Here is a 144,179-nt window from a genome sequence, read left to right as displayed (position 1 = left end):
GATCCGGCTCAGAGCAGTAAGGAGGGCAGCGTAGGGAGCAGCGCACAGAATGGTGAGCGGCGCGCTCTGCTTCCCTCATCAGAGAGTATCGGTGTGGCAACGGGCCATAAAGAAGGAGCCTCCGTCTCCTGCAGAGCAGAGCCATGCAGAGCAGAGCCAAGCCAGTTGCTGCAGCAGCCAGAGAGAGGAGTGCTCAGTCCTGGGATCATCAGAGCCACACAGACCTGTGATCGCTGTTGCTCCCGTCAACAGCAGGAACTAAAGAGAGAGAGACGGCAGTGTGTGCCAGGTGACCGTTATAAAGCCAGGTGCCAGACTTTTCAGGATCGTGAGTACGGTGCGCGTGATGCCTGAAGGAGACCGGGAGCATGACCATTATTACATCCCGCCTGTACTAGTGAATGTCGGCCCAGAGACTTGTGATCTGACTTCACCAGCGTATGTTAGCAGAGCCACGCTGGGCTCATACTGGACTGTTGCCCTCACCATTAAGTAGCCACTACAGTATATGGACTAGGGGCAGTGGAAGGTATCGGAGACCAAGCACTGTCACCAGAAGACAGAGTATTGTCATTTGCTGAACTCCATTAGTAAAGACACTGCGCCAGCCGTTGCCGGCACTATTGAGTTCACCGCCAGGATCCAGGACGCCATCTTCCCATGACCACATCGGATCCACATTGCGTCGATGGCTATTGGCGCCATTATCTACTCAGGAACCATTCCTGTTAGGAAGACGCCTGATGAATGTGACTTTATTAAGAACGACTTTCTTTGTTTTACCTGCATTGTATCTCATGTTTTCCCTATTCTGCCTGTATTTTACCTCACGTTTTCCCTATTCTGCCTACATTTTACCTCATGTTTTCCCTATTCTGCCTACATTTTACCTCATGTTTTCCCTATCTCACTGCGTGGAGTAAGACCCTGTTTAAAATCTGTTGAACCTTGATCTGCCTCCTGTCAGTCACTGAATCCTGCAACCTGCTTACAATGACTATGAAGGGAGGAAGTGGGGAGAGCACCTTATTGGCGAGCACCCTGGATGTCACTTGAGTGGAAGTTGCCGGCGCCTGCGCAGAAGATGCCTGAATGCAGCGCCCACAGAAGGGAAGATGAGGTATGTATTTCTGAGGCTGTGCAGGGCGCAGACACGGGATTCCGGGCCCATAACTAACTTGCATTGGAGAAGGGTAGTATTACATTGAAGACAGGAGGCAGGAATTTCTTCCAGGTACCGAACGCCCCGGAGACTGGAAGAAATCATTAACATAAAGAATACATTTCTCATCAAGAAGACCATTAATATAAGGCATACAGGTATCACTAGTGTAACATTTCTATTACCTGTATGCCCATATTAATAGGTCATTTACGTCCCGGGGGTGACAGATTCCCCTTAAATGTGATGCAGCTCGTGGTTAATATATGAGGGCTGCTTATACTAATACTCATAAAAGACCCAGCTAGTAAGTATCAAAAGCCCCCTACCTCCCCGTCTCCGGCCCCCAGACAGCAACTATTACATTAATAGAGTGCATATAATCTCCTAACAAAACATTATAATAATCAGCCCCCAGTGCCCTGTCCCCCTCCCTCACAATACCCCATCCTCTCACATTCACCATCCAGTGCCCTGTCCCCCTTCCCACACTTCAGTCAAATACATTACCCCATCCTCTCACATTCACCCCCCAGTGCCCTGTTCCCCTCCCCTACTTCAGCCCCCACAATACCCCCATCCTCTCACATTCACTGCCCAGTTCCCTTTCCCCTCCCCCCTTCAGCCCCCACAATACCCTATCCTCTCAAATTCACCCCCCAGTGACTTGTCACCCATCCCCAACAATACCCCTATCCTCTCACATTCACCCCCAGTGACCATGAAATGCCTTCATGTAATCAATCAAATAAATTATATCCCCTCTTACCAAGTTTGCAGGCAGTGAGGCAGGACCAGGAAGTGTCTGAGAGAAATGTAAGGTTGGCACTAGGACACAGGATGCCTGAGCCAATCCGAGCATGCACAAAACTGCATCCTGGCAAAAGCTCTTCAGGTCAGTAAAGCCTGCACTTAACACTGCAGGAGGGAGACTCTGCAACTGGCAACTGTGCTAGCCAGCTTGCAGAGTCTCCGTCAGACAGGGCAGCAAGAATTTCCTCCTGTGCTGTGTTATGCCTCATCTCAGAAGTGGCAGTGACTCCCGGTGGGCCCCTTCAAGTGACGAGGCCTGGGGCGACAGTCCTCTCTACCCCCCCCAGTAGCTTCTGGGACTAGGATAAGAATGGTCAATGAGCACATAAAGTAACTGAATCCCATCTTACCACTTCTCTGATAACTTAAATTTTAGGAAGATAGGTACACCCCCAACTGTAGTTTTCTATCAAAAACAAGAGCTGTTACATTTTTTCTCGGTATGAAAACGTATACATCTCAGTATATAGGTACAGAATAGTACAGTTACAGATACTGCACCCAGTAGGATAGCGTTAATATCTTGTGACAAGTACAAAATGTATCCATGACCCCACCACCTAATATAGTATAATAAAATCCATAGATATTGACATTTTCTATATTGTTGTAGTATTTCACAAACTTATGGTAAACTGTGTATTTGTTTTTGATAGAACTTGATCATATATTGACAATTTATTATTAATTGCGGTAAAGCTATTTCAAAAGTGACAATTAATCTAACATTGTAACATTGAAATAGCTGACATCACTTCCTGTCACTTTTTCAAAAATGTCCTCTACAACAAAAAAAATGAATGCCAATATCTTTGTAACCAATGCAGATTTCTGTGTACATTGTGCATAGGCACAAAGTTGCTAGTGGTGGGGCAGGGTTATACAGAGCTCATAAATATAGAGGACTACATTGTTGTAGATTTATTCGTACTCTAGTGATGTCCTGCTGATAAAACAGTGATTTTATCAAGACTACAGCAAGTAGCTCAGTAGATGACACATCACTGGAATAAGGCTTTCTGCCCCTACATCACACTGCTCTCAGACTATTTAGCAAAAACATGGTAACAGATTCCCTTTAGTCCACATGTATATTAGCATAAAAACCTGATAGGGTGGAGCCCTATTATACATTTTGCACAGGGTCCAAGGAGTCAAAGTCACACCTCTACCCAAATTGCAAAATTACTACGGTAATTGTGTTTTGTAATCTAGATTGGGATTCGTAAATTATTGCCAACAATTATTTTATAAATACATGTAACACTAAAAACCTTTTTAAACAATAGACCAGTTTCTGATGACACATTCCCTATTAGCAACTTGAGAAAATAGAATGTTTTCTTATGATAATTCTTACTTCTTACAAGGTTGTCTTGACAATGATTGGATCACAGAGTGTCCTTCTGCTGGAACATCCAGCAATCAGATATAACCTATGAGGAAACCTGGAAGTAGTTGTTCTATTTCTCATTAGCACCCCTATAGGGCTAAGTCAGCATTACACAGAGTCCACTTAAATCAATGTTTTGTCTGTGTAATACAGGACCGTACAGCTCCTCCCTGGTTATAGATGTGGTTTCTGAGGAATCCAATAAATAAAAGATCCATCTCTATAAAATCAGGACTCCTGAATAGGGTATCTGAAAATGAGATATCTAAACTAAACATCCAAAAAGGTCCAGGATAGTTCTATATTTATGGCAATCATTTTCAAATGTAATAAAAGTAATGTTACTTTGTGGATAGCTCACAAGCTTTTCATTATAATCATGTTCAGACTTCTCATTTGTCATTCATTATCGCTTATTAATTACATAAGACATCATACATGAAATCAAACTGGCCAAAACAAGTGACTCACAATAATCTGAGGACATTGTGTGATGTGTGTTGGGCCTTTCCTCCATAAATCATTATTTAAGCACCATTCTGTCAAATACAAACATCCACAAGGGAATTAAGACATGAATGAAATTGGAAAATGCCTGATCCAAGAAAACTTTACGTCCAATTCACAGATTCAGATTTTGGAAACATGCTAACACTCCTTTTCCCATGATGAAGTCCTAATTCCATAAACTCATGTTGCGTAGTTTAACGTAAAGATAGACTGTCTGCATAAGATATATAACAGACTCCGAATGCAGGTGGCGGTTTATCTCAGACATTTTCATTTTAACAAAATGTCATTTTGAGAAAAAAAAGGATCCAACAGAATGTTAATCCATAATAATAGAAGTGTTTATAGTAGAAAATAAGGTTGTAACTTCACTAATACAACAGATTGCAAGAATGACTCTCTATGGGATAATGCACATCCATACATTACAAGCTTATAGTCTTATCACTAGAGGCATCATTTAAAATTCCAAAGATGAAGCATACAGAATCATAGAATCATAGAATGTTAGGGTACCGTCACACAGTGCCATTTTCATCGCTACGACGGTACGATTTGTGACGTTCTAGCGATATCGTTACGATATCGTTGTGTCTGACACGCAGCAGCGATCAGGGACCCTGCTGAGAATCGTACATCGTAGCAGATCGTTTGGAACTTTCTTTCGTCGCTTGATCACCCGCTGACATCGCTGGATCGTTGTGTGTGACACCGATCCAGCGATGTGTTCGCTTGTAACCAGGGCAGGGCCGCGCTTAGTAACCCGATGTTTACCCTGGTTACCAGCGTAAACGTAAAAAAAACAAACAGTACATACTCACATTCCGGTGTCTGTCCTCCGGCGTCTCAGCTTCTCTGCACTGTGAGCGCCTGCCGGCCGAAAAGCGAGCACAGCGGTGACGTCACCGCTCTGCTTTCCGGCTATGGTGCTTACACAGTGCAGAGAAGCAGAACGCCGGGGGACAGACACCGGAATGTAAGTATGTACTGTTTGTTTTTTTACGTTTACGCTGGTAACCAGGGTAAACATCGGGTTTCTAAGCGCGGCCCTGCGCTTAGTAACCCGATGTTTACCCTGGTTACCCGGGGACTTCGGCATCGCTCCAGCGCCGTGATTGCAAAGTGTGACCGCAGTCTACGACGCTGGAGCGATAATCATACGACGCTGCGACGTCACGGATCGTGCCGTCGTAGCGATCAAAATGGCACTGTGTGACGGTACCCTTAGAGTTGGAAGGGACCTCCAGGGTCATCGTGTCCAACCCCCTGCTCAATGCTGGATTCACTAAAGCATCTCAGACAGATATAGAAGAAGAAAACCCCCAAATAAGTGCACATAGGATGAGTATGTGAAGGTACAGGATGGAGGGGTGAATTTGAGTGTGTAGGTACTCACCGTATATTTGGTTTGCTATGTTGGGCACAACTCCACTGAAGGTCAGATCAAAAGTCCATGGTTCTGCCACGGAGTCCGTCCCACAGCTAAGCAATGCTAAACAGAGCTGCAAGGAAATCTACAGTCTTGGGCTCAAAAGATGGATGAGGACCAGAAAAATGGTTGAAAAAAAATCATCTCTAAATGCGTTTCAGGACTCCAGTGGCAGCACGGTGGCTCAGTGGATAGCACTGCAGCCCTGCAGTGCTGGAGTCCTGGGTTTTAAATCCCACCAATGACAACATCTGCTAGGACTTTGTATGTTCTCCCCGTGATTGCGTGGGTTTCCTCCGGGTACTCTGGATTCCTCCCACAATCCAAAGACATACTGATAGGGAATTTAGATTGTGAGCTGCGGAATATGTTAGCGCAAACAATAAAAATAAAGATTATTATTTTATTTATTATTAAGTGGCAGAAATAGAGTTTGGATAAGCGTTGGTTTTCCAGGTGTTCTAATCTGTTGGATTTAAAATTCAAGGCCACCAAATTTAAAAATGTATACAAGGGCCCCCGAATTGGTTTGTAACATATGTTACCCATTACCCCAATTTGCATCATAAAGGCTTGTATAGGACTAGTGACTTTAATTCACACTGAAAAGGATATGTGATCTAGATAATTAGAGTGTGGGTCACATGGTACAACTAAACTTACAAAATTGCCGTGTGCACTACTGGAAGGTGGTGGTGCTAAGGTTAGGTTCCCACACCTTTTAAAACCATAATCAAAAAGAACAGCGACCTCCATAGCGATCTCGCTATGTGTGACACGTACCAGCGATCAGGCCCCTGCTGCGAGATCGCTGGTCGTGTCGGAATGGCCTGGACCTTTTTTTGGTCGTTGAGGCCCCGCTGACATCGCTGAATCGGTGTGTGTGACACCGATCCAGCGATGTCTTTACTGGTAACCAGGGTAAACATCGGGTTACTAAGCGCAGGGCCGCGCTTAGTAACCCGATGTTTACCCTGGTTACCAGCGTAAATGTAAAAAAAAACAAACAGTACATACTCGCCTTTCGGTGTCCAGGTCCCTTGCCGTCTGCTTCCTGCTCTCACTGACTGCCGGCCGTACAGTGAGAAGTGAGAGCACAGCAGTGACGTCACCGCTGCGCTCTGCTCTCAGTGTACGGCGGCTCAGTCAGAGCAGGAAGCAGACGGCAAGGGACCTGACGGACACCGAAAGGCGAGTATGTACTGTTTGTTTTTTTTGGTAACCAGGGTAAACATCGGGTTACTAAGCGCTGCCCTGCGCTTAGTAACCCGATGTTTACCCTGGTTACCCGGGTGCTGCAGGGGGACTTCGGCATCGTTGAAGACAGTTTCAACGATGCCGAAGTCGTTCCCCTGATCGTTGGTCGCTGGGGAGAGCTGTCTGTGTGACAGCTCCCCAGCGACCACACAGCGACTTACCAACGATCACGGCCAGGTCATATCGCTGGTCGTGATCGTTGGTAAATCGCTTAGTGAGACGGGGCCTTAAGGAGCAAGATAGATCTGATAATGATAGAAGCAGTGATCAGTGAGATGGCTAGAGCCTCTATACCCTTTAGATAGATGTTGGCTAAATGATTTTTCGGCTGTTCCTTTTCCCAGCAGCTATCTCATCTGGATCTCCCATAAACTGGAGATCTCACTCTGGGAAGTATACTTGTGCTCTGTATGAGAGAGCTGCTGCCACACATCTCTGACAGTGGCTTATCTCTTAGAGAACAAATGGATAATCAATCGCAAGTCAAGCCTTATATCTACCAACATCAGTTGTCAGGGCTTCTATACATTTTAGATTCTCCGTCCAACCCATCGATATTGGTGGGCTCGGCCGGCATTAGTCTAATGTGTATGGGGGTTTTAACACATATACAGAACCTACTGATCAAAAAGAGGAAAAGATAAATCTTTTCACAAAAGTGATCCTTTAAAGGGAACCTGTCACCCCCAAAATCGAAGGTGAGCTAAGCCCACCAGCATCAGGGGCTTATCTACAGCATTCTGTAATGCTTTAGATAAGCCCCCGATCTATCCTGAAAGATGAGAAAAAGAGCTTAGATTATACTCACCCAGGGGCGGTCCCGCTGTGGTCCGGTCCGATGGGCATCGCAGCTCGGTCCGGGGCCTCCCATCTTCTTACGATTGCATCATCTTCTTGTCTTCACGCTCCAGCGCAGGCGTACTTTGTCTGCCCTGTTGAGGGCAGAGCAAAGTACTGCAGTGCGCAGGCGCCAGGAAAGGTCAGAGAGGGCCAGCGCCTGCGCACTGCAGTACTTTGCTCTGCCCTCAACGGGGCAGACAAAGTACGCCTGTGCCGGAGCCGCAGCGTGAAGACGAGAAGAAGATGTCATCCTATGAAGATAGGAGGCTCCGGACCGGACAGCGACGCCCATTGGATCGGACCGCCCCCCCCAGGTGAGTATAATATAACCTCTTTTTCTTACCTTTCAGGATACATTGGGGGCTTATCTACAGCATTACAGAATGCTGTAGATAAGCCCTTGATGCCAGTGTGCTTAGCTCACCTTCAATTTTGGGGGTGACAGGTTCCCTTTAAGGCTTTGTTTACTGTTCACACATTCATTATGTAGGCCCTCATTCCACCAGATACTATACACCAATATTGGTGCCAGTGGCATGTTTTTACAGTTTTTGCCCCATTTTTCTGTCACCTTTAGTCAAGAATATGTTTTCCTACAATTTCTATGAAGGAACACCCAAAACTGAACATATTCAGAAAATATATCCATAAGGGAACAGAGCAATAGCATTCTGCAAAGTTAGTAATTTAATCCCTTAAGCCCCTGGACTGTTATGATCCTTAGTGGTTGAGGATCACAAATTACTCCAGCTAAGTAACAAACATAGGACAAGCTCTAGGGAGGTGGCAAACTGGACTGACCGCAAATCTGAACCTATCCAAACACACTAGAAGTAGCCGGTGAACGTGTCTAAAATCCTAGACGTCTCGAGCCAGCCTGAGGAACTAACTACCCCTAGAGAGAGAGAAAGACCTCACTTGCCTCCAGAGAAATAATCCCCAAAGATATAGAAGCCCCCAACAAATAATAACGGTGAGGTAAGAGGAAGGCACATACACAGGGGTGAAAGCAGATTCAGCAAATGAGGCCCACTAATACTAGATAGCAGAAAATAGAAAAGGGGTCTGTGCGGTCAGTAAAAAACCCTTACAAAATATCCACACTGAGATTTCCAGAACCCCCGCACCAACTAACGGTGTGGGGGGAGAAACTCAGTCCCCTAGAGCAACCAGCAAGAGAGGAAATCACATTTTAGCAAGCTGGACAAGAAACATGATGAATGCTGATAATCAAAAAATGAACAAACAAAAACTTAGCTTGTCTTGGAGAGACTGGGAGCAAGGTAGTCACAAGGAATCTGAAGAGCACTGAATACATTGATAGCAGGCAAGGAACTGAGTATCCAGGTGAGCTAAATAGGAAACCAGCCAAGGATAACGAACCAGCTGATGCTGCCAACCTGTAGAAAGACAACACTACACAGTACCGCTTGTGACCACTAGAAGGAGCCCAAAAATAGAGTTCACAACAGTACCCCCCCCTTGAGGAGGGGTCACCGAACCCTCATCAAGACCCCCAGGGCGATCAGGATGAGCCACGTGGAAGGCACGAACCAAATCGGCCGCATGAACATCAGAGGCGACAACCCAGGAATTATCTTCCTGACCATAACCCTTCCACTTAACCAAATACTGAAGCCTCCGTCTAGAGATACGAGAATCCAAAATCTTCTCCACCATGTACTCCAATTCGCCCTCGACCAGCACCGGAGCAGGAGGCTCAACAGAAGGAACCACAGGTACCACATACCTCCGCAACAAAGACCTATGGAACACATTATGAATGGCAAACGATGCTGGGAGATCCAAACGAAAAGACACCGGGTTAAGGATTTCCAAGATCTTATAAGGACCGATGAAGCGAGGCTTGAATTTAGGAGAGGAGACCTTCATAGGAACATACCGAGAAGACAGCCACACCAAATCCCCAACATGAAGTCGGGGACCCACACCGCGGCGGCGGTTGGCAAAGCGCTGAGCCTTCTCCTGTGACAACCTCAAATTGTCCACCACATGGTTCCAAATCTGCTGCAACCTATCCACCACAGAATCCACCCCAGGACAGTCAGAAGGCTCAACCTGACCCAAGGAAAAACGAGGATGGAAACCAGAATTGCAGAAAAAAGGCGAAACCAAGGTAGCAGAACTAGCCCGATTATTAAGGACAAACTCGGCCAATGGCAAAAAAGTCACCCAATCATCCTGATCAGCAGAAACAAAACATCTCAAATAAGTTTCCAACGTCTGATTAGTTCGCTCGGTTTGGCCATTAGTCTGAGGATGGAAGGCCGACGAAAAAGACAAATCAATGCCCATCTTAGCACAAAAAGTCCGCCAAAACCTGGACACAAACTGGGATCCTCTATCAGACACAATATGTCATGATCTCTGCAGGCAGAGATCATAGCAAGCCTATAGAGGGACAAGCTCTCGGAAGATGGAACTATACTGACCATGAACTAAGCCTGCCGCGCAACTAGAAATAGCCAGGTAGCATTTCCTATTTATCGCTAGATGCCCAGCTCTGGCCTAAGACCTAAATAGCTAGCAGAGGGAAATATAAGACCTAGCTCACCTCTAGAGAAATATTCCAAAGAAGACAGTAGCCCCCCACATATAATGACGGTGAGTTCAGATGAAACTACAAACGCAGCAGGAAAATAGTCTTAGCAAATTTGAGGTCCGCTTACTAGATAGCAGAAGACAGATAGTATACTTTCATGGTCAGCAGAAAAACACTAACAAAACACCATCCAGAGATTACCTTAAACTCTGGCATTAACTCATAACGCCAGAGTAGCAATCCCTGATCAACGAGAGCTTTCCAGACACAGTAACAAAACTTCAGCTGTGAACTGGAACAAATAGGCAAAACAAAACATGGACAAAAGTCCAACTTATCTAGTAGTTGTCTAGAAGCAGGAACAAGCACTGAGAGGCATCAGATAACATTGTTGACCGGCAAGAAACCACCAGAGAAATGAGCTTAAATAGCGACACCCACTACTGATGGAACCAGGTGAAACAGGAAAGAGGATGACAAGTCCAATTCCACAAGCGGCCACCGGGGGAGCCCAGAATCCAAATTCACAACAGTACCCCCCCCTCAAGGAGGGGGCACCGAACCCTCACCAGATCCACCAGGGCGACCAGGATGAGCCCTATGGAAGGCACGAACAAGATCAGAAGCATGAACATCAGATGCATTGACCCAAGAATTATCCTCCTGGCCGTAACCCTTCCAGTTGACCAGATACTGGAGTTTCCGTCTGGAAACACGAGAGTCCAAAATTTTCTCCACAACGTACTCCAACTCACCCTCAACCAACACCGGAGCAGGAGGCTCAACTGAAGGTACAACAGGTACCTCATACCTGCGCAATAACGACCGATGAAAAACGTTATGAATGGAAAAGGACGCAGGGAGGTCCAAACGGAAAGAAACAGGATTAAGAATCTCCAATATTCTATAAGGGCCGATGAACCGAGGTTTAAACTTAGGAGAAGAGACCCTCATAGGGACAAAACGAGAAGACAACCACACTAAATCTCCAACACAAAGCCGAGAACCAACACGACGATGACGGTTGGCAAAACGCTGAGTCTTCTCCTGGGACAACTTCAAATTGTCCATAACCTGCCCCCAGATGTGATGCAATCTCTCCACCACCGCATCCACTCCAGGACAATCCGAGGACTCCACCTGACCGGAGGAAAATCGAGGGTGAAACCCCGAATTACAGAAAAACGGGGACACCAAGGTGGAAGAACTGGCCCGATTATTGAGGGCGAACTCTGCCAATGGCAAAAAAGCAACCCAATCATCCTGGTCAGCAGAGACAAAACACCTCAGATATGTCTCAAGGGTCTGATTAGTCCGCTCGGTCTGGCCATTAGTCTGAGGGTGAAAAGCAGATGAAAAAGACAAATCTATGCCCATCCTAGCACAGAATGCCCGCCAAAATCTAGACACAAATTGGGTACCTCTGTCAGAAACAATATTCTCAGGAATACCGTGCAATCGGACAACATTCTGAAAAAACAGAGGAACCAACTCAGAAGAAGAAGGCAACTTGGGCAGAGGAACCAAATGGACCATTTTAGAGAAACGGTCACAGACCACCCAGATGACAGACATCTTCTGGGAAACAGGCAGATCTGAAATAAAATCCATCGAGATGTGTGTCCAAGGCCTCTTAGGAATAGGCAAGGGCAACAGCAGTCCGCTAGCCCGAGAACTACAAGACTTGGCCCGAGCACAAACGTCACATGACTGCACAAAGACTCGCACATCTCGTGACAGGGAAGGCCACCAGAAGGATCTTGCCACCAAATCCCTGGTACCAAAAATTCCGGGATGACCTGCCAATGCAGAAGAATGTACCTCAGAGATGACTCTGCTGGTCCAATCATCCGGAACAAACAGTCTATCAGGCGGACAACGATCCGGTCTATCCGCCTGAAACTCTTGCAAGGACCGCCGCAGATCAGGAGAAACGGCCGACAAAATTACTCCCTCCCTAAGGATACCTGTGGGTTCAGAATTACCAGGAGAGTCCGGGTCAAAACTCCTAGAAAGGGCATCTGCCTTAACATTCTTAGAACCCGGTAGGTATGACACCACAAAATCAAAGCGAGAAAAAAATAAAGACCAGCGCGCCTGTCTAGGATTCAGGCGTCTGGCAGTCTCAAGATAAATCAAATTTTTGTGGTCAGTCAATACCACCACCTGATGCCTAGCCCCCTCGAGCCAATGGCGCCACTCCTCAAACGCCCACTTCATGGCCAAAAGCTCCCGATTCCCAACATCATAATTCCGCTCTGCGGGCGAAAATTTGCGAGAAAAGAAGGCACAAGGCCTAATGACGGAGCAGTCGGAACCTTTCTGCGACAACACTGCCCCAGCTCCGATCTCCGAAGCGTCAACCTCAACCTGAAAAGGCAGATTCACATCAGGCTGACGCAACACAGGGGCAGAGGCAAAACGGCGCTTAAGCTCCTGAAAGGCCTCTACAGCATGAGGGGACCAATTAGCAACATCAGCGCCTTGTCTGGTCAAATCAGTCAGTGGTTTAACGACATCCGAAAAACCAGCAATAAATCGGCGGTAAAAGTTGGCAAAGCCCAAAAATCTCTGAAGACCCTTAAGAGAGGAGGGCTGAGTCCAGTCACAAATAGCTTGCACCTTGACGGGATCCATCTCAATGGAAGAGGGAGAAAAAATATACCCCAAAAAGGAAATTTTCTGGACCCCAAAAACGCACTTAGACCCCTTCACACATAAAGAATTAGACCGCAGAACCTGAAAAACTCTCCTGACCTGCTGGACATGAGAGTCCCAGTCATCAGAAAAAATCAGAATATCATCCAGATATATTATCATAAACTTATCCAGAAAATCGCGGAAAATATCATGCATAAAAGACTGGAAAACTGAAGGGGCATTAGAAAGACCAAAAGGCATGACCAAATACTCAAAGTGGCCCTCGGGCGTATTAAATGCGGTCTTCCACTCATCCCCCTGCCTGATCCGCACCAAATTATACGCCCCACGAAGATCAATTTTAGAGAACCACTTAGCACCCTCTATACGAGCAAACAAATCAGTAAGCAATGGCAATGGGTATTGATACTTAACAGTGATCTTATTCAGAAGCCGATAATCAATACATGGTCTCAAAGAGCCGTCTTTTTTTGAGACAAAGAAAAACCCAGCTCCCAAGGGAGAAGAAGATGGACGAATATGTCCCTTTTCCAAAGACTCCTTTATATATTCCCGCATAGCAGCATGTTCCGGCACAGACAAATTAAACAAACGACCCTTTGGATATTTACAACCCGGTATCAAATCTATGGCACAATCGCACTCACGGTGCGGAGGTAACGACCCAAGCTTGGGTTCGTCAAAGACGTCTTGATAATCAGAGAGGAACTCAGGGACTTCAGAGGGAATGGACGACGAAATAGAAACCAAAGGTACGTCCCCATGAATACCCTTACATCCCCAGCTCAACACAGACACTGCTCTCCAGTCCAAGACTGGGTTGTGAGACTGCAACCATGGCAATCCCAGTACCAAATCGTCATGTAAATTATACAGCACCAGGAAACGAATAATCTCCTGGTGATCCGGATTGATACGCATGGTTACTTGTGTCCAGTATTGTGGTTTATTATTAGCCAATGGGGTGGAGTCAATCCCCTTCAGAGGAATAAGAGTCTCCAAAGGCTCTAAATTAAAACCACAACGATTGGCAAAGGACCAATCCATAAGACTCAGAGCGGCGCCAGAGTCAACATAGGCGTCCGTGGCAATGGATGACAAAGAGCAAATCAGGGTTACAGACAAAATAAACTTAGACTGAATGGTGCCAATGGAAACAGACTTATCAAGCTTCTTTGTACGCCTAGAGCATGCTGATATAACATGAGCAGAATCCCCACAATAGAAACACAATCCATTCTTCCGTCTAAAATTCTGTCGCTCGCTCCTGGACAGAATTCTATCACACTGCATACTTTCTGGCGTCTTTTCCATAGACACCGCCAGATGGTGCACCGGTTTGCGCTCCCGCAGACGCCTATCAATCTGAATAGCCATTGTCATGGACTCATTCAGACCTGCAGGCAAAGGGAACCCCACCATAACATCCTTAACGGCATCAGAGAGACCTTCTCTGAAAGTTGCCGCCAAGGCGCACTCATTCCACCGAGTAAGCACAGACCATTTACGGAATTTTTGGCAGAAAACTTCAGCTTCGTCTTGCCCCTGAGATAGTGCCATCAAAGTTTTTTCTGCCTGAAGTTCCAAATGAGGTTCCTCATAAAGCAAGCCCAAGGCCAGAAAAAACGCATCCACATCGCGTAACGCAGGATCCCCTGCTGGCAATGAGAAGGCCCAATCTTGAGGGTCACCCCTGAGCAAGGAAATCACAATCCTAACCTGCTGAGCAGGGTCTCCAGCTGAACGAGACTTCAGGGACAAATAAAGCTTACAATTATTTCGGAAATTCTGGAAGCTAGCTCTATTCCCTGTGAAGAACTCCGGCAAAGGAATTCTCGGCTCAAATACCGGAGCATGTACCACAAAATCTTGTAAATTTTGTACTTTCGTGATGAGATTATTCAAACCCGCAGTTACACTCTGGAGATCCATTATTGTCAGGTGCACACAGAGCATACAGAGATTAGGAGGAGAGAGAGAAAAAAGACTGCAGCAAGGCAGACTGGAGGAAAAAAAAAAAAAAAAAAAAAAAATTCCAGCAGACTTCTTATAACTCTCCTTTCTCAACCTGGGTCTTTAACACTTTATTGGCCGGTCAAACTGTCATGATCTCTGCAGGCAGAGATCATAGCAAGCCTATAGAGGGACAAGCTCTCGGAAGATGGAACTATACTGACCATGAACTAAGCCTGCCGCGCAACTAGAAATAGCCAGGTAGCATTTCCTATTTATCGCTAGATGCCCAGCTCTGGCCTAAGACCTAAATAGCTAGCAGAGGGAAATATAAGACCTAGCTCACCTCTAGAGAAATATTCCAAAGAAGACAGTAGCCCCCCACATATAATGACGGTGAGTTCAGATGAAACTACAAACGCAGCAGGAAAATAGTCTTAGCAAATTTGAGGTCCGCTTACTAGATAGCAGAAGACAGATAGTATACTTTCATGGTCAGCAGAAAAACACTAACAAAACACCATCCAGAGATTACCTTAAACTCTGGCATTAACTCATAACGCCAGAGTAGCAATCCCTGATCAACGAGAGCTTTCCAGACACAGTAACAAAACTTCAGCTGTGAACTGGAACAAATAGGCAAAACAAAACATGGACAAAAGTCCAACTTATCTAGTAGTTGTCTAGAAGCAGGAACAAGCACTGAGAGGCATCAGATAACATTGTTGACCGGCAAGAAACCACCAGAGAAATGAGCTTAAATAGCGACACCCACTACTGATGGAACCAGGTGAAACAGGAAAGAGGATGACAAGTCCAATTCCACAAGCGGCCACCGGGGGAGCCCAGAATCCAAATTCACAACAACAATATTTTCAGGAATACTGTGCAAGCGAACCACATTCTGAAAAAATAGAGAAACCAAATCGGAGGAAGAAGGCAACTTAGGCAAGGGCACCAAATGGACCATCTTGGAAAAACGATCACACACCACCCAGATGACAGACATCTTCTGAGATACTGGAAGATCCGAAATAAAATCCATGGAAATGTGCGTCCAAGGCCTCTTCGGAACAGGCAAAGGCAAAAGCAAACCGCTGGCACGAGAACAGCAAGGCTTAGCCCGAGCACAAATCCCACAAGACTGCACAAAGGAACGCACATCCCGCGACAAGGAAGGCCACCAGAAGGACCTAGCCACCAAATCTCTGGTACCAAAAATCCCAGGATGACCCGCCAACACCGAAGAATGGACCTCGGAAATAACTCTGCTGGTCCATCTATCCAGGACAAACAGTCTCTCTGGTGGACAACGGTCAGGTCTATCCGCCTGAAATTTCTGCAGCACTTGTTGCAAATCTGGGGAAATGGCAGACAAAATCACTCCCTCTCTGAGAACACCAGCCGGCTCAGAAACTCCCGGAGAGTCAGGCACAAAACTTCTAGAAAGTGCATCAGCTTTCACGTTCTTCGAACCAGGCAGGTATGAGACCACGAAGTTGAAACAGGAGAAAAACAACGTCCAACGAGCCTGTCTAGGATTCAGGCGCTTGGCAGATTCAAGATAAATCAGATTCTTGTGATCAGTCAAGACCACCACACGATGTTTAGCTCCTTCGAGCCAATGTCGCCACTCCTCAAATGCCCACTTCATAGCCAACAACTCCCGATTACCAACATCATAATTCCGCTCGGCAGGCGAAAACTTTCTTGAAAAGAAAGCACATGGCTTCATCACCGAGCCATCAGAGCTTCTCTGCGACAAAACAGCCCCTGCTCCAATCTCAGAAGCATCAACCTCGACCTGGAAGGGGAGAGAGACATCTGGCTGACATAAGACTGGAGCTGAAGAAAACCGGTGCTTCAGCTCCCGAAAGGCCTCCATGGCCGCAGGAGACCAATTAGTCACATCAGAACCCTTCTTGGTCAAATCCGTCAAAGGTTTAACCACGCTAGAAAAATTAGCGATGAAACGACGGTAAAAATTAGCAAAACCCAAGAACTTCTGAAGACTCTTAACAGACGTGGGCTGAGTCCAGTCATGAATAGCCTGGACCTTGACTGGGTCCATCTCCACAGTAGAAGGAGAAAAAATAAAACCCAAAAAGGAGACCTTCTGTACTCCGAAGAGACATTTTGAGCCCTTCACAAATAAAGCATTAGCACGCAAGACCTGAAACACCATCCTGACCTGCTTCACATGGGACTCCCAATCATCAGAAAAGACCAAAATGTCATCCAGATAAACAATCATAAATTTATCCAGATATTCTCGGAAGATGTCATGCATGAAGGACTGAAACACAGAAGGAGCATTAGAAAGTCCAAAAGGCATCACCAAGTACTCAAAATGGCCTTCGGGCGTATTAAATGCTGTTTTCCATTCATCTCCCTGCTTAATGCGCACAAGGTTATACGCACCACGGAGATCTATCTTGGTGAGCCAACTGGCACCCTTAATCCGAGCAAACAAATCAGACAATAGTGGCAAAGGATACTGAAATTTGACTGTGATTTTATTCAGAAGACGATAATCTATACAAGGTCTCAAAGAACCGTCCTTCTTGGCCACAAAAAAAAATCCTGCACCAAGAGGGGAAGAGGATGGGCGAATATGTCCCTTCTCCAAAGACTCCTTTATATAACTCCGCATCGCGGCATGCTCTGGTATAGACAAATTAAAAAGTCGTCCCTTAGGAAATTTACTACCAGGAATTAAATTTATAGCACAGTCACAATCCCTATGAGGGGGCAGGGCACTGGACCTGGGCTCATCAAATACATCCTGGTAGTCAGACAAAAACTCAGGGACCTCAGAAGGAGTGGAAGAAGCAATAGACACCAACGGAGTATTGCCATGAATTCCCTGACAACCCCAACTTGACACAGACATAGCTTTCCAATCTAAAACTGGATTATGAGCCTGCAGCCATGGCAGACCCAAAACGACAACATCATGCAAATTATACAAAACAAGAAAGCGAATCACCTCCTGATGTACGGGAGTCATGCACATGGTCATTTGCGTCCAATACTGAGGCTTATTCTCAGCCAATGGCGTAGCATCAATTCCCCTCAGAGGAATAGGAAATTCCAAAGGCTCCAGGACAAAACCACAGCGCCTGGCAAACGACAAATCCATCAGATTCAGGGCAGCACCCGAATCCACAAAAGCCATAACCAGGTAGGACGACAAAGAACAAATCAAAGTAACAGACAAAATAAATTTAGGCTGTATAGTACCAATGGTGACAGGTTTAGCGAATTTTTTTAAGCGTTTAGAGCATGCTGAGATAACATGAGTAGAATCACCACAGTAAAAGCACAACCCATTTTGACGTCTATGACTTTGTTGCTCAATTCTGGTCAGAGTTCGGTCACATTGCATAGACTCAGGTCTCTGTTCAGAAAATACCGCCAAAGGATGAGCAGATTTGCGCTCCCGCAAACGCCGATCAACCTGAATGGCTAAAGCCATAGAATCACTCAGACTTGTAGGGGTGGGAAACCCCACCATAACATTCTTAACGGCCTCAGAAAGACCTTCTCTGAAATTTGCAGCCAGGGCACACTCATTCCATTGAGTAAGCACCGACCATTTCCGAAATTTTTTACAATACACCTCTGCTTCATCCTGACCTTGAGAGATAGCCAGCAACGCTTTTTCTGCCTGATTCTCAAGATTAGGCTCCTCATAAAGCAGTCCAAGAGCCAGAAAAAATGCATCTACATTAAGCAATGCAGGATCTCCTGGCGCCAGAGAGAAAGCCCAATCTTGAGGGTCGCCACGCAACAAGGAGATAACAATTTTAACTTGCTGAGCGGAATCACCAGAGGAACGAGGTCTCAGAGATAGAAATAACTTACAATTATTCTTAAAATTTAGAAACCTAGATCTATCTCCAGAAAACAACTCAGGAATGGGTATCTTTGGTTCTGACATAGGGCTATGAACAACAAAATCCTGAATACTTTGCACCCGTGCAGTAAGATGATCCACACTAGAAGTCAGAGTCTGAACATTCATATCTGCAGCTGAGCTCAAAACCACCCAGAGTTCAAGGGGATGAAAGAAGCTAAACAGACTGCAGCAAAGGAAAAGCGGGAGGAGAAAAAAAAAATGTACTCAGGTCTTCTTTTTATCCCACTTCTGCGATGCATTAAACACTTTTTGGCCTGCTATACTGTTATGATCCTTAGTGGTTGAGGACCACAAATTACTCCAGCTAAGTAACAAACATAGGACAAGCTCTAGGGAGGTGGCAAACTGGACTGACCGCAAATCTGAACCTATCCAAACACACTAGAAGTAGCCGGTGAACGTGTCTAAAATCCTAGACGTCTCGAGCCAGCCTGAGGAACTAACTACCCCTAGAGAGAGAGAAAGACCTCACTTGCCTCCAGAGAAATAATCCCCAAAGATATAGAAGCCCCCAACAAATAATAACGGTGAGGTAAGAGGAAGGCACATACACAGGGGTGAAAGCAGATTCAGCAAATGAGGCCCACTAATACTAGATAGCAGAAAATAGAAAAGGGGTCTGTGCGGTCAGTAAAAAACCCTTACAAAATATCCACACTGAGATTTCCAGAACCCCCGCACCAACTAACGGTGTGGGGGGAGAAACTCAGTCCCCTAGAGCAACCAGCAAGCGAGGAAATCACATTTTAGCAAGCTGGACAAGAAACATGATGAATGCTGATAATCAAAAAATGAACAAACAAAAACTTAGCTTGTCTTGGAGAGACTGGGAGCAAGGTAGTCACAAGGAATCTGAAGAGCACTGAATACATTGATAGCAGGCAAGGAACTGAGTATCCAGGTGAGCTAAATAGGAAACCAGCCAAGGATAACGAACCAGCTGATGCTGCCAACCTGCAGAAAGACAACACTACACAGTACCGCTTGTGACCACTAGAGGGAGCCCAAAAATAGAGTTCACAACACTGGACCATTTTCCATTTTTGCTCCCTTCTTCCCAGAGCCATAACTTTTTTAATTTTATGTCAATATGGCTATGTGAGGGCTTGTTTTTTGCGGGACGAGTTGTACTTTTGAACGACACCATTGGTTTTACCATATAGTGTACTGGAAAATGGGAAAAAAATTCCAAGTGCGGTGAAATTGCAAAAAGAGTGCAATTTCATAGTTGTTGCTTTTTTTTACCATCTTCACTAAATGCTAAAGCTGACCTGCCATTATGATTTTCCAGGTCATTACGAGTTTACAGACACCAAACATGTATAGGTTCTTTTTTTATTTAAGTGCTGAAAAATAATCCAAAATTTGTTAATAAAAAAAGGCGCCATTTTCTGAGACCTGTAGCGTCTCCATTTTTCGTGATCTGGCGCTGGGTGAGGGCTAATTTTTTGCATGCCAAGCTGACGTTTAACTCAAAATGGCATGGCGTTTCAGAGAAGCTATAATTTAAAAAATCCATTTGAGGTGTGGGTGACTTGTATTACTAGTTCAAGGCGGGTCTGCAATGACTTTCCCCTGCCCTGCTTCCCATTACTGATAGATCTTTATGTGTGTGTCAGTCATTTGGAGCAGGGCTGTGAGAAGCTAAGGGAGAACCTTTCTTGGACCAGCAATTTGAGATACATAGTCCCTGGCTTGCTTTCAAAATATGTTTTCTCTCAAATACCGCAGTAAAATTTACACTGCTGCATAACACAGCAGATCCCTGATTCATCCTGCCTGTAGTTCAAGATGAATTAGCTGATAGGTTCCCTTTATTCCTTTTACTGACAGAAACTATTCTTATATCCAAAATTTCAATTTATTTTTGCCTTGCCACATTTAAAGCGTTCACAGCCACAATCCTTTTTTACCTTCTTTCTGCCATCGGATGGAATAATACGTCCGATGGCAGAACCCCTTCTTCGATGCGGGCTCCGGTGTGTGCCCACGTTGCGGATTTCTGTGCGGATTTTTCCGCTAAGTTTTTTAAAAAATCAGCGGATTTACCGTGGATTTCCTGCGGTTTTTGTGCGGATTCCAATTGAGGAGCAGGTGTAAAACGCTGCCGAATCCGCACAAAGAATTGACATGCTGTGAAAAATAAACTGCAGCGTTTCCGCGCTGTATTTTCCACAGCATGGCCACTGCGGATTTACAGTACATAGTATATATATATATATATATATATATATATATATATATATATATATACCTATACTATGTGTAGACATTTATTTTATCTATTCTACTTTAGCCTGTCAGTGTGATTTTACAATACAGCGCCCTGAATTGCCGGCTTTTCTAAAGCACCCCGGTGCTTATTTCTCGCAAGTCACACTGATGGTCCATGTGGTGTGTAAGTTTTTTTCGCACCCATAGACTTTCATTGGCGAGTCTCCGATGATTTACGGTGCAGATCGCAGCATGTTGCAATTTCACACGCACGTATAATACGTCCGAGAAAAAAACAGGTGATGGGAGCTGCCCCACAAATTAACATTGGTCCGAGTGCTATGCAATCTTTTTATAGCATAGCACTCGTCCGTATTATACGGTAGTGTGACTCCGGCCGAACTGTGATTGCAGGGCACATTGAACACATAATTGCAGGGCAATGAGTAGCAATGAGTGTCAGCTTTTTCCTGACTTGGGGCCTTCTGTCATTTTTTTCTGCCATTTTGATCTTCCTGAAAGATCTTATAGTTTTAGATTTTTAAGTTTGAAAGTAGACACAAGTCCATCAAGTACAAGCTAAACCCTAACATTTTGAACCATAACAAAGCAAAAATCCCATGAGGCAGATGTTAATTGCCCCATGTTATGGGAAAAATTATTTCTCAATTACACATATGGCAAAAAACTAGTTGCCAACATCAACGACACATGTCCAAAATTCAGTACTCGACATGATCGAGTATACGCCCAGCATGATTCGCGGCTGTTGGACAGCCAATAAACATGTGGGATTTGCCTGCCATACACGGTAATGCCATAGCCATGTTGGTTACTGGCATTACTGTGATTGGCCAGCCGCATCACATCAGTGTGTCTTATAAAATGGGTTAAATCTGCAGATAAATAAAAGCATGTGCAATGTAAGTGCTTTTACACGTGTTTTTAGCCTTGTTTTAATAAATAAATCATTTAAAAAATGTCATGGGGTCACCCCTATTTTTGATAACCAACCAAGGTAAAGAGAGACAACTGCGGGCTTATATTATTAGGCTGGAAAGGTTCATGGTTATTGTGCCCTTCCCAGTCTAAAAATACAAGCCCTCAGCCACCCCAGAATTGGCGCATCACATGATATGCCCCAATTCTGGCGCTTTGCCTGGCTGTTTCCCATTGCCCTAGTGTGTTGGCAATCAGGGTAATGGTAGCTGGGGTTTATAAAAGCTGTGATTTGTCAAAAACCACAACTGCCATCAACTCTTAGGGTTGGTAATGGAGAGGTGTCTATCAGACACCTCCATTACTAACCCAGTAATAAAAAATAAAAACACAGAAAAAAATAACTTTACTTGAATAAAGACTCCCCCACACCATTCTACTGCCGACTTATTACTAGTCATTTATACAAACAGACTGAATGCTGTGCTTATTGTACAGGGCACTAGGGTACTGGGGGAGAATGCATACAGGGGGAGACACTGCACAAGGGAGACACCCAGGAACACAGCAGGGACAGCACGCCCCTTAAACGAACGTCGCTGATGATGCTTCATTTAAGGGAGGGGGCAGAGGCTGTGACAGTGACTGCAGCCTCTGCGCCCCTGATCATGCTCCATTTCACTATCCCAGAATGCAATAGTGATACTCAAACATATCATCATCCGACAGGAAATAGGAAAAAAAATACAAAAGCATTTAGATAGTGTATTTATGGAATTGTAGGGATTTTTTAAAGCAAGTAAATTACAAAATAGCCTAAAATTATGGGACTAAATAGATAGGAAATTAGGAGAAAATGCTTTGCCTTCGGACCACCCCTTTAACCTATCTTCAGGTTAATAGTGTCTTTTACATGACAAGTTCCCTTTACATTCATCTATCTTAAATCTCAATTGCCATTTCTCAGCCTAGGAATCCAGCTTCCTCAAATCCCTCTGTAATATTTAACAATTCTTATATCTGTTGACTACTTTGCAGAGCTTAGTTTCATCTGCAGATATTGACATTCTAATATACGCTTCATGCTCTCTACAAAGTCATAAAAAAATATATTAAAAAGAAGAGAGCCCAATACTTACCCCTGTGGCATCTCACTCTCAGCAGTAAACCATTCCATTAATATCCCCCTTTAGCTTCTTATCACTGAAACATTTGTTGATCCAATTACACATATTTTCTTAGCCTAGTCCCATCATTGTTCTGATTTTATGCACCATCATTTTAAGTGTCACTGTATCAAATGCTTTAGAAAAGCCTAGATAGATATTATTCATAGCCTTACCCCGGTCCAGAAGCCGATCAGATTTATTTGTGATGGAATTTGTGATAGAAGTCTCCAATGCAACTGTGAACTCAACAGTCATGCAAGAAGACAGTTTTTCCTTTTTTTTTTTACCCTAAACAGATTTTACTTTTTCATTTTAGTATAACAACAAAACCAAAGTGTTTAAATTCAGGATGATGGCTGACATCTTACCATGAAATACTGTAGAAATATTGGCAAGTGTAATATCACTCTGTTAGTATCAAATGGCATGAAATGGGAAATTCCACTATAATGATTTGCTAAAAGTTGTACATACAAGTGATCACATTGTGAAGTTTGTGATCTTAGACCACCACTGATATACTGAACAAAAGGGCTCTATAGAGCACGAATACCCCTTTGGCAGATTGGAATTTTAGAGGAAATCAGTGGTGGTCTTCACAGTTATACAAGCTGTACTCATAAGAAAAACTGCCATCTGTGTGTCCTGTCAGAGCTAAAAAAAATCATAGTTGGTGACCCCCCCTACTCAGAACTCCTCCAATGAACTAGAGGAGTCAATATTACAGCATTTCTTGAGCTGCTTGTGTTACATATGCAGCTATTGATTTGAATGTCTAGCAATCAATGTTAAATCTCCTATGCAGAGGTCACTGCTTAGAAATTATTTGGCTACCAGTAACTTTACATGGCAAAATCAGCTGTTAAATGGGTTGCTGGGAGGCAAACTTAAATCATTTTCAATATGGTAAGACAATCCTTGCATATTTCTTTAAAAAGATGCAGTGGTCTCACCGCTAATTGAAAATGCCTTAATAATGTACACAATCTCCCGTACTTTACTATATAAGTGGAAAATCCCTTTCAACGGTTTCAAAAATCAAATTACCGGAATTACTCAATAGTGACCAATCATTACAAGTACATTTTATCGGCTTTAAATGTATTCCTCTCCAAATCTAATTAAGCATACAATACTGTATTTTTTTCTGTTTCATCTGAGAGCTCTAACCTTCTGCAAATGGCTAATGAGGGTGAGAAAAATGGATGAATATTGTGTTTAAAAAAAAACCACACGCATAAGGTCAAAGCAGATTTCTGAATGGAAATCCTAGTGGTTAAGCCTGTTCATGCTGTGCATTCCTTGCCCACCCAGATTCTCCCTCCTGAAAAGATGTTACCATTTAAGCATAGCCATTGTGTGTAGAAAGCCTTAGCCTGTGAGGCCGTAACAAGCAGCTGACCCCCGTTCTCATCAATATAGAAAATACAATCTTACAAGTCTTGCAGCGTAATAAGATAAAGTGCACGTTTCAGGTCTACAAAACACTCTACAAACCCAGATAAGTTTTCAGATGTCGCTACAGGTCCATTTTGTCCTTGGTTGTGTATAAGCGCATTAAACTTGTCTTTATAAGCTAACGTCGGGCTGTAATGCTGGGCTAATGAGAAATTGTTTGCAAAGTATTTCTGCATTTTCACTGAGTTAGGTTTACTTTTTTCCTTAAAGCCTTTTTTTTTTTGCATAAGCATGAAATCAGAAATGTCATTGAAGCTCGGTATTATCAGTCAAAGAGAAGCTTTAGGAGGCCATCAGGGAAGCCAGTGGGAAACAGTATTGCATTTGATACGCATTAGCCAATCAAAGACAAACAGCCTTTAAGTGCTGAAAGACTGAGGCAGCCACTATTATGTCCTGTGTAATATGCCTACTGGGGTCTCACTGGGAACATTCCATGCCTGCCTTACTAGACCCTGGTTAAGTCTTCTCGCCAGGTCCTAATTCTATAAATCACTAAAAAAGGATACTTCTTAACACCTCAAATTGAGATAAAATACCTTAATTATCTGGCCTATCACTACTTGTCCTATCCTGGGGCCATATATTATTTGGAAAGGGACTAGACCTAAGTATAGGCTTGCTTTATTTCTCAATGACAGTGAACCACATGAGAGAAATCGTCCTTTAAAAAGAGGAGTAAAAAAAAGATCTCAAGAAAGGTGACTTTCACTAAGCTGTCAATCAGATTGTTTGTGTAAAGAAAATGTTAACTGCGGGCCTGCTAAGGTCACAAATCAAGAATGAGAAGTCCCCCTCCCCTCCTGCAATTGCCCAGTGCTTAAGACATACTGATTAAGCCAATTATCATTACTTAATGACTTTTCAAATACCCTGCCTTTCAAGCCGAGAACAAAAAGCCTATGATTTACCAGGAGGACACCAGCAGCAACTGGTATTCACTCAATTTCCATTAAACTAAGGGGAACTTTACACTGGGAGTTCCATTGAACTTTGCAAACATTGGCTTTAAAGGAGATACATAGGGGTCCAAATGTTGTTACGTAAAATGGAAATTCAGAGCCCTAGTCTCCCTAACTGGTAAGGACTTGGATGGTCAGGTTAACAGTTTAGTGCGTCATTTTATTGATTAGGTCATTATATTGTGTATTGGGAAGCTGAGTAGGGAGGCAGAAGGTGGGAGGCAGGGCTCTCACACTAATCCACAAATTTAATCCTATGGATAATCCTTTTGGCGGCACCCCTGCTGTCCGGGCTAAGGCACAACACCTGAGCCCTACTCATCCAACAAGACTCATGACCTTTGGCTTTTTAAATGAGAGGTATTCTAACAATTACAAAAAAGGGCCTGAACAAAGCCATAATCTTCTTGGATGATGAACTTGTCACCAACATTACAATTGACCAAGGCAAAATAATATTGAAAGCATAAAATTTCATGGTGTGGCCCAATACAATAAATTCGGCAAAAATTAAATGGAATTGGTTAACTTTAAGAGATGAAAAAACTAATTATTTATCAGAAGAATTGAGAAGTAGAAGGTATCACTCCGTGGTTTGGAAGCTAAGTACATTTTAGATCAAAGTCAAGGAGATAGATCATTAGTCCAATGTGTACAATCCCCACGAATATTAGTAGATACAAGGATTGGCCATGATGAATTTTAGGCAGTGGGTAATATATCTCTCTCCACTAGGATAAAAATGCACATGGCAATGGTCGGTCATGGACTGATAACTATATAAAACCAATGTAGTTGTCATGGCCAGATGATGTTCTTGCATATTTTCAATAGAAAAATATTTTTTCTATGTTCCTTTTTCCTTTTTTACATCTAGAATCATTGTTAGTATCCATATCAGTCAATCAATCAATTACACACTTGCGTTTACATGTTAATATCCAGTATCAGTGAATGACAGATAAAATGTGGCAGTAATCAGCACCTGTTTGTTCTACTTTATTAGCATAATGTCAATTTGTTTGCAATAAAGGTACCGTCACACTAAGCGACGCTGCAGCGATACAGACAACGATGCCGATCGCTGCAGCGTCGCTGTTTGGTCGCTGGAGAGCTGTCACACAGACCGCTCTCCAGCGACCAACGATGCCGAGGTCCCTGGGTCCTGGGACGCCGGGGGACGCGAAGGTGAGTATGTACTGTTTGTTTTTTTACATTTTACACTGGTAACCAGGGTAAACATCGGGTTACTAAGCGCGGCCCTGCGCTTAGTAACCCGATATTTACCCTGGTTACCATTGTAAAACATCGCTGGTATCGTTGCTTTTGCTGTCAAACACAACGATACACGGCGATCTGACGACCAAATAAAGTTCTGAACTTTAATCAACGACCAGCGATATCACAGCAGGATCCTGATCACTGCTGCGTGTCAAACACAACGATATCGCTATCCAGGACGCTGCAACGTCACGGATCGCTAGCGATATCGTTTAGTGTGACGGTACCTTAAGGCATGTTATAGTGTCGTAAAGCACTACTGATGTATATTACCACAGTCTTCATTTACTGGGACATACTATAAGGCTACTTTCACACTTCCGTCTTTCAGCTCCCGTCACAATCCATTGTTTTTTGAGAATGCAGGATCCTGCAAAAAAATTAGCAGGATCCTGCATTTTCCCATAGACTTGTATTAGCGACGGATCCGTCGTGTTTTGGTGGACCGTCGTGTTTTGGCGGACCATTGTCTGGAAAAAACGTTCAATGTAACGTTTTTTGTCTGCGTCGGGAAAACGTGTAGCGTCGGATCCTGCGTCATACGTCGTTCAGTAAAATGGAAGCTTATGGACGCAGGATCTGCAGCGATGGATCCAGTTTTTCCCCTCTGAGCATGCCCGGAAGGATTTTCAAGTCCGGGAAAAAGGTCTCTCTCTCTCTCTCTCCCCCCTCTCTCTCTGCGCATGTGTCCGGGGGAAGAGGTAGGATGGATGCCCCAGTGGGAAAACAGAATGCAATGTGATTGCTCCCTAAGAAAAGTGAGAACTGAGTAGAGGAATACATGAATTAACATCACATATTACAGAATGTATTTTTTACCGTTACTGTGAAACACAACTATGAAGCTGAAAAGGGAATTCAATTATCTTTAATGGGTGTAAAAGGTACTTTTTATGAAGAATATTTTAACAGCTGCTAAAGACCTTTTTAAGGCTATTTTTCCTTAAAATGCCACCTGGGTATTGCTACTAATTATTTTTCAATTATTAACCATGGTCTGACTCCAATCATTATAATTATGTTTGGCCTTGTTATACAAGTCATTGGATAAGTAGACTCTCACAGGCAAGATAGTTGGCTTTGCTTAACATTGCTTAACTGTGCAGAGAAGATGGCTTTAGCTGCTTACTAAACGATATTGTCGCGTTCTATTATTTCATTAGCCAGCAATGCACTAGACATGCTGTATATTAATGCAAGTGGTCAATGAAAAGCAAGAAGCATAATAATAGCAGTACACACAAGCTATACTACATTTTTACAACCGGTTTAGTGGTTTCCGTGGAATAGCGCCACAATGCAGGTGACGACAAGTAATGATTTACAATTTGAGCCACATTCACAATGCACTGAAGAAACAGCATTTTATATTTATATTAAGACATAATATGTAAATAATCTATACATATAGTCTTATTTGAGCAAAAACATGAAAAAACTAAAAACTTAAAATTGTATTAGATGTATTCTTAAAAATGAATAGACAAAAGACATACAAATGTAAGTCTAAGCCTATTAAATTACTGAGTCTTCCCCTAACCTGGTTCCCGCCTGTCAGTGGAGGTTGGCACTTTAAATGTAGATGAGAAATGGCGCCCCCGCTCCTTGGCGCTGTCCCTGAGCGCCCAAAACATAGACATAGATAGTAGCTGGGTTATTATTATTATTTATTATTATTATAGCGCCATTTATTCCATGGCGCTTTACATGTGAGGTTCTAACCAAATGATCCTTTCTGATGATATAGAAAAGGTCTTTATGATGTCCTGACATATGCTGCATTTATCAGATATTCTTAGAAAGATGAAATAACTAACAAAAGAATCTTTGTACAATATGAAATTTAACATATAGCAAATAGTTTGTATATAAAGTATACCAAGGGACTATGTTGTCCTGATAAATAACAGCATCAACATATGCTATCACAGCCTCTGAAACCCAAGCCATATCTTATACAATGTTAACCCTGATATATAACAAATAGTTTGTATATAGAGTATATCAAAGGACTGTATTTTATCCTATGCTCATGCAGGCTGCCTGTAACCGATGTTGCTGCTTTGCCAGGACCACATGTTTCACAGTTCAGTGAGGGAGACCATCATTCAAAAATGAACTCTTTCCTGAATGGCAACTTGGTAATGGTTATATACAAGGCATTGTATATTTACAAACTAATCTCCCCCCATTTCTTCCCTCATGTAATCTCCGGTCCTCGCAAGACCTCCTTCTCTCCTCCACGCTTATTTGCTCCTCGCCCAATCGCCTCCAAGACTTCTCCCGAATATCCCCCATCCTCTGGAATTCTGTGCCCCAACACATTCGGTTATCCACCACATTTGGATCCTTCAAACGGAACCTGATAGCCCACACCTTCAAAAAAGCTTACAACCTGTAATGACCACATGGCCACCTCAACACCATCGGAGCTACTGCAACCCCCGACCTACTGTCTCCTCCCCCATAATCCTGTTCAATGTAAGCCCGCAAGGGCAGGGTCATCTTCCCTCTGTATCAGTCTGTCATTGTTAGTTTTGTTTACTGTAAGTGATATTTGTATTTTAAAGTAACCCCTTCTCATGTACAGCATCATGGAATTAATGGTGCTATATAAATAAATAAATAATAATAATTATAATTCAATCTTTTGTTAATCAGTTTCAATCCAAGTAGTTTTAGCAATCCCATTCCAATGTAGCCTGAGATTTCGGGACTAGTGTTATGTGGGGATTTGGCATAATACTTTATACAATGCTTCTCCAGGTATTAAATGGCTGAGGTTGCACAAGGCAGGAAAGTTATTTAAAGTCGAGTCTTTTAGTGATTATAGTCATGTCATCTAAGAAAACTTAAGTTCAAACAAAAGTAAAATTAACCAAATCTAGGTAATTTACTTTCATTGTCCACTTATCTCAGATGTGTCTCTATTTAAAATGTTGATGCACATAAGAGCAAAGTTAACCAAACCTTCTGCACATCTGTATTATGTGTATGAGAATGTGCCAACTCACCTCTGATAGCAAATGTTGGGGGCAACGAGGATTGTGTATGTCAGATTTCAACATTCCAGATTCTGTGTTCTCATGTGTAGAGATGAGCGAATTTGTTCGGAAAACGATAGCCAAACATAAATTCGGCACGAATATGGCACATTCAGATTTGTGATCGGTAACACAAGCATTTTTGCTGAAATCGGAAATAGTCGCTACAATTTGGTAAAAGGAAAATAATTGTAAGTACAAATAGAATAGGTATATATAGATATCTGTGGCACACACACACACATATATATATATATATATATATATATATATACAGTATATATATATATTACATAAATAGATAGACAGAAGAAAGGCTGGCAATTCAGCAGACGCTGAGTGTAAAATCATTACAGGAGTGGACAGGATAGAAGAGATGGATTACATACACCTTTGTGTCACCTTTGTATTGTCAGGTTACATCAAGCCCCGAGGTTAGTAATGGAGAGACATCAAAAAGACGTTACCATTACTAACCCTTTAGTCATATTGTATAAAAACACTGACACCCGGAATAAAGTCCTTTAATTGAAAGAATGACAGACTACTTTAATAATCTTAATTAAATCATACTTACGACCTCTCCCATTCCCCCGATGCCCTCATCATCTGCAAAAGAGTTAAAAAAAGAACAATATTCCTCACTTTTCCGCAGAGATGCTGCTAACTCATTTGTTCCATGACAGGTCTAGCTCTGCTACATCTAGATGGCAGGCTGCATGGTTGCATGATGCGTACATACAGCCTGTCATCCGGTAAAGATACCGAGCAGCATCTGTTACTGCTGCCCAGTATCTCACGGTGAACTGGTAGGACTTGTCTCACGTCACCGCGAGGGTGAGAAAGTTCTCATCAGAAAGGTCCTGAGAGTTCACAGCCAATGAACTCACTTCACCTTTCTGATGTTAGAGTGAGCGCCGTGGGGAATAGAAAATCTTTAGAGGAAGCTGAAACTCAAAGTTGTCCAGCGACAACCCCGAAACCTGAAAGATCTGGAGAAGATATGTATGGAGGAGTGCACCAAGATCCCTGCTCAGTGTATGCAAACTTAGTCAAGAACTACAAGAAACATCTGACCTCTGTAATTGCAAAGGATTCAACACCAAATATTAAGTTCTCTTTTTCTATTGTATCAAATACTTATTTAATGCAATAAAATGCAAATTAATTATGTAAAAATCATACAATGTGATTTTCTGGAGTTTTTCTTTAAGATTTTGTCTCTCACAGTTGTGTACCTAGAAGTGTACCTACAATAAAAATTATAGACCTTTCCATTCTTTGTAGATGGGGAAAAATTGCTAAATCAGCAGTGTATTAAATATTTAGATTTTCCACTGAAGAAGAAATTACTCTGTGGGCATGTTTCATGGACACAATAAAAAGGATTATCTGAAAAATGGCACCACTACGTGGTGCAAGCCACCATTTATGGTGAGTTCCATTTGCTAGGAAAACAGTATTTTTTTATGGCAATTATGGCAAAGTTAATACCTATGTAATGATGTTGGCGGTGGTGTATATGAATTGGGTTTAGTACAGTCTTAAAAAAAAATCAGTGGTAAATAGGTGACTCCCCCCAAAAAATGGCAAAACTTGCTATATGTAATAATCATGCGATGACCATGCAGAATATGAATTGAAATCAATGCACACATAGGTGTCCTGAGAATTATTGACTCTCACAAGAGCATTTACAATAAAATTGTCTTAAAGGGTTATTCCGAACATGGCAAGTTATCACATATGCACAGAATGAATGACATCTTGCTGATTGGAGGGAGTCCAACTGCTGAGACTTCCATCAATCCCAAGAACTGGGTTCTAAAATGCTGTTCTTGGTTTTCTTCAGCAGTTCCATAGACAAAGAATGAGCGGTGGTGCACATTCACAGCTACTACTCTATGCCCTGCAATTCAAAGCCCAGTTCTCTGCAGATAGGTGATAACTTGCAATGTTTGGAATGCCATAGGATGGGAAATAAGTACTAGAAATCACCTTATGCTATGTCTGTCTGCTTATTTTGCAGGTGGAAGATTGAGGAAGGGGCTCATAGATGTCAACACTAGTTATAAAATCTGTACCTGAAAATAGAAAATGACTTTCGGTTAGTAGATTGAGCAGTCAAGTCTCGAAATGCCATGGAAGGCAAACTAAGTATGTGCACATTTCTGGGAGGGTCACAACGCCGGTCGTGTCTGATGACTCCACTGCGATCAAAGAGAAGGTAAAATATTAACCTGACAATTTATATCTGGAGCATTACTTACAATGTAATAGCCTATGTTCTTATTTTGATAGTTTTTCTACAGTAGACAGGTTTATATGAAATACTCAGCTCCTTTAACTCATGTCACCAAGGAGATACCAGACAAAGAAACAAACATGAAGAAACACAAGCACACAAACAAAGAAAAGTGTCTTCAACTAGGAAACTAGAAACTTTTCTTGGCACATGAAGAATAGTGATTAAACAAACCTCCAGCTTGATTTTTATAACTGTTTGTATCCACTTTTTTGTGAGACCAAATTGATAACGTGTGTGGTTGCGTAACCTTTCCAAAATTCTATATTTTTCTTAACTTCAGTTTACAGACAAATTCTTTTTCGATTGGGTAAGCATTATTTTGTCTTATTAAAGAAAAAAAAACACTCCTGGAAAAATAAGCCCATGAAGTGTACTGCTTTAACCTTTCCCAGAAAGGCATGTTTTCACTGGCTCTGAATGGAGCTTTATGTTCTTCTACGTTTCTATAGACAATTAATTGATCCCAAGTTATTTCAGCAAGCAAATAATGCAACAGTTCAATCCCCATTAAACAGAGAGTATTTTATAGTACAAAATAGAATGCTCTGCTTTCTGCACAGACGTAAATATCATAATAGGTTTAATAGATACAGTGACATGTAAAAGTTTGTGCACCCCTGATCAAAATCACTGTTATTGTGAACAGTTAAGCAAATTGAAATGGTGAAGGATGAAATAATCTCTAAAAGGGCTAAAGTTAAAGATGACACATTTCCTTTGTATTTTAGGCCAAAAAAATGCCACTGTATATGCCCATGTAGATGTAAAATGCAAACACTCAATCATTAGCTAGGAAATGACTTTAAAAAAGCATATGTTTAGGGTGAGTCTGAATATTGAAGTCGGTGGAGCTGTGTAATGGCTTATTTATTGAGGGGAAAGATGATGGTTTTATTGATACCATTTTGAAGTATTGTAATGACAAAAAAACTTAATTTTGACAATGTTGAATTTTTTCTGCTTACTCTGTTTACCGATTGGATTAATTACTTTTACATTTTGATAAATCGGACTTTTCTAAATGTGGCAATACCACAAATGTGTTTTTTTATTTTTAATGGGGGAAAAAGGAGGGTGATTTGAACTTTAATGGTTTTTTTAATTTTTTTCAAAACTTTTTTTAACTTTTCGCTGTACTTCTTAGTTCTCTTAGGGGACTTGATGATGCGATTGTCTGATCACTTGTGCTATATACAGCATTACCACAGCATTGCAGTATATAGTAAAAATCGCTGTCTCCTATGAAGCCTGGCCACAGGCAGGATTTCAAGGAAGCTTTGTAATGACAAACATGGAGGTCTACATGACTGTCATACCACCCATCAGGGACTCATGATCACGTTCCATGCGTACCAATGAGCTCATAGACTGATGGACCTCCGTGTCGACGCGTTGAAAATGCCACTGCCAGAGTCTGACAGCAGCATTTAACAGGATAACAATCGCAGGTTAAGGCAGGCCTTGGCTGTAACACACAGCCATTATCTGCTGGGTATGGGGCAAGTTCACCTCGTGAGCCCGCTGTAATGCACAGTGTGGGAAGACTAAGTGCAACACGATGGGATGAGGGGAAGGGAGCCTAACACTAGGCAAGGGGGGAGAGGGGACTCCTAAAGAGATCTAAAGTCACACTGTCTGCCCTAAACGTCCCTATATAGGTTCTGCACCTATGGCCGAGCAGGAACCTAATCCCTGCCTGACTCTGGTAATAAGCCCTGCTTAAGGAAGGACGAGATAAGCACTAGTCAATCCCCACTACAACTAAATAAGAATTTTTGTGTATTCACCGTAAAATCCTTTTCTCCGAGCCATTCATTGGGGGACACAGACCGTGGGTGTATGCTGCTGCCACTAGGAGGCTGACACTAAGTGATAAAAAGAAAGTTAGCTCCTCCCCTGCAGTATACACCCTTCTGCTGGCTCTCAGCTAACCAGTTCGGTGCAAAAGCAGTAGAAGATCAATAACAACATATGAGCGTATAGCATGTCACATTTTATATGAGAGTATAGCATGTCAAATTATAAAACAAGCACAAACTAATAATAGGGAGGGAGCTGTGTCCCCCAATGAATGGCTCGGAGAAAAGGATTTTACGGTGAGTACACAAAAATCCTTATTTCTCCTTCGCCTCATTGGGGGACACAGACCGTGGGACGTCCCAAAGCAGTCCCTGGGTGGGGACAACATCAGATCAGGCCAGTGTAACTGCTACTTACAAGTGCGTCACCGCGGCCTGCAGAGTCCGCCTGCCCAGACACATCTGTGGAAGTGTGGAAATTATAGTGCTTCAAGAATGTATGCGGCTGGAGGAATTCGCAAGCTTGCGGCCGTGCTTGCCGACGTCTGGTGCCTAGAGCCCTCAGACAGGGAGATAGGATGTTATCTAGCACGGAAGGACTCCTGGATGGTGAAAAGAATTCACCAGGCTAACATGGCTGATGAAATGGCTAAACCCTTCCTGTGACCGTCAGAAAGCCTTCTTACCATCGAGAAGCCCAAGTAAAGTGTCCAGCCTTCGGAAGGATGCTGTCCTCGATACGTACCCACTCGGAGCACTCACTTCTTCCAGATTATGGAGAACCCATTCCGTTTTGTGGACTTAAGCCGAAATAGATGAGAGAAGGACGATGCCCCTGCAACAGTGGGAATACAATACCACCTTGGTAACGAGGGAAGGAGATGGCCTGAGGGCAACCTTGCCTTGATGGTAGTAAGGAAAAAAGTCTGAAACAACAGAGCGGCGAGCTCTGAAGACTCATCAGGATGACAGGAAACGCAGAGAAAAAAGGGGAGCAACCTTCCCTGATAGTAAAGTCTGTCCCGATCAAAAAGGGAGTCTACTGTAAGATCCACAGGACCATTAAGGTCCCACAGATATAACGGTACGCAGTAGGGAAGAACTACAGGTGAAGACTCCCTGCGAGAAAGTCCATATTTGCAGTTTTGTCGCAATAAGACGGAAAAATACTAGTATCGCAAGCGAGAAAACCTGACATGGTCAGTGCGGGTCTCCCGGGATCACTGGGGCCCTTCCTGCTTCCAAAAAGATCTCAGAAGTAGTGGAAGAGGGGTTATGGAAATTGGTACCATGGAAGAACAGAGCATGCACTGCGATGGTCTTGTGTTATGACCCCAATGGCGAGGGTCTCAGAGGAACGTGGAAGTCTGCAGAATACAAAAATCCAGCTCATAGGGCAGTGGTAACTGGGTTGACCATATATCTACTCCTAACGCCAACACTAGAAGTAGCCGGGGATCATTCCTACGTTGATTCTAGATGACACGCGCCAGCCGGAGAATCTAGCTACCCCTAGTAGAGGAAAACAAAGACCTTTCTTGCCTCCAGAGAAGGGGACCCCAAAGCTGGATAGAAGCCCCCCACAAATAATGACGGTGAGGTAAGAGGAAATGACAAACACAGAAATTAACCAGGTTTAGCACAGAGAGGCCCGCTTACTGATAGCAGAATAAAGAAAGGTAACTTATATGGTCAACAAAAACCCTATCAAAATCCACACTGGAAATTCAAGAACCCCCGAACCGTCTAACGGTCCGGGGGGAGAACACCAGCCCCCTAGAGCTTCCAGCAAAGGTCAGGATATAGATTTGGAACAAGCTGGACAAAAATACAAAACCAAAACAAATAGCAAAAAGCAAAAGGCAGACTTAGCTGATATAACTGGAACCAGGATCAGTAGACAAGAGCACAGCAGACTAGCTCTGATAACTACGTTGCCAGGCATTGAACTGAAGGTCCAGGGAGCTTATATAGCAACACCCCTAACTAACGACCCAGGTGCGGATAAAAGGAATGACAGAAAAACCAGAGTCAAAAAACTAGTAACCACTAGAGGGAGCAAAAAGCAAATTCACAACAGTACCCCCCCCTTAGTGAGGGGTCACCGAACCCTCACCACGACCACCAGGGCGATCAGGATGAGCGGCATGAAAGGCACGAACTAAATCGGCCGCATGAACATCAGAGGCGACCACCCAGGAATTATCCTCCTGACCATAGCCCTTCCACTTGACCAGGTACTGAAGCCTCCGCCTGGAGAGGCGAGAATCCAAGATCTTCTCCACCACGTACTCCAACTCGCCCTCAACCAACACCGGAGCAGGAGGCTCAGCAGAAGGAACTACAGGCACAATGTACCGCCGCAACAAGGACCTATGAAATACATTGTGAATAGCAAACGACACAGGAAGATCCAGACGAAAAGATACAGGATTAAGGATTTCCAATATCTTGTAAGGCCCAATAAAACGAGGTTTAAATTTGGGAGAGGAGACCTTCATAGGAACAAAGCGGGAAGAAAGCCACACCAAATCCCCAACGCGTAGTCGGGGACCCACACCGCGGCGGCGGTTGGCAAAGCGCTGAGCCTTCTCCTGTGACAACTTCAAGTTGTCCACCACATGATTCCAGATCTGCTGCAACCTATCCACCACAGAATCCACCCCAGGACAGTCAGAAGGCTCCACATGACCCAAAGAAAAGCGAGGATGGAAACCAGAGTTGCAGAAAAAAGGCGAAACCAAGGTGGCGGAACTAGCCCGATTATTAAGGGCAAACTCAGCCAACGGCAAGAATGTCACCCAATCGTCCTGATCAGCAGAGACAAAACACCTCAAATAAGCCTCCAAAGTCTGATTGGTTCGCTCCGTCTGTCCATTAGTCTGAGGATGGAAAGCAGACGAAAACGACAAATCAATGCCCATCCTACTACAAAAGGATCGCCAGAACCTGGAAACGAACTGGGATCCTCTGTCTGACACAATATTCTCAGGGATGCCGTGCAAACGAACCACGTTCTGGAAAAACACAGGAACCAGATCGGAAGAGGAAGGCAGCTTAGGCAAAGGAACCAAATGGACCATCTTGGAGAAGCGATCACATATCACCCAGATAACGGACATGCCCTGAGATAGCGGAAGATCAGAAATGAAATCCATGGAGATATGTGTCCAAGGTCTCTTCGGGACAGGCAAGGGCAAGAGCAAACCGCTGGCACGAGAACAGCAAGGCTTAGCTCGAGCACAAGTCCCACAGGACTGCACAAATGACCGCACATCCCTTGACAAGGAAGGCCACCAAAAGGACCTGGCCACCAGATCTCTGGTGCCAAAAATTCCCGGGTGACCTGCCAACACCGAGGAATGAACCTCGGAAATGACTCTGCTGGTCCACTTATCCGGGACAAACAGTCTGTCAGGTGGACAAGACTCAGGCCTATCAGCCTGAAATCTCTGCAACACACGTCGCAGATCCGGAGAAATAGCTGACAAGATAACTCCATCTTTAAGAATACCAACAGGATCAGCGACTCCAGGAGCATCAGGCACAAAGCTCCTAGAAAGAGCATCGGCCTTCACATTCTTTGAACCTGGTAAATACGAGACAACAAAATCAAAGCGGGAGAAAAACAATGACCAGCGGGCCTGTCTCGGATTAAGGCGTTTAGCAGACTCGAGATACATCAGATTTTTGTGATCAGTCAAGACCACCACACGATGCTTAGCACCCTCGAGCCAATGACGCCACTCCTCAAATGCCCATTTCATGGCCAACAACTCCCGATTGCCCACATCATAATTTCGCTCGGCAGGCGAAAATTTCCTAGAGAAAAAGGCACAAGGCTTCATAACAGAGCAACCAGGGCCTCTCTGCGACAAAACGGCCCCTGCCCCAATCTCCGAAGCATCCACCTCAACCTGAAAGGGAAGTGAGACGTCAGGCTGGCACAAAACAGGCGCCGAAGTAAACCGGCGTTTCAACTCCTGGAAAGCCTCCACGGCAGCAGGAGCCCAGTTAGCTACATCGGAGCCCTTCTTGGTCATATCCGTCAAAGGTTTCACAATGCTAGAAAAATTAGCGATAAAACGACGGTAGAAGTTAGCGAAGCCCAAGAACTTCTGAAGACTCTTAACTGACGAGGGCTGAGTCCAATCAAGAATAGCTCGGACCTTGACTGGGTCCATCTCCACAGCAGAAGGGGAAAAAATGAACCCCAAAAAGGGAACCTTCTGTACACCAAAGAGACACTTTGAGCCCTTGACAAACAAAGAATTTTCACGCAAAATTTTAAAGACCAACCTGACCTGCTCCACATGCGAATCCCAATTATCAGAAAAAACCAAAATATCATCCAGATAAACAATCAAAAATTTATCCAGATACTTCCGGAAAATGTCATGCATAAAGGACTGAAAAACTGAAGGCGCATTGGAGAGCCCAAAAGGCATCACCAAGTACTCAAAATGACCTTCGGGCGTATTGAATGCGGTTTTCCATTCATCACCTTGCTTAATGCGCACAAGGTTGTACGCACCACGAAGGTCTATCTTGGTGAACCACTTGGCACCCTTAATCCGGGCAAACAAGTCAGACAACAGCGGTAAAGGATACTGAAATTTGACAGTGATCTTATTTAAAAGCCGATAATCAATACAAGGTCTCAAAGATCCGTCCTTTTTTGCCACAAAAAAGAATCCCGCACCAAGAGGGGAAGAAGACGGACGAATATGTCCTTTTTCCAGAGACTCCTTGATATATGAACGCATAGCGGTATGTTCAGGTACCGACAGATTAAACAGTCTTCCCTTAGGAAATGTACTGCCTGGGATCAAATCTATAGCACAGTCACAGTCCCTATGAGGAGGCAGTGCACTGGACTCAGACTCACTGAAGACATCCTGATAATCAGACAAATACTCCGGAACTTCCGAAGGCGTAGAAGAAGCAATAGACACAGGCAGGGAATCCTCATGAATACCACGACAGCCCCAACTTGAGACTGACATAGCCTTCCAGTCCAGGACTGGATTATGGGTCTGTAACCATGGCAGCCCTAAAACGACCAAATCATGCATTTTATGTAAAACCAGGAAACGTATCACCTCGCGGTGTTCAGGAGTCATGCACATGGTAACCTGAGTCCAATACTGCGGTTTATTTGCTGCCAATGGTGTAGCATCAATACCCCTAAGAGGAATAGGATTTTCTAATGGTTCAAGAGTAAATCCACAGCGCTTAGCAAATGAGAGATCCATGAGACTCAGGGCAGCACCTGAATCTACAAACGCCATGACAGGATAAGATGACAGTGAGCAAATCAAAGTTACAGACAGAATAAATTTAGGTTGCAAATTACCAACGGTGACAGGACTAACAACCTTAGCTATACGTTTAGAGCATGCTGAGATAACATGTGTAGAATCACCACAGTAGTAGCACAAGCCATTCCGGCGTCTATGAATTTTCCGCTCATTTCTAGTCAGGATTCTATCACATTGCATTAAATCAGGTGTCTGTTCAGACAACACCATGAGGGAATTTGCGGTTTTTCTATCACATTGCACCGAATTAGGTGTCTGTTCAGACAACACCGTGAGGGAATTTGCGGTTTTGCGCTCCCGCAACCGCCGGTCAATTTGAATAGCCAGTGCCATAGTATCATTCAGACCTGTGGGAATGGGAAAACCCACCATAACATTCTTAATGGCTTCAGAAAGGCCATTTCTAAAATTAGCGGCCAGTGCACACTCGTTCCAATGTGTCAGCACGGACCATTTCCGAAATTTTTGGCAATACACTTCAGCCTCGTCCTGCCCCTGAGACATAGACAGCAAGGCCTTTTCTGCCTGAATCTCAAGATTGGGTTCCTCATAAAGTAAACCGAGCGCCAGAAAAAACGCATCAAGATCAGCCAATGCCGGATCTCCTGGCGCCAGCGAAAAAGCCCAATCCTGAGGGTCGCCCCGTAAGAACGAAATAACAATTTTTACTTGCTGAGCAGAATCTCCTGATGAACAGGGTCTCAGGGACAAAAACAATTTACAATTATTCACGAAATTCCTAAACTTAAACCTGTCTCCGGAAAACAGTTCAGGAATCGGTATTTTAGGTTCTGACCTAGGATTTCTGATAACATAGTCTTGTATGCCCTGCACACGAGTAGCCAGCTGGTCCACACTTGTAATCAAGGTCTGGACATTCATGTCTGCAGCAAGCATAGCCACTCTGAGGTAAAGGGGAAGGAGAAAAAAAAACCTCAGAATCTTCTTTCTTATAATCCCTCTTCTGCAATGCATTAAACATTTAATACTGGCCTGGCAAACTGTTATGACCCCAATGGCGAGGGTCTCAGAGGAACGTGGAAGTCTGCAGAATACAAAAATCCAGCTCATAGGGCAGTGGTAACTGGGTTGACCATATATCTACTCCTAACGCCAACACTAGAAGTAGCCGGGGATCATTCCTACGTTGATTCTAGATGACACGCGCCAGCCGGAGAATCTAGCTACCCCTAGTAGAGGAAAACAAAGACCTTTCTTGCCTCCAGAGAAGGGGACCCCAAAGCTGGATAGAAGCCCCCCACAAATAATGACGGTGAGGTAAGAGGAAATGACAAACACAGAAATGAACCAGGTTTAGTACAGAGAGGCCCGCTTACTGATAGCAGAATAAAGAAAGGTAACTTATATGGTCAACAAAAACCCTATCAAAATCCACACTGGAAATTCAAGAACCCCCGAACCGTCTAACGGTCCGGGGGGAGAACACCAGCCCCCTAGAGCTTCCAGCAAAGGTCAGGATATAGATTTGGAACAAGCTGGACAAAAATACAAAACCAAAACAAATAGCAAAAAGCAAAAGGCAGACTTAGCTGATATAACTGGAACCAGGATCAGTAGACAAGAGCACAGCAGACTAGCTCTGATAACTACGTTGCCAGGCATTGAACTGAAGGTCCAGGGAGCTTATATAGCAACACCCCTAACTAACGACCCAGGTGCGGATAAAAGGAATGACAGAAAAACCAGAGTCAAAAAACTAGTAACCACTAGAGGGAGCAAAAAGCAAATTCACAACAGTCTTGGATCTCGAGGCCAAACCATGAACTGGAGTACATTGGTGTTCAGTTTAGACGCCATCTGACCTACATTTGGAGTACTCCAGTGAAGGCAGATCTGATGGAAGACTTCCGAGTGAAGTTCCCACTCACTTGAGGAGAAACACTGATGGCTGAATATGTCTGCCGCCCAGTGTTCTACTCCAGGAATATGTACTGCTGAGATCACCGAATGATAGATCTCGGCCCATCAGAAAGTGCGAGGTACCTCGGCCATGGCGCTTGACTGTGGGTACCTGCTAGATGGTTGACGTATGGCACAGCCGTGGCATTATCCAATTGAAGACGGATGGTTGACCCACCTGAAGGCAGTGGACCTGCTGTAGGATTAGCGTACCGTTCGGATCCCCAGAGCGAGCAATGATCGGGAGAAGAAGACTGGCATTTGTATTCCCTAATAACCATTGTACCAGGAGAAGGCTCTGAATGAGGAAGGAGCTCAGAGACTACCCTTTGAAAGCCTGATTGACTTGCTGAAAATGAGCGGAGCAAAAGAAACTGCTTCCATTGTCATCTTTTTCCTCAGAACCCTCCTAGCGAATTGAATGAACCGACGGAATGAGTGATCAAGTGCACAAGCTCCCTGTTGAAGGGCCACGACCTTGACTCGAGAGAGAATTACCATCCTTCTTGTGCAGGATCATCCTCAAAAAGGATCTGCTGGGCTGGGAATGAGGAAAAAACTTGTCTAAGTTTAGCTGCTAGCCCAAGTGAGAGGGTATTGCAAGTGATATAGACGACTCAGCGTAGTCCTGGAAGAGCAGCTAGAAAGTCGACCAAATATGGCAGGACGACCATGCTTCTAGGGTGCAAGAGGCACACGACAACCGTCATGACCCTTGCGACCACTCTGGTGCGGTAGCCAGGCCTAAGGGCAAGGTCGTGACTTGAAAATGCTGTTCGCGAATGGAAAGGCGAAGGGATTATTGTAGAGGGGAAAAATAGGAATGTGGGGGTAAGAATCCCAGATGTCAATGGATGCCGGAAACTCCACCTTTTTCTGTTGAAGGAATGGCTGAGTGGAGGAACTCCATCTGAAAAAGGAGGACCTTGTCAAAGGTTGTTAGAAGTTTGAGGTCCAGGATCGGTCTTACTTTTCATTCCCCCTTTTTGGAACCAAGATCCCTTAGATCTAGACTGTCCTGGACAACGCTTCCACTGCTGGTTGGGTCTGTAGAAAAGATACCATCCCTTGTTAGTCTCCCGCTCAAAAGATTTGATTGGCCAGCTGTACTGTCTTTGGGGAAAGGTTACTTGTGTGAATCGAGGTAGTTAAGGTCTCTGACCAGGAGATAATTGGTCCAGCAACCCATGTGGCGGCTAAGGAAGGGTAGAGCGCTGAACCCGAAGCCACAAGACGGAACGAACCAGATTTGCTATCCGACCGTCTGTGGTATTTTAATTGATGATACATTGGGCAGGGATACTGGTAGGTATACCACAAGAAATTCTACCCGGTTAGTCTACCAAGTGGCAGAATGCGGGGCTGCATCCAGCAGGTCAGGAAAAAAAACGTCTCTTGCCATCGTCGTGCAGAGTAGAAAATTAGGAACCCTCGATCCACCATCCTCTTTAACAGGGACATGGAGAGGAATCGTCCGCTTTCTTGCATCAGCCGCTAAATAGTGGTGATACAAAGGGGGGTGCTCGGACGCCAGGGCAGGTTGTCTGGCGTTAGGCCTGAATGCAGAAGAATATAAGCAATACAACCACCCAGAAAGTCTACTCTGAATGTCTCTGACTCAAAATATCAAACAAATACAGCAAAGTCAGCCCTTTAAATCATAGTTAAAACTTAACATTTATTAATACACCTAGAATAAAAATATAAATAGAAATTGTGTACATAAAGTGCTCATGATTAACAGTGCACTAGATAAAAAATGGCACAATCTCACCCAAATTTTTAGCTGGCCCTCGGACTTCTGCTCCATATACCATGAGACCAGATGATGGGGAGAAAGGACATCAAGACCAAACAAACGACATAGGGGGGAGTGGGGAACACGGGGTCCTCTTTACCCTGTCGTGCCCCTTGCAATTAGCTCCCGCCCTTACAAGGGCAGTACCCAAGTGTGAGTCTATTTTTCGGTGCCCCTGGTAAATATAGCCACCCTGAAAAAAAGTGTGTGTCTTCCCTACGCGTTTCCCCACCCAGCTAAAAATTTGGGTGAGATTGTGCCATTTTTTATCTAGTGCACTGTTAATCATGAGCACTTTATGTACACAATTTCTATTTATATTTTTATTCTAGGTGTATTAATAAATGTTAAGTTTTAACTATGATTTAAAGGGCTGACTTTGCTGAATGCAGAAGAGGATACATGGAGGCGACACTGCATGTGCTCATCTGCTGATGGTGTGGGGGGGGATCGGAGCCCTTTAAAGGACCCGTCCCCCTTAAAAATCAGAACAGGTATGGCATCCCATGTAGAGGCTTCTGTCCAGGGAATCACTCGTCAATTTGTTGATGATATAAATAGGCGAGTCCCTCTTTTTCTGAAGCTCTGGCAATCCAAGGCAATATCCGATCCATATTCAGAGCGTTGTTCTCAACAAATCATAGGGGAGAGATCAGACGCCTGTACATTTTTCTAGAATACTTGCGGCCCCTGCTAGCCGACGGCTCCCATTGTAGGAGAGGGACCATGTATATCAGTCCTGCGAGCACTCCGAGCCACAGAGGGTTCACAGAGGGATTCAATCTCTTGGTCAGAGAAACCATGGGTTGCGGTTAGTGACGAAGTCCACTGAGGGAACTAGGTACTCTGGGATAAATTGGGATCAGAGGCGGAGGGCTCCAGAGCTCAGTTAGGGTGACCAGCTTCGGATTGATCATGTGCCCTTAAGACCAGTGAATACTGGTCATGCGCCTTTAAGACTAGGGAATACTGGTCGTGCGCCTTTAAGACCAGGAATACTGGTCTTGTGCCTTTAGAAGAAGTGCATACTGTTTATGTGCCTTTAAAAGCAGGGCATACTGGTCATGTGCCTTTAACCCCTTCCCGACTCATGACGCCACGTAATGACGTAATGGCGTCATGAAAACCCGTGCCAATCTGACCCATGACGCCTATGTGGCGTCATGGAATGATCGCGTCGCTGCAGAGCGGGTGAAAGGGTTAACTCCGATTTCACCCGATCTGCAGGGAGAGGGGGAGTGGTACTTCAGCCCAGGGGGGGTGGCTTCACCCCCCCGTGGCTACGATCGCTCTGATTGGCTGTTGAAAGTGAAACTGCCAATCAGAGCGATTTGTAATATTTCACCTAAAAAACTGGTGAAATATTACAATCCAGCCATGGCCGATGCTGCAATATCATCGGCCATGGCTGGAAATACTGAAGTGACCCCCCCCCCACCCCACCGATCGCCCCCCCAAGCCACCGATCTGTCCCGTAGTCCCCTCCGTCCTGTGCTCCGCTCCCCCGTCCTCCTGTCCGCTCCCCCCGTGCTCCTATGTCACCCCCCTTGCTCCGACGCCCCCCCGTGCCCCGATCTCCCCCCCCTTATACTTACCGAGGCTCCCGGTGCCCGTCCGCCTCCTCCATGGGCGCCGCCATCTTCCAAAATGGCGGGCGCATGCTCAGTGCGCCCGCTGAATCTGCCGGCCGGCAGATTCATTACAAAGTACATTTTGATCGCTGTGGTAGGTTCTATCACAGCGATCAAAATAAAAAAAAAATAATAAATAAACCCCCCCTTTATCACCCCCATAGGTAGGGACAATAATAAAATAAAGAAAATATTTTTTTTTTCTTTTTCCACTAGGGTTAGGGTTAGAACTAGGGTTAGAACTAGGGGTAGGGTTAGGGGTAGGGTTAGGGTTACGGGTAGGGTTAGGGTTATGGCATGTGCACTCAGTGCGGATTTGGCTGCAGATCCGCAGCGGATTGGCCGCGGATCCGCAGCGGATTGGCCACGGATCTGCAGCGGATTGGCCGCGGATCCGCAGCGGATTGGCCGCGGATCCGCAGCGGATTGGCCGCTGCGAATTCGTAGCAGTTTTCCATCAGGTTTACAGTACCATGTACACCTATGGAAAACCAAATCCGCTGTGCCCATGGTGCGGAAATTTCCGTGCAGAAACGCTGCGTTGTATTTTCCGCAGCATGTCAATTCTTTGTGCGGATTCCGCAGCGTTTTACACCTGTTCCTCAATAGGAATCCGCAGGTGAAATCCGCACAAAAAAACACTGGAAATCTGCTGTAAATCCGCAGGTAAAACGCAGTGCCTTTTACCTGCAGATTTTTCAAAAATCATGCGGAAAAATCTCACACGAATCCGCAACGTGGGCACATAGCCTTAGGGTTAGGGTTGGAATTAGAGTTAGGGTTGGAATTAGGGCTAGGGTTGGAAATAGGGTTAAGATTAGGCTTGTGGTTAGGGTTACGGATAGGGTTAGGGGTGCGTTGGGGTTACAGTTGTGGTTAGGGTTGGGATTAGGGTTAGGGTTGGGATTAGGGTTAGGATTAGGGTTGGAATTAGGGTTACGGGTGTGTTGCGATTAGGGTTGTGGTTAGGGGTGTGTTGGGGTTAGGGTTGGGATTAGGGTTATGGCTACAGTTGGGATTAGGATTAGGGGTGTGTTGGGGTTAGTGTTGAAGTTAGAAATGAGGGGTTTCCACTGTTAGGGCACATCAGGGGTCTCCAAACGCAACATGGCGCCACCATTGATTCCAGCCAATCTTGCATTCAAAAAGTCAAATGGTGCTTCCTCCCTTCCAAGCCCCGACGTGTGCCCAAACAGTGGTTTACCCCCACATTTGGGGTACCAGCGTACTCAGGACAAACTGGGCAACAACTGTTGGGGTCCAATTTCTCCTGTTACCCTTGCAAAAATAAAAAATTACTTGCTAAAACATAATTTTTGAGGAAAGAACAATTATTTTTTATTTTCACGGCTCTGCGTTATAAACTTCTGTGAAGCACTTGGGGGTTGAAAGTGCTCACCACACATCTAGATAAGTTCCTTCGGGGGTCTAGTTTCCAAAATGGGGTCACTTGTGGGGTGTTTCTACTGTTTAGGCACATCAGGGGCTCTGCAAATGCAACGTGATGCCCGCAGACCATTCCATCAGTCTGCATTTCAAATGTCACTACTTCCCTTCCGAGCCCTGACGTGTGCCCAAACAGTGGCTTACCCCCACATATGGGGTACCAGCACACTCACAACAAACTGGGCAACAAATATTGGGGCCCAATTTCTCCTGTTACCCTTGTGAAAATAAAAAATTGCTTGCTAAAACATCTTTTTTGAGGAAAGAAAAATGATTTTTTATTTTCACGGCTCTGCGTTGTAAACTTCTGTGAAGCACTTGGGGGTTGAACGTGCTCATCACACATCTAGATAAGTTCCTTTGGGGGTCTAGTTTCCAAAATGGGGTCACTTGTGGGGTGTTTCTACTGTTTAGGCACATCAGGGGCTCTGCAAATGCAATGTGACGCCCGCAGACCATTCCATCAAAGTCTGCATTTCAAATGTCACTACTTCCCTTCCGAGCCCTGACGTGTGCCCAAACAGTGGTTTACCCCCACATATGGGGTATCAGCGTACTCACAACAAACTGAGCAACAAATATTGGGGTCCAATTTCACCTGCTACCCTTGTGAAAATAAAAAATTGCTTGCTAAAACATCTTTTTTGAGGAAAGAAAAATGATTTTTTATTTTCACGGCTCTGCGTTGTAAACTTCTGTGAAGCACTTGGGGGTTGAACATGCTCACCACACATCTAGGTAAGTTCCTTGGGGGGGTCTAGTTTCCAAAATGGGGTCACTTGTGGGGGGTTTCTACTGTTTAGGCATATCAGGGGCTCTGCAAACGTAACATGATGCCCGCACACCATTCCATCAAAGTCTGCATTCCAAAACGTCACTACTTCCCTTCCGAGCCCCGGCATGTGCCCAAACAGTGGTTTACCCCCATATATGGGGTATCAGCGTACTCAGGAGAAACTGGACAACAACTTTTGGGTCCAATTTCTCCTGTTACTCTTGCAAAAATAAAAAATTCTGGGCTAAAAAATATTTTTGAGGAAAGGAAACACATTTATTATTTTCACGGCTCTGCGTTATAAACTTCTGTGAAGCACTTGGGGGTTCAAAGTGCTCATCACACATCTAGATAAGTTCCCTTGGGGGTCTAGTTTCCAAAATGGAGTCACTTGTGGGGAGTTCCTACTGTTTAGGCACATCAGGGGCTCTGCAAAAGCAATCTGACGCCCGCAGAGCATTCCATCAAAGTCTGTATTTCAAAACGTCACTACTTCCCTTCCGAACCCCGACGTGTGCCAAAACAGTGGTTTACCCCCACATATGGGGTATCAGCGTACTCAGGAGAAACTGGAAAACAACTTTTGGGGTCCAATTTCTCCTGTTACCCTTGGGAAAATAAAAAATTGTGGGCTAAAAATCATTTTTGAGAAAAGAAAAATTATTTTTTATTTTCATGGCTCTGCGTTATAAACTTCTGTGAAGCACTTGGGGGTTCAAAGTGCTCAACACACATCTAGATTAGTTCCTTGGGAGGTCTAGTTTCCAAAATGGGGTCACTTGTGCGGGAGCTCCAATGTTTAGGCACACAGGGGCTCTCCAAACGCGACATGGTGTCCGCTAATGATTGGAGCTAATTTTCCATTCAAAAAGCCAAATGGCGTGCCTTTCCTTCCGAGCCCTGCCGTGCGCCCAAACAGTGGTTTACCCCCACATATGGGGTATCATCGTACTCAGGACAAACTGGACAACAACATTTGGGGTCCAATTTCTCCTATTACCCTTGGGAAAATAAAAAATTCTGGGCTAAAAATCATTTTTGAGGAAAGAAAAATTATTTTTTATTTTCACGGCTCTGCATTATAAACTTCTGTGAAGCACCTGGGGGTTATAAGTGCTCACTATGCATCTAGATAAGTTCCTTGGGGGGTCTAGTTTCCAAAATTGGGTCACTTGTAGGGGATCTCCAATGTTTAGGCACACAGGGGCTCTCCAAACGCGACATGGTGTCCGCTAACGATTGGAGCTAATTTTCCATTCAAAAAGTCAAATGGCACGCCTCCCCTTCCGAGCCTTGCCGTGCACCCAAACAGTGGTTTACCCCCACATATGAGGTATCGGCGTACTCAGGAGAAATTGCCCAACAAATTTTAGGATCCATTTTATCCTGTTGCTTATGTGAAAATGAAAGAATTGAGGCTAAAAGAAATTTTGTGTGAAAAAAAAGTACTTTTTCATTTTTGCGGATCAATTTGTGAAGCACCTGGGGGTTTAAAGTGCTCACTATGCCTCTAGATAAGTTCCTTGGGGGGTCTAGTTTCCAAAATGGGGTCACATGTGGAGGAGCTCCAATGTTTAGGCACACAGGGGCATTCCAAACGCGACATGGTGTCCGCTAACGATGGAGATAATTTTTCATTCAAAAAGTCAAATGGCGCTCCTTCCCTTCCGAGCCTTACCATGTGCCCAAACAGTGGTTTACCCCCACATGTAAGGTATTGGTGTACTCAGGAGAAATTGCCCAACAAAATTTAGGATCCATTTTATCCTGTTGCCCATGTGAAAATGAAAAAATTGAGGCTAAAATAATTTTTTTGTGAAAAAAAAGTACTTTTTCATTTTGACGGATCAATTTGTGAAGCACCTGGGGGTTTAAAGTGCTCACTATGCTTCTAGATAAGTTCCTTGGGGGGTCTACTTTCCAAAATGGGGTCACTTGTGGGGGAGCTCCAATGTTTAGGCACATGGGGGCTCTCCAAACGCGACATGGTGTCCGCTAAAGATTGGAGCCAATTTTTCATTGAAAAAGTCAAATGGCGCTCCTTCCCTTCCGAGCCCTGCCGTGCGCCCAAACAGTGGTTTACCCCCACATATGAGGTATCAGTGTACTCAGGACAAATTGGACAACAACGTCCGTGGTCCAGTTTCTCCTTTTACCCTTGGGAAAATAAAAAAATTGTTGCTAAAAGATCATTTTTGTGACTAAAAAGTTAAATGTTCATTTTTTACTTCCATGTTGCTTCTGCTGCTGTGAAACACCTGAAGGGTTAATAAACTTCTTGAATGTGGTTTTGAGCACCTTGAGGGGTGCAGATTTTAGAATGGTGTCACTTTGGGGTATTTTCAGCCATATAGAACCCTCAAAATGACTTCAAATGTGAGGTGGTCCCTAAAAAAAATGGTTTTGTAAATTTTGTTGTAAAAATGAGAAATCACTGGTCAAATTTTCACCCTTATAACTTCCTAGCAAAAAAAAAATTTGTTTCCAAAATTGTGCTGATGTAAAGTAGACATGTGGGAAACGTTATTTATTAACTATCTTGTGTCACATAACTCTCTGGTTTAACAGAATAAAAATTCAAAATGTGAAAATTGCGAAATTTTCAAAATTTTCGCCAAATTTCCGTTTTTTTCACAAATAAACTCAGAAATTATCAACCTAAATTTACCACTATCATGAAGCCCAATATGTCACGAAAAAACAATCTCAGAATCGCTAGGATCCGTTGAAGCGTTCCTGAGTTATTACCTCATAAAGGGACACTGGTCAGAATTGCAAAAAACGGCAAGGTCATTAAGGCCAAAATAGGCTGGGTCATGAAGGGGTTAAGAACCAGGGCCTACTGGTCATTGGTCATGTGCTTTTAAGACCAGGACATAATGGTCATGTGCCTTTAAGACCAGGGCATACTGGTCATGTGCCTTTAAGACCAGGGCATACTGGTCATGTGCCTTTAAGACCAGGGCATAATGGTCATGTGCCTTTAAGACCAGGGCATACTGGTCATGTGCCTTTAAGACCAGGGCATACTGGTCATGTGCCTTTAAGACCAGGGCATACTGGTCATGTGCCTTTAAGACCAGGGCATACTGGTCATGTGCCTTTAAGACCAGGGCATACTGGTCATGTGCCGTTAAGACCAGGGCATACTGGCCATGTGCGTAAGACCTGGGAATACTGGTCATGTGCTTTTAAGACCAGGACATACTGGTCATGTGCCGTTAAGACCAGGGCATACTGGTCATGTGCTTTTAAGACCAGGACATACTGGTCATGTGCCTTTAAGACCAGGACATACTGGTCATGTGCCTTTAAGACTAGGGCATACTGGCCATGTGCGTAAGACCAGGGCATACTGGTCATGTGCTTTTAAGACCAGGGCATACTGGTCACGTGCCTTTAAGACCAGGGCATGCTGGTCATGTGCCTTTAAGACCGGGGCATTTTTCAAGGATTACGCCAGCGGTGAAGCCCCTTGAGGGGAACTAGGTACTCTGGGAAGAGCCGGGATCGGCGGTGGCGGAGGGCTCCTGAGCTCATTTGAACTAAGTACTCTGGGAAAGGTGACCGGCTTCTGGCTGGTCATGACTTAAAGAGCAGAGAATGCCGGTCATGTGCCCCTTCTAAACTAGGGAACCTTTAAGACCAGGGAATGCTGGTCATCTGTTTGTTTGTTTTTTAAAAGGCCAGGGAAAGCTGGACATGTACCTATAAGCCCAGTGACTACTGGGCATGCGTCTTTAAGACCAGGGAATGCTGTCATGTACCCTTAAGACCCATGCCTTTAAGACCGGAGCTTGCTGGACAACCAGAGATTGCAGGTCTTAAGTATTAAAAATAGGGAACGCTAGTCCCTTTATGCTGCCGGGGTGCGTGCGGGGGAGGGTGCGGAGGGAGGATTCTCCTTACCGAGATTCTGAGTCCCCCGTCTGGAATAGCGCTGTCTTCAGCACTGAGTACCGCCACTTCCGGATGAGCTTGTGGCTGGAAATGGCAGGAGGATGAAGATGGCCACCGAGAATAGAGTTCTCGTTCTGAATGAGAGGTGCCTGAATAGGGGGGTGGAGCCTGAAGCACGGCCTAGCATGGGCAGAGTCCCGGGTTGCGGCCTACACAAACCCGAAGCCGGGGGCTAAATTTTTTAAGCCAGCCAGCACTGAATGAGGGAAAAAAATGCCGGATGCGCAGAGCCCTCCAACCGTTCGAGTCCCGGGACTTACCCCAGCATGCAGCTTTGTTCAGCAGCTCAGAAGGTAGAAAAAGATCCTGTGCTGTTGCTGCTGATTGGATGGTGCAGGGATAAGAAAAGTCCTCAATCCATCGTCCCTTTGGAGCAGGAGAGGAACCGTCCGCCTCCTTGTACCATCCGCTCTTAATAGTGGTGGTGCAGTGGGGGCTGCACAGATGCCACGCTGGAAAGTGCCTCTGAACAGCCGAGGGTAAAACCTGGTGGGCAGGGCTGAATGTCCGGCAATAGGCCTGGCTGCAGATGAGGATACTGGGGGTGACACACCAGTGCTCGTCTGATAAGGGAGGGGGAGATCGGTGCCCTTGAAGGGGCCCATCGCCCCTAGAATCAGCTCAGGAGAGGATACGGAGAGGTAACACTCCCGTGCTCGCCTGTTGTTGGTTCGGGGAGATCGGAACATGAAAGAATCCGTCGCCCCATTCGTCCATTGTAAAGGTAAAAAGAGTTTTTGGGGACTGAATAGCAGACCCGTCCGTGTGCCTCCTACGGACACTAAGCAAGAACTGGTTAGCTGAGAGCCAGCAGGAGGGTGTATACTGCAGAGGAGGAGCTAACTTTCTTTGTATCACTTAGTGTCAGCCTCCTAGTGGCAGCAGCATAACACCCACAGTCTGTGTCCCCCAATGGGGCGAAGGAGAAAGACAGCTGGTATAGACAAACAAGGGGAACACTTATCTTGAGTAGACTCAGAGAGGTAACACAGACACACTCCAACAGCACCAAAGAGGAAGATAGCCGTCTACTATATCTGTAAGCCTCAACAGGGAAAAATGGAAATATCACCGGTGACTCCGAGAAGCAGACGTTAAGTCTATAAACACCCAGTCCAGGCGTGTCAATTAGGGCCGAGAGGAGGTTGCCACTGGGTCCAAGAGTCAAAAAAGACTAGCAAGGCATCTGCAAAGCCAACCGCAGAGACCTTCTGCAGCCAGATGCTGTGTGACTGTCTGCAGCCTCTGACACCGGCTTCATACCCCGTGACACCCGCTCCATACACTTTCTTTTGACACTCACTGAAACCCTGCTATGCTATGTAAAGCACAAGAAATCAGAAGATCAAAGCATTAAGTCTTCTAAGGAGACTATTGAAGAAGGTTAGAAGTAGAAAACAAATGTTTTAAAAAATATTTACAAAAATAAAGAAAATATAAAAGTTAAAATCACCCCCCTTTTGCCCCATTCAAAATAAAACAATAAAAAAATCAAAATTACACACATTTGGTATTGCTGCGTTCAGAAAAGCCAGATCTATCAAAGTATAAATATAATTAATCAGATCGGGAAACGGCGTAATGAGAAAAAATCAAAACACCAGAATTAGGGCTTTTACGGTTGCCACAACACTGCAATATAATGCAATAACAGGCAATCAAAACATTATATCTACCCCCAAAATAATATCAATAAGAATGTCAGCTTTGGGTGCAAAAAATAAGTCTTCACCCAGCCCCAAATCCCTAATAATGGAGGTGCTATAGGTCTTGGAAAAGGCACCATTTGTTTTTTACAAACTTTGGATTTTTTACCACTTAAATAAAAAAGAAGCTATACATGTTTGGTATCTGTGAACTCGTAATGACCTGGAAAATCATAAAAGCAGGTCAGTTTTAGCATTTAGAGAACAGGGTAAAAAAAAAAAAAAATTATGGAATTGCACTTTTTTTGCAATTTCACCGCACATGGAATTTTGTATCTGTTTTCCAGCACACTAAATGGTAAAACATCTCATCCCACAAGAAACAAGCCATATTGACGAAAAAATAAAAATGTTATGATTCTGGGAAGAAGGGGAGCAAAAAACAAAAAAACGGAAAATGGTCCAGGGTGAAGATGGGGGTTAAAACACCCTCTTTAACAGAATCGACAACCTATCTTAATCATGGGTACCGATTGTTGCCATCGTACCCTAAAGTTATATGATCATCCCAGGATACAGTGCCTTATAAGAAGACCCTGCTATAAGCAAGCAAGATGTACCAGACTCTGTAATTGAGTGATTGAAAGGTCTCATGCACTGCAGTGCACGAGTATTGCAATGCATGAGACCAGCGATCAAAGAATAAAAATAAAAGACCAGCTCTCAGAATATGACAATGCAAAATCAAGGTCATTTTTGAAAAATATTGTTTTTAGTATGTAAAAATAGCAAAGCATAAAAAAATACATAAATCTGTAATCGTACTGACAGGAAGAACAAATTGCTCTTAGCACTTTTACCACGCGGTAGACCGCACAGAAAAATAAAAAAATTTCTGGTTTTTCTTCATTCTGTGTCTGAAAAATCTGAATAAAAAGCGATCAAAAAACATTATGTACTCCAAAAGAGTACCAAAAAAAGTAGGTGAAAAATGCAGAACTGATGCACATATTTCTATTATACTTTGCCTCTGATTGTTCCACTTCTGATTTTAGCTTACAACTACTGACCATATACTGAACATGTGAATGTAGCCATATACTGAAAGCTATCAAGAAATGTTATGTACCCCAAAATTTTACCATTAGAATCTCTAACTTATCCTGCACAATGCCAGCCCCCACTCAGATTTGTCATCTGTCACTGACAATATAGGGGTTCCCACGTTACTGGTAGAACAAAAACTATGGAAAAGTGACGGCTCCCACCCTCTCAAATAAAATCCAGTGAAATCTGCTCTTCCAAATCCAAGAGACCCCTATTCTGAAGCCCACTATGTCAAAACTGCAGTAAGTGGCCACATGTTTGCCAGTAGTGTGGAGATCCCAATTAACAACTTACGGGATGCGTGTCTCCAGAATCACAAGCTGGGCACAATGTATGGGCAATAAATTGGCATATTTGCAGTTCTCCAGAATAAGGCATGTTGTGGATGTTACAAAATAGTCACTGCTCTGTGCTCCAAAAGCAAAATAGCGCTCCTTCCTTGTTAGCCCTGATGTGTGGCCAAAGAGTAGTTTCTGATGACATATGGGGCATCACCGCATTTGGAAAAAATTGCGCAATAAATTGTGCGGTCCAGCTTCATCTATTAACCCTTGTGTAACTGACTCATTTGTAGCAAAAAAATAATAATTTTTACCACTAAAATGTAATACTTCTATGTTCCAATGTGATAAAATTCTGTTACTCACCTGTGGGTTCAAAATACTCACTACACCCCAGATGAAATCCTTACGCTGTGAAGTTTTCAATATGGGGTCTCTTGGGTCGGGGATTCTGCTAATGGCACCTACAATCTATTCAAACTGAATCTGCATTCTAAAAGGCAAGTAGCTCTCCTTCCCAGATCCCTCGTTTGTGCTCAAGCAGTAGTGCACAACCGCTTACGGGGTACTGCCAGGTTTGGTACAAATTGTATAACAAATTATGGGGTCCATTACAAATTTGGTGCTATAACAGTATTTTAGTTGAAAAAATGTACTTTTTGTTTTCACAGCTGAAGTTTAATAAATCACCTGTAGGTTTAAAATACTCAGTACAAAACTAGATTAATTCCTTCAAAGGTCTTGGTTCCAAAATGGAGTCATCAGTGGGGGAATTTCTGCTGTTTAGGCATCTCAGGTGCTCAGCTAATGGAGCCCACAATCTGTCCCAACAGAATCAGTATTCTAAAAGCCAAATAGCGCTCCTTCCCTTCCGATCCCTGCCATGTGCTCAACAGTAGTGAGCAACCAGACATGGAGCACTGCCATACCCAGTAAAAATTGCATAACAATTGTCTATTTTCTCCTATTACCCCTCATTTAAATTATAAATTTGGTGCTAAAACAGTATATAGTAATAGTTTAATAGAAAAAATACTTTTTTGTTTTCATATCTAAATGTTAAATAGTTTTGAGAATTACCTGTGGGCTAAAACTGCTCAGTACACCACTAGATGAATTCCTTGAGAGATCTAGTTTCCAAAATGGCACCACTTTTAGGGAGTTTCTGCTTTTTTGGCATGCCAGGGGCTCTGCAAATGCAACATGACATTCTCAATCTATTCCGTACAAATTTATGCTCCAAAAATCAATTGGCGCTCTAGCCTTTGCGAGCTTTGCTATGTGCCCAAACAGCAGTTTTTGATAACAGATGGGGTACTATTGCATCTGGGAGAAATTGCATAACAAATTATACAATCTGTTTTCTCTTATTATCTGTTGTGAAAATTACACATTTGGGCCTAAAACAACATTTTAGCAGAAAAAGCGTAATTTTCATTTTCACATCTACATTTTAAAAAGTTCTGTGAATCACCTATGAGTTTATTATGCTCAACATAGCCTAGATGAATTCCTTGATGGGTCTAGTCTCCAAAATAAGATCATTTGTGGGGGTTTCTGCTGTTTTGGTACCTCAGGGACTCTGCAAATGAGATATGATGTCTGCAATCTATTCCAGCCAAATTTACATTCCAAATACTAAATGTCACTTCTTCCCTTCCGAGTCCTGCCATGTGTCCAAACAGAACTTTGTGTCTACTTGTGGGGTATCACCGCGCTCAGAAGAAAGTGGGTAACAAACTGTGGGGTCTACTTTTCAATATTCGCTCTTGCAAAAGTGAAAAATTTGGGGAAAAAAGACTATTCCTTGGAAAAGTGAAAAAATGAGGCTAAAACAACATTTTAGACAAAAATTATCATTTTTTTTTCACTTTGACTTAAAGGGGTATTCCCATCTCCAAGATCCTATCCCAATTTGTAATAGGTGTAAAAATACAAATATTAGCAAATACCTTTGAATTAGAAATGTATTATAGTTTTTCTTATTCTCTATGTCTCTTTCCTCATGTTCAGGCATTTCAGGACCTTACAAATGCAAGGCTACGACCACTGATGTAGTGACAGTTAGCTAGTTGCTAGTGGTCAACGCATAACCATGGAAAACTAAGGTCCTGCAATGCCTGCCCATCAAATCAGAAAAACTATATTACATTTCTAATTGGAAGCATGTGCTAATATTGTTATTACATCTACTACATATTGGGATAGGATCTTGGAGATGGGAATACCACTTTAACTCCTCTGCAGCACCTGAAGGGTTAAACAATTTCCTGACAATAGTTTTGAACTATTGGAGGGATGTGGTTTTTAAGATGGTATCACTTTTGGGGAGTTTCCAATATATATATGCCCCTCAAAGTACATTTACATTTTAATAGGCCCCTAAGGAAACAAGTTTTGTAAATGTCTTGACAAAGTGAGAAATTGCTGCTCAAATTTTAACCCTTTTAAAATCCTAACAAAATAAAATGATGTTTCAAAAATTATGCAGATGTAAAGTATATGGGAAATGTTATTCGTGTTATTCATTAGTTATTTTGTACAGCATGACTAACCGGTTTAAGGATATAAAAAATTTTAAGTTTTAAAATTGCAATATTTTCTACATTTTCCTCAAAATTCTGATATTTTCACAAACACAAAACACATCAACCTAAATTTTCCATCCACTAACTAAACTACAATATGTCACGAAGAAACATTCTCAGAATCACTGGGATACTTTGAAGTATTCCAGAGTTATTACCACATTAAGTAATACTAATTAGATTTGAAAAAATTGACCTGTTCATTAAGGTCAAAATTGGCTCAGTCACTAAGGGGTTACAAAGCAAATTAATTTTGCTGTTTTCAAACTGACCATAAGACTAGTTAATACTCCTGTTTATGTTGCTTCAGGAAAAGTTTCCTTGGTCTGTCTCTAGAAGGATGTCTCTAAAAGGATAACAGCAAATATTATAGCAGAAATATGCCAGAAAAATAACCCCCGCTATAGATGCTTCATTTTTATTTTTATTTTTGCTATGCTTTGTTATTGCTATCAATCTGACAACTTATCTGCTTCATCCTCAGGTATGTCCGCTGGCTTCTACCCCAATCCCATCACCATCACCCAACTTTCCTGATCTTCCTCACCGTGCTATTCCTTCCTGGTATGTCCGCTGGCTGCTACCCCAATCCCATGACCATCACCCAACTTTCCTGATCTTCCTCACCGTGCTATTCCTTCCTGGTATGTCCACTGGCTGCTACCCCAATCCCATCACCTTTGGACTTACTCAGTGGTCCTCCTCAGCCACCCACACAGACTGACACACATTAGACCTGGTCTTCACCCGTTTATGCTCCCTATCTAACTTCACAACCTCCCCTCTCCCTCTATCTGACCACCATCTACTCACTTTCTCATCCCTGTCCTCGTCACCTGTCACCCATGTCCAGCACCATGCGCACCCATGCAGGAACCTTGCACACCGAGACACCAACACTTTCTGACTCTATCCTACCACTGTCCTCTATATCTTCACTCCACGACACAGACACTGCCACTGCTTTCTACAATGCCACTCTTGCATCAGCTATTGACACGGTCGCCCCTGTCATGCATAGCAGAGTGCGACGAACCAATAGGCAACCCTGGCACAATAACATCACTAAAAAGCTTCGGCAAGTATCCAGAATTGCAGAACGGCGTTGGGAGAAAACGCATTCACAAGATGATTTCACTGCACTCAAACAAGCAACACTGGCATTCAAATCAGCTCTCACCTCTGCTAAACAGGCCTACTTCACAACCCTCGTATCTTCCTTATCCCACAAGCCCAAACAGTTGTTCAACACTTTTAACTCCCTCCTCCACCCACCACTGCCCCTCTGAGTTCCCTAATCGTTGCTGAAGACTTTGCCACACACTTCAAAAATAAAAAAGACCAAACAAGGCAAGTCTTTGTTGTCCAACCACCACAACCCCTTTGTATGAGAGACCAATGCCCAAACCCCATAACTTCACTCTCCAAAATCTCTGAAGGGGAGCTTGCTCATCTTCTCTCCAAATCACACCTCACCACTTGTGCACTTGACCCCATCCCATCCCACCTCCTCCCCAACCTCACCACCACACTAATCCCATCCCTAACCCATCTCTTCAACCTTTCACTAACTTTTGGTACCTTCCCCTGTGCCTTCAAACATGCCACAATCACACCTATCCTCAAAAAGCCATCCCTTGACCCAAGCGCTATGTCCAGCTATCGCCCCATATCTTTGCTCCCATTTGCTTCCAAACTCCTTGAGCAGCACGTCCATGCTGAACTTTCCTCTCACTTTGCATCTAACTCTCTCTTTGACAACCTACAATCTGGCTTCCGTCCCCACCATTCCACTGAGACTGCCCTGACCAAAATTACTAAAGACTTACTTACAGCCAAAGCTAACAGACAATTCTCTATACTCCTCCTCTTAGACCTGTCCTCTGCCTTTGACACAGTTGACCACTGCCTCCTACTACAGATCCTCTCTTCCTTTGGGGTCAAAGACCTTGCCCTATCTTGGATCTTTTCATACCTTGCCAACCGCACATTTAGCGTTTCCTACTCCCATACTACCTCTTCATCTTGCCCCCTCTATGTTGGAGTCCCCCAAGGCTCTGTCCTAGGACCCTTACTCTTCTCAATCTATACACTCGGCCTGGGACAACTCATAAGGTCCTATGGCTTCCAGTACCATCTATATGCCGATGACACTCAGATCTACCTCTCTGGCCCAGATGTCACCTCTCTGCTCTCCAGAATCCCAGAGTGTCTATCAGCCATATCCTCCTTCTTCTCCTCTCGCTTCCTCAAGCTCAGTGTAGACAAATCTGAACTCATTATCTTTCCTCCATCACGCATATCTTCCCTACCTGATCTATCTATCAAAGTAAATGAAATCACACTTTCCCCTGTCCCCAAAATCCGCTGCCTCAGAGTAACCCTTGACTCTGCCCTGTCCTTCAAACCGCACATCCAAGTTCTCGCCACCTCCTGTCGCCTCCAGCTCAAAAATATTTCCAGAATCCGTCCTTTCCTCAACCCAAACTCTACCAAAATGCTTGTGCATGCCCTAATCATCTCCCGCCTTGACTACTGCAACATACTCCTCTGTGGCCTACCTTCTAACACTCTCGCACCCCTCCAGTCCATCCTTAACTCTGCTGCCCGACTAACTAATCTCTCTCCTTGCTACACTCCTGCTTCCCCTCTTTGCAAATTCCTTCACTGGCTCCCAATTTCCCAGCGTACCCAGTTTAAATTACTAACACTGACCTACAAAGCCATCCATAACCTTTCTCCTCCGTATATTTCCACACTAATCTCTCAATATCTTCCCTCACGTAATCTTCGGTCCTCCCAAGACCTCCTTCTCTCCTCCACGCTTATTCGCTCCTCACTCAATCGCCTCCAAGACTTCTCCCGAATATCACCCATCCTCTGGAATTCAGTGCCCCAACACATCCGGTTATCCACTACTTTTGGATCCTTCAAAAGAAACCTGAAAACCCACCTCTTCAAGGAAGCTTACAGCCTGTAAAGACCACACGGCCACCTCAACACCATTGGAGCTACTGCAACCCTCGACCTACTGTCTCCTTCCCCATAATCCTGTAGAATGTGAGCCTGTAAGGGCACAGTCCTCTTCCCTCTGTACCAGTCTGTCATTGTTAGTTTTGTTTACTGTAAGTGATATTTGTATTTTGATGTAACCCCTTCTCATGTACAGCACCATGGAATTAATGGTGCTATATAAATAGATAATAATAAAAAAGTTTACTGCAGTTTCCTTATCAGAGACAAGATGACATTAGCAGATAACATCACTACTCCCAGCTGAGAGTTTTATATTTTTAAAAACTTTGTTTCCTAATTAGGACCCTGTAATGGATTTATCGCTTATACGGTACCGTATTGCAGGATACAGTGAAAATCTGGGTCTCCAGCTATGCTCAACCTATGACTGAGCTTCAGAGGAGGACCAAGGTGACAGCAACAGGGGTCGTAAACAAAGGCTTGGCTGTCATAGTAGCCCATCAGTCCCCCGCATTCACACCATGTGTGGCCGCTGGGGGCCAGTGCACGTGGGTCCAAGGAAGTGTTCCACGTAAATGCTGCTGCCAGATATTGACAGCTGCATTTAAATGGTTAATATCCTTGGCCGGAATTTGGTGTCAACCACTGCTGATGCCAGACTAACTTAACTGGTATCTGCCACATATTGAGGGAGTTGAGGCTCCTCCACACCCAGGAACCCTTCCCAAGAATGTGAATATAATGTCCTTTTGAGGGAAGGTGTTAAGGAAAAATAGGATCAAGCGTACTAAAATCATTTTATTATCCTGTCAGTAAAGTAACTGCCAGAGGTGTCGGACAGCAGCTTACTCTCCGATCCTCATTGAAACAACATGTACACTTGGCTGAAAAGAGAATACTTGTACATTGGAGAATGAGAATTAAAGAGGTTGTCCGAGACTTTAACCTTATTGGCCTATCCCCTATCCCACCCCGTTCCCTGTGATGGTGGCAACCGGAACTGGTCAGTTACAGAGCTCCACAGCTCCATCAACGGAATAGTGGCCGCGGCCGAGTACTACATATCCACCAACTATTGGTTGAATAGGTGGGAGGAGGTGCAGTACCCGGCCGCGGCTGTGCAGCTCCATAACTGAGCAATTGCGGGTACAGCTGATTGGCATGGGTTTCGGGTGTCAGACATTGTTAAAGTCCCCAAAAAAAACCTTTAAGTCAACAGCTGTTGAACATGAATGGCCAACTGTACGTCATCTTATTTTCATGATGTAATAGTAAAATACAACAATACACAATGTTCCATATTACAACTTAGGAACTGAATTATTTGCACTCTTTTTGCATAATGGAATAGGATTTGACTATTGTTTTTTTAGGTGGGCTAAATAATATTTTTACTGAAAGCTTTTAATCTTAGGTTTCGCATCTTCCTAACAAAAATGTGAGAGGTTTCAAAAAGAATGTTCCTTAAATCTTCCCATGTTCAATCAATGAAATTGTGGGGGATTTTCTGATCTTTGCTCTCCAGAAGGTGGGAATTTTTTTCTGCTCTGTATAAAATACAATCCCCCTTCTCTCCTCTCTGGCTTTATAAATCTGGAATGTTTCCAGACGAGGCTTTCAGTTTGTGAAGAAGAGAAAAAAAAAACTTTACTGTGTAAATTTGTTCTTTGTGTTGGGAAACCTTTGTTTAAACATCATTGTATGTTCGCTGTGAAAGGAAAAAGGGGGGAGGGAGGAGACATAGAAGGAATTTGAAAAGCCTTGACCTCGGATGAATAAAATCAACCACATTAACACATTCTTCAATAAATTCATGATTTCAGATAAGGTGGAAGACCACGGGGTTGGGTTTTTCATTAACCCCCTGCTGGCTAACCCAAACATATTGGAGTGTTTAGTTATTTCATGAGGATAAGCAGAGGCCTTCCCACATGGAAAACAGGCTTTCACAAAGAGAAAGGAGACAAGGCTGAAAATGAAATTCCCGTTATATTTTTCACCAGATTTTTTTTTTTTTAAAAAAAACAGATATTGCTTTGACATTTTCAACAGTCTCAAACTATATAAAGCTTGCAGCTTTTTCTGCAGAAATCAGAATATATTCCATGCTATTTCCATTTAGATCTTATTCTCATGCAATATGCTGTGATGTAGCAGTGGAATAGAGCCATTTTTGGCGAAGCAACCTCTGTCGCCACCAAAAATGCTGTACAGTCCCAACCTTGCGTGCACATTTACACGCACCATAGTGGATTCAATACGATCATCATAATAGTTTAATCAGTGATGGGAAACTGGGGTGAAACCTAAATGGTGAGGCTGGCAGCGCCCTTCTGAAATTCTGCCCGCTGCAATGGCCAATGGGCACACAGTAGACAGAGTTTTGGCCGTGCTTGTCAACCACATCTTCTAATCGATAGGTTGGAAGCAATTAACAATTTAGTAACATGCACTTTATGATATTTTTCATGATTTTTTTGCATTAAGGGCCCATCTTTATGATCAATGCAGGAATGGTGGGCTCCAATCCCTCTCCCCATCCCTACCTCTAACAGTCACCACTCACCTGAATAAAGGCCGCACTGTCCTTTAGTATCTGTCTATAATAGTGTGCCAATGCAAGGTATTGCGGCCCAGTGCCATTCACCTTTGTGACTAAGGATCTCTCGTGTTGTAACTCCACTGATTGATCACACATTGATTTCCTAGCATTAATAGGAAATCCTGAAAACCCTTTTTTCTGACTGCTCAATTAGCATCTATTGTAATATGTACGGTCAAAGATTCATTTTTCTAAAGAATCCACTTAGCTTGCAACCAGGGTAAAAAAAAAAGGATTTAACGATGATTATAGAAATGGATATAAATCCAATTTGGTTTGCAGAATAGTAATATACTAATGAAATTGTTATTGTCTCTCATTTATATATTGATCCATATGTTAATTAATGAGAATGTGGATGTGCCTTAACTTTGTGTCTATAATTAGGGTAATTAGTTGAATGTGAGTTTGCAGCACCTTTACTACCATCCATTAGCAAGTGAATAATACCTCTAGGTGATGGAAATGCAGTTTTGATGGTATTGTGCTATGCTAATTTTCTAATGTAATTAGCATACATTTACTAATGAAACTTTCAGGTGATAAGAGGAGAAAGTACAAAATGTCTTTATTGTGTGTGTATCTGTGTGTGTGCCTGCGTTTGTATGTGTGTTGAGAATTCATTTTACTACAGCCAAAATGGTTCAGAGACTAAGGGTACTGTCACACAGTCACACTTTGATCGCTACGACCGTACGATCCGTGACGTTCCAGCGATATCCATACGATATCGCTGTGTCTGACACGCAGCAGCGATCAGGGATCCTGCTGAGAATCGTACGTCGTAGCAGATCGTATGGAACTTTCTTTCGTCGCTTGATCATCCGCTGACATCGCTGGATCGTTGTGTGTGACAGCGATCCAGCGATGTGTTCGCTTGTAACCAGGGTAAACATCGGGTAACTAAGCGCAGGGCCGCGCTTAGTAACCCGATGTTTACCGTGGTTACCAGCGTAAAAGTAAAAAAAAACAAACAGTACATACTCACATTCCGGTGTCTGTCCTCCGGCGTCTCAGCTTCTCTGCACTGTGAGCGCCTGCCGGCCGGAAAGCAAGCGCAGCGGTGACGTCTGACGTCACCGCTGTGCTTTCCGGCTCTGCTGCTTACACAGTGGAGAGAAGCAGAACGCCGGGGGACAGACACCGGAATGTAAGTATGTACTGTTTGTTTTTTTTACGTTTACGCTGGTAACCAGGGTAAACATCGGGTTACTAAGCGCGGCCCTGCGCTTAGTAACCCGATGTTTACCCTGGTTACGCGGGGACTTCGGCATCGCTCCAGCGCCGTGATTGCAAAGTGTGACCGCAGTCTACGACGCTGGAGCGATAATCATACGATCGCTGCGACGTCACGGATCGTGCCGTCGTAGCGATCAAAATGGCACTGTGTGACAGTACCCTAAAACAGTTTAACTTAACAAATTTTGTGGTGCTGAAAAGGGATTGTTCCTTAAACCCTCACAGACCTTGGGCGTACTCAGTACGTCTTGGTTGGCAGGTACTTACCGACCTTAGACGCACTGAGTACGTCCAGGCCATTTTGCGAGCACAGAGGCTGTGCACACGCGATTGCCGTCAGGTCTCAGCTGATTCTGACAACTAAAACCCGGCACTCAGTGCAGGAGCAGTGCCCGCACCGCTCCCGGTACTTTAACCCCCTAATTACTGCGATTGCTAGCAGGCGTGCTTTTGTACTCCAGAGATGTCATCGCGAGGGCCCGATCATTGCCATGAGGACCTAACATCATCATGACGGCATCCAGGTTACAAGGCTATGACAAGCCCCTCAGACCATATGTAGAGCACAGTCTCAGCGGCTTGGGTCAGTGCAGTGCATAATGCATTGCGATGCTCGTGCGTTGCAATGTATTATAACTGCGATCAATGTGGTGAAAATGAAAATCCCATTGTGGGACAAAGTAAAAAAGTTTAAAAAAGTAAGAAAAGAAATTGAAAAAATATTTTAAAAAATCAAAAAATAATAAACAGAATATATATAATTATATATATTTATATACAGGGTGGGCCATTTATATGGATACGCCTAAATAAAATGGGAATGGTTGGTGATATCAACTTCCTATTGGTGGCACATTAGTATATGGGAGGGGGGAAATTCTCAAGATGGGTGGTGACCATGGCAGCCATTTTGAAGTTGGCCATTTTGGATCCAACTTTATTTTTTTCAATGGGAAGAGGGTCATGTGACACATCACACTTATTGAGAATTTCACAAGAAAAACAACGGTGAGCTTGGTTTTAATGTAACTATTCTTTCATGAGTTATTTACAAGTTTATTAACACTTATAAAATGTGTTCAAAGTGCTGCCCATTGTGTTGCATTGTCAATGCAACCCTCTTCTCCCACTCTTGACACACTGATAGCAACACCACAGAAGAAATGCTAGTCTAAGGGGGTCAGATTCCTTGTAGGAATGCTCGGACCTGACACCCATAATGTGGTGGTGCACCATCTTGCTGGAAAAACTCAGGGAACATGTTATCTTCAGTGCATAAAGAGGGCAACACTTCATCATGTAGCAATTTCAGATATCCAGTGGCATTGAGGTTTCAATTGATGAAGAATGGCCCCACTATCTTTGTACCCCATATACCACACCATACCATCAATTATGGGTGTCAGGTCCGAGCATTCCTACATGAACAGTTTCCTAGAAAGTGGATTGTCGTCATGGGCCAGTTCAATGGCCACCAAGGTCTCCTGATCAGACCCCCTTATACTTTTATCTTTGGGGTCATCTGAAGGCAATTGTCTATGCCTATTGTCTATGAAGATATGAGATGTGCAGCATCTGAAACAACAGATACTGGAAGCCTGTGCTAGCATTTCTTCAGTGGTGTTGCAATCAGTGTGTCAAGAGTGGGAGAACAGGGTTGCATTGACAATCCAACACAATGGGCAGCAATTTGAACACGTTTCATAAGTTGTCATAAACTTGTAAATAACTCATGAAAGAATTGTAAGGTTAAAAACAAAGAACACCATTGTTTTTCTTGTGAAATTCTCAATAAGTTTGCTGTGTCATATGATCCTCTTCCCATTGAAAAAAATAAAATTGGATTCAAAATGGCCGACTTCGAAATGGCCGCCATGATCACCACCCATCTTGAAAAGTTTCCCCCCTCCCGTATACTAATGTTCCACAAACAGGAAGTTGATATCAACCATTCCCATTTTATTTAGGTGTATCCATATAAATGGCCCACCCTGTATATATACCCTTCAGTGAACACTGTAAAAAATGAAATAAAAAGAGGGGGGGGGGACAATGCTTTTTCATTATATTGCAGAACAAAAAGTGGAATAAAACATGATCAAAAAGACAAATGTAAATACAAATGATATCACTGAAAACATCTTCTCCCCCAAAAAACAAGCCACCATACAGATCCATCAGTGGAAAAATAAAAAAGTTATAGCTCTCAGAATACAGATATGCAAATATAATAATTTTTTCTATAAAATAGTTTTTACAGTATAAAAGCGCAAAAACATAAAAAAAACTATAAATGTGGTATCGCTGTAATCGTACTGACCCAAATAATAAAGCTGCCTTATCAATTTTACCACACGTGGAACGTCATAAAAAAAAAAATTCCTGAATTGCTGGGTTTTGTTCAGTTTCACAAAAATCAGAGTAGAAAGCACTCAAAAATGTTACGTGACCAAAAACAGTAATTGCAATAAAAGCGTATTTTAGTGCGTTATAGCAGCCAAACAGAAAAAAACTATATAAATCTGGTATCACTGTAATCGCAACTGACCCGAAGAATAAAGTCACCTAAGGCCGGTTTCACACGTCAGTGTCTCCAGTATGTGAGGTGACAGTTTCCTCACGTACCGGAGCCACTGACACACGTAGACCCATTAAAATCAATGCATCTGTGCAGATGTCATTGATTTTTTGCGGACCGTGTCTCGTGTCTCGTCTCAGTGTTCGTGGGAGCGCACGTATTACACGGACCCATTAAAGTCAATGGGTCCGTGTAAAACACGGACCTCACACGGACATTCTCCGTGTGCGGTCCCTGTGGCGTGCAGGAGACAGCGCTACAGTAAGCGCTGTCCCCCCACATGGTGCTGAAGCCACGATTCATATCTTCTGTGCAGCAGCGTTTGCTGCATAGAAGATATGAATAATAGTATTTAAATGAAAGATCTACCTGTCCGCCGCCCCCCCACCCCCTGTGCGCCCCCCGCTGTTCAGAAAATACTCACCCGCTCCCACGTTGGCTGTCGCTGCTTCCTGGTCTGGCCGCGGCTTCTACTGTATGCGGTCACGTGGGGCCGCTCATTTACAATCATGAATAGTCGGCTCCGCCCCTATGGGAGGTGGAGCCGCCTATTCATGACTGTAAATGAGCGGCCCCACGTGACCGCATACAGTGGAAGCCGCGGCCAGACCAGGAAGGAGCGACAGCCGACGAGGGATGCGGGTGAGTATTTTCTGATCAGCGGGGGGGCGCACAGGGGGTGGGGGGGCGGCGGACACATAGATCTTTCATTTAAACACTATTATTCGTATCTTCTATGCAGCAAACGCTGCTGCACATAAGATATGAATCGTGGCTTCAGCACGATGCAGGGGACAGCGCTAAACTTTAGCACTGTCTCCTGCACGCTCCGTGTGGTACCCACTCGCCACACGGGCGACGCCGTGTGCCGCACGTATGGCCTACGTGAGCTCACGGGCACACGGACACGGCTAACTCCGGTACCGATTTTTTCCGGTACCGGAATTATCTGGACGTGTGGGACAGCCCTGATACAGTGTATACTCGAGTATAAGCTGACCCAAGTATAAACCAGGACACCTAATTTTGCCACGGAAAACTGGGTAAGCTTATTTACTTGAGTATAAGCCAGGTATGCATTGTCCCCTCATCCCTGTCCTACTATGGGTGGCTTCCCACATCCCATCGTTGTATGCATGGCTCCACCCGTCCCATCGTTGTATGCATGGCTGGGCTCCCCATTCCATCGTTGTATGCATGACTGGGCTCCGTCACATCGTTGTATGTATGGCTGGGCTCCCCCCATTCCAGGCTTATATGCATGGCTCGGCTCCCCTCCATCCTCCCCATAATACTCACCCTCCTCATGCCGTCGCTGCACATCCCTGCATCTCTGTTGTCCCAGTGCAGCTCTCCTGTGCAGTGGTCACGTGGTACCGCTCATTAAGGTAATGAATATGCACTCCACGCCTATGGGAGTGGAGATGTGTGCATATTCATTACCTTAATGAGAGGAACCACGTGACTGTTCAGCACAGGAAGAGCTGTCACAACTGGACAACGGAGATGCAGGGATGTTCAGTGATGGCGTGAGGAGGGTGAGCATGATGTCACAGCAGCCGGCTCCTGCTGCTGCTCCGCCACTCTCCTCCCCCTCCCTCGCTGGCTTTCTGGACAATGACTCGTGTATAAGCCAAGGGGGGCATTTTCAGCCCCCCAAAAAAAATTCGGAAAATCTCGGCTTATACACAAGCAACTTATATTGCACAAGGAACAACATAAAAAATAAATAAAACCAATTCTTCACCTGCTGTTGATTTTTCCATTCTACTTTCCAAAGATTGCAGAAAAGCACCGCTCACATTTATCCTGAGCTGTACGCTGAGCGCTTACACCAAGTTTCTGTGTAATTATCTGAAATACATGTTTCAGATGGAACCCCTGGTGGAAGATTCCCTATAGCAATGCAGCTGGAGGCACTGTAGATACGGTCTGGCTTATGATCCGGTGGTGTACGTCGTTTTAGGTGCACATAAAAACGTGGTCCGGCAAATTTTTGTGCACTTCTGAAAAGAAGGTAACTGCTGAATAGAGTTAAGACAGAGTCCAGACTAACTCTGCTGCTTCATTGAAGTGAGTGGATCGCTCGGGGATTTCATCTGGATCACGTCACTCGGCGATATAGATGGAAGCCCTTCAAAGTAAGTTTCAGCATAGAGTGCAGGATAAATGATCCCAAACGTTGTGAAAAATGTTCCCAATAAAGGCTTCAACTCAATCCATAAAAACAGCAAGTCCCCACTCAGGTCCATCATCCATCAATGGAAATATAGAGAACTTCCACGTTACAGGTAGCACAATGGCTCTGAAAAAGTGCTATTGCTCCTCACACCCCAAAATAAATCCAGCGAATTCTGCGCTCCCTAATCCAAATACTCTACTTCCTTCTGAGCCCCACAGTATGCCTAAACCACAGTTAGTGTCCACATGTTTTGGCATTTCTGAAGTGATGAGAGCCTGCCTAATTTATGAGTGCACAACGTATTGCTCACTGCAACATGCTGGTCCTAGTTTAACAAGAACTGCAATAGTTGACATCTATAATGTCCTTATTAAATGAAACCTAGATGGCACAATATTATCAATTTGATGACATGAGAAATTTTCACTGGTTTTTTTTTAAACTTGACTGTATAGCTTCTGGAATATTTTTTCTCTTTTTCTTCTATGCACATCAGTTCTAAAGGTATGCCCCTGGTAATAAAGATGGAAATTTTGCCTTCAACCAACTGGGTGTATACCACAAAACTTCTTTGTGGGCATTTGTTTTTTCTCCGCTAATGCTGGCCAATCAAACTCGGCCATGCTCACAGAGATGTTCTGTGGGATACAGATAGTTGGTCAAAGGTAAAATTACCTATTTCCTATTACCAAAGGGCATAACTTTGGAATGGAGGCAGGTAGGAAGGAAAAACAATCTAGCAATATGAAGGCCTGTAGTCATAAATATAACACTTAGCATTTATTAGGTCATTTAGAAGGAAGCTCCGTATATACAGTCAATGTGCAGGTTAAATACTAATGACATAACCTACGCGTTTCGACATGCATCTTATCTCCTGCGTGGCATTCAGGCTTTTATGTGTGTGAACAAGCAGGAGGTGTCTCCTCTAGACAATTTAAACAGCCAATCAGAAGATGACATTAGTGTACAAGTGAAACCAACAAAAATATCTGTATTGTTAAAAATCAGACGATAACATACATAAATCCAAAAAACAGACATCAATATCATAAAATGAGATGTTGTCTCAAGTTAAGACAATCGGATTTCCAGCATAAAAATCCAGTTAGACTATCTTTTAAATAACTTTATAATCCCCTCCATGTATTGGTCTGTAGAACTTTTCTAGAACATTTAATGAAATAGATCACATTTGTAGTATTACAATTTGAAAAATCATGAACTGAATACACTTGTTGAATAAAAAGTGACATGAATTTATCTGTTTTTTAGCATAATCGCATCTTTTTTGCAGCGGTTGGCTCCACATTTATAAAAACCTTTCAGGTGTAACCATATTTTTTGTTTGCAGTGTCTGTTGGGGTCACTCACAAAAAGACCAGGAGACAGCATGGAGCCCAACATAGGCGCTTTTTAGCAAAAAAAAACATATGTCATTGGTAAGTATATTTTTTAATTGTTCATTCTTGTTAAGAGTAGGTAGATTTAATTTAATAATATCTATAATTACAGAATTAGAATCTGTTTTGGAATTATTTGTGGTATTACTAAGTAGTTTTTATAAGTCTATGTTAGAAACTGCCATGGAAAGATTGAATGTCATTCAGGAGGATAGACCATGAAAAAGACGCATGTCGAAACCTGTAGGTCCTGCTTAGTATTTAACCTGCACACTGCCCGTATATCCAGAGCTTCCTTTTAAATGGTTTAATAACTGCTAAGTTTTATATTGCTGACTACAAGCCTTCATATCGCTAGATCGTTTTCCCTTCCTACCTGCCTCCATCACAGCTGCTCTGTCTTGATCCGTTCGTGGCTTTGGAAGCTTCCAATGTCCAAAAGATGAGCTGATGACCACATTTCCTTTGGAATGCAGGTGCACAGAATAAAAAAAAAAATACTGTTCCAGAATCAGTGGAAAAGCACTAATTGTAGTGAAAGGTCCTCCTTCATGGCAAAAATAGATCAGAGTGCAGTATAACATTTGCTGATGACAAAATGACAGGAACAATCTGTAAAACCCTACATACACACTAAACTATCGTTGGGCAAATATCGACAGGTTCAGGTGACAGTCTAACGTGTAAGGGGGTCTCAGACAGATGATTTTCGGGAAAGTTATGGACCTGGCAGGTTGGCTTTTGGAATGGCAATCCTTTAGATCTCCTTTTGATCTCGTTGAGAAAAGCCACGACAAAAGATGACTAGCAGTGGCTCTCAGTGGCAAAGCAAGTGCTCCTGTGCATGGGAAATACATTTGACACAGCAACCAGCCAAATGTTCAGCCAAACCATTTTTTGACCGACAGCCATCTAAGGTGACTGTGTAAGTCACCGGTCACCTTTGGTAACGTATCTATCATATCTATCATATGCATGATATGCCTTGACACACATGTAGAAAAAGTTTTATATTACATGTTATATTAAATGTTATATTTGTTTATATTTAATTTACATAAAATGTTAAATTACGTTTTTAATATTACACAAACACAAATTTCACCATTAACATCATATTTATTGTTATTTAGTTTGTTGGTAAAACATATACAGGTATATACAATATGCATGAATACAGAAGACTGCACTTTACAGATTTTTTTTATTTTAAAAAGAGAAAAATAACACTCGGTTTTATGAGCTAGTGTCACAGTCTTCCAAACAAGCATTTAAAAATGAATTTAACAATAGTCAAAAAAAAGATTACAGATTGCTTAACACACAGCAGAGTAACATTTCCATATTTTACATGTGCAATAACATTTTAAGAAGAGTTTGCTATGCAGTACTGATTACCAGTGTTTTCCCCAAATTCCAGAAAGCAAATGTTATGAAACATGAATTGCTCTCACATATATTTTAAAGCTGTACTGTTTGTGAGAAGTAATACTTCACAGCCTCCACTGTCTCATGAAATGAGGAATTTATAAATTCAAAAAAATAAAAAAACAACATTCTCAGCGAAATGTTACAATCTGGACATTTATCTGAATTTATCGTTAAATTGGTTTGTTATTAAAATTTAATTTTCACTTACAGAATACAAGTAGAAATGTCAGCACTAGCAGTGAAAAAAGTCATGTTAAGAAATTACCAGATGAAACGCTCAGAAGAAAACATGTTTTTATATGCTCTGTAAATTAACTTAAAAGAGAATTTTGTTGCTCGGTGTAAATGTTGCAAGTCATCAATGACCAAAGGGGTTATACATCTCTAAGTGAAAAGTATTAAGAATTTATTTTTTTATAAAATCTATTGTCAAACAGTACTATAACTAAAATATAAATGGCAGCAAATAGACCATTAAAAGTAACAAAATTTGGGTCCAAGCTGTTTATTTAACTCAAACGTATTACCTATCTAGTAGGGTTGAGAGGATCAATTTGCAGCATGATGCACATATGACGTTGCACCAACCCAGCTAATTAAAAGACTTGCTGGGGATCTTACAAGGTCCTACTGACCTGGCCGACAGACTGAAGTGCCACAAATCGGTCCATTCAGCCCTATTACTTAATTTTAATTCTGCATACCCTTAGCACATGTGGAAAAAACTCTGATAACAGACTTACATGTAAATTTTTGACATCCTGGTGGACTTATTATGTTGCATGTCATGGGAAAAAAAATTGATAACATTGCACTTCAAAACATGCACTACTCCACCTTTAGTATTTCTATTACTCAAATTACAATTCTTCAAAATAATTAAAATATCTAAAATCTAGTTTTGGACATAAAAATCTATAATGGGTGAAAACAAGAGACTCGATAAGAATGCCTACAAGAAAAAAAATAGTCAAAACATTATATTTCAAGTAGTTTAGACAAACTGATGCTGGGTTTACATCTCCTGCCACGGCTGTTAAACATCAATTGATCAGCTACTTAGAAGATAGCCAGTAGTCGTTTATTGGCGTGTCTAGACCGGCCGGCCACAATTATATGTGCACACAACGGTCTTTCAAATGATCGTTCTGTGAGCCTAGATAATCACGTTATTACAATTAATTTTTAAACCGGCATTTTGTTTGTTCCCTGGGCGATTGCAGCCTGATAGTCAAGAATAAGCATTCATAGAAATGCTCATTCCCCCAATAATCATCTCTCTTAAAATTAGCATTATTCTAACTGGACTCTGATTGGTTGCTACAGGAAAGACCACTTCTCTTTAAAAAAAAAAAAAAAAGCTGGGGAGAGAAGATGGCACAAAATAGGGATTTATCCACATAAATTAGGGGGTATAGGGGTTAGACTGCGCTAACCTGATTAGACTTCTTTTGCGCTTGTAGTATTTTACAGCTGCTGCAGATCCACATGGAACAACGTAACCTAGAAGACTCTTATCCAGAAGAAATGTTTAGTGGAAATCTTCTCCGCTGCTGATGATTGAAGAGACATCAGTACATATGTGGTTTTATAAATTTTGGCTTTATTCTACGCATTTAGAAGTTACAAGAACTTCTTCAGGAAAAAGAAGGACCCACGTGGTCAGCAGCGCAGAGGATTTCCACTAAACATTTCTTCTAGATTAGAGCTTTTTTTTTTCAAGAGAGCTTTAAAGTGAAAAAGGAACAATCAGGCACTTAATGGCCCTCCGTAACATAAGTCACCAGTAGTATAAATGGCATTTGGGATACTATAATTTTGCTTTGGGTGCAAGTGGCTTCCAGTTATCTCTCTGGGGACAATCAAGTGAAATGCAATAAGTTTGTTACACCATCAATCAATGGGAAACTGCATATTAGATGAATAAAAATGTGTTTTATGATGTATAATATAAAAGAAGTAATGTATATTCGCTTATACTATAATCTGATTGTCTCCGTTATAGTAATACTAGCTCTCAACTAGAGATTGTGCAGGTCGATTTTTACAACCCAGTCCTGTGGTCACGTCAGTAATCTCTGGTCGATGGATGGGAGCCTGGAGGACCATCTCTTACCTGACAGCATCTTTGGCTCGTCTTTAAATCAGATGACCTGCCATGACATCAATGTTGTGGCATGACGTACATGTGACGATGTGCCAAGCCAGCTATTTAAAGAAGAGCCACAGATGCTGCCAGGTACAAGGCGGCCCTCAAGGTTCCTGTTTAACTGCCAAAGATTAGTGATGTGACCATTGACCTGGGTTTTGCGAATTGATTCTCACCATCTCTGCTCTTAACAGAACAATATCTGATGTTACCCTTATATTAGAGTTCTCCCTACTACTGGCTTTTAAATGTACTAAGAACCGACAGCTCTTTACAAAACCAACACAAAAAGACTTAAAATGTAAAACTACTGTTGACTTATAGATTTATATCTTATTCTATAAGGTGGAGCTTTGCACATAGTCTCAAGATATTAACATTTTGCTTAGACATTTAAAGAAACTGAAAATGAAAATTTGAGAAAAAAATATCCAGGCTTTGATTTACAGCTGAAAATACCACTTAATCCATATAGTACTGAGACCATGTGTGCTAACATGATTAGCAGAATTATATTTGATATTAAGGGGGACACAAGGTTTAGATGACAGGTACACTGCAGTTCTTAAAGAGTTTAAGGATCGTGATTATTGATCTATCCTAAAGATTGCCATAAAGTTTTATTTGTGGTGGTTGTACCCCAATGATCCCAGTCCAATCAGCAGTGATCAGGGCAAAGCAGCAGTATAGCTAACTGTACCCATGAGCTTCGGTGGGGCATGGCACTTCATTCTGATGAATGGTAGACAGCTCCTAGAATGATTAAACAATATTTATCCAAACAATGATGTCCTATCCTAAGGAATTCTTGTCGATTTAAGGCTATGTTCACTTACAGTGCTTTTGCAGCTTTTTTTATGCAAATTAAAAGCTGCATTTTACAGTACCAGCAAAAGCTATGAGATTTCAGAAATCAACTTTTTTTATCCTAGCAGAATTTGAGAACTGCAGCATTTTTAAAATCTGCAGCATGTCAATTCTTTCAACATTTTTGCAGCGTTTTTCACCCTTAGAAAGCAATGAGAAAGTGAAAAATGCTGCCTGGATTATGGAAAATCATTTTATGCTGTTATCCTGATACTTCAATATGTATGCAGTTATAGATTTCTACTATTCTGGGAATACTACTATCTGCAAATTAAAATACATGGCTAATGGCTAAGTGTCTGCAAAAACTCTAGAAATGAATACACCTTTTATTAAGGTGAACAGAACTGCAGTAAATGTCATTTTTGAATCCACAGAGATTTTACTTTATTTTTCTGCAACGGTTGTTTATAGAAAAAAATACACTTTGTATAGAAATAGAACATGATGACATGTTAAGCACTGAATTTTTTTTCTTTTTTTTTTGGTTTTCTTAGCATTTTTACGGAAAGGTTTCCAAGTATATAATACAGTTATTTGCATTTACATCCATTTTACAAAGACACATAGGCTGTGTAGAAAAAGAAACAGTAGACTTACAAAGTTTTGCCGTTTAGATTTGATGGGCTCAGTTGCGGAGACTAAAGGTCTAAAGAGGCTAAAAATCATGGGGTCCTGCTAGTGCATTGATAATCTGGCCTTGTGTTGGTAAGGATGTTCCATTTTCTGTGACTTTTGTATACTTTATTTCCTTCTGTGAGCTGTTTTTGAGGCACCCTAGCTAATGAAGGCATATGATTAATTCAAAAACTGTTTGCTTTCCTGACAAGGAATGGTTTTAGGCCATGTGCACACGATAAGTATTTTTCGCGTTTTTTTCGCGTTTTTTCGCTATAAAAACGTGATAAAAACGCGAAAAAAACGCTTACATATGCCTCCTATTATTTTAAGTGTATTCCGCATTTTTTGTGCAAATGTTGCGATTTTTTCCGCGAAAAAATCGCATAGCGGAAAAAAAAGCAACATGTTCATTAAAAATGCGGAATTGCAGGGATTCCGCACACCTAGGAGTCCATTGATCTGCTTACTTCCCGCACGGGGCTGTGCACACCATGCGGGAAGTAAGCAGATTATGTGCGGTTGGTACCCAGGGTGGAGGAGAGGAGACTCTCCTCCACGCACTGGGCACCATATAAGTGGTCAAAAAATAAGAATCAAAATAAAAAATAGTCCTATACTCACCCTCGATGTCTTCCCGCCTCCACTGCACGCTGTCGCTTCGGTTCCTGTAGCTGATGTGCGGCGAAGGACCTTGCCGATGACGTCACTGTCCTGTGATTGGTCGTGAGCGGTCATGTGACCGCTCACGTGACCGTGACGTCACGGAAGGTCCTGTGCGCACACACCAGCTACAGGAAGAGGAACGGACGCCGGTGAGGAGATGTCTGGGTGAGTATAAGCATTTTTTTATTTTTTTTATTATTTTTAAACATTCTATCTTTTACTATAGATGCTGCATAAGCTGCATCTATAGTAAAAAGTTGGTCACACTTGTCAAACGCTATGTTTGACAAGTGTGACCAACCTGTCAGTCAGTTTTCCAAGCGATGCTACAGATCGCTTGGAAAACTTTAGCATTCTGCAAGCTTGCAGAATGCTAAAAAAACGCGAAAAAAACGGAAAAAAAACGCAAAAAAAAAAATGCAGATTTCTTGCAGAAAATTTCCGGTTTTCTTCAGGAAATTTCTGCAAGAAATCCGCAACGTGTGCACATACCCTTAATGTCATGAAATACATAGAACAATTGGTCTATGAGTGTATATATATATATATATATATATATATATATATATATATATATATATATATATATACATATATACACACAGTGTATCCGTAAAGTCATGGTGCACTTTTGTAGTTTACATTTTGGTGCCCTTTCTCTGGCCCAATCATGTCAGACCTGCTCATGAGGAGAGATAACAAGGACCAATCAAACAACACAAACTCATTTAAGCTGTTTCTGAGCCCCCAGAAAGATTAACCCCTGATAAACTGAACTCTGATTAATACACTGCCAGGTCTGTGACATCATGCAACCACAAGCTTACGCTATCGTTTGGATGTGTATAGGACAACAAATGGAGCCCACATCGAACTGCACTGAATAGGTATGAAACTGGGAGAGGTTTTCTTTTACTTGGGGCACATTTACATTTCCATTGTTATTTGTTGCTTTCCAGTCACTGGTCAAAAGTGCACCATGACTTTACGGACAATATATATATATATATATATATATATATATATATATATATATACACACACACTCATAGACCAGTTGGGTCCCTCACATTATTAGTACTTATTTATTTATTATGTTTTGCTCATTTAGCGCTATCATGATAGGTATAGAAAATGATCGTTTAATTGGCAATGCTCTTAATTGTATTCACTCACTGATTCATCATTGCATAGCAAATCCACTTTAATAAACATAATATTCTTCATTATTTGTCTAGGGCTTCATGGCATCTTCTAGCCAGAGAAAACTCGCAGGTTACCGCAACTGTTTTGAAATCTCAATATATACTTGCAGACAATAACTCATTCATCCACAAACCCTTGAAAAGTAAAAAAAATAAAATAAAGTTGCAAGGAAACCCTAGCCTTGCTGCATATCATATAGAGTGTATCACAGAATCGCTGATACAGAAAAAAAAGCCCAAATACATCTGACTGCTACTAGTTTACTGTTTGCTTTGATCCTAATAAAGAAATATGGCCGTGTAATTAGAAGTTGTTCTACATGAATGTTGCAATACTATTATATTTGCTTTATGAAGAATATGAGTGGTTTGCTGTTATCTGCTGCCAAAAAAATGTGTTAAGATACATTGCAGTTTTCTGAGCTATTTAGGCATTACTAATCCAGATCAGACAAGAAATATGGGCAAAGCTCTAACAGTCAGTCAATTAGTAAATCAGTTATGTTAACCAGTCGCCACTTTGGGTAGCACTCAAGTAGGTGCTCAGTGGTAAGATAAGTATTCCAAATGTAGAAATAGAAAAACATGGCATATGATAAGGATGAGAGGATTCATTAGTATATCAGCACAAGATCTGTGATTCCACATGTCAATCAAGCCAACGTTTAAGTCCTCCTTGACCTTTTTCACAGCCTTAAAATAAAGTCACATCATACCAGCTTAAAAAAGCACCTCCTATCAAAGATTTAATCCTCTTAATATATTGGAATCATCATATTATATTGCTCTCTGCACTTACAATTGCTCATTTTGCCTTTCTACCCAGTTAATTCTTTGTGTAGTACATAGTTCTTTTAGGTCTAGTACATCCCATGATTAAAAACAGACGAGCTGAATTTTCCTAAGCTCTATGTAGAAACGGGAAGTCTCTTTTCGAGTCATCTCCTGAGACCAGCTGCACCGCTCCTCAACCATGGCCAGTGATTTAGCAGTGATGTAGAATTGAAGTTCTTATGGTGACTTATGTAGGGAAAAGAAACTTCCTGTTTCTACCTTAGAAGGATTCAGCTAGGTCTGTTTTAAATCGTGTGATGTATTAGACCTAATGGAAAAGAGAAGAATTAACTGGGTAAAAAGGAAAAATGAGCAATTGTAAGTACACAGTGCTATATAATATAACTGTTCTATATTAAGAGGTTTAACATTTTGATGGGAGTGCTTCTTTAATGGACACAGAAACTTGTGGTGATGTCCTTGTAAATGAGCTCATCATTATCACATGAACTGAGGTGCCATGGTTTTCCATTTTCAGGTATGTTATCAACGGCCATATGTAGAAGCATGTAACGCATGACATAGTTTCTTTCCATTGTCATACAGTCTACTCAGCCTGTCAAGTGTCTCCTATAGTTTATTTTGCAATAGAGTTCTGTTTGGAGAAGAAAAGTCTTCCCAAAAGTGGACACAACTGATTAATTTCCTTTTCAATGTTATTTATTTACACCTAAATTTCTAAAGAACACACAATGGCCCCTGAATATTTGACTGCCGTATTTTTAACTTAAGGTAATTCATGACTTCATGAGTTGTGCAGTGAACATCCTCTGGATCCAAAAATGTTTCTTCAGAGACTTTGGGTACAGAATATTTTGAGAAAGGATTTGTCCACCAAATTAAAGCAAAGGATCCTTCGAAGACTTGGGCCACACTTTCAATATTTTGACAAATCTCAATTTATTACCAATGTTGCAGCAAAGATCCTAGAAAATGTATGTATTGTCAACCTTTAAAACAAATTATTTCTGCTAATGCAGCAATGATCATGGGCATCTGAAGACCACGCTGCATTTATGTGGAAGAACTCAATAGAAATACCAAATGAAATAAGATTATACAGTTCATTTTTATTAAAGTTAATCTGTTGGCATTAATTACGATTCAGCAAATAACAAGTTGTATAGAAATGAATGAGTCTTGCTGAACATGGGAAGATCACAAAACCCTAACAAGTAACCATGAGATGTAGCCTGCAGTAACCTAGGACGTCTCTAGAAGTGAAACACTGTACAGTTCTGCACAATAATATTGAACATGTGTAAATGATATTAATGTGAATATTGATAGCAGACATCAAGGCGTGTTAGTGCAATAACACAACTTCATGGATTGATCATTTCCATCCTACATATCATCAAAGAAGTACCTTCAAATGTAGACAACCTGACCAGTCAGGAGCCAGAGACTGAAAATCCACTAACACGCCAATGGGGACAAATAAAAAATATAATATGTGTACTTTTGTTAACTTGGATGGATTTTTAAGCATGGGATATGGGAATTCTTGCATTTTACCTCTGCGCATAAAATATCTCCTATGTCATTTATTTTGCAACAAAGCACCCAAAAATATAAGCTGACATATAACCTCATGTGCAAAATAGCTGTGAGCATCCATTTAGAACTTGAATGAGAGTCCTGGCGGAGAAAATAATAAATAAATAAAAAAAAGGCTGCATAACATTTTCTTTGCGGTTAATAAAGGGATCACAAAATAATAAAGAAGGTCCCTATGATATTATTTCTTTTCCCATGGATCAGCTGTGGTCTATTATGATACAAAAGATTAATAGAAATGTCAACTTTTTTGTCTTACAAAAGAAATAATATTTTTATGTAGCACTAAAAAAAGAAAATCAAAAGTAAATACATATATAATTCTGACATACAAAAGCCCTTCTCTAGCCCAGATAAACCATACATCAGGTTTACAGAGAAACAGGGAAAGAACGTAAATAAAAGTAAGAAAAATGAGTAAAGAGTGCTGGATGAAGAATTAACACTGGTATCATACTGTGGCAAAAAGATCCAAAAATATGAGGTTTATTTCAGACTAACCCTTGCAAGTCCAAAAACCACTAAGCAGGTACCAATCTAAAAAAAAATTAGTCCACCTATCATTAGCGGCTTCTTAGGAAAGTGAAAAAAAAAATCTGGATTTCTTTTCAGTTTTCAAGTTAGGGCAGCAACAAAAGTCCCAAATCTGTTAGAGATATCAGAATGAAGGGATCTCCACGTAGGAACAGGAGTCCTACCCTTTGTCTCCCCAATATCATCTGTGCAGTGGACTGAGAGGCACTGCAAATGGCTTCCATTCTGTGCCGCTGCTGAGGTCTTGTTCTGGGGAAGATCATGGGCTGCGAGGAAAAAAATAGATGTCAGATATAAATGTTGAGAAATATATTCAATTTTGCAAGAAATGAAGAAAACAAAAGTACAATATTCACAACTTAGTATTTGCTACAAATAAAAGAATATTGGGTACACATTGTTTTGTAAGATGCTAACTAGTGATGAGCGAACGTGCTGGGATAAGGTGTTACGGGAGCAAGCTCGTGTGCTAACCGAGTGTCTGCAGCATGCAAGAAAAATAAGTCCCTGAGTCTGCATGTCTCATGGCTATTCAACAGCCGCAACACATGCAGGGATTGCCTGTTTGTTAGGCAATCTCTGCTTGTGTTGTGGCTGTTGAATAGCCATGAGACATCCGCGGGGACCTGAACATATTATCTGAGCCTGCTGAAGTCACTCGGTTAGCACTCGAGCATGCTCCAATAACACCTTATCCAAGCACATTCGCTCATCACTAATGCTAACCAAACCCAACTTGATGCATTGACTGACATTGGACAAATCATCCCTCTTGTATGCAAATATTTACCAAAATAAGCAGCAAATCTCAGCTGCAGTTTTTTAATTTTTTCCCTAGGACAGTTTTTGGTGAATATTCTAAATGCCGCTAAATTTTGGTGAACTTTCACATATTTTATTGTCAATAAGACGTAGAGCAGTCAATAAAGGAGTGCACCACATAAGGCTTCCTCCCTTGCAAATAAACAACCATACCTCAAAACTGTTTTATACAAATGTAGCTTAACACCCAATGAAAAGAAGGAAGAGCAGGGTGAATTCACGGAAAACCAGGGCATTTACTTTAACAAGTGGTTAAAAGTAAACACACTCTTTAAAGCTTATGCCTTATGCATGAATTACCTCTTTAAAAAGTTTTTCTTAAATAGGAATCAGTGTGTTATCTTTTTTAGTTTCATGCACTTTAATACCAACCATCAAGAACAGTTTATATTGTCATTAAACACAAGCTTCCAACAGAAATGTGATAAAGCTAAAACAAACTTTTACTAGTTAGTTAATGCACTTATATAGGATCTGTCCTTTCTCCTGTCATATCTGTTTCAGTAAATAAATGTATTAGTTGTAAATAGTGTTGAGCATTCCGATACTGCAAGTATCGGGTATCGGCCGATACTTGCTGCATCGGAATTTCCGATACCGAGATCCGATATTTTTGTGATATCGGGTATCGGGTATCGCAACAACATTAATGTAAAAATGTGTAAAAAAGAGAATTAAAATAAAAAATATCGCTATACTCACCTGTCCGACGCAGCCGGGACCTCAGCGAGGGAACCGGCAGCGTTGTTTGTTTAAATTTCGCGCTTTTACTTGGTTACGTGAAGTCCCGGCTTGTGATTGGTCAGGGCGGCCATGTTGCCGGGACGCGGACCAATCACAGCAAGCCGTGACGAAATTACGTCACGGCTTGCTGTGATTGGTCCGCGTCCCGGCAACATGGCCGCCATTAACCAATCACAAGCCGTGACGTCACGGGAGGCTGGACATGCGCGTATTTTGAAAAGCGCGCGTGTCCAGCCTCCAGTGACGTCCCGGCAACATGGCCGCCATTAACCAATCACAAGCCGGGACGTCACGGGAGGCTGGACATGCGCGTATTTTGAAAAGCGCGCGTGTCCAGCCTCCAGTGACGTCCCGGCAACATGGCCGCCATTAACCAATCACAAGCCGGGACGTCACGGGAGGCTGGACATGCGCGTATTTTGAAAAGCGCGCGTGTCCAGCCTCCCGTGACGTCACGGCTTGTGATTGGTTAATGGCGGCCATGTTGCCGGGACGCGGACCAATCACAGCAAGCCGGGACGTAATTTCGTCACGGCTTGCTGTGATTGGTCCGCGTCCCGGCAACATGGCGCCGTGACCAATCATAAGCCGGGACGTCACTGGAGGCTGGACACGCGCGCTTTTCAAAATACGCGCATGTCCAGCCTCCCGTGACGTCACGGCTTGTGATTGGTTAATGGCGGCCATGTTGCCGGGACTCGGACCAATCACAGCAAGCCGTGACGTAATTTCGTCACGGCTTGCTGTGATTGGTCCGCGTCCCGGCAACATGGCCGCCCTGACCAATCACAAGCCGGGACCTCACGTAACCAAGTAAAAGCGCGAATTTTAAACAAACAACGCTGCCGGTTCCCTCGCTGAGGTCCCGGCTGCGTCGGACAGGTGAGTATAGCGATATTTTTTATTTTAATTCTTTCTTTTACACATTAATATGGTTCCCAGGGCCTGAAGGAGAGTTTCCTCTCCTTCAGACCCTGGGAACCATCAGGAATACCGTCCGATACCTGAGTCCCATTGACTTGTATTGGTATCGGGTATCGGTATCGGATTGGATCCGATACTTTGCCGGTATCGGCCGATACTTTCCGATACCGATACTTTCAAGTATCGGACGGTATCGCTCAACACTAGTTGTAAAGTAAAACAATTCTTGAGCATCTCTTATGATAACTCTGCAGTTTTTGATGTTCCTCAGGGGTGTGTCCATATTTACATCGTCCAATCAATGCTGACAGTATCAGACTGCAGTAGGAATGTTAATACCCATCTGTCAATTTATTACAAAATTTGAGATAGTAATAACAAAAGAATAGCCAAACACAAACAATATATAACAGAAAATATGCCAAAGCATTATTTCTTTGGCAATACAAGCATCTACTAAAATAGACATGTCAGTAGTGTCAACAGATTCTTTTTCCATAGAGATTATTTATCGTAAAGCCAAGTGTCTCATAAAATACTCATCCAGCTCACATAGGTAAAATGGTTCCCTAGTTTTTATATTAAAATTTTCTCTACTAGCAGCGTTCAAACCTTGTAAGTATTTTGTCTCCAAGTTGGTATATGTTTATCTACAGATGTGCACCCAGCACATCATACATAGCACTACTCAAAGCAAAAGCATTCAGCATTAAGGCCGCACACAATCACGCTGCATGCATACAACCATGGTCTTTGCAATCTCAGCTTTGGGATTGTATCACTCGCATTATTCCTTGTGCCCAGTGGGGCTCATAATCTAATCCCCTTATCTCATATTAACTATGGCCAATGTGATAGGAAGCCAATTAACAATTTAGCATGTCTTTCCTAATCCTGATCAGACTTCATTATACACCGGAATAATAAGTATTAATTGTTATAACAGTAACACAATATTATTGGAAGTTTGCAGTGCCAGCTGATGCCTAAAACGAAGGCAACAGATCATTGTGCAATTTATCCAAAATCCATTAACACGGGTAACAAGTTTCTAAAATGTGGAGGAGGTTTGGAGTTAAGGTTCATACAGGTCAAAGGTAGAGACCAACAGGGAACCGAGCAGCGGTTAGTCTAGGGCATTTGTAAGGTTTATGGTTGCCATAAACGTCCCTCTATGATGGGTCTCTAATTGTTATCTCTGATGTCTTGTCCACTTTCAGTACGTTGTAAAATACAAGGAAGCTACATAATTACAACTTAGCCTTTTAATATTGCTCCGTGTTTGCAGCAGACACCAGAGTAAATTAAGCAAGATATTTCCGCAGAATTCTTTTAACGGCATGAACATTAAGGTGACATTTTATCGCCATGATGAAAATAAAGGTATAAGCCTGTGCAAGAGTAAAGAACACATAAAAAATATTACGGTGTCATTTTGTTACATTATATCACGAATGCTTAATATACTTGGCTAACAAAGCTAAAAAATACAGACAATTCTGAAATATAGACTTTGCTTCTATCCATCTACAGAGTTAACCGAGGCTGTTTTTACAAATAACACGACTAATCTGAGATACTACCGCAGCACGCGGAGCTATTAAACAGTTAATATATATGTGGGTTTAAAGCATTTGTTATCTCAGAGGCAGGGGTGATAAATTCATTTTACCGCATCTTTTAAATATGCATGGCATGTAATGTAGCATGGAACTGCAAAGGGGAAGGGAAGCCGAAGATAACAGCTTTACAGTGAGAGATAGCATAAGTACTTCTGCTTTTCTGCTCCAGTGAACTCCGTGAAATAAGGATTCCAGAAAAACCTTGGGATGTGTACTTCAGTCTATATTTTGTTTAACAAGATGAACTTATATGATTATGGTGTCACGTAAAAATAGCGAGGCCATGAGAAAAAAAATAGTCTATCTAACCTGATGAGAGTAAAAAAAATGCTAAACAAATAGATGGATGATAATAAAGTAATCAGGTTACAGCATAAATAGAAGGGTCAATGAATGGACATTTTTACAAACTAAGAATTGCCGCCCATCTAGAGTTTTCTATCTATACGCATCCTAAATAATTGTTAATGATGCATTCAGAGCATTAATGGAAACCACAGATGAATGTTTTGTTTGCTTCCAACTACTGTAAATGAAGAGCAAGCGCAGCTATAAAATATTAAGACAACGTACAGATAAGGAGCCGCTGTCTAAAATGTATACCGGCCTATTATTCCGAATGGTTAATGGGAGAATAACATCAACGTAAAATAAAAGTTGTAATCTCTTCACTTTGGGAGAAGAATAAATTTGCCCCAAGTGTGCATTGTGAATCAGAGCATGGATAATCAAGGTGTCACCCTAGCGAGGTGCATCAATCTCAAAGTTAACCCTTGCTGATCTCTTTTAGTATGCGTCAAAGAACTAAATAAACTATAATATAGGACGAGAATATAAGAAAATACAATAGGAGTTTCATGTAGACGCGGTCATGTAGCAAGACATGCTCATCTACCCAATATAAAGGCAAGGGGGACTTGCAGACAGGTAAACACTGACTATCTGTCAAATCTAACTTCTTGCCATAAAGAAACAAATGTACAACATATAAGGAGGTTTTTTCATCTCATATATTCTCGGAAAAGGTGTAAAAAAAATAAGAGAAGATTTGATCATATCTAGGTGGTGTTTTATTATGACGATCAAAAGTAGAGAAAGATTGGCCAAATTGAAAATTGTGAGTGGCACAAAAGTTAACTGGGCATTTCCACCTCAGTTAACTAATATGGTAGAGAATGCAACATTTTGGGGGGAAATAGTTTAACTTTTGAAAACTGGTCTCAACACTTGGATTCCTCTGCTTCCTGTCCTGAATGTATTTATTTCTATAATCGTATGTGGTTATTGCCACTGCCTGGGTCCATCAGTGGTGCCACACTTGAGCTCGCTCGTCTGCTACTTTCACTGCTAGTATGGCTGGACTATCTGGAGCATGCACACTGGAGAATGTTAGCTCAGTTCCAGCCACCTCTCAGCAGCTCCATACAAGTGTGTAGGACATCTCCATGGCTTTCTAGGACAGAAGTATGTATGTGAAAGTAATGGCAGAGTGAAGTCATCACAGCTCCACTAGACTTACATACGACCCATGGGGAACCGTAATAACCACACATCACAGTTAGCCAGGGACCTTAAAATCAACTAAAGAATATTACAGAGATTGTCTAGTACTGGAAAAGTCTTTATTAATGGCTCCAAGGTGCTGCATATAATTTAAAAAAGTATACTTACCTCCCAGACCGTGCAAGTACCTTGCTCTCACCCGTGTCCCCCACTAATCTCCTTATGTAAACAATGTCACGTGATTGCCACAGCCAATTAGCAGAGCACTTTTTCATCCACTCTGAAGGAATGATTATAACTCTTTACATGCAGAATCCAGTACAGTATAGCAAATTTCTTTTGCTGAGATTTTTATAAAATTCAACAAAAATAATTTTGTCAGAGGAATACAAAGATACATTAAAAGCCTTATGCATCTCTATGGAAGCTCTATGACTCGTACAAAATTGTTTGAGTAGGTAAAGTAGAGCGTCCCTGGTGCAATAACCCAAATGGACATTTTGTTATTTGATCTGTCTACAATAAGGTCAGCCATAGATCAGCAGATGTGTAAGAGACACCAGCCATCCACATGCCTTCTAAGAGAGGCAGGAAAGATCTCAATGATCTAAGTAGCTGAGCATGAACAGTCCAGACTACTATGTACAATGACAAAGAGATTTCCCAACATATTGTCAAACGTCCTTGTGTGATAATAAGCATTTCCAACTGCCTGAAGCGATCGCTATCTCTCCTATTCGTGACCTGATTTTTTTTTTCAACTATGAGACTTGGCTATAGAATTAGACTGTATAAGGGTCAGCAATAACAAACGGTAAGACCTGGAAAGACACAAAAGCACAATCAACTGTACAGTAAGGGGGGATTGCATTCATAAGCCAGAAATCTGCCAGTATATTATCATGTATTACATTGCCGCAGAACTGTCCTTCACACAATATCCCTTAAAGCAACTGATCACTTTTTAACCTTCACTTGGAAAATAACACTATATCTTGCTACTAAGCTATATAGTGTACTTATGCTGCACCAAAGGCATAGAACCTCTACTGCACAAGAAAACATATCATGAACTGGACCACACAAAGCTGTATTAGTATTGAGAGGGCTAGATTTAACAGAAACAAAATAAATTAAATTAAAAAGAATAAAATATATATATATATATATATATATATATATATATATATATATATATATATATATATATATATATAGATAAAAAGAAAAGGAACAGCACACTTTCTACTTATCTTCGGGTGCACAGCCCCCAGGATACCAGTCCATATATCCAGGTAATTCAATAATTAGAAAAAACGAGGCAGCACTCCATCTTTGCAGTGTTTAGACGTGCAGGATTTTAATCAACCCACTGGTCTGGGCCCAGACCAGTGGGTTGATTAAAATCCTGCACGTCTAAACACTGCAAAGATGGAGTGCTGCCTCGTTTTTTCTAATTATATATATATATATATATATATATATATATATATATATATATATATACATACATACATAGACAGACAGATCAATAGATAGATATAGGCATGTCTATAATAACCACCTGGGTTCCGTTCCCAATTCCATACATTATATCATTCTTATGAGGACCAGAGAAGGGGAGTTAAAATTGCTTAAATGTCCTGATCCTTAAAAATCACAATTCGGCTCTGTGTTAAACTAATGTTATATAAAAACATATTATAAAAGCCTTAACCTAGAGGATAAAAATAAACAATAATATCCGAGCATGAAATACCATCTAAATTATGTACATATAGGTATATGTATATTATATATACACACACACACACATATACACTAAGATATTTGTTAGTCCTTGGGTGCTGTTTTTGTCATAAGAGATCTGAATCAAAGGCAAGGACTTTGGAAAGAGTATTGCCATGTAAAGGTCTGCTGAAGAATCAGCCCTCGTCTTTCAGCCTGCTTACAAGATTAAAGTGACAAACAGGAGGTGAGGATCCCTAGAAAGGCTACTTGCCTCAGGGCTTGTCCCTTACACTTCTTCAAAGGCTTTGACAAACCATCAGCTACTGCTCCATGGCTGCCCATACCCTCACACAGCATGAGCCCAGTATGCAACAGCCATCCCCAAGAGGCATCCGACCGTGAATCCCACTGCTAGAGATCTTGTTAAGGCAACATCAGTTCATTCGGATCATATATCTAGAATGGTTTATCAGGATCCAGCCTGGTGTCAGATAGCAATTAATACGGTTTCTCCCTTATCTCCATTTACTTCATTTACAGACATTAGAAAACCACCAAGAATCAAGGAAGGAAGAGAGGTTTATTCCTTTCCATTGCCTTAGGACAAGATGGAGCAATACGTCTGCATGTGGGAGCTTTTTTTTTTTTCCTTATTTTTGACAAATCTTCAACATGACATTCTGACATATTGGTTTTGGCAGATAAGATTCTAATATTGAAAAGTCAGCCTTTTCAAAAGAATTGGCTCCTAAGAACAAGAAGATCCCAAATCTGATGAGTTTGTGAGATTCTGTATCGTTGGTTAGAATAGATTCACTGACCGCGAGATAAACTGAAACAATGCAAGCGCAAATTCATTCAATTCTGGAACAGATGTTTACATTTCTAGAAGTCTGATCTACTTCTCCAAAATAACAAATAGTTTTTTTCCATTTTCCATAGCGTGACAGAAAATCATTGAGGATATGATTTATTTAAAGCATAGTAACAGGTTCCAGCAGACAAGGTTATCAACCGTGGTGGTAATATCAAATAATTCCTGACACTGTGTGAGTGGAGAGTTCTCTGACAGGACAGCATATCGTGCATATTATGGAATAGATTATCGATCGGAACGGTGGGGTACAGCTCTGCAGGAAACGGCTCTTTACATCTAGTATATTACTTTACCCTTTATTAAGAAGTTTAGAATTGTTGGAACCTTATTTGTTACACAGCTATCTTTCTCCTATCTCTATATATAGAAATATATTCTGTATATTTACTGTATATATTTTTTTCTTTAAAGAACCATAAAATACAATAAAAGCCACAATGATGCCAGAAGAATCACGTGAGAAAGCACTAACTACATCAGCAATAAAATCAACATCGTCTTATTGCTGTTTATTTGCGGTTACCTTGAATTATCTCTCAATCGTCTTTAGGGCATCCTTGTAATTTGTATTCCCAGAAGTAGCAAACTCCAGCTAGCAGCTACACAGAACCCTAGCAAATGTTCTTCCCTAAAATTAAAAGGAGTTCAATCAATTTTACCAGTCAGCACAGCAGGAGAAAATATATAACTGTATTTCTACGAGGAGCAGAGATTCCGATCATTTTCCCTGATGGAATATTGAGATGCAGATGTTGTGATATTTTAATCTGACTTCAAGGTGATTGTGGTTATTCTAATAAAGTTTTATTTCTCTTTATACTCCGGCATGCCATCTCTCTAGCCCGCTCTCTAGCCTGTAATTGACAAGAATAAGAAAATTTTTGCAATGATGGCCTATATCAAAAGTGTTATTTACAGCCATTCTAACCTTAATATCGAATCCTCACAATTGTAATCCCCCATATATTTAATTATGGTGCTTGAACCTCCTAGGTTCAAGCAACATATTGTAATCCGATTTCTTATATTTTATTATTATTCTTCTCCGTGTTTTCTGCAATTAATGCGGCCCGAACCGCTCGGCGCAGAGACCCCGTTCAGGCGGCGTTTCGAAGGCCTCGGTGGGGACAGGTGTGCTATGACTTTTATAGTCGATCCGATATGTAGATTTTATTTAAATCACATTTTTTAAAAAAAATTTCCCATAGGAAATAATGGCGAACTTTCCATTACCCCCAACTTGACCTTCCAAAGATGGCAGCTATGCAAATGTACGGTGTCCATTTTAGGACATGATCATTTATCAAAGTCAAACATCAGAATAAAGTGACTATGACACCCTCTCGTCCCGTGTGTGAAAAGTAAGTGCCCCCCCGGCCCCGTGTGCAAAAGTAAGTGCGCCCCCGGCCCCGTGTGCAAAAGTAATGCGCCCCCGGCCCCGTGTGCAAAAGTAAGTGCGCCCCCGGCCCCGTGTGCAAAAGTAAGTGCGCCCCCGGCCCCGTGTGCAAAAGTAAGTGCGCCCCGGTCCCGGGTGTGGAAAAGTAAGTGCGCCCCGGTCCCGGGTGTGGAAAAGTAAGTGCTCCCCTGGTCCCGGGTGTGGAAAAGTAAGTGCCCCCCTGGTCCCGTGTGTGAAAAGTGCTGCTGTAAAGCTGGCGGCGCTGTTCAAGCACCATGTATTTCCTTCAGGAAATGCCCATCTAGTTTATATGTGACATCTATCTACTTCGAATTCTTGATGACAAACATATTCATTAGAGGGGTTATCCAGGAATAGTTTTATTTTTTTTTTACTATGGACCTAAGAGCTATCAGGCAGGTAGTTGCTAACTACCTGCCTGTTCTTCCCGGCGCCAGCCACAGGTAGAACAAGATTGGTCACGTGCCGTTCCTACCAGCTATTCTGCTGCTTCACAGGTCCAAAGCTCTTCCACTTTCAGGCTGCTCTGTCGACAGGGCGTGACGGCCAACGTCATGCAGATCGACAGCCATCTTCTCGCAGTTAGGTAGTGAGGAGCCGGCTGTCAATCAGTCTGACATCAGCAGTCACACTCTATCAATAGAGCAGAGTAGAAGAGAAGCCGCTGCTCTATCGAGGTGAGTCAATGAAAGCCGCAAAGTCGCCAGAAGGAAATCTGTGACCGCTCTGAGCCAGCAGAGATCGTCAGCGGGCAGAACGGGCAGGTACTTTGAAACTACATGCCTGTTTGTTCTTATGCCCATAGTAAGGAAAAAAACATAGCCCAGGACAACCCCTTTGAGATATTCAATGCTAAATTATTTGTATTTTTATTCTGGGTCATGCTGCAATAAATAAAGGTACATTTACATTGGCTGACTCTCTGTACATCTAGGAACACCAGTGTAAATAGTTTATTTAGGCAACATGGCAGGGTTTTTTTATTGCGTTTTATACTGAAGTCTTTTATGAGTTTATCAGGGGGTTTTTTCAGCTGCAGTTTTTCACTGTTTTCATTATGTCAAACTTTAAAGAAAGCAACTTTGTTTTGGAAACTTCCTGTTTGATGAGTTACCTTTGCGAAAACTATGGAAATGTGTTAAAAATGTATGTGCAGTTTTTATCTGTGGATTTTCTGAATTTCATTTAAAAGTCTAAGGTGTAAATTCACAATTAAAAAGCTTTTTGCCACAAGAGAAATAGACAGGCTGTGACATGCACCAACAGCAGAGTGGGCATGAGTCTTGCTGTAGTAGAAGGTGTCCAACCCACCAAGAGGCGAACTTGACGGGCGCTCCTGGCCACGCCCAATCCCAGCTCTGCTCATTTTGGCTGAGTTGATTAAAACCAGTGTGAAAAAGCCAAAAGTCATTTTTGTTCCAAGTCCTCAATGCAGAAACATTTTGTGACCTTCAAAGCTTTTCCGCCACTTTTCTGGCGTAAAAGCTTTGCTGAATCGGCCCCTAATTCTTTTATATAACCCTGGGAAAGGCTCAGGAAAAACTGCTCAGGTTCCAGTATCAGAAGAGGGAGAAGCTGTTTCTAACTAGCTATATACATTAAGAAGATTTTCCCACTATAGCCAAATATTAGAGATGAGCGCATCAGGCAAAATCTGAATTTCTGTTTTCGGGGTTTTTGCTGTGAAATTCGAGAAATCAAGACTCTAATCATAATATACGTAATATATAAGAAAAATAAAAAATTGTTATACTCACCTCACTGCCATCCATCCGGTCCTCACTGCAACTTAAGATTGCTGTCGACTGAACATAAATCGCTGGGCCTTCTCACACTAGAGCTTCCTAGGCCAGGGAGAATACTATGCAAAGGTCATGGCTCATGCATGTGCAGAATATACCCAGGCTTATGAAGCCCAGAGGCCTCTGTCCAATGTAATAGGCCTGAGGATTTCTGCAAGGCCAAGGGTGATCCGAAGATGCAATGATGACCAGACGGGTGGCGGTAAGATGCGGAGGGGCTGGAGAGGTGATTAGTCAGGTGAGTGTACTTTTTTTTTTTTTCTTAACATCATGATGGCTTTTTACAGTTCAGAAAAATGTTGGCCAGTCACAAATTAAGGGAAAAAAATGCATTTTGGCGAATGCAGATTTTTGTTAATTTCACTAGAATTACTTTGCTCATCTCTAACAAATATAAAATATGATCAGGCTAGGATTTAATGGAGAAGACGTTGAATATATGCAGTCTTCTTATAAGCCTAATGGAGGTAACAAAGAACAATGAACATAGAGAAGTTGTGGAAACCTTCAAGAGAACTCAGCATGGCTATGTCCATAATTCCCATAGACCTGAATACAGTTGTTGAGCATGGATCTCTTCAATTACCTTGCATTCAGTGGTCACCTCACATGGTTGTACACGGATCAAAAGGCTCTTGTTATCCTGAGATGGAAACCCCACATATCAGACAAGTAGATATGATAGAAACTCTAAATAAAGTCTGAAAGTTAATAGATTTTTACACAACTGTCGATATCAATGTCAACCTAGTAGCACTGGGGTAGTCGGTCAATTGATTGGCAATCCCTTGAATGGGACCCATCATCGTTCTTGATTTTTATTTTTTATAAATAATGTGAGGCTGTGGCCTGATACAGCTAGGAGGCGCTGTTTGTTCTCCCCAAAATGCGCATGCAGACGGATGAAGTCCATAGGTGTGCATGAGAGTCACGGATTTCCGGTCCGGGTTTTCCAGGTGGCTGAAGGCCACAGGTTTGTGTGTGTTTAAAAACCCTGCAGTAAGGGGTATGGGTGGGTCAGGTGTCATGCCGTGTCAGGTGTGCCAGGTGCACGTCAGTGTCAGTCTAGTGTGTGCTGGTCTGCAGAGTGCATGGAGGCACAGGCCAGCAGAGCCAGCACCCAGGGCAGCTGAATAGCCTGGCACCCGCAGCGTACACAGAGATGTAAGTCGTCCATGGTACTGGTCTCGGATGTGGACAGTCCTGTGCCCAGAGGTGGATGTCCTGTGCCCGAAGGAGTCAGTTGTGGACAGTCTCGTGCCCGGAGGTGGAAGTCCTGTGCCCGAAAGAGGACTAGCATGTGCAACGATTGCAACCAGGTGGATATGGTGCCCGGCTGCTATCCGGAGGATATCCTGAACTGTGTACGACTGTGTGAGCAAAGAGTCTGTAAAGAGACGGTGATACAGCGATGCAGGACACCCACGGGAACTAGTCAGAGGAGGGCTGGCGTGTGTAGTGTCTGCAACATATGAGGCTGTGTGTATGGAGACGTATAGAGACTAAGATGGCGTGCGGTCACCCAGGGAAACTGGACAAGGGAAGTCTGGCCTGTTTAGGGACCGCAAATCTAAAGCCATGTGATATGTATTGCTTTGAACCGGTGTAAACTGGTCACTGATAATATCCACTGAAGTTATATGCATTTATATGCATTTATGTGAATTGAACTTTAATGCTATGAAGAAACACATTAAAAGAGACTTTTGTGTTTGAATTTGTGGGTCACTGCTTCTTCACTGCCTACGATGCTACTGCAGCTTTACAATAACCATATTTGCAATTAAATAATATTTATGACTGATGGTCTTTCTAAGTCTGTGTTGTGTTGTTCCTTTTAGAAATGTAGGACAACAGGGTGTTACCATTCACCTTGTGAAAAGAGCGGGCTACTATCAGCACTGTAGGGACATAACTTCAACTGTTAACATCCAGTGGTTGATTTATTAACAAGCTTCTAGGAAGAATAAGAAAGTGACAATAAGGAGTCCTAAGAAAAGATTCCACAGAATGGTTACATTATAGAGAATACAATTATTTACCAAAGCAGACACTACAGGACTTCTCTTAAAACAGTTGGTGATAATAGAATATTCCACCATTTTTCTCATTAAAATCTTCATGGATGCATGATCAAGGTCTTATCATTTCATCAAAATTAAATATATTCTGGATGGTGACCTTTAATCCCACCATAAACTTTAGATATCTGAACAGCTGAACGATTGTTTGGCTGATCGTATGGCCGGCATCTATCTCACCTTACTCCCCCATACACAGAAGTTCATGTTCCCTCAAGAACTCAAGTGTTAAATTTTATAAGAGAGCCGATGTCAAACATCTCTGACTGTGGATAATCTCTTAGAGAACAGAAAGATCATCAGTCAGAGATCGGACATGCCAGATCCTTATTTCCCTAATATCACATCTCGGGTGAGACTTGGAAGCCCCATTCACATTAGTTTGTCAGCCGAACTCTGAGAACCACCTCTTACTTGGCTCTTCTGTTGATTAACCAACCTGGTACAACATCTCATGTGAATCACCCCGCAATGATGATGTCAAATCAGGCTGGCTAATCAAAAGAGGAGAAGCAGATGCTGTCAGGTAAGCATGTCTAATGTGTATGGGGGTCTTTAGGCAGATATTGGATTGTATAGAATATCTCCTGTCTATCCTAATAAAAGGTTCATTCGGAGTACTGATAGACAGTCAATTATTTTCTAATGTCTGCATGTTGGTTGACCATCCTTCACAATGAGGAAGTCATAAAGAATGGCTCGGAAGCATTAGGGTTAATAGCCTTCCTTCTACTATTTGTCTTCCCTCTGCAGTTTAATACAAGCACTGAGGACATCATCGGATGACTGATGATATACAAGTGAGGCACAATGACGTCTCCTTGTCCTAACAACAATGATGTGCAGAATCTCTATGTATCAGGCGGGTGAGCAGCCGTTCCCACGTCAGACACACAAGCACGAGTTTTACAACATTTCAAAGTAAAATTGTAAAGAAAAATGCCATCTAGAGCAGAAATCGGAATAATACATCTGCCAGCACAGTCCGATAGAGTTTTCCGCAAAGTCCACATAGGTGTATATGTCACATCACTCACTTCCCATATATTATAATCCAAGCGGTGTCAACAGGCGGAGTTAACACACATGTGTTATTGTGCTAGTAATGGGCCTAAACTCTCTGCTTAATGATCTGTGTCAAATGTAAGAAGAGATTTTCCTCTGTCTGAACCAGCTGCAAAAACAGCTTTTCTGTGCCTCAATACAAAGGCACAATAATCTGATGTCTCCTAATGTAATACATAATAGTCAATGGCTAAAATAACAGCATATGTACTGTAGTGATAACAACAACAACAGACACAGCGGGATGGGACAATTAAAATGATGTCTCGTCCCACTAACATGGACTTCTTCCTAGATAAATACCACGTATTAGCATTCATTTGCAGAAGGATTTAGTAAGTGAGCTCGTGTTGTACTGCGCACCGCCGCAGTGCCTGAACATTGACATTGATCTCGGAGACGGGTATACAACAGCAGCACTATACCATAACTAAAGTGCAATAAATTCTCTATACTCCAATAGAAGCCGACTATCTGCTATGTTTTCATGGAGACAGGATGACTTTTTGTTCTGCTTGAGGAGGTTTTACACCTTCAAGTGACTTATATCTATTGAGTTCTATGCGCCGTCACCCAGCATATAGTTCACTGCCTTTCATTTCTCCCTCCCTTAAATTCCAGCCATATCAACGGTATAGGGTAGCATTCTTTATTTCCAAGGCACACTCCAGGATACAATGCGCAGCTGCTTCTCAAACTAAGGATGGTCCTACATGGCCAGACATCTTACTGACATTGAAGTGCGGTAACACATCTGACCATTAAAATCTCCAGAACTCCAGTGTACTATCCATGACATTTCAAGGATCTCATCAGCAGTGAATGCGGTTTCATACCGTGAATTTCCTACATGTTGGAAAGTCCCTGTAGTTGTTAACAAGCATTTCAGATGGTCAAATGTGTTTTTTGCCTACAGCAAGAAAAGTCATACATGGCCCTATTGTGGGCCAAGCGTAGGATTGGGTCTCTAATAGATAATAAAAACTTAACTAACATTAATTAGTAGAATCAATGATTTTCAATTGATTCATTATGAAAAATATTGTTCTTGATTGAAAATTTAGCATTCTTGTAATAGTGTATTACAGTTCATGATGTCAATAATGTTTCTTAGATCGCTGCTTAAAAGGGGTCATTAGTAGAGTTGACAGGACCAGGTCCATCAACCAGTAATCTGTAGCCACTGGATGGAAGCCCTATGAACTGCCTCTTACTTGCCAGCATACAGGACTCTTCTTTTGATTACCCAGCCTGGCAGGTGTGCATCACATAGCAACGATGATGTTGCACCAGTCCAATTAATCAAAAGAGGAGCCACAGATGCTGACAGATAAGTGGTGGTTATCAGAGCTTCAGTCCATGAGCCACAGATTAGTCATACAGTTGATGGACCAGAAGTGCAAATCGATTAGCACCAACTCTATCAGGGATTGTAAAAAAATAAATTTAGAGAAGAAAATACTGATCTGATCAATGGCGAGACTCCAGTGCTCCCTGTCAACCTCTTTTCTTTGCTAAAGTGATCACATGCCATACATTCGTGTGGCTGCTCTGTGCTAGAATGTGGACGCAAGAGCATTGGGGCCATCATTGCAAGGTAATAAAGAAAAATAGAGAGACCATCAAAGCAACAGAGGATTGAACAGTAAATTATTGCTTACATTTGCACTTACATTAAAAAAAAGTAAAATCTATCAATCCCAAGAGAAGAGGAGCTTTGTCTCAAATTTTGGCACAGAGGAGGTCCATATGTATATGGCAACTGTTTAATTAGAAGGAAATAGTCAAGAGCTCATTTGATTTTGTAAATTAAATGCGATTAATCTTGAACAATCACTTGTCCATCAGGAACAAACAGGTACAAGACATTCTTATTCCTGGAATGGATAAAGTCCAGAGATCATAAATGTCTTTGGTGGAAAAAAACACTTTGATAAATCAGTGAATAACCAATTAGTTTTCCATCCCCATTTATTATAATTTTCTTTAATTCCACAAAGAGACCAAAACATAATCCACCTATTAGGTCTTGTTGCCACGTAAGACCACTACTGACCAGGAAGGTAGACTGCCAAGATAGGCGTTAGCTCCGATCACGGGAGTGAGCCAAATAACAAAGTTGGCAAATGGAACTTCTTCCTCATTCCTAGTCAGTGTTTAAAATCAGCAATAGGCTCCATAACATCTCAGCATGACATTTGGAGGATTTTCATTTCAAGGGTAGGCACTGACTACTAAGCTCCTTTACATGGGGTGATCACTACAATAGCCTGACACAATTTTTAGCATACTAGATTACTTTTTATTTATGATCGCGGCAATTGCAGTCAACTGAAAAGTTGTGTGATTTACATGCTTCAAATATCGCTAGATGTGGTTACACCAAAATCCTTTATTCATTTCCTTTAATATTAGTCCTGGAACTTCAGATTATTGCCCAAATCACAGGATAAGACGGCACTGATACCAAGCAGCTATTCACAAAGCTGATTAGGAACTCGTAGATCCACATCACTAACTACAGCCAAAGCTCGGCAGCTTAAAGGCTCATGCACACTGTGCCATTAAATATCACACGCGCCCAAACAAATGCTGATATAAAGACATTCTCACATTCACCTTCACAGGTTATTGATGAGCCACCATGGGATTCTCGTTGCCGGTACAGTATAGGCATTGTTTCCGCAGCTACACCCATAATGCAGCACTCTACCAAAGATGAAGCGTTTGCTAGCCCAACAGGAAGATTTGCATGTGTTAACTCATAGATACCTTCTCGCGCCTCCTTCCATTGTGAATGTCACATTTTAACCTTCAATCCAAAGGTTTTACGCAGGAGGAATAAATGTCAGATTTTTGAAGTCACAGTATCGCGCCTCATTTCTTTGCTCGTAACCTCACCCAGGGTTCAGCCTTCCTTCCCATAATTGTTTGCTGCCGTCATACAAATGTGATCACAAACTGTTGTCTTTACGGACACAAGTGTATAAACAGACATTACTTTTCAATAGATTGCAGATTATTCATCCAATTGAAGCTATTCGCGAGCGTCTTAAAGCTGCGAAGAATGCTCCCAGTATCACTTAGTATCTATTCTTGGGAGATGATCTGTTTAGCTATTCCGAACGTAACTGCAAGGAGGTCACAGACATTTGGTTTTATCGCATTCATTTTATTACTTTTGAATATTAATAACAGCTTGAAAGAACCATAATGTGATATTATATTTGTTGTTAAAAGGAAAATGGCTTCAGCTTGTAAAACCAAAGCGGTAATAATATGCAGAGAGAGAATCTATCAGGACATTTAACTTTGCATATTATCCAGCCTGCGCAGCTGATGTCTGGCGCGGCTGTGCGGCCGCCGCCGGAGAAGAAACAGTTAAGCTGCAGAACACGTTTCAGGTTTCTCACACTGGGGTAGTAGCTGCCTATGACCTGATCCTCCTCCTTCTGCCTGACCCTTGACATTTCCACTCTGCTTGTCTCCAGCAGACATACACACACGGCTCACAGACAAGGCAGCCAGCGAGGAAAGCTGCTGGAACAAAACAATCCCTCTTAAACTACTTCCAGCAGATCATTTTGGAAAATGTTGTGGTCAGGACAGCAGCAGCACCTTTGGGCAGGAGGGGAAGCAGGGGATCGGGAAAGCCGTGAAAGTAGATACACAACGCTGTTGATCTTTATATATTTTTTATAGATTGCGGCCGTATTGTGGTGTCATTTTTGTGGCATTCCAGAAAAACCAAGTACTAGAAAGTAAACCCCTCTTGTCTCAAACGTTTACCACCAGCAGAACACAATACGAACAGTCCTAATAAAAAAAAATCAGGGACCGTATACATATTTTCCTAGAATTTCACTCATATATATGTGATCTGTAGTCTGTTAATGTTTAGGACTGAAGTTTCTGGACTACCTATTGTAGCTAAAGGGGGAGTGGAGTGTACGAGGATACCAAGAGCCCTATGCTTAGGGGGCCCTAATGAGCCTTCTGTTAAATAAGAGAAAGAGTTCTTACACAAATACAAGGACATTGTGCTAATGGTATAGTAATTCTGCTAGATACTGTATATGTATGCCACAGAGAGGTATTACAGAAGAAGACTTTCAAGCTACACATCTGTAAAGTTCTAACAAAATGAGTAACTAGTACTCATGGACCACCATATCACAATTGCCATAAAATCAATAAAGTTTATTGGGAACAATTTAAAAACATTAATACAGAATATAAATTATTTCCAAAGAGGACCAATCCATATCCCAGATACAGTGGAAGTTTAGTACTCAACCATGTTAGCATATTTGTAGGAAAACATAAACTAATACATAATTCTACAAAAACATCCTTTAAGGTAATAACGTATCCAAATCCCGGATGATGAGAATTCAATGTAAAGATGATGAAAATAAATCAGTGCTTACCCATGGTTTGTGTGCCACTGCCTGGGAACGCCCCGACGCGCGTTTCGCCCACGTGCTTTCTCAAGGGGAGCATCTGTAAAGTTCCCTCATTGAGTGTCAAGCATTTAACTATTTTATATATTATATTTAACATTATAAACAAGCAAAAGAATAAAAACCAAATACAAAAAATACACAATGTTTCTGTCGATTTCTGAAAGTAAAATATGAATGATGCTTCCAGGTACACCTTTAGTAACACTAATGTAGTCCAGAAAACAAATCCTATATCTCATGCAAAAATGTGAAATCCTGAGGAAGCACGTTGTGCAAAATGTGCATAGGATTGGCAGGTAATTTTGACATATATATACACATACACACATATATATGTATATATCATACCAAATACATTATCATAGATCATTTTTACCATTGGTTTATTTTTTGGTTTATTCTACCTTGCCACCTCAGCTCTTTTTCTCCTTTACATTGTGTGGATTATATGTCACATTTAAATTTTTTTCTATATATTTTCACTACTGTGTTAATAGAGTTTATGTTTTATGGTGATGTTTGGTCATAGACATGCTTTAGATAAAAATATAGCAAGTGGGCCTATAGTGTTTAACACACTACTAAGTCCATGTACAAACCACATGCAATGATCCTGTATGGAGATATGGAGACGCACAGGTCCTACAGCTGTGTACTATAGACAGGCATTGGACCGTGTTCCAGCGTAACATAGGACTTACTATCATTTCTTTCTAGCAAATAACATGAACCCATTACAAAAAAACAACAACTTTGTGATCAGAAAGAAAATAGAGGCACGCAGATCCATAATCCAGATGTATGAAAGTAGCATGGTATGTTTGTAGATTACCAGACGCTGTAGAACTAGAAGTACCAGCACATCACCCCTAGTAGGCACCTTGTGACTGCTTTATTTGGATCAAGTCACAATGTGCCAGGACCTGTTATACCATGACAGCTTGAAAACTGGAGGTTTCTTCCATGTCCCTTTTAGATGCAAATACTGGTTCCTGCAATATGCAATCTGTGATTTGCCTTAGTATTCTCATCATTTCCAAACCCATAGAGAGAGAAGGCGTCTTGCTTCCACTCATCTTTGTGTTTACACTCAAAGACAAAGCCGTCATACATATGTATGAATGCACATATGCAGAGAGGGCATATCTCATGCTGCAGTAATGTCTGCATCTTCTGCTGTCCATTCCAGGGACAAACCCAGAGAGACACTGCTATTTGCGGATCGTGAAATTAGAACTGCTGTATTCAGGCTTTTTCCTGTGATAGCATTAAAACCAGTAAAGTAATTACAAAGAAAATATTGTATTTGGAAAAAATATGTATATAAAAGACAATTACTCAAAAGAACCAAGCATTTTAGAAGGGAAACTTATTAGCATGTCTGGTGCTGCCTTATTTGCTTTCTTATATTCTTTAACGTTACTATAGACAGAAGTTCGAAGAAAATAGTGTTACCACTAACCAATAAACAATCAATGCGAAGAACTCAGATTAGGTATCAATAGCAGAATTTTATTTCCCATGGAGCATTGCCAATAATACTACTTATCTAGCTTTTCCCCATAAAAAGCTAGTCTCCACTAAAGTGACTAAGAACCCAGTCCCCCCACATAGCATGTGCCCAGCACCGTGCCTATGGTATTTAGTTATGCTTGTCTAGTAGTATCTCTAAAGACTTAACTTGAGAGTATTATGTCAAGTGTGTACTAAATCTTTGGCGATAACAGTGCTCATAATACATTGTATAAACAGGGCGAGAGCTGATGGAACGGAAATTCCGCATGACACTTTAGTATCAATGCAGAACAGGGCAAAGTCCACACTATTAATGAACATCAGACCTGCGTCCTCACTATTAATGAACATCAGACCTGTGTCTATACTATTAATGAACATCAGACCTGTGTCTACATCCCAACTCTTTTTGCATCAGTTTCCAGAGAGAAATTAATTTAAATTGTTACAACAGGACAAAAAGTTTTATAGTGCGAACTCTTAGCACCCACTATCTATTGAATATCTTATAGATGTTTTAAATAAAGGTGAGACACACCCCCAGAGAATCCTGTGAAACATGCCCCCAGAGAATCCTGTGAGACACGCCCCCAGAGAATCCTGTGAGACATGCCCCCAGAGAATCCTGTGAGACATGCCCCAGAGAATCCAGTGAGACATGCCCCCAGAGAATCCTGAGACACACCCCCAGAGAATCCTGTGAGACATGCCCCCAGAGAATCCTGTGAGACATGCCCCCAGAGAATCCTGAGACACACCCCCAGAGAATCCTGTGAGACATGCCCCCAGAGAATCCTGTGAGACATGCCCCCAGAGAATCCAGTGAGACATGCCCCAGAGAATCCTGTGAGACACGCCCCCAGAGAATCCTGTGAGACATGCCCCCAGAGAATCCTGAGACACACCCCCAGAGAATCCTGTGAGACATGCCCCCAGAGAATCCTGTGAGACATGCCCCCAGAGAATCCTGAGACACCCCCCCAGAGAATCCTGGGAGACATGCCCTCAGAGAATTACTGAGACACGCCCCAGAGAATCCAGTGAGACATGCCCCAGAGAATCCTGTGAGACATGCCCCAGAGAATCCAGTGAGACATGCCCCAGAGAATCCAGTGAGACATGCCCCCAGAGAATCCTGAGACACACCCCCAGAGAATCCTGGGAGAGATGCCCTCAGAGAATTACTGAGACACGCCCCAGAGAATCCAGTGAGACATGCCCCAGAGAATCCTGTGAGACATGCCCCAGAGAATCCTGTGAGACATGCCCCAGAGAATCCAGTGAGACATGCCCCAGAGAATCCTGTGAGACACGCCCCCAGAGAATCCTGTGAGACATGCCCCCAGAGAATCCTGAGACACACCCCCAGAGAATCCTGTGAGACATGCCCCCAGAGAATCCTGTGAGACATGCCCCCAGAGAATCCTGAGACACCCCCCCAGAGAATCCTGTGAGACATGCCCTCAGAGAATTACTGAGACACGCCCCAGAGAATCCAGTGAGACATGCCCCAGAGAATCCTGTGAGACATGCCCCAGAGAATCCTGTGAGACATGCCCCAGAGAATCCAGTGAGACATGCCCCAGAGAATCCAGTGAGACATGCCCCAGAGAATCCTGTGAGACATGCCCCAGAGAATCCAGTGAGACATGCCCCAGAGAATCCAGTGAGACATGCCCCAGAGAATCCTGAGACACACCCCCAGAGAATCCTGTGAGACATGCCACAGAGAATCCTGTGAGACATGCCCCCAGAGAATCCTGTGAGACATGCCCCAGAGAATCCAGTGAGACATGCCCCAGAGAATCCTGAGACACACCCCCAGAGAATCCTGTGAGACATGCCCCAGAGAATCCAGTGAGACATGCCCCCAGAGAATCCTGTGAGACATGCCCCAGAGAATCCAGTGAGACATGCCCCAGAGAATCCTGAGACACACCCCCAGAGAATCCTGTGAGACATGCCCCAGAGAATCCAGTGAGACATGCCCCCAGAGAATCCTGTGAGACATGCCCCAGAGAATCCAGTGAGACATGCCCCCAGAGAATTACTGAGACACGCCCCCAAAGAATCCTGGGACATGCCCCAGAGAATCCTGTGAGACATGCCCCCCCAAATATCCTGTGAGACATGCCCTAGAGAATCCTCTGAGACATGCCCCCAGTGAATCATATTAAACATGCCCCAGAGAATCCCGTGAGACATGCCCCAGAGAATTACTGAGACATGCCCCCAGAGAATCCTGTGTGCGAGACATGCCCCAGAGAATCCTGTGAGACACACCCCCAGAGGATCCTGGGACATGCCCCAGAGAATCCTGTGAGACATGCCCCCAGAGAATCCTGTGAGACATGTCCCAGAGAATCCAGTGACACCCCCCCAGAGAATTACTGAGACACGCCCCCAGAGAATCCTGTGTGCGAGACATGCCCCCAGAGAATCCTATGAGACGCTCCCCTAGAGAATCCTGTGTGATGCTCCCCCATGGAATCCGGTGAGACACACCCCCAGAGAATCCTGTGAGACACACCCCCAGAGAATCCTGTGAGACACACCCCCAGAGAATCCTGTGAGACACACCCCCAGAGAATCCTGTGAGACACACCCCCAGAGAATCCTGTGAGACACACCCCCAGAGAATCCTGTGAGACACGCCCTCAAAGAATCCTGAGACATGCCCCAGTGAATCCTGTGAGACACGCCCCCACAAAATCCTGTGTGATGCTCCCTCCGGGAATCCTGAGACACACCCCCAAAGAATTCTGTGAGACAAGCCACCAGAGAATCCTGTGAGACACATCCCAGAGAATCCCGTGAGACGCCCAACAGAGAATCCCATGTGATACTCCCCAGAGAATCCGGCGAGATGTGTCCCAAGGGAATCTTGTGAGACATGCCCCCAGGGAATTCTGAGACATGCCCCCAGGGAATTCTGTGAGACATGCTGCCAGGGAATTTTGTGATACATGCCCCCAGGAACTCCTGTGAGACAGGCTTTCAGAGAATACTGTGAGATATGCCCCCAGGGAATCCTGTGAGACAACCCCCCTTGGTAAAGACCATATAAATTAGAACTAAATACAAGGACCTAAATCTCAGTAACTGTATGGTGTTAAAAAAATGGATAGCTCATGAAAGCAGCGGGAATAAGAAAAAAGCAACAGAAAATTCATGGATGTGTATTAGTTATTTTATATGACTTTTGGCTTTTAGGCAATCCCTCCTTTAATTTGAAGCACCAACTGCAAAATCAACAAAAATTAACAGGCCAACCAAGTATGTACAGAATTGGTCTGGTCATATGGGAAATAAGGACCTTTTGGGTCCCCTTAAGGACCAGCCATGATCTGCACACCCTATAATTACTAGTACCCTAAATTATTGTATCTGTACTTAAAGAAAGCTATTAAAGCCTGTCATTTACAATTTAATGATCTGCTACTTTTCCGTTGATCCACAATTCAGGAAAATGAAGGGCCACAGATGTTATCACCAGTCTCAGATTTACATACATATTTGTGAGCGTTCGATCTACCAGTTAAAAATAAGACAATCAGGGACAGCTTACTAAAAATAATAAAAACTGAGCTTTCATTGAAAGAGGAGCTAGTCAAGCCATTAAATCTACCCATCTGTGTCCCAGAAAGGCACAAATGTTAATAGAATCTTCCCTGCTTCTCCACTTAATTTTAGTCCTTTAGAAGCTCAGCTGATGAGAAAATATGCAATATAAATACCTCCGATGTGAAAGCTGACATTCTCCAGAGAAAACTGGAGGACATGTGGGGCTATTCTTAGCAATTAATGATCACTACCTGATTTTCATTTATATTGGATCACCAAATATCAGTAGTGTTTGTATATAATATAAAGAGCCTCAGCAGGCACTCATGCATGGGAGACTATATATGGTGTTTGTGTGGCTTAGGCATAAAAATGCATTTTGTTCTACTTTTGGTCCAAATAATTTATTTTTTTAAAGGTAACAGGAAACATTGAAGAGAACCTGACAGCTCTCTATGTGCCACAAAGCGGCGCCATGTCTTTATCCTACTCTTTACACTGCTTCCATCAAGCCTCTTGTTTTCTGTTTAGTTAATTTCCATAAAATCATTTACTTAACTTGGCCAGAAATATTCAAATCATTGCGTGACTAGTCCAAGGGGGATTTCCTTCCCCTGGAATAATCATCCCAATAATCATGTAATCATGCCCCTGTGATTGCCTCCAACAGTAAGCCTGAATGCGAATGTACGCTCCCTAGCTTCATCAGTGCACTGAACATTCCTAGGGAGGCAGTGGTGATGCAGGACACAGCCACCCACGAGATTTGCAGAGACGGCGGTAATGGCTAACCTTGTCATCACCGCCTCTCTGGGCATGTGCGGTTCACTGATGAAGCCAGGGAGCGTACACCCAGCTTCAGAGTACCCAATGTCAGGGAGGCAGAGTTTTGTACAAAGGTGCCAGTGACACTACTCTTGCAAATGTTGTTACTCGTGCCGTCAGGGGTGTGAGAACACAAATATTGGTTTGCGGAAAGAAAATCCCCCCTTCGAATAGCCACCCACTGATTTGCATGTCCCTGGCCAAATTAATTTATAGAAATTAATTAGAAAAACAAAAGAAATGGGTTTGTTGTAAGCACTAGGAAGAGTTGGATAAAGACATGGGGCCGATTTATGGGACATGGCGAAACTGTCAGGTTCCCTTTAAGGGAACTACAATAAATACTTTTTCATACTATATATAAAATGAAGTGAACACGTACGTAAGGCACATGTGCTGAATGTGACTTTCACATAAATATTAAATTTCGATTTGTAATATTCAAAATGCAAATTCAGTTTTAAGTCGCTGTCTAGCAGAGGAGAAAGAGCAGATGACGCCTTTGGGTGAATATAAGAATCTCACCTGTAGCGCGCTGATTAGCTGCAATTGCCAACCAGTGGCCCGGTCTCATTAGGTTCTTGGCTAAAATCCATTGGCAAAAAGCTCTGAAAAGGTCACAAATAAAGATTCTGCAGCTATTTTTATAGAATGTGGTCATGGTACTGACTCAATCTCATCTGAGAGGTGAATGTTCCTCTGGCTATGAAGTGTGATAAAATGTTAAATATAAGAAAGAAACATTTGGGTTGTCTTAAAGAAAAATGTACAATCTTGGATCAATTTAATTAAGTCAACTTTTGGCCAAGTTTACAGAAATTAAAGTTGAAAATGTTCATGGGATCAATGCATACGATGCTGCCTTTTTTAGAAATGTTATCAAAGAAATAACTATACATATTGGACCCGATTCATCAAGACCGTCATTGCTGACGCCGATCTAGAAGAGAACGTGTGTCGGAATCGGACATTCCTGATTCATTAAGGGGAGTATATCTCTGAGCACTTGAGGGTCTGACAAGTGGTATGTGCCTCCATGCTCCTCACCACAAACCTTGCTCCAGTCCCATGAGGGTTCTGGCATAAGGAACACCATAGTTTGTAATGTATTAGACAAACTGTGGCATCATGCCATTATCTGTTCTCATCTTTGTCCATTTTGAAAAAGCCAAAAGTCACAAAACTTGCGCAGCTCCATGTTGTGCATAAATGTTGTGAGTTTTCAATGCAATTTACACCAGAATTCTGGAGTAATAAGTTTAATGAATCAGGGTCTTACGGTTTATGTTTAAAAGAAGCCACTAGTTATTGTTTTTGGCAAGTAAGATTGCGCATGGGGCTTTTAAAAAGGGCACTCAATGTCCAATTATCGAATCAAGAACTGTCCCTTGTATGGAAGGATAACTGTACTTGGACACCTGAGAATTGATATTTCCAAATGACACACTTTTTACAAATACTCAATTTTGTTTTTATATACAGTAAATGGTTAGATTCTGTTTATCTGGCAGCCTAAAGAGGGTCTGAGGACAGAAAGATGTCATAACATTGAGTAGTAGAGCATCTTAAGACAACATCTCAATGTGTATGGATGCCTTGACGGAGTTGTCCTAACCTGCAGGAAATCAGCCAATAATATGAGGAGCAGTCCTGCAACCTTGTGGCCTTTGGGGTATTCCCATCTTGAGTGTTTACAGCATGTGGCAACTCTCTCCATGCAAACTATGGGAGTTATGAAAAGAGCTCCGTAAGCCACTACTTAGAATCCATATTGCCCCTTGGTGTATACACAGAAAGTAAACAGAAAGTGTTGCGTATTATCACTTGTATTTTATTGACAGATGATATTGGTGGAAAGAAGGATCGGACATTGAATTTCAACACCCAATCCTTTTATTCCCGGGTAATAAAAGGTATCTTGGAGCAGCATACTCCATTTTCCCTATTAAGAATGCATGCACGCTCAGCCAAACTGATCAAAATAGCTGCTGTTAGCTAAACCAACGCTATTGAAAATGCATCTCCAGCTACCCTGCATTATTAACACATTCCACCCATGACTGGATAAGGTTACCACAAGTTGTTATACCCTACATTTGCACACTATTTTCAGCCTGGTCATTAAACTATTATGTACACTATGTTCCTACTACTTAGAAAATAAAATATTCATTCATACTTGCGAAACTACATAATGGTATCCAATCCACTGACTAGACACAATTTCTAACAAATTTAATAAAATGTAACAAATTCATGTTAATGATTTTGCCTTAAAATATCACTACAAAGACACCAGAAAGTTTGAAAAAATATAGGAAAATGCAGAGTGAAAACTAAAAGCATTGAAGTGGCTATACACTTATAATAGCATTGGATGACAGCTATTCCTACTGAGCATGCAAGTATTCTCGACGGCACAAGAATAAGCCGCTACCAGACATATTTGGTGGCTGTTCAATGCCCCTAATAAAAAGATGTTGAAATCCAATCCCACTTTGTCCAACACCTCCTCAGGGTTGAGGAGGGACACCGCCATACTCTGTAGATGTTAGGCCTGAAATGGCCAGCCTAGCTATTGTTAGTAGCTGCAAATATGTGACGTCACATACTTAGGAGAAACAACTGGATCAGTTGGTTAGAAATCACACGAAATATTGGGATGATGCCACCAACAAGAGTAACCGGTATTAGGTTGGATTTCAATACATCTAGTAACTGGCATGTACTTATCTCCAAAAAGCAGAAAGGTCTTATCCAGTCTATTCCTTTGTTATCCTAAAAGAGAACTCTTGCAACCACTTTTCTCCCCACTAAAATAAAAATGTCTTTCCGGTGAAGCTGGGGTTCATCATTTGACTTACGGTTAGATTTAAGGTGCATTTACATCTGCAGCTACAGTATATACAAGCCGACTGGTGGTTGTTAAAAGGCCTGCTTAGACAGGATAACCAGAACTCTATGTGTTCAAACCAATTGTTAAAGTGACTCTGTCACCTGAATTTGGAGGGAACAATTTTCAGCCATAGGGGCGGGGTTTTCGGGTGTTTGATTCACCCTTTCCTTACCCGCTGGCTGCAATATTGGATTGAAGTTCATTCTCTGTCCTCCATAGTACACGCCTGCGTAAGGCAAGATTGCCTTGTGCAGGCATGTACTACGGAGGACAGAGAATGACCTTCAATCCAATATTGCAGCCAGCATGCAGCCAGCGGGTAAGGAAAGGGTGAATCAAACACCCGAAAACCCCGCCCCTATGGCTGAAAATTGTTCCCTCCAAATTCAGGTGACAGAGTCCCTTTAATATGATCATTCTGCACCCATAGACTATCATCATTATTGGCAGCACATCACCAATTCATAGGTTGCTGGAATAAAGCATCCAATCACCCAAAGACTGCGTGTTTTGCTCATTTGCCGGGTGACTGTTGGCATGTTGACGTTTGCCAATAATCTAGAACAAACATTCTACTGAACGCTCAACTCCCAATTATTGTCTCTCCTAAGAATCCGACCTGGAGCATTATGACCACCGATCAACTTCTTGTTTGCTGACTGGTGATCATTTAATAACATGTTTACACAGGCTGACCCACCTGTAGATGCAGATGAAACAATTTGAAATAGGTCGCTTAGGTTGCATAGGCTGCCATTGGTTTCGGCAACACGAGTCCTGTTTTACATGGGTTAATGCGCTGTCAAGAAAGATATCTTTTGTGCAGAACGAATGATCATTTCACCCAATGAGCAAATGTTTTGTTCTTTCATTGGGTGACCCGTAGTCTTGATGTGTATATGACCCTTTAATGGGCATTTATTCCCAAATTAATCAAGGTTGGCATTTTTCACGTCGCCCTTGCTGAAGGAGGGAGGTGGAGTGCACCTCACCATAAAACTTACTCCACTTATTACTCCAGATTATTTGTGTAAGGAACATCGCTACTCATGATGAACTGCTGGATGAAACTGACGTGAAAATGCCAAAAGTTACAAAACTGTAACTTTTCAAATCTTTTTACGACAGAATTCTGGGTAAATCTTTGATGAATAGGGGCCAGTGTGTTTTTTAAATAACCCTATATACAGTAACTTTGTGGTATGAAGTACCTAACCAAACCCTTACTATAATTTCCATACCAATGGTATCATCATACACATATCTAATGTACAATATAGTGGACACATGAATGGTCAGTCCGGCATAAATTGTCAATTTGTAAGCGATCTGACCTCACTGTAATCCGGTATGTTTATGGAGCTTTGTGAAATAACAGGAAACCCGACTTCTTGTATTGTATTGCCTGAAGGTTAATAGTATTTCTTTTACATAACAGGTGCTCACCAACGTGAACTTCTCAGGAGAAATTGGATATCTGTTTTAACAAGCGAGTCTCATCATTAGAGTTTAATAGGATATAGTGACCTTAAGTATGCTACATGAATAGGATAGGCACAGCGCTGGGCGACTCAGCTAGCACTATTCGTTTTTACAGATAATGGACTATGGAAGATAATCAGCAGTACGTTATGATTAGTATCAATAACTTGTGCATAAGCATTGTATGTCTATGGTATTATAATAATAATAATAATCTTTATTTTTATATATTCCGCAGCTCTTTACAGATTGCACACATTATGTATCTCACCTCAATAAGATTAAGTGCGTATTCACATTAGACAGAACTTGTCCAAACTCACTAATTTCCACTATCTTATGTGTAGAAGAACCGGACACATTGGATTTGACCATGCTCGATTCTTGTTGGTATCAGACAGCACTTTTTATCTATTTCTATTAAAATGAAATGTTCGCTCCATCTAGTTGAGCATGCATATATTTGGAGGAGTCGGGAAGAATAACTGTGGGTAGAAAGTAAGACAAAATGAACATTCCCAAGAAGCCCAAATAACATCCATTATGCTGCTGTCGTTAGTGAAGCTTTTAATCAATCATTTGTTATATCACTATTATTGTAGAAGGGCAGCACGGTGGCTCAGTGGTTAGCACTGTTGCTTTGCAGAACTGGGGCCCTTGTTAAAATCCCACCAAGTTCAACATCTGCAAGGAGTATATATGTTACAAGTCTGCAGTCACTGTATGTGACTGCAGACTTGTGAATCCTCACATCGCGCACACTGTGCACTGTGAGGATTCTCCGGAGCAACAAGCGAGTAACTGCAAGTATGTGATTGGCATACACGCGGTCACGTGCTGACTATATGGGCATAACCTTGCTCAATACAAGTGTATTAAAAGAGGCAGGAGATAGTCTAGTTCAATATGGCCAGCAGTATGCAGATAACATACTTGTGGTCACATGACAACCCACCAGAGAGTTCTCATAGCGTGCAATGTGCGAGATGTGAGGATTCACAAGTCACATAAAATGACTGCAGACTTGCAGCTTAAGACCGGACAACTCCTTACAGATCCATTTAGACAGGCTACTAATATGTAGCAATCAAGTATATAGAAGACAATTGGCACTCGTTTACTCGCCTGTTTGCACAAGACTGTTGAGCACTGAACTTTCATGAATACGATTGCTCTGTCCCCATACAGCATGTAGTCGGCAGCACGTTCCCTGTTTCCAAGGGGCAATTCCCAGCTAATCTAAATGTGCCTTTAGTTCACTAAGCAAAAATGTGATCCATAAAAAATAAAAAAAAACTAGCTTTGCTATATTTGTACACATTAAAACTAGGGCTTATGATTTTCTGGGGCGAGTACCTCCAGGTATAGACAGACTGTAGAATATACTCCAAAATGTTATAGTAAAATCCCGAAAATACAGAAAAAGTGTTCTTACTAAATTAGGTGCAGTGATTCGTGAATAAGGATTTCTCTGATTCTAGTAAAAACATCCTTTCATTGTTATGCTAATCAATTTGCAGGTTTATCTCAATGTTTATTCTCCATGTTACAGAAACGGAGAACAGGAAATACCAGTTCTGCACAGATAGAAGTGAACAGGATCCACTCCAAATTCTACAATAGTCTAGGACTTACAACTGGATAAAAAAAAGTGAATGTTTGCTTACTTACCAGAAAGTCTTATCAAATGTTAGAATGTATTACTAAGGGTACCGTCACACATTGAAATTTTCATCGCTGCGACGGCACGATTCGTGACGTCGCAGCGTCGTATAATCATCGCTCCAGCGTCGTAGACTGCGGTCACACGTTGCAATCACGGCGCTGGAGCGATGCCGAAGTCCCCGGGTAACCAGGGTAAACATCGGGTAACTAACTTTCCGGCCGGCACTCAGAGCAGGAAGCAGACGGCAAGGGACCTGAAGGACACCGACGGGTGAGCATGTACGGTTTGTTTTTTTACGTTTACGCTTGTAACCAGGGTAAACATCGGGTTACTAAGCGCGGCCCTGCGCTTAGTTACCCGATGTTTACCCTGGTTACAAGCGAAGACATCGCTGGATCGCTGTCACACACAACGATCCAGCGATGTCAGCGGGTGATCAAGCGACGAAAGAAAGTTCCAAACATTCTGCTACGACGTACGATTCTCAGCAGGGTGTCTGATCGCAGTAGCGTGTCAGACACAGCGATATCGTAACGATATCGCTAGAACGTCACGAATCGTAACGTCATAGCGATGGAAATTTCAATGTGTGACAGTACCCTAAGAGCCTTACATGGATTTTCCACATTAGAAATTCATGGTATATTCATACTGATAGATGCAGTACCTCTGATTGTCATCAGTATTAATACTTTTCCAATCAGGAATGATCCCATTATTATCCTGCTGGTCAGGGAATTCTGCCACCGACCAAAGGGTGCTTTCACATTGCGTTTTGGCATGTTTGGTTGTCCTGACGGGGCTTACATCTGAATCCCCCACAAAAAGGGATTCGGACACATGCGCCGACGGGGCCATAGATTATAATGGTGCCAGCAGAGCATTATTTTAGGCCATATACACCTACTGGAGGCGGACATTCAGAGGCAGTCTACTACATATGAATTTCCGCCTCCAGTAGGTGTATATGCTCAAAAACTATGCACGGCAGAGCGCATGTTCGCTCTGCTGGCACCATTATAGTCTTTTGCCCTTCGGTACATACGTGCTAATCCCATTGTGAGCTGGATTCAGATGTAAGCCACCGAAAGGGTGCCGACACGCAATGTAAAAGCACTCTTAGGCTTCTTTCACTTTTCCGTCTTCCTCCACACGTCGAAATATGTCGGTTTGTGAAAAAAAATGTTCCCATTGACTTGTATTATCGACGTATCGGCACACGTTATGTCCGTCGTGCACTGGATCCTGTGCATTTTGGCGGACCGTCGTCTGCTAAAAACGTTCAAGGGAACGTCTTTCTGTACGTTGCATCCTGTGTTTCCTACTGCGCATGCCCAGCAGGAAATCTCTCTCTTCTCCCCGGGACAGCGGACCGTTGAAACACTGCATCCGCTGCCACTATTTCCCAAATGTCCGTCGGTATGTCGCGCAGACGCTTTGAGACGGCCGACTACTGACGGAAATGTCAAAGAAGCCTTAGCTGTGCAGATGCCATACGCAGGTGCGATTTATGGCTGTCTGAGTTTGGTTACAGCACTACCGATAGAGGAATTTCTGGGTTTCTGAGAATCTTAGATACTGTATACTTTCACCAATTAGTATATATATATTGTAAAATGTGTATCTTCAGAAATTTGCATGCTAACAACCTACTGATCAAATCATTAAAGGATGCCAGCCGGATGTGCTTAATTGTAGAACTACACAGCGCCATCAGCTGCATAATGGCCACGGCCTTGAACTGCACATATGCACTTTATTAATACAGACAACCCTTTTAATCAATTCAGGGCCCTAATTAAAATAAAAACAGGGTATGCTCACCTAGCATACAGCGCACCAGATATGCTACTCTAGTCAGGAACTGAAGTAGCATTTCTGGCGTACAAAGCGCTATTTTTGATGAATCTGAAGAATGGGTGTAACTGAACCCCAATTCAACCCACTTCAGAGGAGCTGAAACTGGTGAAAAACTGCCCCAAAAATCACATTTTTGCACAACTCCCAGTTTTGCTACTTTTTAAAGCTTTCACGACAGTTTTCTGTCCTTAAACCTTTGATGAATAGGCCCCATAGTTTTTATTTTAATTAGGATCCTGAATTAATTAAGCTGGGGTTGTCCCGTAGAGAAAACCCCTTTTTAATCTTCCCCCCGTCTGTACAGTAATGCAGTTGACAAATATCTATAGGGAGAAATTGGCTGCTAGGCGTCAGCTACGTATTGTTGTTTTTCTGTTAATCATTTTTATTAACAGTTTTTAACAAACTGTGAGGAGGTGCGGGGCAAGATGGAAGTTGTGTCCATTCCATTTCTTCCTTTAGCGCTACCTATACAATGAAGCCGAGAGCTCAAAACGCCTCGTATTGTCACAGTCCGCTTAGTGCATAAATTAATGTTTATTAGTTGTCAAAGTTCATTAATTTATTCTTCCTGGGTCTATATTATAAAACTTCATCGATGCAAAACTGTACACAGACTGAGCAAATGCGAAAAAAAGAAGGCAAATGTTTCATCAACTAAGGTTTCATTATATTTCTAACTTAGCAGCGTGGTCTCAACAGATTTAGATTTACGACTTACAATAATTCCTGAAATTTGTAAAAGTTGCAGATATTTTGAAAACATAGGAACATAGTTTGGTCACATGTTCTTGTTAATATGAAAGACATCTATATGGATTTACACAAGTATTCAAGAAAAATTCTGTAAAGCGCTGTGGAATTAATGGCGCTATGTAAGTGAGTAAAATAAATAAAATCGTCCCAGTCTCAGTGGAAAAAATGGTACTCCGGAGTACAGACAGCTATATTCACAAAACACAACCGAGCTCTCTTACTTTTTAGCAATATTTCACTTGGGTAGATTATATAAATATTCAATTTAAGGCTACCGTGGAAGGACTATAGAAAGGCGAGTTTTGGTTCTTTCAAATTGATTTGCCCCTCAATGGGGTAATCAACAATCAAAAGTTATCCCCTTTCCATATGCTTTCAACAACAGTCGTACAGACAATGAATAGCGCGGCGGTCAGGCATGCGCACCTCCACTCCATTTAAGACAAGGCCTTATAGAGCCTGGAACAAGGGCCCCGGACTCGGGATTGCTGGAGGTTCCAGTGGTCGGATCTCCAAATAACAAACTTTCTGGGAATAACCCTTTAAGTATCCTAAATTTAGTGGCAATGTGGCCTTACTGAGTAATCGCCAGAGATTGGTTGCTACAGATACCATCATAAACACTTGGAAACACTGTGGTTGCTAGGCCGTGTATCCCTAGCAACCAGATTGCCAGACATAGCTAATCTGATCAGACAAGACTAAACGATAGTTGTTGTTCATGCCATGGGTTCCTTCACACGCCATTTTACTTGCATTTCAATTTTGCTATTTTATTAGGTGTTATATTAACTTTTCATTAGTTTTTATTTTATTACACTTGTAACATACTTGTGTTTTTCAGCATCTATATTGACACTCACGGGGAAAAATACAGTAAAAACAAAATACTCAGAAAATACGGTATTTAAAAGAAGATATGCCACCAACTAAAAAACACCTCCGATAAACCACAAAGCCAAACCACTATTAATGGAGTACATTTTACATTTCACTATGCCGGATGCAGCACTTTTTGAACATAAACAAAAATGCTGTGAAAAAAAGTCATGAAAAATATGATATTTCCCCCCAAAATTGTGTGTGATGGTAGTGTTAATTACAAGCGATAGGGCTAATCAGAAATGGTGGCTATCGAGTACACAGAGATCAGCTCCAAAAACAGCTAACATCTACATTTAAGACTACAATTAAACATTTAGCCCTATAAAAATAAGACACATTGTTCACAGTGACCCTGCAAAGTAATGTGCCGTCAGCGTGATATGAACACCGATACGGAACAGGAATCCATTTTTCCGTACATATGACGATTGCGTGTGATTCAGAGAGGGAACGATACATGTCCTGAGACATAGGCTTGCTCTGTGGATTCTTGATCAATGACGTCGTTTCTTACAAATGGATGTCAATCAATAGAGCTAATTCATAAGTGCCGCCATTGAGTTCCCTCAAACAACCTTGCACTGGGTTACAGATTAATGGGCTGATTTACTAACAAGACATTTTCTTGGCACATTCATCTAGGTGTGAGTATAACCATCAGAAATGTCTACCCTCTGTAACCTTTGGTCATTGACTGTGCAAATGTATAAGAATATCTGTTGGGTCACCTGACTTACAAACCCTAAGGCTATGTTCACAAGTTGCGTTTTTTTGCTGCATTTTAAGCTGTGTTTTACAGGACCAGCAAAAGCTATGAGATTTCAGACATCTCTTGCACACACATTGATTTTTTTTTTCCTGACTGAATCGGAAAACTGCAGCATTTCTGCAGACTATAGCGTTTCCGCAAACTGCAGCGTTTCTGCAAACTGCAGCATGTCACTTCTTTCAGCATTTCTGCAGTGTTTCTTACCCATAGAAATCAATAAGTGCAAAAACTAAGTGGAAAACGCAGGTATCAGGTTTTTCTGCGTTTTTGGAGCAAAAACCTAAGGAAGTTGCATCATGGTTTTTTTTTTTTTTTTTGGGGGGGGGGCAGTAAACTTTATCAGCATGCACAAGAGACAATAAAAACACAGCAAAAAAAACAAAAATACAGCAAAACCTACTTTTTGTAAGCAACTTTTTTACTACCAAGAGAGCAGGTTTTGCATGCAGAAAAAAACGCAGCAAAAATGCAACATGTGAACATAGCCTAAGGCTATGTGCACACGTCAGGATTTCTAGCAGAAATTTTCCTGACAAAAACCGGACATTTCTGCCAGAAATCCGCATGCGTTTTTTTTGCGTTTTTTTGTGCGTTTTTTTTTATGCGGTTTTTCCCAATTCATAGAATTGCGGGAAAAACGCGGAAAATCCGCAAAATTAATGAACATGCTGCTTTTTTTACCGTGCTGCGTTTTTTTTCGCGGAAAAAAACGCATCATGTGCACAAAACATGCAGAATGCATTCTAAATGATAGGATGCATAATGTATGCGTTTTTAATGAGTTTTTATAGCGTTTTTATTGCGAAAAACCGCAAAAAAAAAACCTGAACGTGTGCACATAGCCTAAGTCTTAGATTCCGTACTACTGACATACAACATGCAGTATATTTAGCAGATATGAAGACACTATGACTATGCTCTCAATATATGTATTGTGCTGCCTTAAAGTCTAAGAAAGATCCATACCCCGTAGTAATGTCATAGCTCTATGGTTATACTGGACATTTTATTGAACTATTAAGCTGAAACTTTGGACTAAAGTATATTTTTGTTAGAATTAAAAGTTTTAGAAAGCACAAGGCTTCTGCTTCGGGCTAAGTGCAAGTCATGATGTAGAATTTGACACCTTGATGTTAATAGCATAGCGCGCAGTGATTTCTATGGCGCTTACATGGGATGGACGCTCCCAATAAATTTTTTTGTGCAAAAATTGCATCAGAGCCTTCAACACCGATGTGAAGATAGCCGTAGTATGTTCAGAGTTATTGTAAATACCTGAGTCTTAACTTATACTATAACTATGTGGTAAATGCTAGAAATGAGCAGACTTGTTTAAATCCTCCTTGAATTTCACTAAATAATTTGTATTCTCCAGAATATTTTTTTTACAATTTGCTCCGCATGAATTCAGCAAAATGGGGCCAAAAAAAATAAATAAATCACCCACTCACCTGTCCCACCACCCCACAGTTTGCTGACCCACCCTTTGCGCCCATCGTTCTCTCCTGCCCTGTTGTGTGCATTCTCTTCGGCCTGCTTCACTGAGACCTCTGACATCACTGTGCACCATACCACAAGGCGTGATGTCATAACATTTGTCCCCTAACTAGTTCTGGCATGGCGCGCAGATATGCAACTGGCTGTGTCGGAGAGAAGCAGGCTGAAAATGATGCACAATACAGGGCAATGCTGAAAGAAGAGATGAGGAGGGCCGGATGGCAGGCTGTAGGGGCGGCATAACAGGTGAGCCGTGTGGTGAATATTAATACCCTTTTTTTACCTACTACATTTATTAAGCTCTGTGGTCTCTCAAGAGACCCCAGACCATAATAAGGAACATTCAATTTGCATTGAATAACTTTGATGCAAATTGAACTTCCCTATAAAATTCTGGTGATTTGTTAAATTTTAATCTCGTCAGAGCTGCTCAATCTCTAAAAAAAAAAACTAATCAGCATCAAATGGTCAATTATGTGTGAGGATCAGCTGGTCAACAAAACTTGGCTTTCTAGTAAGCCAACGGTGTATATACGTAGTAGGGTGAATGGAGAATGTATTATAGTGATAGACCCCTTGGTTGCCATGGGGCCCACGAAGGGGGAACTCTTTCCCTAGCCCCATCCAAGTTCCCTCTGGGTGGTAGGAGTCGTTGCAAGATTTCCCTCACCCCATGCACCTTAAGTTTAGCAAAGTGGTGGGGGCTTGCATTCTTGTCCTGGGATGGGGTATATTACTGCGTTACTACGAACGAGGGCCACAAAAGGACCCCATTGACAATGATGCCCTCTCTCTACACTATGTAAGGGTAAGAGTGGATGAAGAGCAGATAGATGCAAGTAAATGTATGAGTGTACTTAGAAATGATGACAGTGATTTCATAAGAGGGTACATGTTTTCCAAGTCCGGTAACATAATATTAAAATGGTTGCCATAGATAGTTAGGATCTGTTCATGAAAAAACGTGTCATAGCACACATACATAATCACACACATGTAAAATCTATTTTGCTGCCATCAACTAATAGATATGACTACTACAAGATAATTTGTCCCGCTGAGTAATAATCTGTCTGGTGTGCCAAGCACAGACATTATTGAGCCTGCAGTTATATCTTTCCTGTTGTTGGCCACTACATTGAGTTGCACCATGTAAATGACTAAGGAAGTAATTTAAAGGAGGGTTTTGCAACCTCTACAGATACTTATCATATCACTACTAAAACCAGTTACCAGATGGTATTTTTATTGTATTTTCTGTACATATGTGGATTGACATCTCCTCTGATTTGTAGCATTTAGAGATAAACTTTACAACAGCCACATAATCCTTAGGAATCAGGTTCATTAAAGTGTAATTCCAACATATCCTGTGGATAAGTGAAAACTTGGAAGGAAGACCCCGATTCATCAAGACCAGCGATTTTCACACCAGTCTGCATAAGGTGGGGAGTGTTGGAGTCAGACCCCCCTGACAAGTTGTGTGGGCCCCATCTGAGCGTCCCCCAAATCCTACTCCAGTCAATGACTACAATAAGATTTCTGGCATAAGGAACGCCACAGTTCATCTAATTCACTAACTAGTCACGCCCTCGTTCTGCTCCAGCTCCACCCATTGTGGCAGAGTTGGGTGAAAACTGGCATAGAAATGGCAATATTCACAACTCAGGGTTGCACAATAATCTACAGACTTTTTAAAGTCTTTTTAAATCACTTTTATGAATTCGGACCTAAATGTTTGGAATAACAGATGAACTTTTGTTGGAGAGTTTTCTGGGCATGCTCTGTAACATGCGCAGAGGTCATTGAGCAGAGAGTAGGAGGAGGTGAATTGTGATTATCCCTTATTGTGATCCGGTCTTACCCTTATATGTGATATTTGTCATTGTAATCTTGTCTCTGGTTATAGTGCGGTGACTACTGAAAAATGATCTTTACAGGACTTAGGCTTAGACTTCGTGAACAAAGTGACAATTGCAAGATGTCAGGAGTCTTTTAAAATGTTATGACCTGAAAAAAATTAATCAAAAATGTTTAAAAACAGAAGAATTTTACTCGTTATGTTATCGTGTGACTTAATTTTTCCACAAAGTGAATGAGGAAAGGCGATCTCCTATGGGCAATTTATAAGAGACGATAATTGCCCAAACGATCATTCATACAACTACTCCTTCACAATCTATGAGTCACAACTGGTGACAAGTAACCTGTCTTTGCCCATAGAAGAATGGTAATTTTTATGGAAAACCATAGTCGATTTTAGCTGCAGATGCTAAAACTAAGACACAAACCGTACGTATGACTTAAAGTGCATGGGGCATTATATTTTAGCACTGATTCTTTATGTCTGCCATATCTGTCAAGCACTCAGAACCGCAGCTTGTCACCGCGAATGTCACACCTCATCCATATGTAACACTGAAAATGTGTCATTCCTTTAGCTATTTACCCAAACATCCAATCTATAAGTAATACAGAAAGGTGATAAAATCCCATCATGTGAGGTGTGAGCTGTAAATGTGTCGACAACTTCAACTCGTAGCGAGACATAATTAACTAATAATTCTATACTTTCTGTATATATTAGCAATGTTTATTTGCATAAATTAAAGTCTGACTGATAATTTTCTAATTTTCAGTTCGGCAAATTTACACAAAAAATTTTGCACATGGCATGTATGTCAGAAAACACACAATAATCCTGATTTCTTTTAGTTCTAGCCCTAATTAGCCCTAAATATGAAAGCGATGAGATCACCTATGATAACTTATGGCAAGTCAAAATATATCCCAATTTATGGCCTTATCCACCGTAGACATATGGATTCTATTTTTCCTGTAAATGCGAACAAGTACATTTTAACACAAGTTTGCTATATTTTTTAGACTTGTTTTTTGTGTTGTTTTTTTTTACATGTGGCATGTCGAGATCGAGATGATGTTAAAAAAAATGTGGCATGAGAATAAGTTCTATAAAAGATAAGTATTTATTCCTTTTGTAATATGCACTGTATTTATCGTGAGACCTCTAAACTAGTGTAGCTATTGCAATGAGCATTTTTGGAAATTCCCGCCCTGTAGCCATTGTAGAATTACAGTAAAAGGTTATGTCTTTTTTGCAGCAGTTTTGCAGCAGTGCGCAGACAGTAGAGCTTACAGCTGAACCATTTTGTATGGTGTGAATACACCCTGAAGCAACCGCAAAGAATGAAGCAACTCATTCGCTTCCTGCATGAAGAAAGAAATCTACAATAGTCAGTAATTTCTGCATTACCTAGCCCCGTCCTTTCAGGAATATCATGTCATACAACTTCACTGGTTCATTCATTCTAGATAATAGTTTTGTAAAATACGAGAATGAGAACTTAGGTAACTTTTTCTCGCTCTATTCTATGCACATCTCACGGTTTCCCTTTGTTTTCTACAGAAATAATTCATCACATAACCTCTTGGTGGGAAAATGATTGCACCGGAGGATTCACCCTTCCGTGAAAATGTATTGCTTGGTATAATCTGCAGATCTACTCGAAACCTAGGACGGCAGCAAGAGACAACTGTAACCCCTTGTGGGTGGAGGGATCTCTTCGGACTTATTCCAGAATTATCGGCTGTTTTTGCCACGGTGAAGGAGCACTTTGTACTGGCCTAAGTTGATGGATGAGGGTCTGGAATAAACGTAAGCTTCTTGTACTGTGTCACTTTTGGTTTTGACATCCAGCTTTTATTTATTTCCTCCTTGCATCTTGATGCGGGGACACCGTTTCAGCACTTGCATTGAGGCATGTGACAGTTTTTTATGTTGTATTAATGGTACCACTGCGGCTTTTACACGGAGATGGAGATTCGATAGGCATCAACATGAACGCCAAGATGACACGTAAATAAGAAAGTAAGTCCTGTGATAACTAAGTAAAGCTATTCAGGTCTTTGACGTGACATATTATAGCGTGGGCCTGGATTGTGAGACTACGAAGACGGTGTTGGCACAGGTCGATAACTGCCTTACTCAACTGCAAAGTCCAAACATATGAGATGTCTCAATCTATTTTTAATTTTTGGAAAGTCATCCACTGTTTATACTACTGGGACACGTTGTCATTGATATAATCTTCTGAAAACAGGAAATAAAATAACACTTTCCGGGGGAAGAAACTAATGGCATTCCGAATTATGCTATCAAAAAGAATGGCCCGGTTCCACCTTATTGGAAACCTTGGCTTTGGGTGTGACTCCATCACAGACGAGCACTCAACTGTTGCCTGCTGCATTATGTAGAAGGGGGCCACTAGGCCGGGTGCCAAAAATGGGGGAGTAGGTCTTCCTGGAGAGCGTGAAAAAAAAATGGTGTTTGGATTCATGGTTCTTTTTATTTTCTTCAGCAGAGCTTAAAAAAAACAACTTAGGTATTTAGATTAAAAAAAATTGGACCTGTAGCAAAGAAAAAAAAAAAAGTCTGCCCATTTTTTTCTAAAAAAAAAAAAAAATGACTTGATGCTTGTCATTTACTAAAAGACATTGCACTGAAATCTAAGAAAATCAATAATGGCAGGAAAAGAAAACCTAAGGTGGTGTTAGGGTCATTGAGACACCGTAACCCCCTTTGCCCCTAAGCAGTGCTGTCACATTGATGTCCTCATTTACCAGCTCTTTCCACTAAAAGGAATAACTACCCAATAATTAGTTTCTTTTTTTGAAATGCATCATCGCAAGAGCGTCTAGATTAATTAGAGCAAAATAACATACATTACTAATAAGAAAATAGGGAAACAAGTCTCACTGCCTAAAGTTTAGAGCAAAATGTACAAACTGTACCGGCAGAGCTAGGACGTTGGGATTAGCTTACATATTCTTCGAAAAAAAGATGGTGATATTTTACAATCATTAAAAAAAAATACTTCAGTACTTTCCAGTGGATAAATGGAAAGGGGTTCATTCCTAAGGGAAGGTTAGAACACAAAATCTAAAATATTGCCGGAGCTCAACTATGGAACAATCACATAGAAAGTGAGGGCTGGAGAGATCGTCAGAACGGAATATGACATTGTAGACTAATCAAGTCTTCATACAAACACTCACTGAGGCCATTTACACTATCGACTGGAACAGAGTGGATAATGGTTACCTTATTGTGCATTATAGGCATTCCTATACTAATGGAAACCCATACAGATGATCAGAAAGGCTGGGCAATGGATGATATCAATAATGAAGGTCATATCACCTTTCTGTCATCCCTCACCCCTCTTTAAAATTATTGGAGCTACATATGAGTGGTAAAAGGCACAGGGCTGAGTAATAGAAATCCTGCCTGATTCTTTCTTCTACTTTTATATTTGACTCTGAGACATGTTTATTATGTGTATGTTCACACTGAGTTATTTTACAATACAGAATTATTTTTTCACCCACTCACTGCTCATAGATAGATAAATAGATAAATCGATAGATCTATAGATAGATATAGATAATATAATAGATAGATGATAGAGATAAATAGATAGATCGATAGATAAATTAGATAGATTAAATTGAGACAGATAAGACAGTAAAAAGATAGATAATAGATATATAGATAGATAGATAAAATATGGTATATTAAAAAATAATACAATTGAGTAATAAATTGGACTAGCACATCTCAAAAATGCTTCCATTTCAATAAAAAAAATTAAAAAAATACTCTCAACTGGATAAATGACAACACACGTATTTATATAGTTGGGTAAGCTAACATTAATATTTTATCCTACTTTTTATTTTGCGCATCCTAGCAGTTTAACTCAGTTTTATTTCAGATATTTTTTTTTTCAAAAATTGTGAAAATATTCTAAAAATTACTTTAAAAAAAAAATGGGCAAATAGACGGTGACAGATGGAACATCTTGCTCAGAGGGATCCATGCTATGAAACCGCGTAGACAAAAATACGTCTTCTTGCCTTTACTCAAAACAGTTTCAGATTACATACTAATTTCTTCTCAAACTTTCATTCTTTTTTACCAGATTATTTGTTTTGTTGGACTTTTTACTACGACATTATGACATTACAATTGCATTTTAAGAGGTTGATGTCTTCAAAATGTTTTCATATAATGGAACTTTTTTTTTTCCAACTGCTCTCAGCTAATCCTTGACAGCTCATTATACAGCAAGCAAAGGGATCAGAATATTGAATTCTGACCTCTGCTTTTAATGACGTATAAGTGGGTGGAGAACTGAGTGGAGAGGAGAAAATATATTCCTAGGGCAATTACTGGAACTCATGTGAAAGGATACCTACCTCTTATCGTCTGTCATCGCTATCTATTATTTCATGCGTGCCTTGGTTTTTATTCGTGGTGTGATTTACATACGATTCTTAATATATTTACATTCATCACCAAAATAAAAATCACCAGAATCATGTTCAGGCTAGTAAAAAAAATAAAAATAAATCTATGCCCCTATTCTATGTTATACAATATTTTATTGATTTATTACACTAGTGTTGGATAAAGATTTTATGACGTGTTATTGCCAGGAGTAAGAAAATAAATCTATCTATAGATAAATAGAAAGATAGCAGGATCGATAGATGTTAAATAGGTAATATAGATAGGCAGATAAATAGATGTTAAAAAGATAGGTAGATAACAGTTACTAGATAGATAGATAGATAGATAGATAGATAGATAGATAGATAGATAGATAGATAGATAGAAATCCAGAAAAATTAGAGGCAGCACACCGTTTGTAGTGAAAAGGAGCTATTTAATCAGCCCAGAAGGCGACGTTTCGGTCCCAACAGGAACCTTTCTCAAGCCTCTCTTCCTCTTAGATAGATAATAGATAGATAAATAGATGATAGATTGATAGATAGATGATATAGATAATAGATGATAGATAGACAGATAACAGAGATAGATAGATAGATAATATATATATATAGATAACAGTTAAATAGATATATAACAGATGGATAACAGTTACTGGTAGATAATAGATATATAACAGATAAACAACAGTTAGATAATAAATAGATAACAGATAGATGGATAGATAACAGTTAGATAATAGATAGATAACAGTTAGATAATAGATAGATAAGTTAGATAATAGATAGGTAGATAACGGTTAGATAATAGATAGCAGTTAGATAACAGATAGATAGATAAGTTAGATAATAGATAACAGTTAGATAATAGATAGATAACAGTTAGATAATAGATAGCAGTTAGATAATAGATAGATAACAGATAGATAGATAAGTTAGATAATAGATAACAGTTAGATAATAGATAGATAGATAACAGTTAGATAATAGATAGCAGTTAGATAATAGATAGATAACAGATAGATAGATAAGTTAGATAATAGATAACAGTTAGATAATAGATAGATAGATAACAGTTAGATAATAGATAGCAGTTAGATAATAGATAGATAGATAACGGTTTGATAATAGACAACAGTTAGATAATAGATAGATACAGTTAGATAATAGATAACAGTTAGATAATAGATAGATAGATAACAGATAGATAGATAAGTTAGATAATAGATAGACAGATACAACATATCTACTTCTTTCTTACATCCTAGGTATTACATACCCTTTGATTTGGTTCTAGTGATAAAATCCAGCTGTTCTGTGACAGATCTAAGGGTAGGTGTCACTCCCTGCTGCCTAGTTGATAAGTATTTATCTACAAGTGCCAGTTTTGGAGTTTATTCAATAATTAATAAATACATCAAATCTATCATTTTGCCGATCAAGGCGTTTTGTAAGACATCACTGTTTGGAAGCTTGCAACTCAATGTCATTGCATTATCCAAAACAAACTGCATTTATGGTGCACATCAATAGTTCATGCCTGTCTCGTCCATAAAAAGAATGACAAAAATTAAATAAATTAAAATCCCTTTCTTTAATATGTATTTTTCTCTACAAGTTATTCCATTGTTAAATCATGTTCTTCTATATATTTGGGGAAAAAAATGTCTAAATAGAATGAAGCATTTCCAGGATCATTGCACTACAGAGGTGTATTTTTCTTTCCCTTTATATCTTTTCACAGGAAACAATATGTAAAAATATTCAGCTACTTTAGTCTTGAAAGTCAATAAATAAAAAGCTATTTAAATTACATTTAACAGCATTTTTGCTAATGACTGTAATTTGTCACAGAGTCTGCCCTGCCGCTATTGAAATTTAGACATACTTTAATTGCCCATGGGGTAAGATGGCTAATTATGAAAAAAAGTTTTGCATGCTCCATACAGTATGACATAAAGAGATCAGCGCTGAGCTGTTTGAAATGTTCACTGGGAGAATTATCTGCGTCTGCTCTTTATCACTGCAATCAGCTCATCTAGATCATTTATTAAAAGACATCAAGTCTATCGCCTACAAATCCTTCATAGATGACGATTTTACATTTAATAGAGCTACAAAAGCGCTTATTATCTGGGTAATAAAAGCCGAGCATCTTAATCTGCGGTATAAAATCTATTTATACATATTGTTCTGCAGCCATTTATATAAAGACACCCTATATCCCCCCAGAAGTGACGGAAATCCACCCTGGTAAAAGTTATGGCTGCTTACAGAAAATAGCCTATGTGCAGAGAGCAGAGCAGAGATGGAAAGGGCGCTAAAGAGCGAAGATGGTGGGTCATTATAGGGAAATGGGGAAAAACAAAAAAGGAAAAATTCACGTGATAATAAACATCCAGAGTAACTTGTATCCATTTCCATCCTGCTCGATTAACACCTGTGTGGTTTTAAGTTACATGTTCCTGCAGAGCAAATGTCAAATGAAGGCATTCGCAGAGACCTTAGGAATTTTAGGGAAAAAAACATAATGGATTTAACCCTCACGCTGCTAGAACTACCCCCACCACCTCCAAGACAAAAAAACAACCATTTCTTTGTGAAGCACAAAGATGATTTCCTCCATATAAAACTGCCTGCAGGTAATAAGGATCGTTTGTCAGAAAATAAGAAATCGCCTGAAATTACTTAGGTGACATCAATATTCACCGTCATTATCAACTCTCTCTCTATCTATCTATATATATATTTATAGTATATATATGTGTGCATATATTAGTTATGTGTATGCATATATTCAGATTTAGATATATATTTATCTAGACTTAGATTCAAGTAATCCTTGCTAATTATGGTAATTATTGATGTATATAGTGTGTATATGTATATAGTCGTGTGTACACGCACATCTATGCATAGATACACACACACATATATACACACACACACGCATACTCATATATTAGATTATATATATACATACATATACACACACATACATATATACACGAACACACACATATATATTAGATTATATATTTACATACATATATGCACACTATATACATAAACACTTAACATAATTATCAATGATACCTTGAATATAAATTTAGATATGTATATAAATATGTATCTAATTCAGAATATATGCGTACAAATAACTATACATACACACATATATATATATATATATATATATATATATATATATATAATATTTCATGTTCTCATCATATTTGTAACCCTTGTCTCAAAAGTAGAGTTATTTGTGTGAAATTAAGCCACACCACTGAAGTGCAAAGGTTATGGCGGAAGGTTAAATGCTTGTGGCCACTGATAATAAACAGAAAATGGCTTTGAGAAAGAACAGGGGGCAATTGTTGGACACTAAGTTTTATCATTTGTGTAGACTGAGTAGGGACTAACCTGGTCACTGGCAAAAGGTGGATTTTATCAAATGTAACATCCCAGAAAACACTGCGCTGTTTTGTGCTTCTACTCAGTATCTCGGACCACTTTCGGTGCCTGGAATCGCTCTCTGGCCATGGGGCTTATTAAAGATTTATAAATATTTACTGCAAATTAATAGATGATAAGCAATAGGGGAAATAAGATTTCATGTCACAGCACCGAATTATATTATTAATGATAAATATGTATTCCCATCACGAAATATAATATTATTGGTAATAATACACATTTATTGTTACTTAAATAACCAATGTTATTAACCCCATAATAACAGACCCCAGTATATCTACATGGATGGACAGATAAAAACCAGCCAAACTACGACTGCAGTTTTCAGCGTCTTACCCAAATAATGGAGACTGTCACATGCCATTAAACAATATGTAGATTTTATTAAATAACGCCCGGATGTTCAATTTCTTTGTCCCGTGAAATCATTTCAATCACAGCGAATGGCGCTCATTTAATAAAGTTGATCAATTATCGTTAGGCTCATCTGATGTTATTTATTGATTTGGATTGTAATGAATGCATGTTGTGAAATGAAATTATAGACAAAATAGTAAAAAAAAAAAAAAAAAAAAAAAAAAGGGGGAATATTTAATGTGTATACATATGCACAGCAATCAATGACTGAAGGGTTGCCAAAGGAAGAGCCATTTAAAAATGAAGATGAAGGGCCCCAAGCTTCCCAATTTGGGCTGTGGTGGGAGCGAAGCATGGGGAATGCTGATGTGCTCCGCTCTGCTGTGCTCTGCATGCTAAAGATTCATTCCTCACACAGTGGCCCTCCTGAGCTGAGCATTAAACAGGGACAAAGAGGCAACCAGCGGGGGCTTCTATTCATGCTCCAAGACCCAACGCTGGAAAGCCAACCACAGCCATGGCTAGTAAATGATGCACTTACACCAGCCATACTCGCTTTTTACTTCCCCTTAACCTATTCCCTAATATCTTAAGTCTTTTGATCCTCTAATGGTCTTCTTCAGTAAATGCCAGACTGCAGCCCGTCAGTAACAGAAATCAGCTCTTTAGAAAGCAAACTGGGATTCCCATAGTATTACAATATTGGATGGAGTGTGGCCTATTTAAAGAAGAGATTGGATTAAATGCAATGCTTTTCTTCCACCTCGCGCCTGCAACAGTGACTCAGTCTAAAGGGACCGCTCTCGCCCAGTCCACACGCAGCATTAGCCGAGAAGACGCTGCCCAAGATTTACACCAAGAAACGCAACAAAAAGAAAAAATAAGCAAAGACAATAAACTGGGACATTTGTGAAAATAAAGTTATATTAGATTCCGTTTGCAGAACATACAAAAAATATTGATGCAAGAAATAAATACATTACAGATTTGTTTTTTGTTGTCTGAAACCTTGTAGGAGTTTTTTTTTAGAATAACAATGCTATTCAACATGAATAAAAATATTCAATAACACATCCCATAGAATCCAGAAACACCATATTGCATGTGTGCGCACGTATACGTATGTGTATATATAGATATATGTGCACTTGATATATTTTACACACATACATATATATATATATATATATACACACACATGTATACATACACACATATATATATGCACATATATACACACTATATATACACGTATATATACATACATATATATATATATGTATATATATATATATATATGTGTGTGTGTATATGTATGTGTGTATGTATATATATATACACATATACATACATATATACACATTATATATACACATATACATACATATATGTATATATGTGTGTACGTATGTATATGTGTATATGTTTGTGTATATATGTATGTATATATATACACACACAGATACATACATACGTACACATACATATATACACACATATATGTATATATAATGTGTGTATATATGTATGTGTGTATGTATGTGTATATATGTATATATACACACATATACATACACACACATATATATACACACACACACATCATATAGACACATACATACATATATGTATATATGTGTGTACTGTATATGTATGTATGTATATGTGTGTATATATATATATACACATACATACACACACATATATCCACATTATATAAATATATATATATATATATATATATATATATATATACACATATATGTATAAACTACATTACAACACACACACAATTAAAACCGTACAATTTACATACACTTCTGCATGAGTTGTTAACAGAGAGATAAAACATAGCATCTTAGGTGACTAGCAAAATAAGGAACATTGGCCCCAAAATAACCCCCAACAGTGAAGAGTTGTAGGAGTGCAAACAGACCAACATGTAAAGCAGTGCACAGGATCTCCTAATGCCAGGAGGGTGAAGGGCTATATATCTCTTGTAGGTTTTCTAAATTGAACTGTAAACATTGATTACCCTCTGTCCTCGCCCCGCAGGCAGCTCCTATTAATTAACTGATAGCATTTTATCAGGAGTATAATGGAAAGAAGAGTTCCTCTTTTGTCTGCTATGAAATGTGGGACGTGGGATGAATCCGTGTTCACACTCTGTCACTTAACATCCGAATGGGCTGCTTTGGAGGAGATCTACAACTACCTGGTGGTGGCTTCATTCTGCCTCTAATGCTTTTTAGCCTGATTGCAAATGTGATGAGGTTTAATGAACTATGTACAGTAAGCAATGCTGGCACACACTTTACGGGGATATAAAAAAAAAATTAAGAGGAATTATTGGCTGTAATTTATTTGCTGGTTTGGCCAGGATGTCAGGCTGTAGTTGAGGCATAAATACATTCATAACAGGACAACACTGTACAAACAGATTTGAAGCAAGGAGTTATGCGCAAAGTGTATAATTAAATGTATATACCTTCTTTGTTGGTTTGTTGGCTCTTTGATTTATCCCAAGGTGTAATAGATTTATCGTCTTCTCCCTCCATCAATGATTTCTCATTAGGCATGTACCAGGTAGAATTATGCTCTGCCATAAGAGAGTCAAGGTCTATCGTACTCATAGAATTTTTGACATTTTCAGAGCAACAACTGTTCAATTCACTGTCCACATTTTGAGCAGTACAGTCAGTTTTTTTATTCTTCATCCCCAAGGGTTGGTCTTCAGAAATGCTGAACTGCTGTCTCTGAAGTTGGATCTGTGCTTGCAATATCTCTAGAGGGTGGATCTCATCCTGGGTTGATGTGCTAGTTGGAGTGCGGACCTGTTCCATCCCTGGAGTACCAGGGTGGCCAGCACCAGTACTGCTCAACCCATAACTGTCCGGGAGAGAGGTAGTGTTATTTAGAATACTTAGACCCATTTGTTTTTGTCCATTAAGAAGTCCATGTTCGTTCCGTTGAATTTTTGGAGACCCTGTTACCAAAGGACAGTTACTTGGTTTAGATATGTTGTTATCTGAACTAGAAGAAACTTCATCTTCGTTGCCATACGTAGTGTTGACATCTTCAGAGAAGTCGACGTGAGGTGAGCTACTATCTGATTTAGTCACACTTTGAATTCCACTGTCCAAAGACGACATGAGGTCCGGTTGATCACCAAGTAGTAGCTCCCCACCTTTAGCCCAAGATGGAGAAGTCAAAGGCTTGTCATGCTGAGTCCCACCAGGCTCTACTGTATTTGCAGACTGGCCTTGTTGCCCTGGGCTGATGACAGCGCCCCCACTGTCTGCAGAATATTTATCAAAATAATTACCTGGGCTCACATGTCCACTGTCTCTTTTTCTCCTACCCCTCCCGCGTCCACCACCAGTTACTGGTTTGCCATCATTGCCAGGAGTCACATCAATATTGTAGTTTGGGGAAAGACTCGTTTCTCCCTGTGTGGGTTGGGATACCCCATTTTGCCCTGCAGGTTTGCTGTTATTATTGGAAGCACCAGGCCCCTGACTGGCTTGAGAAGAGCCCCCAGGGAAATATTCAGAATTAGTACTATTTCCACTGTTGTTATTTAGTTCATTCTCCGTTTGGCTCAGCTTTCTTTTCCCCTCGGCTTGGCTTTTTTTGTTAAATGTTACATTGAGGTTTGGAGCACCTAAGCTAGCAATCATATTCTGACAGGCTGTGGAAAGGGCAGCTAAACAGCTTTGTCCAAACATATTTTCTTTTGCAGTAGGTTTATTGAATGAACCGAGGGACAGTGCCCCTAATTTGCTAGCTGTGGAGCGCTGGCTTGCTTGGAAATCTGACTGTGGTGGGTAGGAACTTGGGGATGAATTTACACCTGTTGGATTATGTGGTGTTGACTGCCTATTTGATCCGACAAACGGAAACCCAGACTGCTGTCCTATACCTGGTGTTGTGAAATCTGGGGGTCCTCTCCGCTCAGTTGTAGTACTATTCATGCCCACTCCTCCACCCGGTGACTGCATTTGAGCTAAGTTAGTAATGTTGTTTCCAAACTGAGAGTGCATATTTGGAGAATGTAAGGCCTGAACGTGCCCCTCTCCTGGCATCCCTAATGACTCCTGAAGGCCCATCCTATTGACACCTGGCCTAAAAATCATATTTGACCCATTTTGCTGTAAATTTATATCTTGGCATGCTGGATCAGCGGGAATACTCGACCCACCCATCCTCCTCTGTAGAATATCTCCTGGTGGGTGAGTTCCAGGAAACCAAGCATTTTCCTGACCCACATGTGAATTTTGGGAGTCAAAATTACCAATCCTTCCCCCTTCACGATCAAAGTTAGGCTGCGGCATACTCCCCACTTGACCTCCATGGACAATGCTGCTTTGATTAACATCCCCGTGATGGCCCAATTGCTGTAGATTAGCCTGTCTCATTCTCTGTTGCTGGTTTCTGGAAGCCATTTGTTTAATCATCATGGCTGCGTTTTGCCTCTGCTGAATGGACTGGTGGTCTGGGCCGGGGTGCTGCAATGCTGGACCAGGGGGGAAGCTTTCTGGCACTTGGGGAGTATAGTCACTTGGGAGTCCAGGATAGGTGGAAGGAGAAAGGTGACTGTCTATGCCAGCATTGTGAATGCTGTTGTTATTCCAGGCAGAACAGTTGTCAACACCATGGTTATTCGGAAAGTCAAATCTGGGCCTTTTGGTAACATTCATGTAGGGGGCATCAAAGTGCTGCAATCTTTGATTTGGAGGTTGCTGAGGAGGTCCCTGCTGCATATTGAACATAGACTCTGAATAAGGATTCATATTTCTATTCTCCAGTCTTTGAATGGGGTACTCAAACTGGGAATGCTGGTTCTGCATTACTGGTCCATTGTCCGGCAGGTTTGGGTTTGAGGTACTGCCTTCTGTTTGCTGCTGCCTGGTAATTGCTGGCGGGCAAGAGTTTTGTCTGGCAAGTAAACCTGTCTGCTGTTGCTGTTGCAGGAGGGGGTGCCTGGCGTTCACCGCAGGCTCCATGCCCACAGGCATTTTTCGAGCACCTCCAAACCTCTCATAGAACACCCCGTGCTGTTGCTGTGGGTGAACCTTAGTCATGCCCACTATCCCAGGAGGTCTTGGCAAAACAGAAGCACCAGGAAAAGAACCAGCGGAAACCTGTCTCCCAGCACCATAATGCCCCTCAGAATCAGAAGGAGAAAACACAGGTACCTCAAAGTGTCCCGCAGGAGCGTCGCTGGGGTAATTGTATTCCAGTGGATCCACACCTCCTTGGTTGTGGAGTCTCCTTTGTTCCAAAGTATGAGAATCAGAAGACGTGGATGAAGGAAGCCCATGGAAGGAGGCCGCTCGGTTTGGAGACTGGTCCAGGGGCAGGCAGGGTGCAGGGACAGCATGGTTAGAGGCGGTGGAGTTAGGGTGCTGAAACTCAGGCAGGTTACCTGTTCTCTGCTGGCCAAAGCCTTCTCCTGCCTGGTTCTCGGCCAGCTGCTCGTAGCCTTCACCAAAGGCTTGTGGATTGCCAAGATTATTGTTGTAACCCATGAGGCGACCCCCGTGCAGGCAGGACGCTGTGGCATCAGCAGGGCCTCCAAAGTTGCCACTGAAGTGGGGGTGATGCTGGTGCGGATGGCTGCTGGGGTGCCCGTGGTGCTGCTGCTGGGTGCTGAAGAAGCCGTGCATGCCACCAGCGTGCAGCTCGGAGTGCCCCCTGGCATGGTACCCGTACGGCTCGCCGTTCAGGTTGAGGTTCATGCCCATCATGGCAGGCTCGGTCAGAGCTCCTATGGAGGGGTCCACCGCGGCAGAGGAGCCCCCGGAGTGGAAGGCAGGGCTCTTGAAGTGAGAGCTCATGTTCAGCCCGGGCTGGGGGAAGCTCCTGTCTCCTTGGCCGGCGCTTCTGCTATTGATCTGCGGCTCAAACTGCTCCAGCCCAAACATAATTCCACACACTGATCAATAAGTCATGACAGTCCTCTCCGGTGACACGGCGGTCAGTGTGCTGCGCGCCGGCGGCCACTCACATGGTGCACGGGGCCCGGCCTGCTGGCAGATGGCACCCACCGGTGCAGGGGCAAGTCACCGGGCACAGGACGCTCCCTGCGCGCTGCACTCACTCCGTCCACCTCCGACTGGCTGCAACTTTCATCCGTGCCACCTGCATGGCAGGAGCTGCCCGGTGCTGCGGCGTCTGGGTCCGGCGTGAGCTCCGCACTGTGTCCTCAGCCGCACACGGCAGCAACAAGTTTTGCATTTCAGCGATGAATCGCTCACAGCGGCCCCAGCCAATGTGCTCGCACGGAGGGGGCGGGGCCACGGCGGTAAGGTGGTCCGGCCTCAGCACGGCGGCGGCGCGGAGCGTACACCTAGCGGGCGGCGAGATAGTGTGGGCGGCGGCGGAGGGAGACGCGGCTGAGGCTGCCTGTGCCCCCGGCTGCCTGCCTGCCCCCGGCTGCCTGTGCCCCCGGCTGCCTGCCTGCCCCCGGCTGCTGCCCACAGACTGCTCGGCCTGCGCCCTTGTGTCACTGGCTCTGCACACAACAGTGTGGAGGGCACAGGACGACGCCAGGCAGGTCCCGGGTAAGCAGCCGGTGTGGCTGCAGGCATGTAGCTGGATCTACACAGATTACTGGCTCCATACAGGGGATAATGGAGGCAGATAGATGGGATAATAGATAATATGCTAGATAGATAATATGTATAATGGCTAGGTAATAAATAAGATAGCTAATAGAATGTATAGGTGATATAGCTCTATATGAGGAGAGATGTGTATAGATAGGAGGCTGGCTCTATACAACCATAGAAACTGAATCAATTCAGATAATAAAACATCCAGCACTAGTGATGAGCGACTATACGCGTTGCTCAGGTTTTCCGAGCACGCTCGGGGGTCCTCCGAGTATTTTGTAGTGCTCAGAGATTTAGTTTTCATCTCTGCAGCTGAATGATTGACATCTGTTCGCCAGCATAAGTACATGTGGGGGTTGCCTGGTTGCTAGGGAATCCCCACATGTAATCAAGCTGGATAACAGATGTCAATCATTCAGCTGCAGCCATGAAAACTAAATCTCCGAGCACTAAAAAATACTCGGAGGACCCCCGAGCGTGCACGAGTAACGAGTATATTCGCTCATCACTATCCAGCAACACTATGACAGGCGCTAAATCCATAGCTGTGATGTGATCTCTCCCTGATCATCATTCTGATCATCATTAATGACACTGACAAGTCCTACATATAGAGAATAGGACTCTACTAGGAAGCGCAGGTGAGTGGGGACCGGTAACAATACAGTGCGTCTGGGGGGCGCTTATAACCTGCATGGAGCATTCTAGTGATGGCAAAGGGTGGGCACAACACAGCAATACCACAGCTCCCAGAATATTTGGGCAACCCACATAACAAGGAAAAAAGAACAATTATATAGATAACAAATTAAATAAATACAGATATACGTATATTGTCTATAATCTATCTGCACATCTACCATATGTTATCTATTTGCTATCTATCCATCATGTTTCTCATAATATCCATATTAATATCAATATTACACAGCATAGCTGTGTTTCTGTAGCGGCGTGTGAATGAGTTATATGTGTCTGGGTGTCTATCTGTATGTCAGTATGTGTGTATGGAAAGACAGATAATGCTATGTTTGTCAGCACATCTAACTATCTATGAAAACAAAGAAAATGAGGCAGAAAGAAGGTAAAAAATGCTATTTAATAGCTCCAAGTGTGAGCTTTTCTTAAGCTATATATCATCTAATGTATCTATCTGTTATCTATCTATCTATAGATATAGGAACAAACGCAGGCAGCACTCCATAGCTTAAAGGTGAAAACTGCAGTTTTATTTCAAACCCACATGCTGTGGCAACGTTTTGGCTCAAATGAGCCTTCTTCAAGCACGTGCTTGAATCTGCATCCAGGACCGAAACGTCACTACATGGGCCAATAAAGAGCACCTTATTACTGCCATATGGAGGGCTGCTTCACAAGTGTTTGACTCTACTTATAAGGTTTGGTACATGCATATGAGACTCTGCACCCACGTTTCTGCTGTGCTGTGCTTTATCTCTTGTTTTTCTATCTATAGATATATCTATCGTCTATCTCAGATAATAGATAGATATGAGATAGATGAGTGAGAGATATAGATAGATAATGGATAGATAATGGATAGATAATAGATAGATGATAGATAATAGATAGATAACAGATAGATAGATAATAGGCAGATATATCTATTTCAATCATACATCTATATCTATCATCTATCTATTATCTATCTATCATCTATCTATCTATCTATCTATCTATCTATCTATCTATCTCATCTATCTATTATCTATCATCTATGTATCATCTATCTATCATCTATCTATTATCTATCTATTATCTATCATCTATTTATCATCTATCTATCATCTATCTATTATCTATCTATTATCTATCATCTATTTATCTATTATCTATCATCTATCTATCTATTATCTATCATCTATCTATCATCTATCTATTATCTATCATCTATCTATCTATTATCTATCATCTATCTATCTATCATCTATTATCTATCTATTATCTATCATCTATCTATCATCTATCTATTATCTATCTATTATCTATCTATCATCTATCTATCATCCATCAATTATCTATCATCTATCTATTATCTATCTATCTATCTATCTATCTATCTATCTATCTATCTATCTATCTATCATCTATCTATTATCTATCTATCCACCAAAAAAAGCAGAACCAGCAAGAGAAAAACAGAGGTACCAAGCCTCGTAGGCAAACACCGTTCCTCGAATATAAAGATAAAAAAACACAGGCAGCACACTAGTTAAAAAAAAAAACTTGTGATTTAATAGTCCATAATGGCGACGTTTCAGTTGAAGGTGAGAACCTTTTTCAAGCCTGGAAAAGGTTCTAATCTTGATCAGAAACGTCGCCATTATGGAGTTTTAAATCACAAGTTTTTTATATCTTTTTCAATTGGTGTGCCAAGCTTCCCAGGCAACTACCAAACCTCAGCTATAAAGAAACAAAATGGAGGCAGCACACGAAATAGAATTATGGAAATATTAGTGCTATAATAGCCCATGGGGATGGTAACTTTTCAGTTAAAAAAATAGAACTTGGGAAAGGTTCAACTGAAACGTCACCATCCCTGTGGGCTATTAAAGCACTAATATTTCCATAATTCTATTTCGTGTGCTGCCTCCATTTTTTTTACTTCATTAATTCATTTTTTGTTTATATTTATTAAGAATAGATAAAGGTATGAATATGTGCACAAATCTATCATCTACAGCATCCATCTATCTCCGCGTCTATTAATATGTGCATACTATGTGTGTATATTTATTGCAGCTAGGTAATGCTATGTATATGTGCATGCATCTATCTATCTAAATATGTGTATAGGTGTGTGTAATAAATCCCAAAATAAATATATTTGTACACGTAAAGCGTCAAGACATAAATCTGTAATCCATTAAATTGCGCTAGAATAAAATAATAAAGACTAATAAATAAATAAAGAATAATCTAAGCCTTGGCATGTGTAAATTAAAGGAGGAGGAAGCCAATTTGTATATTGCAGTAGATTTTAAAAGGATTTTTTTTTTCTGCAAGATCTGGATGCTGTGCTGTGATTAAATATTGATTTTATGTAATTAGTTTTCATGTGAACTATCCTCCTTGCTGATGGCTTAGAGATTTCACAAGTAGAAAAGAAATGGATTTGGACATGGAAATTATTACTTTGCAAAGTGACGGGGGAATGGGGACTTGTGATCTGTTTGCTTGGCACAGTTTATGGGTTAGATATAAAATGGGATCATTATAAAAAGTGGAGTGTGATGCTATAGAGAGTGTAGATGGCGGCAGCGGCAGCACAAAGGCCTTCTCCAGCCTAATGTCATAAAGAATCAATTGTACTTATTATTCGAAGACCTGAGCGGCATTTGGGGAAGGGTCTTATGGAGAAGACGCTGTATAGGAGGTGCACATACATTGTTTGTTGCACTTTATAGGACATTTTAGAGACGGTATCTTTATAGCTTGTTTTTTCTTTCAAATAAAAAAGACACCAGATCTAAGACTAATTATGAGTAGCCCAAGTCCAAAAGGCTTGTATCTCATTATATATAACAATGATTTTTTTTTTAGTTCAAAGTCAGTTCAAGAGGATTTCTTAAAAGACTGGTACAATGTGTGAGTTAGCTAGCAGGAGGATATTCTTCTAAACAGCCACACTGCCCCCTAGTGTTCACCTAGGTCATTAAGAAAAAAAAACACTGATTTGTACTGTTCATTTTAGAATTTTTTCTTGAATGCCTTATTTTACTGCCATAAAGTCATCTCTGCTGCAACAGTCCAATAACTTCATCACATCTCTAATGGTTCTGGATGGTAAGCTTGAATACAGTGTGGTGCGTACAGCAAAGATCATCTATTTTCTTCTGGAGCTAACACTCGGGATTCTCTAGGGAAACACAATCCTTATGAATATTCCAGCAGTGTTTAGACCTTGTGGCCTGCTAGCTAGGAATTACATTCACTATCACATTTAATAGCATTTCCATGGTAGTACAGCCATTTGCATCGTTGTAAAGAAGCTAGACATCAAGGCTACTTCCAAACGCTAGAAAAAATGTTATGTATATAGTTGGAAGTTAAATAACTGATAGTCACACAAGCTGTTGACTGATGTCAAGTAAGGTGTCGGATAACACTTTTTGTGCTGTGATATCCCAGATCTGTGTTATCAAATTAAAGGGGATGTCCAGGCTTGGGACAAAGGTTTGAAGTCACTGGATGTGACAGCAGACTGCTGAATCTTGACAGCGTGCGGGGCGCTTGGTGTCATAACTCCCCAGTATTTCCGGTGCAAGCAGGCGTCTTCTTGATGGCGTGTGTGATTTGCCCACATGTGCCCACATGTAACAAGATGGATCTGGCTTCTCTCAATTCACGTATGTTGAGAGATGCTGAGTGCATCTAGTAGAGTGATTGCTGACGTTTTCTACAAGCCCGGGTAACCCCTTTAAGTTAACCTTGCAAAGATTATATATATATATATATATATATATATATATATATATATATACAGTGGGGCAAAAAAGTATTTAGTCAGTCAGCAATAGTGCAAGTTCCACCACTTAAAAAGATGAGAGGCGTCTGTAATTTACATCATAGGTAGACCTCAACTATGGGAGACAAACTGAGACAAAAAAATCCAGAAAATCACATTGTCTGTTTTTTTATCATTTTATTTGCATATTATGGTGGAAAATAAGTATTTGGTCAGAAACAAAATTTCATCTCAATGCTTTGTAATATATCCTTTGTTGGCACTGACAGAGGTCAAACGTTTTCTGTAAGTCTTCACAAGGTTGCCACACACTGTTGTTGGTATGTTGGCCCATTCCTCCATGCAGATCTCCTCTAGAGCAGTGATGTTTTTGGCTTTTCGCTTGGCAACACGGACTTTCAACTCCCTCCAAAGGTTTTCTATAGGATTGAGATCTGGAGACTGGCTAGGCCACTCCAGGACCTTTAAATGCTTCTTACGAAGCCACTCCTTCGTTGCCCTGGTGGTGTGCTTTGGATCATTGTCATGTTGAAAGACCCAGCCACGTTTCATCTTCAATGCCCTTGCTGATGGAAGGAGGTTTGCACTCAAAATCTCACGATACATGGCCCCATTCATTCTTTCATGTACCCGGATCAGTCGTCCCGGCCCCTTTGCAGAGAAACAGCCCCAAAGCATGATGTTTCCACCACCATGCTTTACAGTAGGTATGGTGTTTGATGGATGCAACTCAGTATTCTTTTTCCTCCAAACACGACAAGTTGTGTTTCTACCAAACAGTTCCAGTTTGGTTTCATCAGACCATAGGACATTCTCCCAAAACTCCTCTGGATCATCCAAATGCTCTCTAGCAAACTTCAGACGGGCCCGGACATGTACTGGCTTAAGCAGTGGGACACGTCTGGCACTGCAGGATCTGAGTACATGGTGGCGTAGTGTGTTACTTATGGTAGGCCTTGTTACATTGGTCCCAGCTCTCTGCAGTTCATTCACTAGGTCCCCCCGCGTGGTTCTGGGATTTTTGCTCACCATTCTTGTGATCATTCTGACCCCACGGGGTGGGATTTTGCGTGGAGCCCCAGATCGAGGGAGATTATCAGTGGTCTTGAATGTCTTCCATTTTCTAATTATTGCTCCCACTGTTGATTTCTTCACTCCAAGCTGGTTGGCTATTGCAGATTCAGTCTTCCCAGCCTGGTGCAGGGCTACAATTTTGTTTCTGGTGTCCTTTGACAGCTCTTTGGTCTTCACCATAGTGGAGTTTGGAGTCAGACTGTTTGAGGGTGTGCACAGGTGTCTTTTTATACTGATAACAAGTTTAAACAGGTGCCATTACTACAGGTAATGAGTGGAGGAAAGAGGAGACTCTTAAAGAAGAAGTTACAGGTCTGTGAGAGCCAGAAATCTTGATTGTTTTTTTCTGACCAAATACTTATTTTCCACCATAATATGCAAATAAAATGATAAAAAAAACAGACAATGTGATTTTCTGGATTTTTTTGTCTCAGTTTGTCTCCCATAGTTGAGGTCTACCTATGATGTAAATTACAGACGCCTCTCATCTTTTTAAGTGGTGGAACTTGCACTATTGCTGACTGACTAAATACTTTTTTGCCCCACTGTATATATATATATATATATATATATATGATGGTTTGTTTGACTAGTTAACACAGCGGATATTTCATACCAGAAGACTTTATTTTAAGTAAAACAACAGCACACTATACGCTATTATAGTACTTCAGGTTACTGCACTCCAGTCTCTCCATCATCTTCCCAGTCATTTGAAATTCTGCGACTTGCTTCTTAGGAACAGAATACTGCTCCTTTTTGAGTATTATAAACACCGGAGCAATGGACAACTTGTAGTCTGCTGCTGCGGAGCAATAGAGGAGCACCAAATGTAGCACATAGTAAATGTCACATAGTAGTAATTGACTGAGAAAAACTCACTGTGCCCTCTAGTAGAGGAATAATCTCTACTAGCAAAGCTTCAATTCAAAGTCTGTACCAGGGCCCTCACCTACCATGTGCCCTCACCTAATGTGTGCCATCACCTACCATGTGCCATCACTGAGCATGTGCCCTCACCTAATGTGTGTCCTCACCTAACATGTGCCGTCACTGAGAATGTGCCCTCACCTACCATGTGCCCTCACCTAACGTGTGCAATCACCTACCGAGTGCCGTCACTGAGCATGTGCCCTCACCTAATGTGTGTCCTCACCTAACGTGTGCCGTCACTGAGCATGTGCCCTCACCTACCATGTGCCCTCACCTAACGTGTGCAATCACCTACCGAGTGCCGTCACTGAGCATGTGCCCTCACCTAATGTGTGTCCTCACCTAACGTGTGCCGTCACTGAGCATGTGCCCTCACCTACCATGTGCCCTCACCTAACGTGTGCAATCACCTACCGAGTGCCGTCACTGAGCATGTGCCCTCACCTAATGTGTGTCCTCACCTAACGTGTGCCGTCACTGAGCATGTGCCCTCACCTACCATGTGCCCTCACCTAACGTGTGCAATCACCTACCGAGTGCCGTCACTGAGCATGTGTCCTCACCTACCATGTGCCCTCACCTAACGTGTGCCATCACCTACCGAGTGCCGTCACTGAGCATGTGCCCTCACCTAAGGCATCTTTCACATTTCCATCGGTACTCGGCAGTCGCCAAGCGTCGGCGCAACGTACCAACGGAAGTTTGTGAATTTGTGAGTGACGTGAGCAGCGGACACAGTGTTTCAACGCGTCTGCTGCCCATTGTAAGGTCCCAGGGAGGAGAGGGTGGAGTTCTGGCCGGGCATGCGCAGTAAAAAATGCAGGACACAACGTATGAAAAAACGTTCCCTTGAACGTTTTTTTGATATGACGGCCCGCCAAATACCGACGCATCCAGTGCACGACGTATGGAACGTGTGTCCATACGTCGCGATGCATCGGTAATACAAGTCTATGTGAAAAAAATGCATTCTGCGGGCAACTTTGCAGGATGCAACGGCGCATTATGACGGTCTGCAAAACACGGAAATGTGAAAGTAGCCTTACGTGTGCCGTCACTGAGCATGCGCCATCACCTAACACGTGCACTCACTTAACATGTGCCCTCACCTAATATGTGCCCTCACCTAATCTGTGCCCTCACCTAGCATGTGCCGTCACTGACCATGTGCCATCACCTAACATGTGCCCTCATCTAATGTGTGCCATCACTGAACATGTGCCCTCACCTAATATGTGCCCACTCCTAATGTGTGCCCTCTCCTAATGTGTGCCCTCACTTAGTATGTGCCATCACTGAGCATATGCCCTCACCTAACATGTGACCTAATCTAACATGTGCCCTCTTCTTACATGTGCCCTCGCCTAACGTGCCCTCACCTAATTTGCCGTCCTACTGGAGTTTTGTGGCAGAGACCTTTGGTTCTCCTCAATTACCAGTGCTCAGGTGTGACTGAGAGTATTTGTCACAAAGCAGGATAGACTCTAGGCTAGGAATGATGGATAGATAGATAGATATGGGATACATAGATACTAGAGAAATAATATAGATAATTTAGATAGATATGGGATAGATAGATAGATAATATATATGTGCTTGTATATATATGTGTTTGTGTATATACAGTACAGACCAAACGTGTGGACACACCTTCTCATTTAAAGATTTTTCTGTATTTTCATGACTATGAAAATTGTACATTCACACTGAATGCATCAAAACTATGAATTAACACATGGGGAATTATATACTTAACAAAAAAGTGTGAAACAACTGAAAATATGTCTTATATTCTAGGTTCTTCAAAGTAGCCACCTTTTGCTTTGATGACTGCTTTGCACACTCTTTGCATTCTCTTGATGAGCTTCAAGAGGTAGTCACTGGGAATGGTCTTCCAACAATCTTGAAGGAGTTCCCAGAGATGCTTAGCACTTGTTGGACTTTTGCCTTCACTCTGCGGTCCAGCTCACCCCAAACCATCTCATGAAAATACAGAAAAATCTTTAAATGAGAAGGTGTGTCCACACGTTTGGTCTGTACTGTATGTATATACATACAGTCATATGAAAAAGTTTGGGCACCCCTATTAATCTTAAGCTTAATGTTTTATAAAAATTTTCTTTTTTGCAACAGCTATTTCAGTTTCATATATCTAATAACTGTTGGACACAGTAATGTTTCTGCCTTGAAATGAGGTTTATTGTACTAACAGAAAATGTGCAATCTGCATTCAAACTAAATTTGACAGGTGCATAAGTATGGGCACCCTTATCATTTTCTTGTTTTAAATACTCCTACCTACTTTTTACTGACTTACTAAAGCACTTTTTTTGGTTTTGTAACCTCATTGAACTTTGAACTTCATAGCTAGGTGTATGCAATCATGAGAAAAGCTACTTAAAGTGGCCACTTGCAAGTTGTTCTCCTGTTTGAATGTCCTCTGAAGAGTGGCATCATGGGCTCCTCAAAACAACTGTCAAATGATCTGAAAACAAAGATTATTCAACATAGTTGTTCAGGGGAAGGATACAAAAAGCTATCTCAGATGTTTAACCTGTCAATTTCCACTGTGAGGAACATAGTAAGGAAATGGAAGAACACAGGTACAGTTCTTGTTAAGGCCAGAAGTGGCAGGCCAAGAAAAACATCAGAAAGGCAGAGAAGAAGAATGGTGAGATCAGTCAAGGACAATCCTCAGGCCACCTCCAGAGATCTGCAGCATCAACTTGCTGCAGATGGTGTCACTGTGCATCGATCAACTATACAACGCACTTTGCACAAGGAGAAGCTGTATGGGAGAGTGATGCGAAAGAAGCCGTTTCTGCAAGCACGCCACAAACAGAGTCGGCTGAGGTATGCAAAAGCACATTTGGAGAAGCCAAGTTCTTTTTGGAAGAGGGTCCTGTGGACTGATGAAACCAAAATTGAGTTGTTTGGTAATACAAAAAGGCATTATGCATGGCGGCAAAAAACACAGTGCGTTGTATAGTTGACCGATGCACAGTGACACCATCTGCAGCAAGTTGATGCTGCAGCTCTCTGGAGGTGGCCTGAGGATTGTCCTTGACTGATCTCACCATTCTCCTTCTCTGCCTTTCTGATGTTTTTCTTGGCCTGCCACTTCTGGCCTTAACAAGAACTGTACCTGTGTTCTTCCATTTCCTTACTATGTTCCTCACAGTGGAAACTGACAGGTTAAATCTCTGAGACAGCTTTTTGTATCCTTCCCCTGAACAACTATGTTGAATAATCTTTGTTTTCAGATCATTTGACAGTTGTTTTGAGGAGCCCATGATGCCACTCTTCAGAGGACATTCAAACAGGAGAACAACTTGCAAGTGGCCACTTTAAGTAGCTTTTCTCATGATTGCATACACCTGGCTATGAAGTTCAAAGCTCAATGAGGTTACAAAACAAAAAAAAAGTGCTTTAGTAAGTCAGTAAAAAGTAGGTAGGAGTATTTAAAACAAGAAAATGATAAGGGTGCCCATACTTATGCACCTGTCAAATTTTGTTTGAATGCAGATTGCACATTTTCTGTTAGTACAATAAACCTCATTTCAAGGCAGAAACATTACTGTGTCCAACAGTTATTAGATATATGAAACTGAAACAGCTGTTGCAAAAAAGAAATTTTTTATAAAACATTAAGCTTAAGATTAATAGGGGTGCCCAAACTTTTTCATATGACTGTATATATACTGTATATATATATATATATATATATATATATATATATAAATATATACAGTATTTATAGGTAGAAAAAGAGGAACAGCACCATAAAAAATACCTTAAAGCGTGTACGCTTCCCTGACCAGCATTCCAATGGCCTTTCAGACAGTGAACAAAAAGGGAAGAAGCACAAAAAGATGTAAAAAAGAGTGCCCTCTGGCGTGGCAACGTTTTGGATAAAACAAAGCCGGCACTGCGTTCCCCTCACTACCACGACCCCCAGGAAGAAGCTACGTTGCGAAACGCGCGTCGGGGTTCTCCTCCTCACGGCGATCCATAGGTGTGCAGGTAACAACATGGTGCTACTGCCTCTATAATGATTTTTTCATCTTTAGGTGTTCCCTTATATATTTATATCTATATCTAGTCTAATTCATGCACTTGCACTTTATTAGGATTCATTATTTTACTATATAGATATTATTACCATCATATGGCACAGTTTATTAAATATATTTCGAGAGCCTTACATGCGCACTCTAGCGGCTGACATATCTATACCCTATAGGCAGTTTTGTATATATTTGGTGGAATTTTTCCAGTATATTCCAGAGCCTGCTGGTGCACCGTTGTTCCATACCTACTATATTATTAGATTGTTGATTTATATTTGATTGGTACTCTTATTTATGCTATGCTATGGATTGCCTGAGTTCATTCTGCCTTGTTTCAATCCCCTTTTGTATAATTATGATGATTTTTGTTTTTAATTCATTATGAATAAAATATTTTGAATTTTATTTTTTGGGTTTGCATTTCCCTTCTTCTTTGGTTTATGTAATTTTGGAAATCTACTATATGAATTTATTTGGTCTATAGTTTTTGGATATTTGACTCATCAGGAGCATGCCCAGGCATTGTAGGGAGGTCATACAGGCACGTGGAGGCCACACACACTACTGAGCATCATTTCCTTGTCTTGAGGCATTTCCACTGAAGTTGGATCAGCCTGTAACTTCATTTTTCACTTTGATTTTGAGCATTATTCCAACTCCAGACCTCCGTGGGATATTAGTTGTGATTTACATTGACAATTATTAGGTTTTATTGTTTTGTACACATTCCACTATGTAATGAATAAAGATTTACAACTGGAGTATTTCATTCAGTGATATCTAGGATGTGGGATTTTAGTGTTCCCTTATATTTTTGAGCAGTGTGTATATAAAATCAAGATCATGATTTCAAGCAATTTATTTAGCGTATGGAGAATCTACTTGTGTTATTTTACCTGTCAATAAATAATATATGCACATATACAGTATGTATATACAATTGCCCTGGAACATGCACAAAGCTAGAGAATCTCAAGAACCCGTCCTTACAGGAACTAATTATTTTAATTGCTGCACGTCGGTGATAGCATAGTGTTGATGTATAACAATTCACAGTGAATTTAATAGATTTCTTGTTAAATATAGA

At 41.8% G+C, this 144,179-nt stretch overlaps 1 protein-coding gene across 1 annotated transcript; it reads right to left on the bottom strand.

Moving 5' to 3' along the window:
• Positions 1–77,950: 77,950 nt before the first annotated feature.
• Positions 77,951–132,144, bottom strand: MN1 (MN1 proto-oncogene, transcriptional regulator). The gene is made up of 2 exons (XM_077295182.1): positions 128,401–132,144; positions 77,951–79,260 (listed from the first exon to the last, which is right to left on the bottom strand). The coding sequence occupies exons 1-2, from the start codon at positions 131,837–131,839 to the stop codon at positions 79,076–79,078; spliced, it is 3,624 nt and encodes a 1,207-aa protein (XP_077151297.1). The 5' UTR covers positions 131,840–132,144; the 3' UTR covers positions 77,951–79,075.
• Between the last annotated feature and the right edge of the window lie 12,035 nt (positions 132,145–144,179).

The sequence above is a fragment of the Ranitomeya variabilis genome, chromosome 1, assembly GCF_051348905.1.
Source record: "Ranitomeya variabilis isolate aRanVar5 chromosome 1, aRanVar5.hap1, whole genome shotgun sequence".
Lineage (NCBI taxonomy): Eukaryota > Metazoa > Chordata > Amphibia > Anura > Dendrobatidae > Ranitomeya > Ranitomeya variabilis.
Note: the sequence above shows the minus strand (reverse complement) of the source record. Positions and strands in the feature narration are given on the sequence as shown.

What these genes read in the sequence shown, in the direction of transcription:
- MN1 (XM_077295182.1), bottom strand. Translation starts at nt 131,839, where the DNA reads ATGTTTGGGCTGGAGCAGTTTGAGCCGCAGATCAATAGCAGAAGCGCC. An exon ending in CCAACAAACCAACAAAGAAG is followed by an intron (nt 79,261 to 128,400) that starts GTATATACATTT and finishes TTTTCCTCGCAG; the next exon opens with CCCATGATCTTCCCCAGAAC.